The following is a 144,179-nucleotide window of genomic DNA, read 5'->3' on the forward strand; positions in this document are numbered from 1 at the left end:
AGTAGATGTTTTGTATTTCTCTTTGTCTTCAGACATCTAAATATCTTTGTCCATATGAAACATTTAGGAGATACAAAACAACATGTGTGAAAACTGCCATAGGCAGCATTCAAAATTTAGGCTCATCTCTCATTTGGCTGTTTTTGAACACTTCGACCATTTTTCTTTCCATTCATTTTAGAATTTCTTCTCATCATATATTTAGATATTGAACAACTTTTTAAAAGTACTGACCAAAATAATCAAAAACGACCATTAATTTCCCTTGCCTCAGACTTTGAGTGCTCAGATTCAGAGCTAATCTTGAGTAGCTGGCTCCATTCCTCACACTTTCTTGAAGCCTTTCAGTTTCCCTTCTAAAGAGAGAAATACCCAAAAATCACTTGCTGCTTTTGGAAATTTCAGTCTGGAAATGAAATGAAAATGAAATCCTCTTAGAATGCTATCACAGCTACAAATTGAATGAAAGAGCATAGCCACAAAGATACAGACATTTGAATTTGCATGTACATTACAAAAAGTCTGATTGCTTTTTTTTTCTTCTTTGTCCTGGACAAGTGTTTGCAGACTGAAATACAGCAAGATCAATGCAATATGTAAAAATTTAAATGGCAGCTTTTGAAAAATTGCCCCATTAACCTGATGAGTTTCTAATTACAGTAAGATGTAAAAGCTTTTTTTCCTGTGCTATGTAGGATTTTGTCCTAACAGATTTTTTTAAAGATACCCTGCTGTTAAAATAATTTAGCTGCAGTGTTTGAGTATAATTTGTCCTATATTTCTTTTGCTTTCTCTGAGGAGTTACATAACTTTTTCATTTCTAATGACTTTTCCTAAATATAAATTGTGATGTTATATTACGCACCTCCTTTGGCTCCAAACCAATTAATTTGAAGTGGTTCAAGGCCAAAGAGAAGTCTAGGATTGCATCCTAGCATTCCTGGTGAAAGTTTTGTTTATGCAGCTTTTGTTTTAAATAAATGCTTCAATGGTTAAGTTGATCTTCTGTTGAAACTAATCTTATCTTTTAAGATCATGTAATGCTCTAAATTAATAGAGGATCATTTGGGTATCTGTATGGCCTTGTGTAACTTAGATGCGTTTTAAAATCCATTTGTATAACAGCTAAAACATTATTTTGCTTTCCTAAATCAGATAACTTTAGCCATTTAAAGCGTAAGCAGGATTAACCTGGGAAGAGAGATCAGTAAAAGATCAACCTCACTTTACCCCTAAAGCAGTGCTTCCTATAAGTGTTTCTCCCAAATTCCTCTGCAAGAGCTCTGCCTCCTCCTCATCGAACTGTCATCTTTCTGCCCAGCTTCTCAAGGTGGTGGGTCTGCTAGCTGCAAATAGCAAGGGGCCTGGAGAACAATTCATCTCACAGCACTCATCTCTCCTGCTGTATTTTGGCACCTTATCTTCGCTATGAGATGAATCTGCAGCTCTACAGGCAGGGTGAGGAGGTATGCTACACAACCTGCCTTACAGCACTATTTCTCCCTCCTGCTGCATTTGCAAGCTCAGAGCATTGACTCTCAGAGCAATGCTTGTGGCTTTTATTGCTTTGTACTTTATGGGGTATATCACTGATATTTGCTTCACCACGTGAGAAATGCTGCTCTTCAGAATCTGCATGCTTAGACCTTCCTCTGTCTCAGTGTTATTACAATGTGTGGACTATTTTCCTTCTGAGAAATCTTATTTAGACATCTGCATATGAATTTAGGCTGATTAACATTAGGAAGACAGGCTTGAAGAATTGTTTGATGTTTTGAAATTTTCACAGCTTTCAAGTGACTGTTTCTCAATTTTTCCTGGTCAAAGAAGAATTCAGCCTCCTCCTTTTCAGTAGTTTTTGGAAATTTTAGATACACTTTCTTCAACACCTTTATTTCCATTCAGCAATTCTGCATGTCTGACAGTAACCATCAGAAACGGCGTTGGGTTGATTTTTTTTTTCTATTTGTGCTTTTTTTTTTTTTTTTATATTACTCTCTTCTATTATCAACAAAGTATCACTTTTGTTCATGCATAGAGGTAGGTTCACTATCACAGAATGGCTTGGGTTGTTCTCATATACATTTCAGCATGAATTTAGCAGTTCCAGAGTGGTTCATGCATAGGCCTGTCACGTAGAGAGATCAGAGAAAAAAATGCTAAGGAGGAAGGATGCATTTCGTTGTGTAAAAAGGTAAGATTTGGCTTCATTGCTCACCAGGTGTGGATTTACTGAGCAGGAAGAGGAACTGAAGGGGCTACATAAACCTTAGCACAATCTGGTGAGGTCAACTCCTTGTTTGTATCATGCTAATAGCCCTGCGGCTGGATGTACCTGTTTGAATTTGCCATGCATTTCTTCAATCTTCTTTGTCACAGCACTTAATCTGTTTCACTATTGCTAGGAGTTTAATAAAATTTCTGAAGACAAATTGCTTTGTTAAAATGGACCTGTGGTTTGTGAGCGTGGATATGAATCTGTTATTCTCCTTTTGGTATTTGCAAGTAACCTCAGATACCGAAGGGATGGACCACTTGATGCTTTAGAGTAAGTAAGCTGCTGGGACACCTGACAAACAATAGGTAGCACTTCTTTACTTCAGCAGTTTGTCCCTTTTCATGAATGCTTATGTTGCACAAGCAATTGCTGCATTGCACTGCATCAGCACTGTTCCTAATCCTGATTTGGAAACATTAACTGATAACTTGACAAAGCGTGACACATGGTATGTTGAAGTGTTTTCAGCTGCACTAACACAATAAATTGTAATGGCTCCAAAAGAGCCATTTCAGTTGATTGTGTCAATAAACTACAGCCCACAAAGAAAAAGACATGTGGCCAACCTGAATTAAGTACTGTCAAATCACAAATAATAGGTTAATGGTCCTCTTTTTTTCCTCCTTTTTAGAAAAAAAATATTTTGCAGGGAAAAAAAAAAAACAAAAACAACAAACACGCTAATTTCTTGAGCATTTGCCTCTGATGAATCAGAAGTCCAGCCCTATCATAGAATCTTAGAATGGTTTGGATTGGAAGGGATCTTAAAACCCCAGTTCCAACCCCATGGTTCCTGCCCGTGGCAGGGACAGCTCCCACTAGATCAGGTTGCCCAGAGCCCCATCCAGCCTGGCCTTGAACACCTCCAGGGATGGGACATCCACAGTTTCTCTGGGCAACCTGTGCCACTGCTTCACCACCCTCTGAGTAAACAATTTCCTCCCAACCTCCAATCTAAATCTTCCCCATTTTTATTTTAAAACTTGGCACGTGATCTCAGTTTAGGTCAAAATGCAGGGTGTCCCATGCACTTGGTCTTTCTCCTGCTTTTGTGTGACATAGCCCTACTGTTTTTTAAGGAAGATTTCTCTATTTACTTCCTGGACCAAGTGCCAGCAGACACAAGCTTAGCATTACTTCCTATTTTTTCCCCATTAAGTAGATCATTAGGAAGAACTACATCTGCATGATGGTAGTACAAATTTTCTGCTTTCTTAGTAGGGCTGATGATACAGGCAGTGTATTCTTGCCTCAGTGAGACCATTAGAGTTTCGGAGTAAGTAAATCAGGGTACAATGTGACTTAATGAGACTAGCCACCAGGTCATCAATTCTGTGCATTGGCTGCACAGAATTGCCTATATGCCAGTCAAAACCCATGAGGAGCAATCGTGTTTCCTCAGAGATCACTAACATTAGATAAAGATTGCAGTCTGTGACTCTTAAGTGCCTCAGCAAAGATGTGTGTTATTTGTTAAGCACCTGGAACTTGCTGCGTTACCCTTAGAAAACAGAGATAGGAGGACAGTCCTCTTCCAGAATTTACAACCCACTGAATAACTATAGCAAAATGACCTACAGCAGGAGCCCTGGCAGAAGGATGTGTGCTAATGTTGAAGATAATGTTACTTTCCAGATATTCTTTACATTAATACTTACTTTTCTGAGTCCTTAAGACAGCAATTTCTGCCTAGAAAGCATGGTAGTTTTCTTAGAAGACAAAAAATGAGATAAATTACTAAAACCATTGGTAGCAAACTGTGGTTGGTTATTTAGGATTAGAAATGAAATCCTCTTAACTGCTTGTTCAGATACCTAGCAAGCGGAGACACTAACCACAGATATTAGTGTAATATACATACATCTTTTCTGTTTTATCATAGTATATAGAGTGAATTGCACCTAAAATGAAAGACAATAAGCTACTTGGAGTAGTATCAAGTAGCAACAGTGCAGTATCTAGATGCTTAACAAAAATACTGCGTGTGGATTTTTCTGTAAAACTGGAGAACTGGGTAAGACTGCCTAGTTAGGTCACAAAGGGCAGATTGCCATTAAAGAAAAGCACGGTGCCAAAGAGGAGAATAACTTGCACCGTGGATATGCTACCCAAAATTCATTTCTCTACAAGACACACAAAACCAAGTGCCTTGTGAGTATACTCAAATAACTTTAAAAAAAAAAAAAAAGCCTCACTAGTAAACTGGGGAATTCACCTCCATTCATCTTAATCTGATACTGATACTTTCTCAGGCATGCACTAAATACCCAGTGGCCCATTGCTTTTGACGATCTTCAACCAACAGGAGGGCTCAGCTATAAAATCACAGAAGCTGGAGATGAAAGGACCTAGGCAGTCAACTTGTTTAAACATTTGCCATGTTATTTTTGCTCCCTATAGCATACTGTCAAGTGTAGTTCTGATATTCACTTGGACTTTGATGCCATTTGGATTCTGAATGACTTTGGCTTCACACACAAATGAATGGATTACACTCATCCATCCGTGGGTTATTCATCTGTTCACTACAAGAATATTTATTTGTAATACAAGGGTATTGCCAAAATTAAATAAATAAAGTGCTTGCTTTTAGGAAACCCCTTCATTTCCTCTTGCAGGTGTAATTTTCTATATAAATCAGGTAACTTTTTTTTTCTATTTTCATAAATTGTACTTGGATATTTTATGTTTCTCAAGTAAGACAAGCTTATTTTACACTTTATTTACTTAGAACAGAACACTGATGGGAGAAATAAATGAGATAGACAAGAAGATCCATAGTCAGAGATGTGATTTGCTTTATTCCACAGCTAAGAACAGAATCTGTGCCCCTTGCTTCACAGACCACTGACCAAAAAATAAATAAAAAAAATCTGTAATGCATTTTGGATTGGATAACTGGAACAAACCACATAAGAAATCAGTAGGTATTAAGAGCTAATGACTGAATGCTGGCTATATCTGCCAGACACATGGGTCAAGATGCTCTGAACAATGCTACAAAAATAAGGCATCAAGATAAACACTGCTATCCTTATCTTGCTCGGGGGTAAATTCACTATTTTAGAGTCCTCTTCTTATTTGGTACAATCATCATCAGCAACAACAACAAAATCAGAACTGCTTGCTCAGTAATTGAGAGGCACAACAATCAATTTCTACCTTGAGAATGTTTTGTGTTGGTCTGGGAGTATTCTGTTCTATATTTGAAGTATGGTATTCCATTGAGAATGTTTTAAAAATAAGTAATAGCCTACGGTTCATTCTCATCTTCCAGTATGTTTGTTTCACTGCTGCAAAGGTAGTTAGCCAGCCAGCAGGTTAACTAATTAGACCGTACTTCCCAGAACTGCACTGACGACACTAGCATTATCAATGACGTTTATGACAAAAAACAAGTCCAATGAAGGAAAATCCATTTTCTGCGCCCTCTGAGAAAGAAAGGAAAAAAAATCAATTGTTTACGAAACAGAAAAAAAAAAAAAAAAAAAAAAGAAAAGAAATTATAGTAACCACAGCATCTTTAAGGGAGAGGAAAAAAAGCATTTTTTTTAACTGTGAGATTGAGATTCATTTTGATAGCAATAGGATGCTGAACAGTCTTGAATAAATTTCTTTCATTATCTCTACATCATATTCACTGAAATTCTCCTATCTGGAGTGAAATCATGACTATTGTAAAGTCAACAGACTTTCTCCAGTGACTGTAATTGAACTCAGATTTAATTTGTACTCTTAACACCCAATGAAGGGTTTGTAAGAGAGCTGAAAAAGGGTGTAGGTGCCTAATGTTATTTTCAGACAAATGGGTACACCATTCTTAGATTAAAAACAGTACTTATCATAAAACAATACAATCTGTAAGTTGAGAAAAAAAAACCAACAAACATCCAACATACCACAAGCACAGTTTTGCTATGCTCTGCATAGAAAAGCCTAAATTCCTATTAAAGACATGACATCCTGACTTTGAGGTAGAAGGGCTCACTCCTGAAATCTCTCTGACGTTTTCCATCTACTATCTCAGATCTCTGTGGACTCCACATTAGGAAAAAATCCCACGGATAGGGAGCCTCAAGATCCCATGTTTCCACTGGGTGCACAGCTGCTGCTGCTGCTAAACTGCGGGGAATGCCCCAGGCAGCAAGAGATGGCACACATCTTTGGAAACGTGCAAAATTAAAGGTATGTTTGAAACTCGCGTGGTGTATATTCACAAGATCCTACCAACTGACATATGACAACTTTTTTATGGGGGAGTTATGTTAAAGTGGACGGCGTAGAAAATGTATATAGACTCATTTGGAATTAGTGAGTCATGCAAGTTGCAGAATAGAGGAAATAAAGTTTTGAGGCAGCTCAGGCTTGTGTCTTTTATTGGTCTCAGCTCCGGACTGCTGACATTTGGTTCCGGCAGAAACTGTTGCTGAGGAATGGTAAATTTAAATAAGAGAGCCTGCACCCCAGAAAGCGGGCATGTATACAGTAGCCGTATTACAACCTTGCCCATTTTAGAATTAGATCCAATCCAGCCACTGATGGCCAGTGTCTGGTGCTGTTAAATGTGAAAACGAAAAGCCATGTCTGTAACATACCAGCTTGTAAGATAAGAAAAGCTGTAAGCAGCAGGGCTTGACTTCTATCTGCAGTTCATATATGCCTCTGAACTGTTAAATATTTCTGAGGACTGGCAGCTGAATCCCAAGCACAAACCTTTGGTCCCTGCCCCTTGTGGTACCAGGAAGAATCTTGTCCAAATGGTAGAATAAACCAACCCAGGGATGCAATAAAATTTGAAATAAGAGCTCTCCTAGCTCTCAACTGCAGTCTATCTTTTACTATTTCAGAACATTTTGCTTTGAATCTGTGCTCGCTGGGAGCACAGAAGGAAAAAGAGAGGTTGCCCAAGCCACCACCTGTGAGAAGAGGTTGGTTTGTTCCGCAGCATGGAGCCAGCTCTTGGCTGAGCCGTCTCTACCTCTCCTCCAGCAGGAGCTGCCCACCAGCCAAGCCATTTGTTGCGTCACCCACGGTGGCTTTCCCTCCGCACACTGAAGTAAGGCACCTGCAGGGCTGCAAAACGAGCACGCTGGCTGCCTGGGGGTTAGGGGAGGCAGGCAGGCAGCGCATGGGAATACGAATCACTGTATTTATTTATTTATTTTTAAACAGAAGAGATCATAAGATGTCCTCTTCGCTGGGGCTGAAAAGCTCTGCAATAGGCATTTACCTTGAAGTGACGCGAGCGTCCATTCCACTATCATTTATTTTTTTTCCCCTCCCTCTTTGCAGAGAGGAAAATCCGATTTTACCAACCCGAAAAGCACCTTTGTCCCTTCCCTGTGTGTACTAGGGGAGAAGAAAGCAAGGAAAAATAAAATAAATATAAAAAAAAAAAAAAGAAAAAGGGAAAGGAGAGGAAAAAAAGGAGACAGCTTAAGGACAAAGCCAACCGACCTGTGACAGAAAACAAACAAACAAAAAAAGCGTAGCCGGCGGAAAAGGGGCTGGGCAGCCCCCACCTCAGGGCCCGGAGCCGCTGTGAGGCGCAGGGCGGCGGCGCCCCTCGTCCCCTTCGTCCCTGTCTCCTCCCTCGTCCTCTTCATCCCCATCTCCCCCCTCATCCCCTTCGTCCCCGTCGTCCCCCTCGCCGCCCGCAGCCACCGCCCCGCGCCGCGCGGCTCCGCCAGGGGAGGAGCGCGGAGGGCGGCGCGTTTCGCTCCCGTCCCGTCCCCCCGCCGCCTCCTTCTCCTCCTCCTCCTCCTCGTCCTCCACCTGCTGTCGCTGCGCCAGTAGCCGGCTGGGGGGAGCCGCCTCACACCCCGCGGGGCCCCTTTGTGCTGCTCCGGAGCTGCCCCGGCTGCGCCAGGGCCCCGCAGCCTCCCTCTCTCGCTCTCTGCCCGCCGAGGGAGAGCCGCCGCCGAGCCGCCCGCTCCGCCATTGCAGCGCGGGGCCGCGGCGGAACGACGCCTCGCCGCCCGCCGAGGAAGGGCCGGCAGCCGCGGCGGTGAGCGGGGCGGACAGCCCGCACGGCGGCTCCTGGGGGTCCCCCGGCCCCGGCCCCGGCCCTGTCCGTCGTGAGGGGAGGCGGGAGGGCAGGGGCAGGGGCAGGGGCCGGGGCCAGCCCCGGAGCCCGCCCGAGCTGAGGGGCGATGCCGCACCGGGGCCGGGCGGGCAGCATCGCTGAGGGCAGGCTGACGTGTGGTGGCGTGTGGGTGCCTTTTTTATTAATGTTTCTTAACGTTGCTCGTCGTTTTTACTTCACAAAACGCCTGATTTGTTCAAGCCGCGGCTCAACCCGTAAATATATATAAATATTTCTTTTACATTTTACGTTTTTGGGTTCTCCGGGGGGCTGTGGAAGGGTCTGGTGCATCCCGACTTTGTGACAAATCGCTCTGGTTTGCGTTTCTGCGTGTTGTGTGTGTGCGTGTCTGCTTGCAGAAAATCCTGCTTCCCTGGAAGAATGGTGAAACTGGGGAATAATTTCAGCGAGAAGAGCACAAAGCAGCCCCTTCTGGAGGATGGATTTGACACCATCCCCCTGATCACACCCCTGGATGTCAATCAGCTCCAGTTCCCACCTCCTGACAAGGTACTTGTCAGGCTTTAGTTTCCACCCTGGAGAATCACACCCAAATCTCGGGCAAACAACAAAAGAATAGGTTACGTGTAGTGAGCGGCTTAGAAATGTCAAGAAATACGGGGTGTTTTAGGGAACGTTCCCTCTGGGGAAAAAAAACCTGACAGCGAAGCTAATGAAAATCTAGTAGTGGTGATTTGCATTTATAAAGTAGTGGGAAATGTGAGCAATGAGCGTATTTGGATTTCAGTGCTGCTGGATGAGATGTATAAATAGGCAAATGCAAGCTTCTCTCTGTTGTATTGCCATATCCCTCCTTACTCCATGTCTTTCTTTTTAATATTTGTGAGGTACTAAACATTCTCTGTGAATGAGGTGAATTTTCTTGTTTCAGAAAAAGCCCCCCTAATGGGGGGATAGAGCACTGCTTTGTCTCTCTGCAAGATGTACGTAGGCAGACCGGCCACAGAGAGAACTTCCATATTCCTTTTGTGCCTCAGCAGGAACTTCCTGCCTGCTAGCCGCAGACAACGTGAAGTAATGAAATGAGAACAGGCCACTGAGTTTTTCCTTAGCAACTGATTTGGCCCCATACCTCAAAATAGAGGTGGTTTAGGTGCTCCATGGCTGCAAGAGGACAGTTTGAGGTGCAGCTCACAGGTTGGAAAGGAAGCATATATCCTGCATTCCTTATCACATGGTTTGAATACTAGGGATTTAATTTTAAGGATTTAGGATGATGATGTAGTAGCCCATAAATACATTTTAATAAATGTACTCAAAATAAATGTTTCAGTAAGGGTTACTGTGGGTGAGACATACAGATATTTTTTTCAGGTATTTCAGTATCTTGTTTTTCAGTATCATATTCAGTAGGATATTTAGGTATTTTTCCATGTATGTATCTGGTAAAGAAACTTTGTAGCTTCTGTGGCCTTTGAAAAATACAAAATTTAACTGGAAAATGGTAATATCTTCATGCAGATTTTTATTTTTGGCAATTCCATTTCTAGGTAAACCAGTAGGCATACGTTCCTTATAGCTCAAAAAAAACCCCACATAATCTTATATTGCGGTAAAGCACTTCAGCTTTTTTAGTATGTCTTGGTAGAGTATTGCTTGTAGGCAATACAAACAAATTTGTGACCTCAATTTTAATTCCTATCAACATCATTGTGTTGTGTGTGGTGATGACCAGTTGGCAGGCATAAATACAATAAGCCATAACAGCTGTTACAGAGCCTTAGGGCCCATTTTCTGTCCTTGGTTACATGGGTGTAAATCTTGTAACTGAGGACAAAATTGCACCCTAAGGCTTTAAAACAAGTTAAGTCTTACTGTGTCTGATACGCCTGCCAACTGGTGACTGGATATAACCGATTACTGAGACCAACATCCAGAGGAATTTGTTACATTACTGCACTGTTAAGCAGAAGTCTGTGGTAATAGGTTTAACCTGAGTGGAGCCTCTGTGGCAAACCCAGGAGGTTCTGTGCCAGCCTGGTTGCACCTACTACAACCGCACAGGACTCCTCTCGCCTTTACAAGGTTTGCCTTGAACAAAAGCAAACATGCACCTGGGCTTGGAACTTACATAAAGGAATATTTGATTGACTCTTCTGCGCTTTCCACTGTCTATTTGTATGATAGCTTTCCTTTCCTTTGCAAACACTGAGGGGAAAAAAATAAAGACACGTTTATTCGTCCTACTGGCTTCCTTCTGTGGCTGTGGTTATTCATGTAAATGTCTTCACTGGTTGCTACAGACACAAAGGGAGTAGTAGAGCAACTCATGTGAAAAATGGCAGAAGTATTAAGTCAAGATTGACACATGGATCAAATTCTGAAGTATGAAGATGCTCATATATAATGAACAGGAGTGCATACTTCATGTATCTGTGCTTATTACTCGCGTACAAGACTCCAGCATGGCAGTGAAGCATAACTTCTTCAGCAATAGTGACTGTAGCGACGAGAATTTGATGGTTTTGACAGCTTCTAAATTAAATGGGTGAACTGATTTAAATTCATATTTAGGTATGTTAAACAAAAGAAGACATTATATAACCAAGCAGATAGAACTCTGTGTTCAGTGTCAGCTGAATGTGATTTGAATTGCCTGAGATTATGCAACATAAAGGGGGAAGAAAAGAAGTGTAATGTTAAAAGGACATTTCAAATGGTTTACTTCCATGATGTTGTTGGACAATTGCAAAGTTACATAGTTACAATTATCTTATTATAGCTGAAAATAGTTTAAGCTATTTCCCTATGTCCCGCACATATCTGTGTACTGCTGTATAAGAATTTAGTAAGCTTTGTGGTACTGAGTCTAGCTACTGTTACTCATTCTAGATGCCATTTCAGGGAAATGAGGAGAGGAGAACCCAAAGCTTTAATTTTAGTACCTGGATACCTGTAAGCGTTACGATCTTAACAGCAGAACGTTGTAGTTGCCACTGATGCCATGGGCTGCTCTAAAGATAGCATCTGATTCTAAAAATCTGAAAGGGTCTCGATATTTGTTCTTTGGAACAACAGAGATAATTGACCAGATCTTAATAGCACTGTCAGTGTGATAAACTGCACCCTATTTCATGTGTGGTACTTTGAAAAAAAGATCCTGAGAAATTGTAGAAGACAAAAATGAGGCAAATAGGTTAGGTTTGTGAAAATTCTGTACAATTAGAATGCCTAGGAGAGTACTAGAGACATGACTGACGTAATGAATATTTTAGGAATACAGGTAAGATCCTAAATTGTGTAGCTCAGGGCAATAGCTCATAGCAAGGAATAAACTGAAATTAGAGAGCCTTGGGTGTATCAAGAAATCTCATTATCACATAAGGGTTTGTGTGCATCTTGCTGCTAATAACTCGAAAGTTATCTGAGATGTTAAAAATCACAGTGTGAAGAGCTTTTGTCTGGCACATACTGAGTTGCAACTAGATGGGTCATCACCTTTAAACTGAAAATCCTGCCATCAGAGAACATGGCTAAAGAGCATGCCTCTCCTGAAGCAAATGGAGGTGGCTGTTTTCAGACAATACAAAGCGGGGAGTTTCACGATTTGGGTTTGAACTAAGTAGATGCTTAACAACTTAATCTTCCATAGAAGAATTACACAAAATGGGGTGAGAAGAACAACAACAAAAATATTGTGCTAGATGTGCTTGTAAGCATGTAAAAGAGGAGTATTGAGTCAATAAGGTTCCTGTGATGAGCCTTATTCTGGTGATGTGCTAGTAAGGTACTGTCTACATGGCTTTTTGATTTTTGATTTTATTTTTTATTTTCAAAGGTTGTGGTCAAAACGAAAACAGAATATGAACCTGATCGCAAGAAGGGAAAATTCCGTACTCCTAAAATAGCTGAGTTCACAATCAGCATCACTGAAGGGGTTTCAGAAAGATTTAAGGTAAGCAGTGCAATCTGAAGATGGTGGTGACTCAGTTTTGCTCCGAGATATGCTTAAAATCAATCGCTGATTGTAGCTGAGACTGGCTGGCTGTAACAGTGCGACCGTTAGGGGTAGAGCTGGAAATGAGAAAAGGAAATTCAGTGTTAAAATAGTATTTAGTGATTAGAAGCAAAAGCAAACCCTGCAGCACTATTGGTCCTAATCCCTCACTGGCAGATGAATTCAGAAGGCAATTTTCTCAGAGGAAGCGTTTCAGAACTTGGCTGGCCAGGGTGTGTGTGGCTGCATACAGGTACCTCTCATGGCATGGGCAGTCCCTGTTAGTGTTGAAGGGCAAGAACCAGAAGAGTATATGTTTTCTTTTTGGCTTATGATTTTTCTGTGTAGCCAAACCATTCTCTTAAAAGCACTGTCATAGTCCATTATGTATTTTTTTATAGTTAAATGCATGACTTGGCAGCTTAAGGATGTATACCAGAGCTCTTTGCTTGGTCCAATTGTATCGTACAGCCTGGTGACGACTTACTGGAGGATGGCAGATCAGCAGGAATCTGACTCACATTTACTCGTTAGTGTCCACACCCTTATTACTCCCCTGAGTACTCCCAGAGGAAAGCAGAGAGCTTAACTGATGCAAGGATTGAATTATCTACCCCCCTTCTCACTGGAGGGCAGGTTTTCTTGTGCTGTACAAGTAAAGCAAAGCAGGAAAGAGTGCTTCAGCTCTTGCTTTCCTATCAGTTCCCTTAAAGAAGAAGACTAGTTTTCTAGCCCTGTTAACCTAGCATCTTACCCAAGAATGCCAAGGCACTTTTAAACAGCAGGCATCCACACTGTTCGGTGCCCAGTTACAAATATGTTTGGAAAGTCTTAAGTTTAGTCTGAGGAACAAAGCAGGGTTTCAGTAAAGGTGTCTATTTCTCTTGCTATTGCATGTATGTGACATCCCTCTGTGTGATGGGAGTTTTAGGGCATACCCAAATATTCCAGTTCTGTAATTAGGAGCGTAAAGCACAGAATTTGAAGAATAAAACAACAGGAACTGTGCCTGACCTGTTGTTCTGAACCTGTCCAGGCCCACACCTTCCTTCAGAGGTATCTACAGCTCTCCCTGGAATCAGAGTGCACAAAACAAACAGGCAAAGTGAAGGTTCAAGGAGGCATTAGGAGCTTTAGGCTACATTTGCAATGGAATTTTGCAGTGTTGCTGGGACAAACCTTTAAGCTCAGGTCACCTGGTAGGGTCTTCAGCCATACAGAGAAGCTGGTAGGTTCCCAGTGAGCTGCGTGAGGGACTTACTGACGGGACAAGAAACCAGTTCTTCTGTTACCTGATTTGGAGCAAGGACATCCCATCCCTCAGGGAAAATGCTACCTTCTGACTGACGTTTCATCTTTCTCCTCCTGACACCATAGTGCTGCTCTTTGAGGGTAATCCCTGTCCTCTCAGGTGAGGGTAATGCATGCCGTGTTGTTGGCTAAAGTGCAGGTGGACAGCTCAGATCAAAGACGACACATTTGGCTGTCTTGTGTGTGTCTTATTCGGACTGAAGTCATCTGAAAATGCCCACTACTTTGTAGGAGTAAAGAGGAAGAATTCGTTTAGCTTGAGCACCCTGCTAGGACCTTGGTTCTAAGCAACTGAGCAGAACCACTGCCTGGAGAGTTGTGTGCTTAGCCACTAGCTGTAGGGTCTAAGGGATCTCATCTCTTGAGCGTTAAATTGTAGATAAGGAAGGGTTTTGAATACCTTAGTTGCATCTAAATGTTTTACACGTCTCTCTGTAGATCTGGGTTCTTTCTGTCTTTTTTTGGGACCGTTGAACAAGAAAGACCTCAGTGAACATCAAATAAATAGCTTGTCATGCTGTTAGGTAGTCTTTTCTAATTTGTATAGCTGAACAGTCAGAAGCCTGAGCTTTTTTATGTTGCATTTTTATATACCTTTGGATGGTGTGCTTAAAGTAAAATGTCTTAGATATTACTTTATGATGATCACTCTGGGATTAATCTCATACTACAGGGTTGCTAGGTTTTGCTGCTAGGTAACTACTGCATCAGAGAGAGGTTTCAGGAAGATTTGGTATCTCTTGGGAATTGCAGGATGATTCACACTGTGGCTGTAAGTCAGCTTTCAAAGGAGGGTGTGGGGGTTGATCAATTAGGAAAATTGTGGTTCAGGTAGTCAAAAACAAGAGTTTCATGCAGAACATTCAGAACCTAAAAATGTCCCTTTATCTCTACCTAAAAGTTGAAGAATTGAATTATGCTGCTTGCATCATTTTAAAGAGGACTGACTGGTTCTCCGGCAGGGCTGACTGTCATGTTCACCACTCCCAGTAGTAAATATTTCATGAATAATTGATGAAATTTCATAAATATGGAGATGAAAAGTACTGATTGTGTGAGGTTTTCTCCTGGGTCCTTATTAATTGTGAGCCATCATGTTAACTGCTGCTGTTGATTCTGAGAGAGCAAAAGGATATTTGTTTGAAAATTAAATATTTGCTATAATTATGAAATGCATTATTTAACTGGTGAGGCTCTGACTTTGGCTTCTGTTCATGAAAAGAACTTCAGATGCTGTTTTAATGACTTTAATACTGTACATCACTGATGCATAAGTTTGCTACAAGACACAGCCCGAATCTTGTGCTAAAAATAAAAGCAGTCAGTCATATTTACTAATATTTCACATGTGTATTCCAAGATGTAGTCCTTAAGTAAGGACAAAGCAGATTGCATTTTTGGGATTCAGCAGTGCAGAACATCGAACGCTGTGCTTCTCGGGAAATTATATATTGTAACAAATGAAGCCACTCCAGCGTGTACATATGTCATGTAGATCATTTGGTGTTTTAGCAGCCGGGTGAATATGCAATTACAAAATGTATTTTCTGCATTCAATCCACATTACCGCAGTTATTACAACAGAGCTGAGAATGTTTACAAAGAAAACTGCAAGTATAATTTTCCTGCTTGAAGTCACGTTCTGAATTCAAATCAGGATCTGTCATGAGATTGTGAACCTCCTGATTCTGAGAATGCTGTTGCTGTAATTCAGCTTTATGGCAGTAACCACTCCAAGGAAGATGGGACTTTCACTGGGGAGTGTATTTTTCATTGAGAAATAAAAGTCTCTCTTTTGTTCTTTGAACAGCGTAGAATAATGTGGGGAGCTGGCCCTTCACATCTGGAAAGCCACTTCGAATGAGGCAGATTTTTCTTTTCTCGAGATTGTCTGCTATACAGAACAGAACAACATGGCTGGAAATGTCATTTCAAAGGAGTCTTATGAATCAGCACGTAGGAGGAAGCAGGAGAAAATTGATGGTATCAGTTAGCCAAAGCCAAACCTTTGCCTCCAGTGATGGAGCCGTGTTTTTACAAACTCCACTTGTTGGTTTTTTTTTTTTTTTTTTTTTTAGTGAGATGTCTGTTCTGGCCCCCGTTGTTGAGAGTTGACAATTGACAGTTGTGCACAAGCACACCAATTTCAAAAATTGTCCAGTCTATCAAAGAATGAGATTTTTTTTCTTTTCTGTCTTTGGGGAAACCTCAATAAATAACATTCAGAAGTATTTTGAAAGCAACCCTTTCTGTTTCCCAATAAATTTCAAGCCCTTAAATAAACCCAAGCTGTGGTTTGCCTTAAGCCATTTGGTTCTATACAAAGGCAAATCAATTCTTCAGACTTTATCCTTGACATCTGTACATACATCTAACTGCAGAGCCGGAGCCTGGAGCTTTTTTCTGTGGTAAGACCATATGGTGCAAGCCACGTACTATCAAGTAGCAAGCACGAGGTTATGGAAGAGGAATCAAGACTTCTCACAGTTCCACCTGCTTATTTTAAGATAGAAAAAATGTATTAGAAAAAGTATTCCATGATTGATCTGTCTTGAAGGGACATCTTTTAAAACACATTTCTGCCTCGAGACTTTTTTACCTGTTGTTCTTTGTAATACAGATGATGATTCTTACTGAAAAACTGACTGGAGGCATGGAAAATACTTCTTGTTGGTTTCTGTGTCTCTGCTTCCACTTAAAACTCTGCTAAATGCCTGAGATGTCAGCCGATTCTTGTGCGGGATAGCACTTTCCCAAGTAATTCTTGGTCTCTCAGCTAGTGCTGGAAGGATGACAGGTGCTTGCTGCCGTGTGTAGTTCTCTTTTCTTCAGCAGAACTACTTACACGATTAGAGTTGCTCACTGATATAACAGTTTGGCAGGCTCTGAATTTTTCCTTTTATCGCTTTGAGCAAGACAAATAAAGGAGATTCTTCTTCCAGTGTAACTGCTGGTTTAAAACTATTGATGTAAATGCACTCTATAGCAACTGTCTTTATTCCCTTTTTCTTATTTCTGGTAATTCCCTGATAGGACATTGACAATCCTTCTGCTAAATTTTGGCTAAAAGGAATTTTTTGTATGGTCAGAGCTGGCAGATCTGAGTAAAGTGGGTAATGCCTAGCAGCAGCTCATATCTTGTTAGAAATCCTTTTCTTGGAGCAGAGCCTGGTGGCAGGGACACTGGTGGCAGAAGATGCTTTGGGTCTCCCTAGATGCAACACTTTGTACATCACAGAAAGGGTGTGTGATCTTTTCCAGCCTTTCTCTTGGCTTCACTAATCCCTTCCAGGTTTGTAAGGCAAGGTAACGAGATTCTCACGTCAGGGACACAGGAAGTCTTGGACTGTTTCCTCAGCTCTGTCGGTAGCAAACAGATCCGTGGTGCCTGTGTGATGGAAGATGATGGGAACACTGCCATGAGCAGTTGTGTTCAGCCATGGTGCTACTTAGGCTCAGGAGGCCACTGCCTTGTTAATCTGGTTTTGTCTAACAGTATCTCCCTCAGGTTTCATTAATCAACTCCCTTGCAGGCTTGCTCTGTTGTCTTGTGCTGTTGCTGCTAAGAAGCACTGGGTCTGTAGTTTCTTTGCAGTTTTCCCTTCATGAATCTGGCTGCCTTTCGTGCTGCTGTTCCCAGTCATCTCCAGGTAAGCATCCGAGCCAGTTCTCTCTTCCTCTTTGCCCGTTAGAGAAGGAGTCTTTTGACTTCTTTTTTCTGTTCCAGTCTATCCCACGGCTGTCATCCTCTTTGAGATAGATAGATCCCAGTCATACAGCTAACTGTGACAGGTTATATTAGAAATACCATTCTGCAGTGAGGCACCTGGCTGCCTTTTGTGTCACCAGTCATACTGCAGGTGGATGTATATCCCCATAACAAGTATGGGAAGCCATACCATTTTCTTCAAACGGAATATTCTTTATTCCTTACATACATTGCTTCAAACACATCTTTTCACATAAACTTCGAGGGACAGGCCCAGGTAACAGCAAAGAAAATCATTTTAGAAAACGCAAGAGTGTAAGGGGGAGCGGAGAGCTGGTGTTGGTGTTCTCTGACATGCTGGTAGAGGGCATTGTGTGGCAGGAGATGCAGGGTTTTAGTGGAGAGAGGTGAAATGGAGGTCACGGCCATTTGCAGGGAAGTCAATGTGATGTTTTACGAATTTTCGTCTGTGGTATGTAGCCAGACACAATCTATTGTAATTACAGTCTGCTTACCTAAAATTCTCTTGTAGTTTAAATTGGATAGCAATGATCTTAATTTCCTGTCCTAAATGGTTGTGCAGAGTTGCTGTATTTCATCTTAAGGGGCTCTGTGTTTCACTGGTGAGCAAAACATGAACTGTTTGTAACTCACTTGATATGAAGAGTGCTCTGTAAATGTATGTCTTTGCTCTTTTTGTTTGCTGCTAACACCAAGGATGTACCTAGCACTTTACAGACAAATCAGAAATGAAAGCTGCGTTCCCAAGGGGCTCCAAGTGAAATAGGTAAGGTGTAGATGTAGAACAGAGCTGAGATGTGACCAAGGGCTGGTGACAGAGCAGTGAAAGTCACTGCATGTGCTGTTAGTGCCACTTCCCATAATAACAGGAGTGCTCCTGGATGGGTTTGTGTGCTTTCTGACAGGTGTGTGGTGGAAGGAAAAGTGTGAAGGCGGGCAGTGCACACAAGTGCAGAAAGAGTGGATTCATGCAAGAATTTCTGCCAAGAAGGGGATGCATGAAGAGAAGTGTGATGGTTAGGGCATGGGATAAAAAGATGGCACTGAGGCTTTAGTGGGATACAGGCAGAGCAAAAGGAGATAGAGCTAAGAGGAGCAACACAGAACTGTACGTGCCTTGAAACGTAGCTTGTAATTTGTTCAGGGAGGATGGGAGCCAGGAAAGGGTCTGAGGCAAAGCAGGCACAATTGGTGCAATTGATGCATTTTGCTGTAACATTCTGGCTTGATTATAAAGGGAGCCCAACAAATGCTAGCAAAGGGAGGGAGGAGACTGCAGCAGCCAAGCATAGAAGAAAATACAGCTTGCAGCCTTACGCAGCTGCAGCAGAACAGGATGCACTGACTGGGAAGATTTAGCAGATCTTGATGGTAGGGCCTTATCACAGGCTGTTTACGTGTTAGCGTAGTTGTCAGATCCTGTGAGTTTCATTTGTTCGGCTAAATGCTCATAGAGTCTGAAGGTAGCGTGTGGTTTTTTGTGGTTTTGTTTGTTTTTTGCTGTGGGTACACTTAGTTCATTCATTAGTCATCTCTCATTTCGATTACTGTAATGGCTTCTGGCTAGACATTGTCCTTCTTCTGCTCTTCACTTGCAATCTATTCAAAAAGCTGCCACATACATAATATCTTGTCAGCTTTTGTGTTCACTTAGTTCTGCTGCCAGTTCCCCTTAAAACTAACCTTAAAGGACACTCCTGGAATGAAAACAAACCCACACTTTGGGTTCCTAGTTCAAAGAAGTTGTTCGTGCTAGCTTCTAGTTATTTCTTAAAAAGTATTTTTAAAGCCTGTCACCTGTGTGGCGCAAGACACTGTGGTGTTCTGCTGGATCGACGTGGTAGTGAATGATCAGAGTAGTTAAAAGGCTTCTGTTGCCACTGTATGAGGCTCTGCACTCAGCCAGCTGCATGCCACAAGAAGAGATGCAAGGATTCCCTGTAGGAAAGAGAGTGGTGCCTGCACACGGATTGCATCCTCTCCTACCTCGACTGGAAGGTGAGGGTGAGTTTGCACATTTTTTGTGGAGGAAGGCAATGAGAAGTCAGCTTTGGCCAGGCCTGTGGTCTGCAGAGCAGCTTGTTGTCCCCTCTCTTTGTGTGCCTAGGGTTTTGCAAGGCAGCTGGAAGGAGAGGGCTCAGAAGGAGAGGCAGGGAGGGAGTTACTGGCAGGACAAAGAGGCTGACTGGCTGAGGGACAGGAGTGAAGCTGGGCATCTAAGGACCATCAGTGGTGGGTTGTGAGAGGGAAGGAATATGGCTGTTAGGAGGAAGAGAAGGATTTTCAGCTTATAAGAAGGAAGCAAATTGGATAACCAGGTGATTGGGATCACCTTGGAATCCAGGGATGGATGTCTTTCCATCTGTCACTTGCATGTGCAGCTGTCTTTTACCTAAATACAAGTGACTTATATCCTGAAGGATGGTTGGAGAGGAGAGCTCCTCTTCTGCTAGGAAGGAGACAAGAGCTTACTTGATTAGGGATTTGCAAATGGAGTGTGATTGCAAATTATTGGAGATAATGAGAGTAAAAAATTTACATGCTAATACCAAAATTAATAACGTTAGGAAGTACAGTATGTGAACGGGAGAGGTTCTGGGAGAGTTATGAAGCAGGAGCCCTGAGAGCTCTTCCCAGGGGCTTGCTGTGTGGCCGTGGAAGAGCTGTGGTGGACGTGATGTGCAGGCAGTGAGCACCCAGCCCTGGGTAGGTCCCTGGAGCAGGCAAAGGCTTGAGCCAGCAGCTTTGGAACTGCCAGAATCCCCAGCCTGAACAACGCTGGGCTTTTGGCCTCCTTCAGAAAACTTACTGACCTTCCCAAACACCTCCAGAGCCTTGGAGATTGTGCGATGATTGTGGAATTATAAATATATTTAGATTGTCCAATATCTGATCTAAACTACAAAACAGCTTGTTAGCTTTGCTGTATGCTCCCGAGGCCTCATCTGTATGTCAGAATGGTTGCGACTGGGGAAAAATGTTAGGATTTTACTCTTCCCTGCTAGTAGGATGGGCAGAGAATGTGGCTAAACGTGCTTTGAGATTTCAGAATGCTTTTCAAAGCATTTTGAACTGTTTACTCCTGTCTGAGGAGGAGTTGAGCTGAACCAACCCAGAGCACAGCAATTGTCCTGCTTGCTCTGTCCCATGTCCTAGACCTCTTCTCTTAGAGCAGACGTTCTTGAAGGCTGTGTAGAATATATCCTGAAGGGCACAGAAACCTCTGCAATAATCCCAACTGGATTTTGTTTACTTTCCACACTTTCTAGTATCTCTTTTCCCTCTCTATCTTATTTTCTAAGGGAAAGAGCAGTGACTATCAGAGCAAATTGGACAGAGTTAGAGCCAGTGGATTGTAGGGGTGGGAGGTGAGTGACCCCAAACCTGGGGACTGGGCCATGAGGGTGCTGTAGAGCTGTTTGTTTGCATAAAGATTGCTCCCTCCTTTGTGGTTCCTCATCTCCCCGTGCTGCCCAGCTGGGAAAAAGAAAGCCGTGGTCCCATGGCCCTTTTGTGGAAACTGCGAGCTAAGGGGAGGAAGGTCAGTTTTTCTAGAGCTTGGAGTGCAAGGAGGATTCTTGGGGGAGAACAGAGGATAAGGCTTATTACAGCTGTGGGGAGGGAAAGACTCTGGAAGATGGGATTCAAAGTTTGGGCCAGGCCAGAGGGTGAAGGACCGTGTACATGTTTGTGGGTGGGGTAGCTGGGGATACACAGGAAGGAGCTGCAAAAAACTGGAGAAAACAAAAGGAAAAAGGCCTTACCACACACGAGACAGGCCAAGGTAGGCCACGGCTTTGCTGGGCTGGGAGGTGTGAGGAGGAGAGGTTATGGTGGTGGTTACTGACCTGGGCCACAGAAGATAACCAGGAGGGAAGATGCCCTTTGGGATTCATCAGTGACATCCTGAGACATGGGACACGTGAGCTGAAAGTACGAGATTGGCAAGGCAGAGCTAACCTTTGTGTATGCAAACGAGCAATAAACCTGGGGAAGACTAATTGGATTTGAAAATTGATGTCAACGTGAGGTTTTCTGAAGGTGATTAAGAATACAATTTTTTTTATTTTTTTTTTCCAACCCAGTGACAGTTCTGGGAAGCTGAAGGTGTTACTCTGAACCAGAAAGGTCCTTTGCTCTGATTTACATTTCTTCTGCTAATTTACCTTTTGATCTGCAGTTCCCCCTGCCCTCTCCTCTGGTCATCTTTTTTTTTTTATATTATTTTTTTAAATTTTCTCTCTATCAAGAATCTTTGGCTTGAGCAGCACACTGCACTCCCCAGCCTTGTTCCAGCCAGGAAATTTAGCACGCGCTGTTGTGTGTCCATCATGAAGTTGGCTTCCTAAGTCCCTAGAAGTTCATCTAAGTCCTTCAGCATCCCAGTCTTCTGCCACACACAGTTTGCAGTGTTGCAAATCCTATTAGTTCTGGGCTTTATCATAACGGGAGCGTGTGGTTGGTTGGTTTATTTTTCTGAGAGGCAAAGCTACAATTTTTTTTGGTTGCTTTCTGAAGTACCAGATTATTTTTGTTTGTGTGATTGACCCAAATGTCCTTACGTCCTCTTTTTAGGAGGTGTATATAGCTGGTTTGCTTGTCTTTCCTTAACATTTAGATCATACTACATGCTATTTTAATCGATTAATCTTTAACTTTAAAAGTTTATTACTTTCTTAGGCTGCAGGACATGCTGGCTTTGCCCTAACTTTCAGAAAAAAAAAAAAAAAAAAAAAAAGCTCAACCACTTACTCTCCTCTTCCTGTAATCTCCAGGAGCTACTCATTTATGTGTCATTAGAAGGTTTAGAATAGTAAAAACCCCATGTCTGGGACATTCCCCCAGAGTTTAATCCTGGGAAAGATTAGCTTCATAGTGACACCAATTTCAGATTTAATTTAAGGCACCTCTTATTTTTGCTCCAACACAGATTTGAGACCAGGGAGGCACTTAGAGAGACAGTGAAAGTCAGTGCCATGCAATGCAGTCTGTGATGTGTAGATTCCTAGGCTCCTCTGTGAGTGCTGTAGAAGCAGAAACATCTACAGCAGGTACAACAAACTCTTCTCCTAACAAGAGGGGCCAGCCATTGCTTTCTCCTTGCCCTGCCAGAGTCACCTTTGTATCATTTGGATGACACCTGCGCTAACTTACTGTCATCTGACTCTATTCTTGGACAGGTACAGGGGAAACCAACATGCTCATCAGCTGACATAAACTAGATTTACACTTACATCATCCAAATCCTGAAAAAGCAGCAGACACGAGCCACCACCTCAATGTGTCCTTCTGGCCTCACGTGTACGCTGAAAAGAGAAGCAACCCAAAAAGCCTTGCAGTATAGGCAATGGGGCACTGACCATACCATCGGCTTTTTTCAGGGAGAAGCAGGAGGTAGAAGCACATGTGTGTTATTTCCCAGATTTCCCTCAACAATTAAGTAGCTGTTTTTATTTTCTGATTTTACTGCAAAGTGCATTTGTAGCTAGCTTCTGCTGCCTGCGGTAACGAACAGCGATACAATGAGCAGTGCATTACTAACGTGAGCATGTTTTGGTTTTCTTTCCAGGTAACTGTGCTGGTCCTTTTCGCCCTTGCGTTCTTAACATGTGTTGTATTTCTGGTAGTCTACAAGGTTTACAAGTATGATCATACCTGTCCAGAAGGATTTGTTTTCAAGGTAAGTGCTGTAGACACTACGGAAAAGCGGGAGAGTGTGTGATGTTCCCTGTGCTGTTTTCTGCATAGCCTTGATTAAGTCATCCTGTGTTGTATAGAAACTTGTGGTTATTTTCAGAGGCTAGTGTGCCTTTAGCTATATTTCTTTCTGCTTAATTTGTAATAGAGATTGTGACTACCACACAACTTTCACGTTCTTGTTATTTTTGCTAATGCTCTAAACCTTGAAAATACATCAACAGTGCCAACACCAGTATCCTGCAGACCTCCTTCATCTGCAGCTCTTGGAGCAAAACACTCATTTATTGGGTCATACGCCACTTATTGGTGTTGCATGTTCCTCCAAATTCATTTGTCATAAGAAAGAAGAGAATGATAAATCTAAAAACCTGGAGGAAAAAAAAATGGACACTGGAATATATGTCAAAGACAGGCTAAAGTGATGGTCTCATTAAGAGTAGCAGAGTTACCTTAGGGTTATTTTTACAGAAAGAACTTCTTGTTCTCGAACAGTGACCTCCCAGCCCTACTGCCACAGGCCAAAAGTGGTGCCAAAAAAGGAAAAACACATTTATTGGAAAAAATACTTGCGCTAACTGAAAGGGAGGCAGGGGCTCACTTAATTCTTACAAGATGGCAGTACTGGCTCTTCAGCTCTGACCTGGGCTGGAAGTCAGAAAGGTAGTATTGATTTCTCTCAGCTGTAAATTTAGCAGGGTTGAACGTGGCTGTAATTAGTTAAGCAGCAGTGATGATGGCATTCTTCCCTCTAATTTTTTAAGACTATTTAGTCTCCTAATGAATAAAAAGGGGATCTGATAGGATTTTCAAAATGATGTAAGAAAGAATGACTGCCTCGGTGCTCTTGCCAGTCCTGTTCAGGACTTTTGATTCTGTCACTGTAGGCACATAAATATTTTACAAGAATCCAGTCCAAAGGTATAAGCAGTGGTGCTGTAGTAGGTTAACTTAACTCCAACCATTCGTTTTTCCCTCGGTTCAAGGGCAAAAGAGGCCATGGTTAGAACAGCTGGCTGTAGCTCAGGAGATACAGCTCTTCCTTCTGCTTGTTTTCTTTTTTGTGTTGTCTCAGACAAGTTCTGAAACCTCTCTATGCCCATGTCTCGAGGGGTGCTAGCCTTTTTTTTCTAAGCTTACTCTTGGCTTTTAGCAATTTGGAACACGGACTGTGTGTTCTTACGGAGCCTACTCTGATGTGATCCTGACTCGATGGGAATGGCCAGTTGTGTGCTCCTGTCACAATTCTAGTAACAGCCTGCTTCTTCTGCGTCCTTTCATACCGTGCCATCCCTTCCTTCGAATTGCAGCATTCTGGCTTCTTACCTGTTCTTTCTAGTGTCAAAGACATGTAAGAGGAGAACAGTTTCTGAGCTTTATTTTGGCTGCACAGTGTGTGAAAAGAATCTCATCAGGTTTCTCTTCTTAGGACCCCGTGTTTGAAACACACGTTAGGCAGAGCATCCTGTGCCTGATGCTTTGCTTTTAGGGAGCAGCACATACACAGGGCTGCGTTGCTATTGCTCTTCCGGTACTGGGTTTTGTAGAGGCTGTTTCCTAGGTGCTTGATGGCATAATGCCAGGAGGCACAGCATCTTTTATCATCTACTTCTTAAGTTTTCTGTACAGGATAACCGTGGTACCAAATGGCATGAGGCCTGGAACTAGCGATGCAGACAGAAATTTTTACTTGTTGCCTGTGCATCTTTTTGGGGAGAGTCTGTAACATATCATGGCGTAGCTTAGCACAGATGTCCTAAGAGAGATGAAGGAGAAGTCTGTGCCAGTTGTGTTCACCTTGTGACCAGTCTCTCTGTGGACGGGCTTTGTGCTTCAGGTGAACTCAGCAATATTCTCTGGCCTGGATGTCACCAGGCTTTTGATGCTGATGTGATTTGCTTGTTAAGGGCAAATGTGTCCTGCCTCAGGAAGCCTGGTGTCATGGGAATCTCTGAGTAAAGCCTGAGCGACTGCAGCCCTGAGTCAAATTCACTTTGATGCTGTCATACACGGAGCAGTTCCAAAGGTTTCGGTGTTTTCAACCTTTTTGCTGTCCTACACATCCAGAGCTTGAAGGTGTAATTAAAAAGCCACTCGTTTTCCTCTGCATAGCAGTCTTAAACAGCCTGAGCTGCAAATTTGTGCTTGCTGAAACTGACGCAGGCACAGCCCTGTTGTGCAGATTGCTCCTCTGAAGCTCTCCTTGCTGGCTCATGGTGAGACTCACCATAGCTCGTATCCTGGAGGAATTTCTCCAGGGCTTCAGTGTGCTCCGTACTGCATCTGTTACTCTTCAGCTTCCATTGCCAAGGCACCTGTGTTCTGTCAGACTCATGGACAGTACGAGAAAGTAATTTCCGTGTATTAAAGATAACACCATCATCTATTAAGGCTGGAATTACTGACCCAGCAAAGTTAATAGGACAGAAGATACCATTTTGAAGTGAAGTGTTGGTACCACTGGAGTCCTTGTGTCAGGGGAACAGAAGGAGTCATCTTCATAGAGCCACACACAGGCTGGCAACCAGGATTTGCTCTGGTATCAAAGGCCTTAACCTGTAACTAACTTCTGAAATAAAAGGGATATGAAAGAAATGTGAGACTGACAAGTTATGCTGGAGCATCCTGGTTTCTCCTCGTGCCCTTTCTTACTAGTTCTCTCACTTGGAATCCAATGAAACAAAACAGGTAGAAATGTTCTGCGTAGGCTGAAGGTTACAGCAGGTGGCACAATGTGAACTGGCACCAGTTTCCACAGCTCAGGAGCTCTGGGTGCTGCCCTGCCTGCCTTGATGAGATGCTGAGCAGAGAGGTTATCCGTGGGCAGTACACAAGGAACAGCAAGTAAAAAGGGAGTTTTTGCCCGTTTTTTCCAGAAGCCTGAAATCCTGAGCAAAAATTCAGTCAGGATGGAAACTCTGATGGGTATTTCTTTAGGCTCTTCTGTCAGCTGTTGGGCGTTTGTGACTACAAAAAATAACATTACTGAGTCATTTTGGCCTGTTAAAAAGCTAATTGCTCCTTTAAGCAGTAAAAGATTCTGTGGCATTATTTTAGACTGGCAGTAATCTTGGCTTGTCTTCAGCACTAATAATTATATTGCATTTGCTTGAATTTCCTTGGCAGATCTAATTAGATCAATGGATTGTGTTCCTTCCCCCATTTTAAATATTTAGAATTGTGACTACATCCAGTGACTGGGTGAAATAATCACTACAAAGAGGTCTGTGTCTGAGTGCTTCTTAGTCATTTTATCACATCAGAAGTCGTGTCAGTTATCCCAGATGAAGCTTGGATAATGCTTCCAGAAGATGGCACGGCTGATGCAGGTGAACACGCATACCAAGCAGCTCAGTTCCAGAGCTGTCCTCTGTGCTCTTCAAACTTAGGTCCCAGACTTGGAACTGACACTTGGATGAGGCTGGTGATTATGGCAGGGAAACCTCTGTGAGTTAAACAGTGCTGCCTGGCCACAAGTCTCTGCTTAGCTGGGGTTAAGCCCTGTCTGCTTTGTAGTGCTAGTTCCAATAAAGCTTTGGGGCAAGATTTGCCCTGGCTGCTCTGTGAAAAAGAAAACAAACCAAACCTGGCTGGATGTGGTAACTTTGGATGCTGTTGTATCTGGCATGCATCTAAGCTTCCAGCATGCAAGCTGGGTAGAACTGATGAGCTGCTAATTCCCTGGGAGGGCTACTGATCTTGTGATAGCAAGTCTTCCTTCAGCAGTCAAATCTGCCCCAAGATCACATTCACTGGGGCCAAGTAGGTTTAAAGACTATCTGTAGCCTATTGTTTTAGCAGGTCTTGCTTTTTTCTTTCATACATTTTGATGCTTTATTCACCCCAACATTTTTAGGAGGCAGAATTTATTTTAAGCCAAGACGGCTGGATCTTTCCCCCAGCCATTTTGTGCTATATGGTTTAAAACATTTGAAACAATTGCTAATGATTTACTTTTATGCTGCTTTTTTTTTTTTTTTTTTTTTTTTTTCTGACTAGAAGAAAAAGAAGAGAGGTTGACAGGAGTTCAACCCCAAAGTAATTGTGTACATGTGAGATAGCATCTGGTCGTGACAATTTTTTTGTGCTCAGAAATTTCTACTATTAAGTTTTCCTTGCCAAGTTCTATGAGAACAGCAGCACTGGTAAAAATTGCTGTCCTGCAGTATTAGAAATTTTAATCTTCATTACTGGGAGAAGGAAGATCAAACAGCTTGTATCGTTTGAAAAGAGAGGACTTTTCCTTAAGCTGATATGAGTGCTGCAGGTACTCAGAGATTTTAGAGGGTCAGCTCAGTTGCACAGATGACTGCCCAGGTCTCTGAGGTGTTGTTCAGACTGCTTGGACTGGCAGATGTGGCAAAGGACCTGTGGAGAGACCTGTGCCCTTCTGGAGCAAAACCCAGTGGTCAGCAGGATATGTCCCAGTCATTTTTTTTCCTTCAGTGCAACTTGCTGCTTCATAGGCTTTTACTGCATCATCACAGGAGGGTTGCGAGATGCACTGTACGGGCACATCCACTTGTTTTTTAAGACGACATCCGAGTTTGGATCCTACTTGGTATTTAACTAAGTCAGGTATTTCATTTTCAAAAGCTCTGAGCATCTTGCAGTTTCTGTGTAGTGCTCTTAAACTTTTGGGAAACTAAATAATGCAGTTCCACAGCTAAAGATAGACTTTAAAAGCTTGATGCTGACTGTATCTTTCTGAAAATGAAGAGTGAAGTATTAGAATCACAGAATCATGTGTATATATACATCTGCACATCAACAGGGCTGCCCACAATGTTTTCCCTCTGTGTATTACTAGGCTGTAAAACTGGTCATGCCTTGGCACCCCTATATTTATAGTAAGCTCTTCCCCACAGATTGAAAACAAATTCTATTAAGGTGCCTGAAACACTGCAATGTGAGAATGCAGGTATCTGTAATTGTAGATAGACCAGGTGGGACTAGGTAGAGAAGAAAAGAGCTGGAACAAGAGACTGAGTACTTTTAAAAATTAATTTGGGGCATGCATGTTTCTTAACTGTTAATTATTCTGGAAAACAGACACAGATTTGCCTGTCTGGCAAATGCAGGTGTAGGCTAAGGATTACAAGGAGGAACATTCTGACTGCAGTAGGATGACACTGTAGTAGTAATTGCTGTGTGTTGCACCTTGACTCGCCCAAAGTAAAAGCTTGCTTAGACTGGAGGGAAAAGAAAATACTTTGATATGTTCAATGTGTATGAGGTTGTATCTGTAATCTAAGTGATGGATTTTCTTTTCAGAATAATCAATGCATTCCAGCTGGGTTGGAAAACTACTACTCTGAACAAGACTCCAGTGCTCGAGGGAAATTTTACACAGTCATAAACCACTACAATCTGGCCAAACAAACCATCACGCGCTCAGTGTCCCCATGGATGACAGTACTGTCAGAAGAGAAATTATCTGAACAGGAGACTGAAGCCGCTGAGAAATCAGCTTAGTATGATAAGCTAATTATTAACACTATGTCATTTGAAGGTAACTAAGGGACTTTAAGGAACTTTTCATTAAATATAATTATGGATAATTTAGAGGTTACTCATGTTTATGGTGCAATTGCTTCTGTTTGCTGATACTGCTTTGCAAAAACAAAACAAAACAAAAACTTGCTGCAGAACATTCATGGGCATAAAACAAGATGCATATCAGCATTGCTTTAGAGCTTTGACACCATTTTCAATGTTTAAAAAAAAAAACAAACAACTGTTAGATATGTTCTTGCAGTTTATTGGATACTGACAGATTTCTTCACTGGATTTTCAGGGCTTGGACCTTAAATCATGTGTTCTGTTGTCTGAACTGATACTTTATTTATTAATTTTTTATTGTTAGTCATTTTGCAAACTGAAACACCACAGCCATAACTAGAGTGATCTCTTGTTTAGCTGAGAGCTATATTTAGTATTTAGTTTTGGCTCAAGCAAAAGTGATAATCAGCACTGATATCAAGGGCATAATGTAATGACTTGTATGGAGAAAAGAAAAAAAAACTGTCAGGTAGCATTTTTCTTACATTTTCTTTACTGTTATTTATTTGTAAGTGATAATGAAGTTCTCTGCAACAAGGCATGCTCAATGTTTTATTATTGCTGTCAACAGGATTTAACTGCATTTCCACTGTGGCTTTAGCATCTTGGTAAGGATATGCACTGAAACACAAACTAGATAGGCACTACGGAGAACCACAGACAATTCTAGTGATGGATGGTGAGGATAGTGTAAAAAAGTAAATATATGGTTAAGGATGTTCAAAAGAGAAATGCCATCTTTTGATCATACTTAAGCGGTAGAAAGCCTGTTCACAGTAGATGTAGTCCGCTATGTAATTTGTTGGATACAACGGGGGAGTAATATGTCTAAATTTTCTCTTTTATGACATTAACTTTTTCCCTTTTTATAAATTAGAGCTTTCAGTTTATGTATGGTTTGCAGTTCAATGCTTTTTAAAACAGAAAGCATCACAAGTGAAACAGTAGCATCTTAGATAACACAACTGGCTGTCTGAAAGCTACATGTGAAACTTGAGTGAAGAGTAGGACTGTTTATGTATGGCTTGGGATGGGAAAAGATGTAGAAGATCATAGTATTGTGGATGCACGTTAAAGTTCCATTGTAATTACAAACTTATCTATTCTTTGTGTGAAACCATGTTTTCATTTTTATTATAAATCTTAAGTATATTACAAAAGAAGACATAATTAATTTAACAGACAAGGGTGTGAAGCATCTGGGTAAGCAAGTAACCTTACTTAAATGCAACAACTTCTAGTGGACATGTCAAAAGTTTGTTTTCTGTAGAGATCATACAGAAACAAAGGGAAACCGTCAAGATCTATAGCAGAACAAACAGTCAGCTACACTTTTACTCTTCTCCAGTAGAATTTAATTATCAGTAACTTTTTTTAACCAATACAGTAAAAATAACCATTATTACTTAATTCTATAGATTTGATGTGAAGTAAGCAAGTAATATCTGTAAAAGAATTTTTAAGTCCTGGTATGTGGAATGCATAAAAAGCAATAAGTTATGTGCCAAATTTTTCTTTGCATTTCAAAACCACAGGCCACATATTCAGATACTCAAAACTACCATGTTTTTATTTTCTAGTAGGCATAGGCTTTATTGGATGCAATCTGTAACTTTTGACATTTTCACTCTGTGCAGAGTAAAGAATGATACAGCTTGTTGCATATAATGTATAGGTACACACAAGTCAGAAGAGAGATAGCAAAACACATTTATCACAATATTTTTTACAGAGGCCATTCAGATTTTACAAGATAAAAAAGATCTCTTTCCCAAGACTGTCCTACATGGAAATGATTCATGATACATCTTCCTCCCCTTAAATATAGGGCAATAAACGGCTTCAATGCACAAGTAAATACTGATGAGAAAGAACTTACTGCTCTCATGACATTAAAAAATACCAAGCTGTAGGATGTAGAACGCTGATTGCTTTGCAATTAAGTCAAGAGCAGTTTTTCCATCTGACTTAACGAGAGGAAGTTTATTGATTCTTAGCCACAGTTGGTTTTGAGACCCCTTTTTTGGATACCAAATTGCTCCCACTTTTAGTACATCGAAGAGTTTGCCTTTAATATTGTCTGTCCTTTGGCTTTGTTCTGATGTCTCAGAACCTCCATTTCACTGCACAATCGGCATTGTTATTATCTCTTTGCACCCTCAAGTAAAGCTCTTTAGCTTTTTTTTTTTTTTTCTTTTAATTATTATTAAATCATCTTGATCTCTAAAGTAGTTGTCAAGGATTAGAAGTAGAGGTCATACATCTGCAAAATGATCACTGTGTACTGAAGTGGTGTGATTAAATAAAAGCCTGAAACAGTGTAGATGCTTCTGCACAACAACAATTTTCTCTCAACCTGTTCTGCGCACTGAGAGCTGGACTTCAAGTACCATAAGCGTAGGTCACTGACAATAATCACTTTTTATTTACTTATCAATGTTTACCCCTTTAGCTCTGCTCCAGCTTGTAGCTTTCTTACCAGCTCTTTCAAAAGTTGAAGTGTGTAGGATTCAGTGTTCTTTCACATTTGATAAAATGAATGCTATTGTCTCCCTCTGCAGCAATGGACATATGCATGTGCTTATTTGTTGGAAAATATTTCCATCACAGCAGCACAAAAAAAAATGCATAAAATATACAGGTATGTATATACCCCCATTCCATAGGAAAAAAATGTCAAAAGTTTTACAAAGCATGTAGACAATTTCATTTTTTTAATTATCATACCAGTCCAGGAAAAGCAAGGAAAATGAACACATCACAAGGAAAAAGAGGATCCATACTCTAAATCCAGCATTGTTTTTGATGGCCTGTAAGGAAAAGATTATCTTGATTACTCTCACCAGTAAAAAGTACAGTACATATTTCCAAAAAAGACAACCCATGATGACTGTTAGTGGCTTCGGAACAAAAAACAAAGCTGCCATTACTTTCAGGTGAATAAAAGTCAGGCTGGTTGTACCACTTTAGATTTATCACACTATAGCTTCTCACAAAATGTTAAAGTTGGTGATTTAAGAAAATAAATCCAGATCCCAGGTAATAGAAAAACATCCAAAATGTGAAGAACTACGTCAAAATGCGTACATGCTTAAAGGTTAAGTTCCAAAAGTGAAGCTCTGTGATTAATCAGTCTAATATCACTCTAATAAATCTCTTGTGATTTAAAAAATAAATAAAAATCAACACAAAGAAACTGACAACAGCTATTTCTAGAGATTGCTTTAGGACTGTCAAGTATTTCACCCTCAAAGCAAGTAGAGCAAGGAACAACTACAGCAAAATGCAGCAAATATTTTTCTAGGATTCTCCTTCCCAAAATTCAGACTGACAGAAAGGAGGAAACCTGCTTTTCTCTCTCATTTTCCAGATTTTTACATGGAACTCTTCATGTGATATAAACATTAATGAGAGTTAATTTTTTAATGAACTTTTTCTACTGTTTCTCAGCATGGTTTGGGAAGTTTATTTCCACCTACAAATATGAAAACAAAAGCAAAAATAATGTAAGTTCATGCCATCTCATGAATGCCAACTTTTTCTATGAACACTGGGACAATCTGTTGACCTGTCTCTACCCTTCCAGTGTCCTATTTAATGTCAAGTGCTTAAGAGTCACACATAGGCATGGTTAAGTGTATGCTAAGTATTACTAAATCTACTGATTTAAGTCCTTAAAAAACAACAACAAAAACAGCATCAGAACTGAAAACTCCCTCACATCTTCCCCATGATCTGCCATACCACCATATCTCTTGGACAGCTGCTGAAAATAATACTCTAAATCTTCCCTACTCTACTCCAAGAAATGTGGAAATAAGTTCCCAAATCAGAAATTTTAAGCACCTAAGTTATGCTTGCTAATGCATGTTTGAGGCACTTTTCAGACTAGCTGAGCAGTAGCTAAACTCAACCTTGAATTACATATTCAATGTGCTTTCAGGAGGAAAAAAAAAAAAAAAAGAAAGAACTGAGCCAATTACTCCAGAGGCTAATTTGGGAACTCAGTTTTTATTGAAATCGCAGCTCCTGAAGGAAAGCATCATCTCATTCTAATTAGTAGGATAACGGGACAGATTTGTTTACTAGGTGCATGAGATGCCTTCCGCATGGTAAAGAGACTCTTCTGGTAATGCTTAGCGTTTAACTCCAGTTTCAGCAATTGCAGAATTGTCTTCTGATTATTTTTTTTTAATTAAAAACAAAACAAACAGAAAACCCCACAAAATTTCAGATGAGCTTAAATGCATACCGCACAACCTTCGCGTTTAAAAATAGGTAGGGCCAAGCAGATTTCTGCAGACTCATTTAGTTTCAGATCATGGTTAGCAAGACAAGCAGAGTGAAATGTGTAAATTAGCTAAGTGCATTCACAATTTTTTTGAAATCATGTCCTGATTCCCCAATACACACAGTATCATGCATTAACTTTTACATGCTGTTTACAGTAACACTTGGGCAAAACTGAAATTCAGGAGAAAGAAATGAATTGAAAAACACAGCTTAGACATTACCTCTCTTATGTCTTCATTGCCTTCTTTGATATTCTCCGTTGCACCCACAACTAATTGATGGATATTGTCAATATCAGTTTCCTGTTTTAAAAAAAAAAAAAAAAAAAGAGAGAGAAACAGTGACAACGTTTAGAAAAAAACATCTGTAAGGATTTTGGGAACAAGCAGAACTCAAATATAAAATAAAATCTGGTATTATTAACATCTTAGCTTTATTTATACTTTCTTCAATGATGCAAAGACATAGAGGCAATTAAGTTGCAATTTTTTTAATGTGGTGTTATGAGCCTGAACCGAGGCCACTAAGATCAATAGGAAGTCTCCTGTTTACCCAGCATCAAATCTGGCCTTATTTTTGTTGGCTGTCCTGGAAGAGGTGCTACCATTTACAGAAAATAAGCTATTAAATAATACAGTTAGTAGAACACTAATTTTGAGACAGAGGGATCACTGTAACACACAGCACTTTCCATTCCCAGTATACACTGATACATAATGGTAGTAATTACCATCTTGATTTTGCTTTTGGAAAAAAAAAAAAACAAACAAACCAAAACAAACTTTCCCTTCACATTTGTGCCAAAGTTCATTACTCTCATGTTTACATCTTGCACAGAACCAAGACCAAAACACCCCCAGGAAAACCTTCAAGCATTAAATTACACTAACCTGTTGCAAGACTTTTTCAGTGAATATCTCTTGCAATCTGGAGATTTCTACCACTTTTCCTTCAATTTGTCTTGGCAAAGAACAGAAATACTCCATTAGAAACTTCTGCAAGCATTTCTCACTGCTACAGCTTTAGACCCTCCAACCTGTTCAACCCAGCAGGCTGTTCAGCAGGCATGGCTCTGTTAGCAGTCTTATGTGGCGGTAAGGTGGGATGTCTGCACTACGGGAACACAACTCCATGTACACCCCTACAGTTAATTTCCAGGTTTTACATGGAATTGGGCATTCCTGTTTTGTCTCCCCCTCCACCACACCGTTACAATTCCTGCAGCAAGGTGCCCAGCAACAAATGCGTGGATGTTATCCTGATTACGGGACCAGCACATGCAGCAACCTGGCAATAAATGGAAAATGGTACCTGACTTCATCAAACAGATTGTTCATTTCTCCAACAAGCCTCTGGTTCTCCTGTTCAAACTGCAAGAGAGGGGAAAAAAAAAAGTCTTGTTAGAGTTCACAAGCTTGGACTCAGTGAACTTTCCTCAGCCCTCAGCCCCAGCAAAGCAACCTTCACCTTCCTTTACAAAGATCTCCAAGGATGACTACCATTATGAACAATATGAGCCTGCACATTTATCATTCATCATATTTATCATTAACATCATAGTGTTATCATTCTAACACTTGTCAATTATCTTCCCATTATGAACCAAACCCCAAAATAATTTGCAGATTTTGCTCTAGTTCTCTGCACTAAGCAAAAATGTAGAGGATGAATTTTGTCCTTTCTTATTTTAAAAATTTGAGTGGGGAAAGCTCTCATAGCATGTGACACCTTTACACCATCATTCACTTTATTCATGTTCTACCCATGGCACAAAGTTAACAGCTTGCAGATTTTGCTGTAATATGAAATATTTTGATGTCTACTACTTCATACTTTACCAATGCATTGGCTTGATTTATTCCAGCCAGCCTCTTTCATTTAGAACTACAGTTTTGGCACTACATTTTTCAAATGTGCAAGCACAAACACAAAACCTCATACAGGAAAACAAGCTTTGATTTTCTAGATATACTTCCCTGTCAGATCATTTGGGATTCAATGTGGAACGAACTATGGTGCAGCAAGTACGGTGACAAGATTTGCTTTAGATACGCTGCTAGAATACATCTGAGAAAGGCATCACATCATAACAGTTAGTTGGAAGCAGCATTGTAAGGGCTGTATTTTAAACAGGACCCATTACCACATTCTAAGGTGGGATTTTCCAGGTGCCTAAATCAATGAGCTCGATCCTGCCACCTTGCCAGCCAGACACAGGAACGAGCCCCACAGTGTGCTGCTCCCAACTCCCCAGGCTCTCAGGTGTGGGCAATGCGCTCAGATCGCTGCCTCCTGCCCCTGCCAAAAGGTTCCTGCCAACAGAGTACCTTGTCCTGAAGGGGTCACAACTACCCTTCTGGTTGGACAGTGGGGAAGGTTAGTCAAGGTATTCTACCAATTAATTCCCCACAAGCAAAAGCTCAGTACCAGTTGGACATGTGTGGTATTTGCACGTTCCTCACAAAGCTAGGAAAGCCCTGTCTCTGCCACTGCACAGAAGTAGCACCCAGGATACATTTATCCTGAAATTATTACCCACTACGTGCCTCTGACAAGCCTCATTTCTAAATCCTGAGTGATATATGCAGCAGCCTGAATACCAGAAAACAGGATTAAAAATCCAAAGGATGTGACACTGGCACTGTGCAAGACAGCAAGCCCAGTTCTAATGCAGTTAATCTACTTATTTCAAACTAGACTACATAACACTTCTGGATTTCGGTGTAATTCAATCAAGTTACAATTTCATTAGCAGTATACAGGCAGCATTCCTCTCAGTCACCTTGCGAGGTCTCATTATCCTTCTTGGGACAAAGCAGTGCATTGTCAGAGATGAAAACAGCAGCAGAGCAGCACTGCTTACAGATCAGACCTTGTTTCCAGTCTGTGCAGTAGTAATTGCTCACCACCTGAGCAAAGGCCCAACGCTTGAACTTGCAAGAAAATGTCTTGATGCCCAGAGAAGACAGTAAGTATTTGAAAGGATCTGTTATCTTTTGAAAAAAAAATGAAGGAAGGAGAAGAAAAAATAATGTCTGAATCGCAGAGAATTAACAATAACAAAGGGGGTAGTGCTGCATAACTGGAAGGCAAATGAGCTTTTAGAACAGTAATACTGAAGTAGCTAAAAATGAAGTACCTAATATTTCAAGGTAATTTAAGTAACAACGCGGTTCGTCATTAGGATGCAACATGTAAACTGGTGGCTAGTTCATACAGGTCATCTGACCCACAGCTTACTTCACAGAGCCAATCTCTAGGAGTAACTAATTTACTGTTATTAGACTGCTATGTTTGGTGACTATATATTAAAGAATCACAGAATTTCTAGGTTGGAAGAGACCTCAAGATCATCGAGTCCAACCCCTGACCTAACGCTAACAGTCCCCACTAAACCATATCCCTAAGCTCTACATCTAAACGTCTTTTGAAGACTTCCAGGGATGGTGACTCCACCACTTCCCTGGGCAGCCTGTTCCAATGCCTCACAACCCTTCCAGTAAAGAAGTTCTTCCTAACATCCAACCTAAAACTTCCCTGGCGCAACTTAAGCCCATTCCCCCTCGTCCTGTCACCAGGCACGTGGGAGAACAGACCAACCCCCACCTCGCTACAGCCTCCCTTGAGGTACCTATAAAGAGCAATAAGGTCGCCCCTGAGCCTCCTCTTCTCCAGGCTGAACAAGCCCAGCTCCCTCAGCCGCTCCTCGTAGGACTTGTTCTCCAGGCCCCTCACCAGCTTCGTCGCCCTTCTCTGCACCCGCTCAAGCACCTCGATGTCCTTCTTGTAGCGAGGGGCCCAAAACTGAACACAGTACTCGAGGTGCGGCCTCACCAGAGCTGAGTACAGGGGGACGATCACCTCCCTAGCCCTGCTGGTCACACTGTTCCTGATACAAGCCAGGATGCTGTTGGCCTTCTTGGCCACCTGAGCACACTGCTGGCTCATTTTCAGCCGACTATCCACCATCACTCCCAGGTCCTCCTCTGCCTGGCAGCTCTCCAACCATTCCTCTCCCAGCCTGTAGCTCTGCTTGGGGTTATTGCATCCCAGGTGCAGGACCCGGCACTTGGCCTTGTTGAACTTCATGCAGTTGACCTCAGCCCATCGGTGCAGCCTATCCAGATCCTCCTGCAGAGCTTTCCTACCCTCAAGCAGATCGACACATGCGCATAGCTTGGTGTCATCTGCAAACTTACTGAGGGTGCATTCAATGCCCTCGTCCAGATCATCGATGAAGATATTAAAGAGGACTGGCCCCAGCACCGAGCCCTGGGGGACGCCACTATTGTGACATCCTCCCTGCCCCAATCATTTCATCAGCATCTCTAGCCCGATTCTTTTAAGATCTTCCTTGTACAGCTTGTTCACCTCCTTGTACATGTTGTTCCACATGATGATTTACGCATTCTGTTAAAGGATCAAAAATATTCTGCCATATCTAATACTTTCATAATACCTACAGAGAGAAAGAAAAAGATAAGTGTACAAGAGTTGGACTCAATGGTCCTCATGGGTCCCTTCCAGCTCAGGATGTTCTGATTCCACTTGGGGTACAGCGGAAGACCTAGAGGAGCCGTGGAAGGATTTGTCTTGCTCCTATCTCTCCCCGAGTACACAGTCCTGTACACAAGCTGCTGCTCGTCTGATTTCATGGGATGACATTTTAGCTCCCTGACCACTTTTTTCCTGAGTTTTCTACTAAATCAGTAAACTGAATCTCACCACAGGAGCACACGGTACAGCTGAACCAAGGGAGAGCTGACAGCAGGAGCTGAGAAGGACTTCTAAACTGCCACAGAGTAACAGAAAAGAGGGGAAAAAAAAGAAAAAAGGCAAGCCACCTGTCATACCCATCACCTTCATCCCCTCCTTCTCACAACCCACACCATCTCTGCTGTGTCCCATGCTTCATGCTGCAACATTTCTCATCTCGCTTCAGTCCCACCAGGCCCTCAGAGAAGCACTACCTGACTCCTTACTGACCGCAAACTACAGGTAGAGCTGCGTGACCTAGGGGAACACGGTTATGGTTAAAAAACAGAAATTTGTTACTGGTGAGTGTGAAATGACACCTGTTTTAACAGGGTAACAGTCTCTAAGAAAATGGTTTAGTCTTCTAGCAGGCAGTCTACATAATAATAATAATAATAAAAAAATTTTTCCTATTTCTTTTAAAATACACCTTTCTGTACTAGAGGTTCACTAGCTGCCTGGCTGGCAAGAACAGCTTGCTTTTCTTGGTTAAAGAACTAAAGAAAGTCCAAGATCCCTGATGCTATCATGCACCGTAACTTCCACTGTGGGGCCGAGTCCTCAAGGCAGGAGCCCAGCCCCGTGGGACTGGTGTGGGACAGCGAGGAACATAATGCACAGTTCCCTGAAGCCCCACTGATGCCCACCCTAAAGATTCAATGGTTCTGCTAAATACAAAAGTACCGGTGTTACGGTACTCTGGAGTGTCATTATCACTGCTGTCTGTGGCATCTCTACAGAGCAGAGCATTTGTTAAAATACTAATGCAGTGATACGTGCTGCACAGCAGCACGTGGTTAATGGTGTCTCACCACTCCTTTACGTTGACCCCGCTGTAAGTCTCTGGTTTTAGGGGATTCACTTCAGAACAAAGCCAAGGAACGGGGCAATAAAATGGATCCATGAGCTTTAGCACGGAGCTGACTGCACAGACATTAAGTGACTATGTGGAGCCACCAAGCTGTAATTGGTTTCCTGACTTCTGTACGAATAAGTATTTCTCCACAAATATTCAGCATAAAAAAAATCCCTATTCTGCTGTCTTAGCAGAATTGAGATGATAATTAATTTAGGAGGCAAATTTTCAATAAAGAAACAGTGAATGCTTTTAATCCCTTACAAATAGCACAAATCCACTTGAGAAAGTACTATTTAAAAAACCCTTTGATATTTGAAATCCTCCACTGGCACAGATTGCTTTTTAAAGTGCTAAATAGCCTTTGCAATTTGAAATTAGGGCTGAGGGACGGCACGGCTCCAACAGCAGCAAGATGTGGTGACACAGCCAAGTGAACAAGAGGTGAGAACAGAAGGACACGTCGCCTATCATGTGTCACAAAGGGATTTACATGATGTGAACATACAGCAAGCTCTAGCAATCAGTACAGCTCAACGATTTATGGCTTGTTAAAGAAGCCTTTTTTATGGCAGTGACATATTCTGCTACCAAGATATAAAGTGACTGCTTAAGACATTTCTCAAAGCCTAATGCATTGAAAGAATCACAGTTCTGTTTTGTTATCCCATGAGATAAATTATGAAATGTACTATACCTGAACTAAAGACAAAAAAAACAAGATAAAAAGTTAGAAAGCTGTAGATTTTCACAGCTCATACAGCAGAACCACATTTTCCCCACCCTACACAACCACAAGACATACGCTCACAACAACTATGAAAACATTCACATACCTGTGCACAGAGTTATAGAGTGAAATTTACTGTGCAAATCACACAACAGCCTGCGACTGATGTAAAGAACTCTTTGGGTAGAATACTGAAATAAGTTGCTGCTGTAACAACATGGTAGTGCTTTAATTCATTATTTTATCCGCAGGAAGGATCACGGAACCATGAGTGAGAATTGTTCGGTACAATTTGACGCAACGCATTCCAATTTAAAAATCAATACAGCAGTTTCTTACACTTTAACCTACCCTCTTCTGAGAACTGCTAGGGTTTCTTTTAGTAACTTAAATGGAGTTGGTCCACTCTTTGCAAATCAAATGTTTAAAAAGTAGAAATTAACTTCTCGGTAACAGCAAACATAATGCAGAGGATAAATAATTAGTCCTTTTAGCGGCACAATTTCTGAAAGCTGTAAAGGTTCACTAAGAGTTCCTAAAGACCCTTAAATTCCTGCATTAAAAGCACAATAAAGTCATTAAGTATTGCATATTACTAGGAAGTATTTACTTAAGCAATGAATAAAATCAGTGCACTTTCAAGTACTCAAATTATGTCCCAGTTACACCTATAATTTACACCTTGGATCCAAATTTACACAAAAATTAGAATAATGGCTTCCAGTGGCATTGAAATCCATTAGGAGCAAGGTTACACAGTATCCAACTTCTACTAATAAAGGTCAACACGTAGCTGTAACTTGAAAATACACTGAAAGCAGTCTTGCTGTGGAATAGTCACTACATACATCCCTAGTCTTTGCAAACTATAGTGTTCCTAAACCCTAAAAAAATAAAAAAAAAATCTTTTTAGGTCCACAGAGCAGAATAATGGCTTGCTCAGCTTTGAGTATCAACATATTACTAGCGAAGTTTACATTTGAAAACCTGTTGTGCACACATACGTATATACAACTCCTGATTTACACTGCAGCAACCCCAATATAGGCAATCCAATCCAACTGTAAAAAATTACCTGACAAGAAATTACCTCCATCAAGGTCATTAACTATAACTAGAATCAAGCAGCTCGCTTCCTACTTGGCAACTTACTGGTGGAGAAAGAAAAACTATCTATATTAACAGTGCCATGAATGCTGACTCACTTCTTTTTTAAGTCTTAATCAAAGTATACTCCTTCCAAGGTATAATAACATGGAAGCAACCGATGCTTGTTAGCTTTCAGCAGAGGTGAAAATGTATTCTGTATTTCTTCATAACTGCCAGAATCATAGATTTATGCTCACTATAAGAAGAATCATAGAAACCATAGTAAAAAATAATAACACAAACCATAGCATGGGAGAGGTCTGAAAGGACAACGATTAATAATGCATTTTTTGTCTAATGGTTTTCCCCTAGAAAGAGCTGGGCAAATGCCTAGCAATAAGCAGTTCAGGACTGAAGGACTTCTGGGCTCCTGAATCTCCAAGTATTAAACTATAAACGTAGATTTGTGTGTTACTTTGGCATGGAACCATTCCACTCCATGAGACAATAAATATATCTTATTCCAGGGAAGAAAAAAAAAAAAGAAAAAGAAAAAGTCCCAGGTTATCTCCAGGTTATCTTCCTTCACTCAATAACAGAAATAGAACAAAACTCACAAAACTCACGTAAGTCGTGAGGTGTGCTGGGCCTTACTCTAAAAAGGATAAAGGGATGCAGTCATTCCCAAAGAAAGAAATGCATTCATTCCCAAAGAACCGCGGCAAAGGCTGTAGCACACTTAAAACTTACTAGAGTGCGAGGCTCACAAAATGCAGCCTAACATTTAGCAGTCAGTTATTAGCAAGCACTTTCAGAGTTATCACCTCTGATGCTTGTTACCTCCTGATCCTCTGGAAGCTTACACCAAGGGGGCTAATAATGTGGTCCCTGAACACAGAAAAACAAAGGTATGTGACAAATTCTGTTTAGAGAGAAAACACAAAGCAGGAATAAGCCTTCTGATTTCAGACTGGTGCTCAAGAACAATGTGATAACATCAGGAGCAGCCTCTGAAGAGCCTTTTCTCTTTGACAAACCAAAACCATACCGTAATTATATGCAACTTACTCATCTCTGACGGGAAGTGATGCGTGCTCTGTTTGGGAATATCTCTAATCATTGCCAAGGAAGCCTCAGATATTCATGATGCAGCAACCCTGTGCTGCAGCACACCATGTTGAAAACTCTATGGCCACTGGCTACTTGTAAGAAGTTTTTCTTTCTTTATATGAAACAATACAACGTGTGCTAATACAAAGAGAATCTGGAGCCACATTCAAAACAAGAAATTGTAGGAACATCAAAAAGCCTAACAGGTTGTCAGCAATCACTTACGTCAAACTTTGTAGCATATCAGTTCAATTGCAAACAGAATTGGAACAAACAATACATAAAACTGCTGATAGTGGGGGATATACAGCAAAGCTAAAAATACATGAGGTTCTGCTGTGACTGAAAGCCTGTAGTTATTCCTTCTAATAAAATCAATGTGATTTTGATCAACCTAAAAAAGAAGAATAAAATGAAATACAGCTATTTATGTACTAGAAGTAGTCCAAGTCAAAAACAGCCACTCACAAAGTCTTTATTGTTCATAATTTTTTAATGCATTCCCGATGCTGCCTTCACTTCCACTGTCTCCTGACTAAGAAAGCATTTCATAATTATATTTTTTAAAAAATATTTTCTCTTTCAAAGGGCACTTCCAATTGCTGAAAAAATAGTTGGTATTAATGTCATGGCTGCATGCAAATATTTTGCGACTTTATATATTAGCAGCTCCCAGAAGAACCAGGAAGCCATGTATAAAGGCATATCTTGTCGTGGCATTACTCTGCATAAAATGGAAGTTGTAAATGAACTTGGGTGAATTTGGATACAAATGGATACAGCAGAAAATATAATAAAATGGCCAGTAATGCTAAAGATACACTTACCATTTGTATTTCCTCAGGTGACAGTTCATCTTCACCTTTGCCATCTCCCCACAATCCAAGGTTAGACTGAGCATCAGGCAGACTCCTGTCTGTACAAGAACCACCAAAAGCTTGAGACAATGCAGGGCACCGAACGGTGAAGTAAAAAACATTTTTCATGATTTCAGAATTCCAATGAAATCGTTAATGGCTCATTTCCTACTAACCAAGATTCACCATATAGTTACAGCACAAGATTACACCAATAACCTTTAACTCCTGAACTGGGACAGAGGTATACACGTTTAATTATGTGAACTATGAGAAGTTGCACTAAAATATTGACAGCAAAACACGTAAAATAACTCACAACACACTAAGACTTGTTAGGGCAGAAAATACAATCACATTTGAATTGTAACAAGAACACACAATTTTCAAAATGACAGCCTGTACGCAAGGCTATTATCTTCCACTGAGATTTGACAGAACCACCAGCTCCTCATTCCTCAGAAAGTAAGCACAGACTCTCATAGATTTTTTGAGCTAAGTTTGTTGGACAAACACTGTTCAAACTGCATAACACAATGCATATCCTACAGCACTCTGTGCAAGGGGTCCTCCTTCATGTAACAGGAGTCAGATCTGAACCCACAAACTTGCCGCATCGTAGCTGCTCCATTGATTTCAACAGCACTTTCCCTTTGATTAAAGCTAACCATCTGCATAAATCTTAGCAGGAGTTGGGCATAAAACATCTTGAATGGCTATTTCTAGGATATTTTTCCCTCTAGAAGATTTATTTTTAGGCTTAATTATATACTTCTAATTATAGACTAAGAAGTTAGAATAGGAAAGAAAAGAAACTGTACAGCAGGAACCTACTGTTTCTGAAGCTGTTCTAGCATCAGTGCTTAAAATCCTAATGATAATGCTGCAAACTTGAGAAGGCCTTCTTCCCCACTGGCTGTGGCATTTTTACAAAACCCAAAATAGAGAGAGATTTGTACCAACACTGAGCAGATTCCAAGCTGAACTGCTTTGACTTATCAGATGCACACTGCAAATTAAAATACACTAAGGTTTAGTGCATTTTATAGATTTTATAGACTTTTTCATAGGTTTCAGACTTCCTGAGAGACTTTAGACTTTATCCCAGTTGTTCATGTGTTGTTTTTGTTTTTATGGCATTTTTAAGTGTATTTTTATTTGCTTTACTATAATTTTCCAAACCTACATTTTTTTTCAATTGCATAAGCAGCACTGATGCATCATCATTCTGATCTTCTATTGGGAAGCCCCTGAATGGAGTAGTCCTATTTATGAACAAATATATTAAAAGTATTCTAAGAAGAATTTCTCCCCTTTTATTCTTCATTAGAATATTTGTGAAAACTCTTGAAAAATAAGTAAGAGTATTGTTGCGTGCATCTCCTTTACACATGTATATTCGATTCCCACCAACCAAACCAGGATGACAATGTCAAACCAAACAGTGATAATGTTATAAATGAGGGCTATGGGTAAGGCATACAGTCTTTAAAATGAATAATTAAATAAATAAAATCTGCTCTTTCTTACAAGTAATAAGGAAGAAAAACAAGAGCATTTCTAAATATTATTTAGAAAGAATTCAACTCAACGTTTTCTACTGGACATCATTAGTATTTCCAATCTGTTTCACAGAGACACAAAGTTATTTGTTTAGATAATCAATACATTTACATTATATTGAAACTAGAATGACATATTTACTGGATTCAAAGAAAAGAAGATAATTAGTTTATGGAGCTAAGAAATAAGATGTATTCCTATTTTATCCCAGAGGAACCAATTACTTTCAGACACTGTCAGCTTTGTTAAAAAACAGCACCTGTATCCAATGTGATTGTTAATAAGCACATATCCAAGCAAGAGGTAAGTGAGAAACACACATCTCCCCAGAGTTCCTCCTGTCACCATGGTACATTTCTGGCCACTTTGAAAGTTATTCTGCAGCTTTTGTAGAGCTGGCAGTGCTTTTCTACAATTCATCCAGCAAAAGCCAGACAAAGAAAAAAAAAAGCTAACTACATATAATTTGCAGAAATAGATGTCATTAATGAATGATGGAGATACAAAGTAAAGATCAAATAATCTCAACATTTTTCCATACTGACAGGAGACAGCTGCTAAGCTAGTGGACAGGTTCAAAAGCTACTCATTATTTACATGTATTTCCATAAACTAAATGTCAGATTTGTAATATGCAAATAAATACAGTCAGCATATTAAAGTAATCTCTAGAGAGACTATTTTCCTACCACGAAGCATGTCCAGTTTAATGCCAATGTAAACATATGCTTTGTCTCAAAAGCAATCACATTTTGCTTTGGTACCTGCCAAAACACCAGACAAAACCCAAGTTGTGGTTCAGCACCCCACGTAGGACATTCAGCTGTCCGTCATGATGTTCAAGGCAAGGACAGGACCAAAACCTCTCTCAGAAGACCGTTACAGCTGCAATATTTAAGCAAGGAAACCAAAAAACTCTGATGACCTTTATGACCTTTATGATGATCTTTAGATCATGTCTATTTTATAGACATGAATGATCTAAAACACCCATGTCCTATGGATGAAAGAGTTTATTTCTCTACATAATTGTTTCTCCAGTTTCTTAAAAATTTGAAGTTACTTGTAAAACAAACAAAAAAAAAAACAATTACAAAGGCTATATGATTTAAACCGAGCTTTTTGTTTACTAGTCATCTCATTCATGTTATCATGCTTCAACAACCACCTACCAGTGAAGTCACAAGGCTGATTTCCATAAACAGCAGCAACCAACACTTAAATGAGGAACCACATATTGTGTGCATCTACAAACTATTTCAGACAGGTTTTATTTTGATATACCACTTTCTTAGTGTTCTCAAAGACTAGTCAGCATCCCCTTGTAAGAACTGCATTACAAACAGTATTTCAGACAGGTTTTATTTTGATATACCACTTTCTTAGTGTTCTCAAAGACTAGTCAGCATCCACTTGTAAGAACTGCATTACAAACCCCTATGTCTAGCTACTTTCCCATACAAAATTAAAGCATGAACTAATAAGAGTGAAAATGGGAGTAATCAAAATTAATGTGCGGTAAACTACGCTTCATTTCTGTTTATTGCAAGTGGTTTACTGCATCCAAGGAGAACAAAGAATGGTGTTTCCCATGGCATGGCACAGTTTTCTGAGCTAAAAATTGTGATGCCACTTTATGTGGTTGGAGTGTACACTTTCAGAGATTGCAGAGACATTCAACAACAAGAGCAAAGAGCTATGAAGATGCTACAAGGCTGATGCTTTTCTGTTGGCACTAGCTCACAGCTGTGAAATACTGATAACGTGTTAAGGTGAAACTCATCTGTGTGCCTGTGTGCTGCACCGCTTAAGACATAAATATAAAAATGTAGTAAGCACTAGAAATGACACATAATCAAAACCTTTACTTCTTACAGAAAATTCAGTCTCCAGAAAAAAAAAAAAAAATCGTATCAATAGGGCTGCAGAAGTACAAACTGGTTGGAAGATAAGCAATACCGTGTCAGAAAATGAAACGGTTTGCACATTGCGAGGTAATTCAATATCAGTCTTCGTTCAGAAATGGAGTACCCACTTCACATGAATCCACCCTTTGTACAACCCTCAAGTCACTACCCAGAGAAACTTCACTCTTTTAATAAATAAGTAAAAAGCAGTAACAGATTTGCAGAATAATGTAATGTTATATTTTTCCACAGTTTCTGCTTCCCTCCATGAATAATTTTAACACAGTAATCACACTGTGTCTTAGACTTCTCTAGACAATCAGATTTCAGAGCGGGAGAAATCACACCACAGAAAGCAATTCTCAAATCATAGAAACAAGATACCTCTTTTGGTACAAAACCTGAAATTATTGCACAATGGTGGTACTTAGACACTCTGCAATGAAGGTACGTGAGTGTACACACCCCAAAACAGACCAAGGGAAAAAGGCTTTTCAGCCTTTTTTCTGAGAAAAGGCTGAAAGAAGGGACTTACATCCACAGCCTCAGAAGCTGGTCATAATCAGCAAGTTCTGTCAAGAATAGCACCAGCTGAAATGACCGTGGGGTCAGCGTTGCTGCTTTAGACTTCTGGCTATTTCCTGCCTGCTGAAATAGAAGCAGCAGTCCTTCCAGCAAGAAGATTCAAGACTGTGGAGAAGAACATACCCAAACCTATTTGTGTCTTTCCAGCCACTAAAATCCCCCCTGTGAACATATTCTACTTTTGTGTTGATACTGTAGGGGTGTCCAACTGAAGGTCTCTGTGCTTAAAAACCAGAAAACACTCCTAGAAACTACTAGAAAGCCATCAAGCTACTTTCCTATTCCTTACCATCAGTGAAAAGGATATGGAAAGATCAGACAGGTTTCAGAAGACATATAACTAGATGAATAGTGCAAAATTAATAAATTAAAAGGAGAGAGTTCACACAAAGTTTATTGAAGGGATGAAGAAATCCATCAAGACCGAAGACCTGGTTGGTTGAAAGAAACGTCACAAAGCTGAAGATTTTGCTTCCCCAGTCCCACAATGTACATCACACAAGCCTGATCAACTCAGGGAAAAAGAGAATAGAAAAAGTACATGTTCCAGGAAGAGCCCTTCTTGGAATAGGCCCTTGTAATGTGAAAGAAGTACTGTTGAATAGAAAGGGCTTGCTACAAAACAAAAATATAATTATGCTTTATTCTTACCTTTGCTTTCCTCAGAAGAAAGTTTTTCTTCAGAATCATCTAAAGGATTCTGTGAATTCTTTTCAGGAGAAAGAGGTGATTTGGAAATGTTGCTCTGCTCAGGTTCAAGTCTGGAACTAGAAGCATAAGATTCTCTCATTTAACTGATATAATGCAACTGAATTTCTCTAAAACAAGAACAACCACAGATTACTTGCATTCATTGCACTTTAACCTGGTCTTGAAAACTTCATAATAAAGAGTTCGCAGTCTAGATACAAAATGTACTTAGCTACCTTTACTGAAATACTATTAGAAAAGCAAAGAAAGCACGAACAGTATTACTGTATAATCTATATTCCAATATACATTACATGTTCAGAGTTGATAAGAATTTTGAAAAAAAAATCTGGAGTATGGGAATATATAACATTTTGGTCATACTGAATTTTTTTTAGTAGCAACAGCCAACTCACCTATTTAATTTTTTCAGGTAATATTTGCATGTTTATATTATCAATTATCATAAGGAAAGAATAAGAAAATACAACAGAATCAACTTTTTTTTTCCTGAAACAAGTTTTTTTATTATTATTATTATTAATAATAATAATAATAATAATAATAATAATTAACTAGCTATAAAGAATACTTTAACCTGTATGGGAGTGATCCTTACCTTGGCTGCCAAAAGAATCAATAGCCCATTTAGAAGCAAAGCAAATAAATACTGTATGTAACGGTCAGATACATATTCCCTGCTATGCAATTTCAATAGAAAACCAATATAAAAAATGAGAAGCATGTTCAGTGATTATTTCAGTACCTCAGTACTTGTCAAGTATTTTTCACTATGGCACCAAAAAAGTTTAAAATGTGTGACTAAATATTTTTTTCCAGTAAGCTTTGTGGTTCACTGCTGTCAACAATGAATCCTATAACCACTACATAGTAGACAGTTAAATGGATGGCAATTACGCTGATAGAGAAGCTAAAAAAACAAAAAACAAAAAAATAATGGGCTGAATCACCTGCTGTGCCACCTTCATCACTTCCTCCCCTCTCATATATAATCAACAGTTAATCTCATTATCATCTGCAATCTTCCCCTGCTGCTTAACAGAAGGTGTTGCATTTTGTGTGCCTTTCCTTCTTTGTATTGTGTCTAAATTCTAGCCAATAATTAGAAAATTCTGAGAAAAACAGAATATAATGCATTAGTCATCACTGACAGACTATGTTATTTAAACAAGAAAAAAATAATAACAGGGAACATTTATTAGTTCTAAAAACTCTGCTACTGGGCTTTGTGTAGTTTTACACAAAAGAACTTTTCATTCTCCCCTCTTCCGAGTCGCAAATTTGCCTAATACCAAGGGAAAAAAAAAAAAAAAAAGACTTATCTGGATGGCCATGCTGTTCAAATAGTACTTCTGATACTAATAAAACACCAATCACCCAATAATAAAAGTTAACTTTTATTATTGATTTGAATAACTGCATACATAACTCACAAGAAATTCAAATGGAAAATTAGTTTAAAATTGGAAATGTAATATAAATATGAATACCTATAAACATAAAAACTGAAAATTGCAACCAAGTACCTTTATAGAAAAATTGGTTTTGTTTCTATTTCTCAACATTTCATTCTATGGAATTAGTCCTATGTAATTGGCAGAATTTTTTAATCAAAAAATATGAATTACTATATAACATAACTTATATAAGAAACACAACTTACGTAAGAAAATTATAACATGATTTTTGGAAGAGCTTGGGATGTTTACATAAATGTTTACATAAAGTAAACATAACAACATGTATTTTTATTTCAAACTTTTCAGAATTGTTTAAGAAGTACATACTTTATGCTGACTAAATTGCAGGAAAAAAGACCTGCACTAGGATTAATTTACTTTTAAATAAATGTATTCCTTCATTATTTATTGTCCTTACTTTCCACGGTATGCTAATGTATGAAAGTTTTCAATTAAAAATGAACAAAATGCCTGGAATTTGCTACTTAAAGAACGCCTAGTTCGTTTAAGGGATGGAGCGTACTCCTATTATCACAAAGTGCTGAAATCTACTGAAATCTTAGGGGAAATTACAAATCAACTAGTTGAAGGAGCATGAAAACAGACAGTTTTTCTTCAAGTCATCATAAAGATTGGTTTATGCCCTGTGATTTATTTAAATTGAATTTTAATTTAAATGATAATTTATCCATTACATCACATCTGCAATGCATACAGGCTCCAGCTGATCAATGTCTGCTTTTTAGCTCTTACATTCGTACAGAAGAGGCCAAGACATATTCCTCCCATGATTCACAAAAGGACCGCATCTTCTGGGTTATTTTTTAGGCCCTTACTGCTCAATTAAATAAGTGATATTCTAATTTCTGGAATAGCTTTTTTTTTTTTTTTTTTTTTTCATTGTTTCATGCTTAGTATAAAGCAGATTGACTTGTCTCATCTGTTTAGTCATCTGAGAAATCCTGAACCTTGCATTTGACATGGGAACAATGACAAGAGTACATCAAGCTAAATAGCTGGTATTTGTTAGCCAACTATATCACAGCAGAAACCATGCTAACTTTCTTTAAAGTTCCTTAATATGAAGAATATCAGTAAGGTTATGTATTTTTGCCAGATAAAAATATCACACAGTATGTTTTTGTATTTTTTTTTTTTTTTTCCCACAAAGTTACAGGCTCTTGGTATTTTTGTAACTCCTATCTTACTTTTCTCACGTGACTTTCTAATAAATTTCAGATCTGCTCTGGGGTATTTTGTTTGCTTGTACTTATACTTCTATTTTTGTCTCAGGAGGATATATTTAAGTGAATCCAGTCATGTTTAATCATGCTGAATCACCCTGAATAACATATACTTATGGACTTCTGAAAACATCTCTCAATTTCAATGTAATAGATGATCAAGCTCAACACCAAACTGATATAGCAGCATCAAATCTTGGAAAGGTACTATATCTATTGAAGCGTATATTCTAAAACTTGTTATTTTTATATGAAAATATGCATCATGAAACTTAAGGCTAGAATTCAAATAATGCAGATTTAGAAGACATGGAAAGCTTAGCAGCTTGAATGTATGCCATGACAATAGGAAGTAGAAGCTCTTTTGGTTCAATTACAGAAGTTACATATAAAATTTTGATTTCAAGCAGTGTTCTAGTTGCTATGAAACCCCACCATCTCAAACAGAATTTATTAACAGCATAATCACTTGCTTTAGCAGAAACAGTGGTCTAAAGAAGGAGGGAAAAAAAATGGGACCATGAGAATGGGAGAGAGAAGTAGAGAAGCGAATGTCTCTTGTACTTAAGCAGATGGTATCCTAAATAGCATCTTAAGACATATTATCAATGTGCAAAATTTAATTCTAAATTATTTTATGTAGAATATTACTTAATGGGACATGCAAAAATATTTTGTTGTACACGTAGAAGTCCATTAGGTTTATTAACCCACTTTTTACTAATTTGGTGCTTTGATCATTGACGTATATGAATTGTACACAACATTGTATTGGCATTTTGCCATTTTCAGAATTAACTTTACATGTCAGAAGTATAAAATGCACCTGCTGATAGTGTAAGTTCCTCATCCAGCTACAGATTTCCATTTAAACCAATCTCCTTAGAATCTAAACATGAATAATGGTTTTGTTGAATAACCTACAAATGAAAGGCAGAGTTAAACTATTTTTTTTTTGACAACAAGAGCTCACTACTCACAGTCTCTTCTTATCTATCACTCGCTTAACTCGGATGGCTCTTTGTTCAGAATACAGCTTACACACTCCTGTTCAAGATATCAGTAAATAAAACTTCAGGTTAGAAGAGCATTATATCTTTCTTGGAAAATATAGTTACATGTTCATTTTTAACCACTCAGTATTGTAGAAAAAATACTACATACTTTTTAAATAATCTTCAATGAAGTCTAAGACAGCTGTTCTGTGCTCTTTCACCTGAGCAGACTGGACATCCTTGTGTGCTGAAATGAAAAAGAAAGATACAAGATCTTTTAACATTTTATTGAATTACACACAAGTTTGCATTTTCAGTTCATAAACAAGTTATATCCAAGAGCCTATTAACATTTTATCTACGTTATATACAACTATTGTGAACATTGCTATATTTAAATATACATTCTGTAAACCAGCAAAGTATTACAAGAAAACAAAACCTCAAACCAACTTGCATCACACAGTGTTTGTCATTCTTTACGTATGCCACTGAGTCATATTACATCAATTTAATTTCTAAACAAGAATAGATGTCATCAAGCTAAGCACTACAGAACAGGTCTAGAGGTTTAACTTGCTTAACATGTTGAACTTCTAATGCTTTAAATTTCCCAGAGCACTTGCTACACGGAAATCTTGGGGATCTGTTGTGTCAAGCACAATAAGTGTTGTGTTCACTTATTTCTTGTTTTGACACTATGAAGTTCCCATCCATGAATCACTTTTTGTGATTCTGAGTAATGCTCTGAGCATGTTTAGAAGTTGATGAAAATCTTTGGTATACTGGTAAAACATATACAACAAGACAACTTAAAAATGAGAAAACAGAAGTTCTCTCTTCAACTTACATGAAGTAAGTGTTGTAAAAGTACAATTTCATACACAAGCTGTCAAAATTATCCTACTTTAGCAGGACTCTTTTCAATGGTAGTCCCATTAAGAAAAGCAAAATTGTTAATACTTGTCACAATGAAAACTGTGTCTTTTGATAAATTAGTAAATTATCTGTTTAAAATATATATGCATATACACACAATATTTTACAATTAAAATATATTCTGAAGAATTGCTGAGTTTTGTTTTTTTGCTGGAGCTCAAATTTTTGAGGGCTATATTCAATGACTCAAGAAAATGTCTGTAGTTAATTAAAATATTTGAAGAGTTAGTGTAATGATACAGATGTTATTACGTTTTGTACAGTGATGTAATTATCTCAAACATGGAAAGAGAATGTCTTTAAAACTTTACAGGTGGACTACCTAGAAAGAGACAGCCACTGACTTTCATTAACTTTAGTGAGATTTGGTTCAATTTGGTTCAGGCCCCTATGCCCCAGTGCTAAATTACTACTAAATAGTAAGTATTTAAGATTTTTTTAAACACTTGCTAATTAGTGTACTTGAACAAATAAAATTTTATGCTGAGGCTTATCCTTTCACTTACATTAAATAAAACCAAGCATGGTGCTAATCGGTCAATAGGATTACAGAGATGCAAATAAAAGGGACAGTCTCTTTCCAAAAGCATTCCAGGGGCAGTCTCTTTCCAAAAAGCATTTCAGATCTCACAACACCATGTAATATTCAGCTTTTATCAGTAACTAAGAAAGAATATTTCGAAATTGCTCGGTTTACCTTCTGTTCTCAGCTGATGGATGGCATCTGCACATGTCCTCATAAATATCTGAGCATCTTGATCTATCTGATCACGTTCTGTATCTGTCATCCTCACATATTCAGACATAATATGGCTGAGAAACAAGACAAATTGTCACTTCTAAGAAATCCCCAACATAGCACCTATAAGCACACATTTTGGACCTTCTTTCCACTCATCATCTCCCCAGAAGCTTTCTTGCAACACTGATTCACACATAAAAAGGAGATACAAACTATTTGTAAAAGTAAAAAGTACAATATCCATCACTTCTATAAAGATGAGAGGGATTTAGAACATTTTTTGAAGTGGTAAAAGATATCACAGATAGGAAGAACAACATATCCTATCATCTCCTGTATAACCAAGTACCAAGGAGGCACAGTAAAGCAATACAATTAGAAAATAAATCATCACCCTTAGCATTTATTCCAACAAAACAAAGAAACAAGAACAAACCACCACCAAGTAAGAAAAGAATAGTTCAAATACTGAAAGAAATACAAAAATTTTGAACTTATTTCACTTAAATGTATGTTTTTATCTTAAATCCTGAACTTTATTTTAAAAAGTAGCTGTTAAAAAATCTGTGAATCCAAACCACAGTAAAAAATATCAGAAAATAATGTACATTTTATATCAAATAGATTATAAGACTTTAAGACTTGTTTATTTCTATTTTAATTATACATTATGTATTTAATATTTTTAATAGGATTAATATATGCTTTTGTTACTAAATTAATGAAAATGGAGGAAACCACAAAGGCTAAGTAACATCATTGTGTTTTAGGCAGAGATCTCCATTCAGATGTTAACTGTATCCAGTATACTTAGAGCTTTACTTACAGTACACTTGTAAGACTTTTTGTCCCTTCTTGTCAGTAAAATATTAATACAACATAGATAACCACCAGAAAAAACATACTGTAGGGAGACATTTAGCAGTGGCTGCACAGGATGATAAGACTTTGCTACAGCACGTTATCCAACGTTCATCTTGGGTTTCCTGATCACTCACCACAGCCTATTTTGCCTTTAAACCAGAGAGAAAATTTTCAATATATGCACACATTTTAACTTAAGATTTTTATTTATGAGTGAAAATTTTCTCTCTTCTTCAAGGTATGTATAATGCAACTGTATCAATTAAATTAAACAGGTAAAAAGAAGAGATCTTCAGTTTCCAAAGCTAGCCTGATACCCTAGAGATGTCCCTCATACTTCACCACAACAATGTCAAAACTTCCCTACATCTCCTACAATGCCTGCCACAGGAATGCCCTACAACCATTTCACATCTTCCCATCTCGTTCTCCTCTATCACCTCTCATCACATGCAATCCCACCAGTTGCTTCTCATATGTCAAAGTACTGTCAGTGTGGTTCTCCCACTGCTTCTCCACAAAGTTTGAAGCTCACTCTATCATCCCCAGGTATCCCAAAACATCTTCACCCTCACCCTGGGTGACTGGCTATATATATATCTCTATATATATTAAAAAAAAAAGAAAAAAAAAAGGCATCACAAGGTTCACCTTGCTTGAAAATTGGTATCTGCTGTATTGCAGATAAGCACAAATTAGCCGACAAACAGAAAGGCAAATTAATTATAAGTAATATTATTTATTTTCCTCTTGTTTGTTTCCAACACTATCACATATTTGACATATAAATATTAGGGATTTTTTTCCCTCTGATTAAAACCACTCTAAATATTGTAAAATTATTTTGTATGATTTACAGAAGATTTACAGAAAAGCAGCCATATATAATGTTTCCATTTGATTTTCAAGAGCTGATTTGCTCTCCTTTGCTCAGGAGAGATGAGTTCCATATAATTATGGCAAAAGCCCTATTGAAATTGTAATCAGTGCTAGTCTAAACTGGACCTCTCACTTGTATTCTCTTAGAGAACAGCTTCTGAACAATGAAAAAAATCTGACATTGTCTCATTTTAGAGACAGCCTTTTCCTACCTGATTAAAATGACATACTGATGGTTACAATGCAGTGTAAAACAACTCACACCATTAAATATATTAGGACAGACTGCTTCCCTACTCCCTTTGCACAGCTTACACGGAGTGTGGTACACCTAGGTTCTTGTACCCTGCCCAACTGTGTGGTATTTAATGAGTTCTATGCTTTCCATGCACTTTTTAACTGTACAGGGTAAAGATTACAAAATGCAAACAAGAATTTTCATTTAAATCAGCCTTAGAAATACATATGAAAAAACTGCCTGAGGCACGGTTGGTTTTTACTAGTAGGGTAACTATTAGTGATCCTCAGTGCATCACTATGTTACTGACACCTTTGACAAGTTGTTCTGTTACCTTTCATAGCTGCAAAAATAAAAACAGGGTAGGTCAAATTTTTACAGCAGTTTCACAGCTTCGAAGGCAGCAAAATGCGACAATCTAGATAAAGAATAAATAGAATACTCTTTTTTTTTATTTTTTTTCCCCATTTATAGCTTAGTGTCTGGCACCAGCACTTCTGAAGAAGATCTAGTCAAGCCACCCAGAGCCAAGGACACATGAAACTCCAGCCCCCTTGTGAAGGCAAGGATGGAGCCACCCAACTGCATGGCATTATGCCAAAACACATACAACATCCACTGGTATTAACAGGGCCCCTGAGCCCCACTGCACTCCTCAGGAAGTCTGCATGTGCAGAAAATCCATCTAATCAACAGCTTCTAACTTTACTGGAGAAAGAACCATTTGTTTAAAAGGAACGGGCCAAAGGGACATCCCCTCTCCCTAAAACAGACAAACAAAAAAATCCCAAGCCACCTACATGTCAGAGATGCAAAGACTTGCTTCAAAGTACTACCAGCAGCAGTGTCACTGGGCTGCTACATCATGAAATCAGGAAAGGTCAAATGAACCATTTTTTTTTTCAGAAAGAATCACAAGAACTTGCCAAAGCATGAGGCACACACTGGCTAATGTATGCAGACAAAGAAGGGGAGAAGGGTGCACAATTCTTGTAGATTTTTATCCCCATCAGCTAGAAATAGCTTCACAGGAAATTTGGGTTGGACAGCAACTTAAGAAGAGGGGTTAAGAGTGAGATAAAGACAGTGGCCATCAAGTAGGCAGACTTCAATGGTATAAAAAAGAAAGGAAGATAGGTTTCCTTTTTCTATGGAATTCAAAGACTGAACAGAAAAATTCCAGGTGAACTGGTATTCTTCCTATGGAAATGACATTGGGATAATTTGCAATTCTGTCCTTGATCGAAGGGAAGAACAGGCAATGCAGTAAGAGATGAACTATGCTATTTCAAGAGCTCTTCATTGAGTTCAAATACAATAAAGCAGAATACAGAAAGTGCAAATTAGGTCTGATTGCTACTGGCAACTTTGAAGGAACACAGCACATAAGGATGCAATCAGAAAAGGGTCAAGTCCAGGATGAGACTGACAAGGGACTGCCTAGGATAACATGAGATTACTCCACAAATATTAATACAGAAAGACCAAAGAATGTGTTGGCTTGCTACTCAGTAAAGAAATAAAAGTATATGCAGAGTATGAAGAAAACCTAGATATTTATGGCTTTCTCTGCATTAGCTTTCATCTCTGAGGTCAATTGTAAAGTGCAGTTACTACTACCTTTAGCTTACTGTTACTAAACATAGGCCTAATTTAGTACCTCTGACATTCAGAAAAAAAAAAATCAAAGTTATTTGTTGATATTTCCATCAGTAATAGCAAGTGATAGGTGTTAGGTAGTAATAACAGGATGCTGAGCGTGTATGGTGCCATAACAGGTCATGGCATGAGTGTTTCTGAAGGTGCAGTGCTTCTGAGCTAATGATGCAAGCAGAATTCAAAAAGTATGTATCCCTCCTATCTGTATGCCAATGGTGTGCTCTTGAAGGGAACTCACTGGCTTCAAAAAAATCCCAGGGTGAATAAACATCATACAGTTTGCAGAAACAGGAGGCCAAACTCTGGAATAAAATAGAAAATGCATCAAATTAAAGGATGTATCTTTGCCGCCAGGAATTAGTGGAGGATAGATGAGTTCTAGGTAGATGAAAAGATGAAACTGTAGCATCTGTATTTGGAAAAAAAAAAAAAAAAAAAAAAAAAAAAAAAAAAAAGTAAAGGATTTATAGACCACTCAGCCTAGGAAAATAAAAGAACAAATGATCAATTTTTAACTGCTTAGAAAAGAACAAAACGATAACTAATATCTATGATGTATCACAAATAAGTCACATACCGAGTAATTTACGTTGGGAATGTAGCAACAGGTCTCACGGGTGGATGAAGACCAACCACTGACATATATCTTCTCTCTAGTTTTTTTTTTTTTACCATCCCACATGACATTCTCATAAGCTACCAGCAAATAAGTAAGTTACAAGGAGCAAATACTGTACAGATGTGAAACTGTTTGGAAAGCTGAACATAGAGTAGTTATACACCAAACCAGGAGGAGGTACTGAGTTGTGTTCCACAGGGGCTGTCCTGCTTCTGATACTGTTAAATACTTGCATAACAACTCAGTGAAATGGAGTACACATTTACTAAATTTGCAGAGGCAAAGTAGTAAGCAAATTAAAAGTGTTTTAACTGAACAAGACTTCAGTTCAAAACAATATTGCCAACATGGAGAAATGATGCGAGGAATTTGAATAAGGGATGGTCTTCGTTGCAGCAGGAACAATTACCTGAACACACAGAGCGTGGGGAACAAGCAATTAGGAAACAGTACTTCAAAAAGCCATCGGGGATCATGCTGGACCATAAACTGAATGTAACAACATATTATTGCATAAAAGTGATCTTTACTATGGGATGCATAAGTGTAGTACAACCCATTGCAAATAAAAGGCAATCTTTCTGCTGTCCTGCGCTTTTGGAGTGTTGTTTCATTTCTGCACCTCACTGCAACACTGGCTGGGATAGTGTCCAAAGGAGAGGAAAAAGCAGAATAAAGAGAAATAATAAAGAGAACATGTACAGAAACACAAACGTACACATTGAACAGTAAAGACTACGGAGAAACCAGTGTATGTTATTGAGGAAAAAAAATAATAAAAAAAAAAAATCTAGGAGCACAGATAAGGAAACAAGACACAAAGCAGAGGGAGAATACAGAAGGTCCACTGCAGGATATTTTTAAAAGTAAGGAAGGCAGAATGTTAAGAATGATCTCGCCATTCGCTTTTTGAATGCTACACTCCACCCAATCTATCTTTTCTATGATCCCGTTTTTCTGGAAAAGCATAGAGAACATCCTGTGGAGGCATTACACCAGGTTTTGGAATCAGTAACTCTTTCTGACGCTGCCTAAAATATTTTCTGCTTACTCATTCAACGAAGACACCAAACCAAGCAGAAAAAAGTTTCTGCTTGAAAAGCTTTTCCTGCAACAATGCATTACAAAATAAAGAAGTGAAAAGCTGAAATCAACCAGTTCTAAGATACAGATGTGGACTATGTTTAATGGAAATAAACATGACTTACCACATGCAGTATTGTCTTACAGATATATACATATCCCCCCAGAAAAGTGTGTATGTGTATGTGCATATGTATATATATGTATATGTATGCATAACCTTAGTTTTAAGTACAGCAGACATTTCTAAAAACTTCTTTCCTTTGGGCAACCAGTACATTTTAAATCATTATTATTATTTTATTTAACTACTAAATTCAAATAATATTTATTATGCTTTGGGCATTTTAATTTACTTCCTATTTCCATCAAAAAGCTGCTCAACATAAATCCAAAGTAAAAACCTGCCTACTCTAATGACAAAACATCTAACAACAACATCCTTAAAACATTTTTCTTAACGTCTGTGGGGAAGCTTCAGCTACTAGAGCAGGCAGTACAGGCACACCTCAATTAGTATTTCCAGTTCTGTAAAATATTGCTAAGAAAATCCAGAATGATGTTAAGAAGAATTACTATTTCTAAAATGTGATATCTGAACTTAGTAAAACGAGAAAATAAATTCTTTGAAAATAATTCCCTAGATAACATGGAAATACTATACCCCCATGAAGAGGATGCTAGACTTTCTCTTGAAGGCTATCTCCACTTTTTACTGTTGTAATGTAACAAAGGCTTGCTTCTTATAAAAACATTATTAAGTCAGCACAATAAAGCAGTTTGGCATTCTAGGGGAGCCTGTAAGAGACTATTTTTAGAATCCTTTAATGGTGACTTATTTTCTTTTATTAGCTACATCAAGGGAGCATTCTCCACAAAACCCAGGGCATGCATTCAACTATCTTCTATTAGTGGTCAAACATGCAATTGATTTATTGCTTTTTTTTTTTTTTTTTTTTTTTTTTTCCAGCTTTACTAGGTAGATGAACGTTAGAGCAAGAGGAGTAATTAGTGGGATCCGATACCACTTAAGGAAAAAATGCTTCTTTAATAATTTTTCAAAGTACATTAACTGCTGTAAACAACACACGAAACTTTCACACTTAACTGTACGGAAGGTCCACAGAAGCACATAGTGAAGATGTATCAGAAGGCACCCATCCCACCTTTCCCATGGAAAAAGCATTGTTACTCAGAACCAGTCTGCACAGCACTGATGGACCGTATAAATATCTCTACAGTTGCAAAAGAGAGTAAATAAGATGTCAAATTAACCCAGACAAACAGTTGATTTCCCTTTCAAGTATGAGGTCTTCTACTGTCAAAAAATTATCTTAATTCTTTTCCAATGTCTGATTAAACTAAAACAGTAAAAATAACTACTGGTCTTTGAATTATCTCAACCTAGAAAGATCTCTCGGAGAAAACGGAGACCTCCAGAGGATCATTTCCAATTCCCAATTGTTACTGTACTACAGCTAGTTCCTAGAACCAGATGTAACACAACTAAACTGCCTTGGTGGTTCAGTGGTCTGAAGCATGTAGGAGCTCATGAAGAAAGGCAAAGAAAGGCACAAGTTGTTCACAGACTAAATATCAGACAATTTACCAGTGACTGAACAAAAGATCTCTCATGGCAGAGTGAAGAAAGCAATGTGGGAGTGTATTACAGTAAATGTACAGAAAGAAAGAATACATAGAATACATGGCAATAATACACTAAAGAAGGGAAGTCAAGTAACAGCCCTTATCTGAAAGGAATGATCACTGTTTGCTTAAAAAGAAAAAAAAAGTCACCCACACCTTGTTAACATCTTTGGGAACGAAGAGTTTCTGCCTTTTCCTTTGCAGGATGAGTGATCACCTTGTTTTGTTGGAAACCATTTATGACTAAAGGGAGACAAAGGAAACAGCCAACTACCCCTACATCTAATTCTACCCCTGCATCTAATTCATCACAGAACTGAAAAAGAACAGGTAGCAGTCAGTTATGTCAATATAAATGAGAAATTATTCCACTAAAATCAACAAAGCCTCATCAGAGCATCACTTAGAAAAGAGTTGGTATTCAGACTTTACAGAGTTAGGAAAGGGTTTTGTTTAGTTTTCTTTTCTGCTCAGCTCTCTCACTAAAGACAGCCATTTGCTGAATGTTACATTGCAAGGTAAGTCCTTAAAGATTGCAATTTAGTAGGGATAAATTTCTAATATTTAAATTTCTGGTGTTTACCATATTGGCTAATCAATTGAAAATTACTTCTGTGATTATCAAGTAAATTTGATAATAAACCTACTTGAAAAAAGCTGGTGAGGAAGTCCTTAAGATAAACCAGCTATTAACAAATATCCAAATACTGTTTGTTAATGCAGTTTTTAAGTACTGTCAGAGTATTTTTTCAACAGAAACTGATTAATTTTCAAATGTTCTGAGATGCCTTACAGCATTACTTGATTGCTGAGTTTCACTTCCTTCCAAAGATGCTTGGAGAGTGACTGCAGTTAAAAATATGCAGTGATAGCTCAGTGACAGCTACTATTAGTAGGAGCGCTGGTGATGCAGTCGCCCATGATTTAGCTACTTTCTTATAAAACACCCTGCCACTAAATGTGCTCACTGATCATGATGCCCAAAGGGCTTCATTAGGTTTGAAATGTATAAATAGAAAGGTGAATAGTGAAGCCAGCACAAAAATAGTTAAACTGATCAATAAGTTTGCTACTTTTATATATATATATATACACACATATATGTATATATACGCATTTATTTTTTATTCTAAGACAAGGCTCTAATGCCAAATAAAACAGCAGTATTTTTCCTTAAGATGTGTGAGGTGGAGAAAGCCCAAGTTTTTATTTTATTGACACAGATTTTAACAGTAGTACAACACATTTTTTAAGCAAAATGCTGAGAAAAAATGCATGCATTTGGAGAGAATTTTGATGGAAGAGATTCTATATGTACCCCTCTGTAAATCAGAGTCTTCTAACAGGCCAGTTTCCAAAACAGCCTTCCACTCTAACTTGTGCTGCCAGCGGAGGATGATACCAGATCATCGGTACCACACATTAAAGCTCTCAGAAGTTCTGACCAGAGGAGAACCATGGTAGACAGGATACAACAAGAAACATGACAAAACAAAAAATCCCTATTACAGAAAGCTACAAAATTATAAGGGAAAGTAAGTGAACCCTGATAAAGAGGAGAGGATAACGGTGCAGGTGGCTTAAAGTGCACCTCAGACCATTGCATCACTTGTTTAAGGTTTGCCTCTCAGGTTACAGCTAACAGCCAATTCAAGAAGAAAAGAGGTGAACAAGCAATTAGTAATTCTTGAGCTTTTCAGATTTAAATTTAAATACTTAAAGTTTGATTAATTAGGCCTGGACCTTAGTTTCAATTAACCTTTCTTCCAGTTGTCTTTCTCATCTTCCTCTAAAAATGAACTAAAGATCTCCCCTCTGCAGGATAGTTTATATATGCCAAAAACAATAATAATAAAAAATATAAAAATAAAGAAGTATTTACTGGAGAATTCATTCTGTAAAAGTAAGGTCAAAGAAGCAACCACACTTCTTCACAATGTGTTACATCCAGAAGTTCCACAAAGCTGAGTAACTCAACCACATAGCTCAAAAGTCAATTTTCACTGACACATTCTACTATAGTTTAAAAACAAATAGCGGAATTGACAAAATACAGAGTATTCAAATTTCATTAACAGAATTAAGCCTTCTACATAAATTCCAGCTCTTCTTTTTGTATTAAATTCTTTACAATTTTTCCCTATAGTCTGTTATTAAAACTTCTGTCTGGAATGAATGAGGCGTTTAAGACTGAGACTGCCGGCATGGATGCTACAGTCCTCTTCGTATTCACAAAGTAGAATAGCATGAGCAATCTAGTAGCGAATTTGACAGCACTATTTCTTTTATATTTGACCTTTAAGGCCAGGATCAACTGCAATCAGATGAGATTCTCATGATTATTGTAAAGGTTAAGAAAGGAAATGACAGTTCTTTTTTTTTTTTTCTCTCCTTAGTTAATGCCTAAGGCAGGGAAAAATCACTGAGAATTACCATGATAACTGGTTAAAAGAGAGTTTACAGAAAGAACGTTATCAACTTTTAGAAAGCAAAATAGCTTGGATAAATTTTTACTCCCTTTTATCACCTCTATTTTATGCACACTATTGCTAATAAAACACAAATAGTACCCCGAAGTCATCTGCTACTGACAGGTTGTTCTCTCTGCAGCTATTTGCAGTTTCTCAGTTTATGCATTCACATGGAGTTTTCACACAAGAAGTTATTTCAGTATTCGATTGGTAGCTCCACCTAGTGTTGTTCATCATCTATTCCAAAAGCAACTGAAAAGCAGAGAGCTAGATATAACACATAGACTTTTGCTCAGTGCTTGTAAAAGCATCTCCTCTTATGCCTTCCACATACAACTGATTTGTGCAACACCCATGCAGGAACTTCATTTTCACCAGTACTGACTATGAATAGCTCTCATTGCCTTACATTTCTAAAACATGCCAAACTCTTCATTTTTGAGGCTCTCGGAGACAGGCATTACATTGATTTGGGACTCAGTATCTTCAATACACAGATGCCTTTACACTGTGTTAGCTCTACCTGAATTGCAGCAACAGTTTAGTTGCAGTCAGGGTTGTGGCAGAATCACAATGCAGACAAGGCCGATTCAATCCATGCAACTCTGCCGTCATGTCAGAGAAATACAACACAGGAAATAGTGAAGCTTACATAAGAACCTTCAAAAGGAAAAGTATTTCCTATTTCTGGAATGGAGTACTGTACAATAAGATGACTACTAAGTAGAAAAAATTTTTAGTTAAAAAGCAAGTTTTCAATTTCTCAAATTAATTGATTATTTGTTCGCCAAAATACGAGTTGCAGAAATGTTTAGGTCTTAGGATAACTTGATATAATAATTCACTAAGCATGTGAAATCTGCAGATCATGATTTTTTTTTTCTTACTAGCACCAATCTGTAAAACTTCCATTTTACTCTTCTACAAATCATACTAATAAGGCTAACAGCAAGTAAGCAGATCCAGCAAATCTGAATATCTCCTAATAGCTGAGGAGAATTTAAAACTTTCTCTACACAATAACTACCAGAACTTAAGCAAAAAGTTTTTGTCACAGAAAAGCAAAACCTGTGCTGTTGTCCCAACACAACACCGTATTTTAAGTGATGCCCTTCGTCTGAATTCGCGTTCTAGAACCTGAAGAGTTAACATCACTCACCTCCAGGCCCTGCTGATGCTACTGACTATATACTTGGAGACAACAAGGACGTTTAGCATCACAGAGTGGAAGGCATAAACTGGATGACTGAATCTAGTCTTCTGCTCTCTCGGGAACCAAAGCAGAAACTTATTCTGCAGGTCCTTAAGAGGTGTTGGGCTCAGACAGACAGCCTGTTTCAGATCTCACCCCGAAAGCCTTATTCAAGTTCTGAGCCTCTTTTTATTTCGGACCAGTTTCTTTATGTGCCTGCATTATTATTCTTAAGTAGCTCATGGTATACCAAATATAATAAAAATAATAAGCAAATATAATAAAAATAATAAGCAACCTACATTTTGTTTTCAATCATTATGCCTATAGATTTTTTGGCAGTCTACTTTATAAATCTGAAAATAAATTAAAATAAATCAAAACTATTAAAAAAAAAATACACACTTGCCTGTAAGCATTAATGTAATCCTTTCTGTGTTGCAGAAGAAAATCTTTCAGCTTCCCAATATTGGAAATCTAAAAGAAGAGAAACCATATTAAATGCCAAAGTTACATAAATTAATATTTTCTTATGTTTAAAGTTCAGTAATTCCATTCCTCAAACATGAATTAGTAAAATTAATTTTGTAACAATTAATTTTCACATTTTTCAAGCAATCAGTACATAAAAATCATGGAAAGCTCTGTTATATGAAGGCAGAACTTATAAAGGAATAGTAAAAATGTATGTCTTGTGTACAAAAAGCATAAACTAAATATTAAATACTAGCAAACAAATATTAAGCATATCACTAAACATTACTAAACTTTTCAAAGTGATATGAACCAGAAACCAAGAAGCCAACATATATCTCAGAAAATAAATTCATTTCAGATTATACAAGAAAATTTTTAACATTTTGCTGATGAAGAGCGATGCAAATACTCAAGTTCAGTTACGAGAACTTGTAGAGCAAGGTGCTGCCCCCTCCTTCCTATTTGTGCAGCAATACAGCGAGTGACCAGTTTGTGCCTGAAGCCAGACATCATCTCTATCATCTGGCATGTTTTGCCAGGGAATATATCCATTCCCCGCACCCCCCACCCCCTTTTTCTGGATTTCTATTTCTGGATTTCCACTTGACCATGGATACATTTTTGATGTAAATTCATTTGATTATCAAAGCCTTTACAGAGATCTTTTGAAAAGATAAAAAAAAAAAAAAGCTCCTAAAATATGAAAGAACTTTGGAAAACTTCAGTTGAATTTAAAAAATTTGGTGTAGCATCAGATGCTACTTATCTTAGAGAATGGAAGAAGTACAGAAATCCAGTTTTAAATCAGCCATGGAAACAAGATGAGTACCAATATGACTTCCTTAACAGGTCATGAAGTAGACATGATGGGGCCAAGGGCAGGGAAGAAATTATATACATTACAGGTAGGTATTTTCAAGGTGGGAAGTGCACAGGGAACCCTTCTAAAGCATATTCTCAAATATTCATTAATAATTCAGCTTTAAAAAGCATGCAAGGAATTTTACAAAGCAATAGTTGTTTTAGTTTACAAATAAAATAAATGTGGTTTACTCCATGTATCTGGGAAAAGGCATCAGAAGCCGTTCAAGTCTTAAAATCCTATTTTCATGCAAATGGTCCTTGTAATTAAACAAACAAAAAACCACAGAGAAAGAACACAGAGTAGTTTGCATAAACGGAAGATTAATTCCCCCAATTATTTTTCACAAGATCTGAAAAAAAAAGAAAAAAAAAATGTACTTAGACAGACTGCTGTGATTTGTACAGCTAAAATGCATTTTCCTGCACAAATAGATGTGTATACTTTTCCCTGTTATCATTTGCTGTTTCCTTTTTACTATAACCCATGGTATCAGATAACTTTCCCAATTTCCATGTTTTAAGTTTTCCAGATGATTAACAGCACAAAGAATTTTATCCCAGTTACAGCAAACAGAGTTTGGTCATTATCTCCAGTAGATCCAAACTTTCCTAAAGTGTGTTAGGACTGTCATAAGCAATAAGAAGAGAAACACTGAAATCACTCCTCAAGATCAACGAGGCACAAAAATTAAGTCAAACCATTCTATAGCTGTTCCTCCCCATCACCACCAGAACATAATTTTTGTATTCTGATCTCTTTCTCAGCTCCGAATTTGTACATCATGAACTTTGCTTAATAGGTAAATTGAGCTTGACCATAAAAGCAGAACAGTTTAAAAAGTCATACAGTGTTTCAGCAGAACAATAATCCTTAATAGGCAGAAAGAAAGTGCTATGGGGGACAAAGAGTGGAAACGTGAAGTCAGAGACAAACTCCAGAACATTTACATTAATACGTGAACAAACACTAGACTAGAAAAGAGATTAGCAAAATTTTATAAGTAATAAATCTTAATATTATTGCAATAGCCACAATTTAGGGGTGATTAACAAGCAGAAAGAATCAGAATGACAAGCAAGAACACTGTCTTACAGTAATTAATTCATCTAGTCACAAAGAGCATTCTATTTAGGCTAAAATTGTCATCGTGTGTTTGAATTGCACTGACCCCACTTTGCCTCTCCTTCATTTGTAAGGCTATTTTCATGAATTTAGAATGACACCATTATGCCCATACTTGCATCAAGCTCTTAGTTCCCAAGATTTGCATCAGAAGTGAGACTTCTTGTTCTGCTTTCCCTCAAATCCTAACAGCATCCTCTGGGATCTTGCACTGAGGCTATTTCTCTTTTGCCTTATCTTATTGTGGACTACTGGCATAGTTGTGAATTCAATTTGTCTTTACAGCATCAACAAAATAAAGTGATTTTTATGAAAAAGGTCTCACTAGCATTAAATAAAGGGACTGTGAATTTTATCTCACACACACACACCTTTTTTCTTTTTCTTTTTTCTTTTTCTTTTTAAAGGTACCATGCTTATCTTCTACAGACACAAAATATCCATGATTATACAAATATAAATCTTGAAGATATCTCCAGGGTCATCAACTGGCATTTATTCTGGGGTTATCAGAGGCACACCATACACTCTTTACAGACTTATCAAGCTCCATCCTAAGGGCAATAAAGCCTCTTCCTCTTCCAACCGACGGCCTTTATGAGAATCTTACTGCTCTTATTATGAATTAGAACTGCCAAAATTTCAGGTTTCCTAATGACCAACTTCCACCCATCTGTTCTTGTTTCAAAACAGTCCTTTCCCTTAAGAGCTCTTCTTCCCTTATGAGTTTTACTCTAAATTATCTCCCCAACACCTTCAACCCAGACAAAAGACCCCGAGCTTTTAGTTTCTCCACACAAGGTAGTTCTGAAGTTGCTTAATTCGTAAGTTTTCTTTGCATGTGGTCCAGTTTCTATCAATCCTCTTCCAAAGCAAATGTCCAGAAGGGCACACACTGGTGTTCATACTTTGTTACTCACCTGGAAATGTTTTTTGCATTTTTTTTTTCATTTTGCATAACCAATTTGCATTGGTTAGCTCAGAGCTTACTCCTTGTTTTGGTCAGCATTTGGTCAGCATTTCCTCATCACTGCATTTTACCAAAATCTTACTTTTTTTTTTTTATTCCCCCAAATGAGCACAGTGTTAAATATGATTACTTTTAAAACTCAATCCCAGAGTAATTCAACCATTAACCTCCAGTGCAGCACTTCTTTCAACGCAGAACTACTGCTTCTGCTACAGCCACATCATATTCAGGTAGTATTTTCTCTGCTAATCTCCTCTAGACTTATTAGCACTTTATCAGCCCCTTTACCATCAGACACCAGATCTTCTTAATAAAGGAAATATGATTTTCTTAAAGCATCAAGTTGGTTGGGCATATACTATTTTTAGTACGGCATGAAATCATACTCCATTGTATCTTACTTTCTATTTATCTTTTTCCACTTAAAGTCTTTCCTGAAGCCTGGAACACCTCTGCATCAGACTAAAAGCCCTGCTGATGCCATAATCATTTTCTCTCTGCGGACTTAATTATAGGCATTAAATTTTGCCCTCTGATCAAACGGTACCATCACCAACTCAATGTCTTTTCACCAAAAATAGCTGCCATCGGACTTGTGTCTGAACTCAGCCCAGGGATTATCTGATAACTGTGACATGACTTTATTAACACAGAGATTTGCTCCAAGTTTCCAGCCCCATGCCCTGGTTCCCAGTACCTACCTTGCTTTTACCCTGCTGGACCATGTCTCTCTCCATATTAATTCAGTCTGGAAATCATAACTGAGCTTTTCATAATATATACTCCAGCTGCATGACAAATCCACTTTTTTTCTCTCATTCTCTTTTTATTTACATACTTAGAGTATTTTAACTTGCAGGCTTTTTCATACCATTAGTTAAGTCACCATGAACTTTCCAAGCCTGAACTTTATCCTTACAAAGTCTTCCCTTCTGCAACAGTTTTCTTGGTCAACCAGTCTCTCCTTCTGCCATGTCCCCTGCTCCTTATTGCTTCTGGGCTAGTTTTTCATATATATCTATATTTTTTTGTTATCTTCTCTAATTAATCTTTCAAGTAGACATGGAACAATTTTAAATCCCACTTGTATTTTAGTGTATCCATTTTTCCCCGTTCAGTTTTCCCATCCATCGTAATTGCAACTTCCTATCTGCCATACACGCCTGCTTTCAAAACAATTACCCCACCAGTCTACACAGCCTTCAAAAGGATAGATGAAAGCAATTTGAAGATGAAGCACAAACACATCTCAGTACTGGCCTCCCGTCATAGTTCTTGGAAATTAACTGTCTTCCTCTCTGAAAATCTGCAGCAGAGAAATAAACCTTTCCTTCAGCCTTGAAACAAAGAAATGGTTTCCTTCTTTCCCCGGAGGGATAGGAGGGCTTAGAGAAATGCTCTTCACAGTTGCAGCACTCTTGCTCTACATTAAGAGCAAAGTTATCTTATAGAGAAGAACGCCACTGAATTTCTGGATAACTGACACTTTTATGAGAATCTGGGGAAAAAATACATTTCCTCCCAATATTGCCAACATCAGTTATAGCGTTACATTAACAGCATGTTCTCAAGCTGCTGTTCACCGCCAGAATACCAAAGGTTACTTTCTTTTTGACAAAAACATACAGTCCCAGACTTTCCCTCATCCATCCGCGTTCCCACCTGCACTCCACACTCTGGCTGTCCCATGAGGGTCAGTACCACACAGTGACACACTGGAATGATTTTTCTTAAAATTATTCTTCTGAAAAATGGGCTAATAACGTTTAAGAGTAAATGCAAACAATCTCTTGCATTTGTTTTGACACCCAAATATTTTTATCACCGCAAGGCAGAAGAGAAGCTAGACAGCAGCAGTAGGGAACTTCCTAAAAGATGCATCTGCCATGAAACATGGTGCACGTAATTACAACTTAAGAAACTTAAAATGATAACCCACACACTCAGGTACACAAGTCAGAGACTCCAGGTGTTACTTAACCCCCCAAGCAGGGTTCTGGCAATGGAAACCCGTGTTTCTCTGCAGTGAACCAGCAATCATTATCCACTGGGTGGCAACACCAGGGTAAGCACTGTGCATCGTGTAAGTAAAAAGCTCTCTATAAATTCACATTAAAGCCTGTAATGTAACTTTTTAAAGTCACTTTAGGTTCCAGTTTATACTCTACCTTCATTTCAAAGATCACCTTCATTGTACACTACCTCTTTAACACATGTATCTGTGTTCTGTTGCCCCTGTAGATTTTCAAACGACTTTTATTAAACCATAAAAGCAACTATTGCATATAATGCAGGTCCAGCACAAAAAGAAGCTGTGAATGGCTGCCATCTGCTACCACAGGTGGCATGCACAGCTCTATTTATACTTGGGGCCTTCACTAGGAAATGGTAGATGTTGTTCTGTTTAGAGATTTTTCTTATTATTTTAGAGCAGCTTATATTTTTAAATAAGAAGATAAACAGGAAAGCACTCCCAGCTAAGCAGCATCTTCAAAAGATGTGTATGCTTTGAACAAAGACGCTGATTATGTTTCTTGCAGTATCTTAGCAATACATACAACATTTCTTTCCACTCGCCACAAAGAATTGATCGCTCACGAAACAGTAGGCTCCAATTTGCATACGCTTAACCCACTGCAAGAAGCAGCAGCATTGTTTACGATTAAAATGATTGGGGTAGGTTCCCGTGACATATTGTAGGGAGAAGTTGACTGTGCTGAATAGTCATTTTCACTGAACAAACATAGCTTTTTATCAAGTTTACTTTGCTACCGGAACAATGAGCAACTATTTGCTACCATATAAAACTGACTGTTGCACTCTGTACTATGCTTCCACTCTGAACTTTGAAAAGATGTTGAAGAAAACTTTAAAAATACTTAAAAAGAAAATATAATGGAAAGACTGCAACAGTTGTAAGAGACACTGCATTTACTGTTGATTGATTCAGCAGCACACTGATAAGCACAACAGATGAAACTCCCTTGTTAATTGTAAAAAAAAAAAAAAAAAAAAAAAAAAAGTTACCAACAGGAGTTTTACATTGAACTTTTCAGTACGTCCAAAAAGACTGATCTTCAAAAGTTTATCTAAATAGATTTCATTTATAGGTCCATGAAAACGTAGCTACATTTTACAATCCCCTCTGCAAAATGGAAAAAAACAAACAAACAATAATAATAATAATATCTAGCTACCTATCGTGTTTCCAGTTCTAAAATTACAGTCAACCTGATTATTTCAGAAGAAATTCAGAATTTCAGTGAAATATTAGGTGATATTCAGGGGCTTCATGTTTCAGGCCAAAAAAGTACAACCTTAGTTCTAGCAGGAGGTATAGCAATCAGCAGAGAAATATAAACTTTTTTTTGTTTAATCACACATGAAAACCTAATTGTTTCAAAAAATAGAGGAAGTTTTCCATGCTTAGTGCAAATGTTTTCTGAAATTGGCAATTAAACCTAATCAACATTATAGATACCATAAACAGAAAACCAATTTTTATTAAACAAAGTGTAGAATTAAGAGCTTGGGCTCTTAACTAAACTATTGGAGTTGGGAAAGGCTGGTTAGGAAGGCTTTGATACAGAAATGTCTCCTGCGGAGACTTTTTCCACTGCAGAATACCTTTGATGAGATAGAGGTATGAACTTTTAAAAATAATTGTACATGAAAGACCAGATTCCACTGTTTCCTTACATGTTATATTTTAAGCACTGTAAACCCACTGAATTCACAATGGTTTCTGCAGCATTGTCGCCCAGAAACATATAGTGCTTTTTTTTTTTTTTTAAAGAAAAAAAATGGGTTCTGCACTTCAGAAAGTTGAATCTTCAGAACACGAAGTGATGCAATTCGCTGCTATGATGACACACACCAAGATACACCAAGATACTCAGCTTCAGCTCTGAATCTCCTTGGCAGTGTGAAAACCGTTGGTTAAAAAGATGTTGATGTTAAATTATTTCTAGCCCATTAGGTGGTGCTGTCCTACCGGAATGCACAGCCGAGGAGCACTGCACCGCCTCAAAATGCCAATTGGCCAGTTTTCAGATGATTTGTCTCTTGAGGGTATACATTTGGTTTAGGTTTCCACAGCAAACGGTAAAGTTTCTAAAATAGGTCACGCGGATCAATTGCTCTTGTAATCTGAAACCCAAAAGAGCAAATAATATCTAAACAATGGCATGGGGGTGGCCCTACACTCAAATGGGGTAGGAGAAAGCGAGGAGACAGTCAGCCTGGCTACCTCTAATCTCATGAAATTGGGACTTGGTTCAGTTTCTGCTTTCCATCAGCATATACGTTACAGCAGCAGCAACGGGCAGGGAAAAATTCTAATTGCGTTTTATTAGTAGTCTTTCATTCATAGTGAAGTAATGAACAGAACCAAGAATGGGTATGTGCTGTATTTAAAAAAAAAAAAAGAAAGAAAAGTATGGTATGTGGGGTAAAAACATTCAAAATTAAAATAATTCGATTACAACCATGAAAATGAAGTGTTTTCACTCTTCAAAGGTAAAGATGGCATTAAAAAAAAAAAAAAAGACCAAATATGTAATATTACCAGTATTTCTATAATTTAAAATAAAATTGGTGGTAGTGGTGGAGATGATAGAGTTATAAGGAATTATTACAAAAATTTACATTAGCCATCAGTTCACATTTTGAATACTCAACCTCTAATTACACTTTGGATGTGCATTTAATCATTTTGATATATTTTTTTTATTCACTGTTAATTTTACAACCTGGAAAATTTGGTAATAAATAACTCAATATCAGCCTAAAAGCTTCAAATCTCACCTTACTGTGCTTTCTTTAAAATATAATCTATTTGTATGGGATATATGATCTGGTTAAGTAAATGATGGAGAGACTGTTTTTGTGATTTTCTGGCACAATTACAAACTATTTTTCTTAAAGATTTTTCTAGTAGAAGTAAAGTACAATTAAGACCTAAAAGCATGAAAGATCCAGTTCCCCACCAACCATAATAAAGACCAAAAATACCCAGTATTATCACTGGAATTAGGTTTTATTGGGGTATTATTTGGGGTGGTACTTTTTTTTTTTTTTTTTTTTTTAAGTGTGTATAGTGCCAAGAGCAAACTCCGACTGTGTAGAAAAACTATTTTACAGGTATTGATTAAAAAAAAAAAATCAAACACTGAAATTATCATAATGCATATTGTGTGGTGTAACAAAGTATTTAAATGGTTTTATTCCAGGGACTTATAAACACAGGAAAAGTCTGTTTTATAGATAATTACTTAGAAACTAATTTTTAATTCTAAATCAAAAAACTGCAACACATGTAGAATTTCAATAAAGACATCTGTGTTAGTTTTGTCACTGTTTTCTTACATCTTGTGGGAATAAACTTGTTTGATACCCACATGTACAGAAGTACATCTAAATATTCTGAAAACTGCAGAGGGTCAACAGGAACATGAAGTGACCTTGAGAAAAAAAAATAACAGCCTTTCTAAAATGTAAAGTCAGGCTAAATGTTTTTATTTAACCAGTCTTCATCTACTCTCTCTGTGGCAACACATACTTTCAATAAAAAAGCAACATCTGACTTTAATAAAACTTACTATTTCCCTTTTTCTTGTTTATTGTCCAAGTCTAATCATAACTTTCTTTAGCATTTATATTTTTACACAATCATCCAAAACCTCATTGACTAAAATATAAACTCCACAACAATTGTGGGGAATGTTTTGGTTGAGAGATAAAAGTAAATTGGCCAAAATACATATTTGCAATAATTGGCCTTTACCATTGCTGTTCAAAACGCCCCACTCACAGCGCTGCAGTGACTGCGTTCAACTTTGCTTGTGTCTGCGAGAGAAATTTTTCTCATCCCTTGTTCTCACAGGCTAAACTCATTTAGTGTTACGTATTCCTGACTCAAATATGTTTTACGATATAAAAAGATTTCCAGTCCCATTTAATGCATAGCCAGTAATGAAAGGTTACTCTATCTCAGCATCATTATGAAATTCAGGATCCACATTTTTACAGCGCAATTCACAGAAAATTCATGTGTTTAACTTCGGGACTAAACTCAATCAACGTCAGTGGAAGTCACCATGGGGCGCAGAGGCGGTGTGCACGTGGCATCAGCTGGGCAGGCTCCTCTCCGCTGCAGCCCCCTGCTCTTCTTGCAGGCCGACCCTGCTTCCACTTCTGCATATTTTCTGCAGACACAAAAACACCCATACCCTGATGCAGCACCATACAAGGAACTTACTGCATCTCAAACCCCTACCACCCTGTCCAACACAATGCAGGGGAACCAGATCCATTTTGTTTCAGTGTTCAAGTCTTTCTTTATGGATTTTTGTAACTGGCACAATACTGTTCTTAGTACAGAAATCCTTTCATTACATTTCAACACCTTCATTTTTATTATGCTGGTGTAAGATCACTTCAGGGGTTGCTTTAGCACTTGCATCAAATTGTGAGGTTCTTCCCCATTAAAACACAAAGAGGACGGGACCAAGAAAGCGTCTAGTCTGCAAAGAGAAAGTCATTGCTCCTCGCCTAAAGGCATGTAGATCAAGCGCAACAGCAAATAAATAGAAATCTGGGAAGATGCTAATTATGAACACATTAAGATTTCAGTTCAAGTGCTTTATGGTATTGGCAGAAAAATTAAGACAAAGGATTAATTTTTTTTTTCCTCCTGTTCATGTAACAGAAAATCCCAAGACCTGGATCATCTACCATAAGTTTTAGGAGCTTACTGGGCTACCTGGTCACTGTAGGTCTGTACATAGTTGATGAGGAAAGGCACTCCAACAGTGGCTATTCACATCAGAGGTAAATCTATATAAAAAGTCTCCCAATTAGGCAATCAGACTTCTTCCATGCCGCCCCATTTGAGATAAGCTGCTTCGTTGTATTTTCTGACCGGGACAAACCAACAAAAAAAAAAAAAAAGCCCTCCTTCATCCCAGAGAAATACAACTCATCTCCACTCATCCTAATAAAAACAAAAACAATTATCAAAATAAAGGGGGGAGGGCGAGGGGGAGAGAGAGAGGGAATAGCAATTAAAGGGTTATGGTTTTAATAACTTTTACCAGACGTGGATAAGAAAAGAGTAAGCCTGAAGAAAAGTATCAAGTCTGCTAATACTACCGTTCTCTCCATCCACCCTCTTTATAGTAGTGTCATAAAATGATAACTAAAGCAAACTACAACAGGTTCTCAACTCCACAGCACTGGCCAGAGGTTTAATCAAAGCTCAAACTGGCTTGAAACCACCACCAAGGGCTGGGGTGCCTTCCTTTATCCTCAGTAAAGAGTCTTCTACCCGAGTTAGTGAAGGTCCAACTGTAATGCTGGACAAAAGTCCCCTCCTTTAGACAACATCACTCTGCCATATTTCTGTTCAGTTAGCTACCAAATAAGCATCAGCCCCCCAGGTGTACCAAAGTGGTATAAAAAAACATCTTTGGACCCCTTCACTACAAAATGCTCTTCATATTGCTTTTGATCTGTCTAGTAAGTGCCAATTGTTTTGGCACCTGAAGAAACAGGGATAGGAGGCATGGGGAGAATAATTTCTGCTTGAAAAAAAAAAAAATTACAGTAGGCAGTCACATAGAAATTTCTCCCTAGAAAGTGCTTTCAAAATTCAGGATTGGGAAGCTTTAGCTGTAGTTAAAGGAAAATCAGTGCTATTTCATGTGTGAGTAACACCAACAGTTCAAACGTATATTTTTTAAATCACTGAAAAGCAGAAACTCCTGACAAAAAATTCAAAGTTGTGAAGCAAGACACCTTTTCTCTCCCTTCTCAGCCATGAATCGTGGTAAGATTTTTTAAATGTCCATTTCCTGTAATTTTTGTAATTTTAGAGTGTAATTATTTATGCATGTTTATGATGCCTTTGAGGTATCATTATAAATATTTTTTAAGCATTTAAACTTAGGAAAATAAAATTAAATTATAGCTTCTCTTAAGGAGAGGCTGTCAGCCCCGTTCTGAATAAACATTCACTTTTAAAAGCAATCTAGAGATTTAGGTCCCCTGAAACCATAGAAATTAGTCTCAAGCTCATAGAAAATAGAGTAAAACAAAATCAAAACACTATTATTGCAAATGAAAGTTAGTTTTCTGTTTTTTGTTTGTTTTGTTTGTTTGTTGTTGTTGGTTTTTTTTTTGTTTTTTTTTTTAATTCAACAGACACCTTTGTATAAAGTCATAAGATTTTCCTTGATGGGCTACTTACAACTTAATTGTATTTACTTATTTTACTTACATACTTAATCAACAATTTGAACAAAGAATCATTAAGGTTAGAAAAGACCTTCAAGATCATCTCTACATATTTTAATTTTACTCAAGATGCATGTAAATCAGAAAGATAAAAAGTTACAGACTTGTAGATTTATATAGCTGAAGTTATATGTAAGAAACATTTTTAAAGATAAAAGCAATCATGAGAAGCTTCTATGACACTGTGAGACCAACGAGAAGACAGCACATTTTCTTTCTGTGATTTTTTCATACAACTTTGGGAACAGCAGAGAAGAAAAAACAACAAACCGGGAAGCATTTTTAGATGTCAGCATTGCTGAAAAATGACATTATGTTCAGGAAAAAAAAAAAAAAAAAAAAAGTGTTTACTATAGGGTGAGAGTACTTATGAGGTTGAAAGAAACATTACACCATGCCCACCCTGAAAAATAATAAGTAAAGAACCTCAAGGTTAAAATAATTAAGTATTGATAGCTCAATTAAGTAAGTAAAAGAAATGGCCAGATTCACAGGTATGTTCCACAATATAACATCATGACAAGAAACCACAGTCCAAAACCTAGAAAATTTTTCACAGTGCAACAGATTGAAATAAATTTCCTGCAGGAACACCCAGAACTGACACATAAATCTAACAGAAGTTGTGAAAACTATACAGTAGAAGGAATCTTCTTCAAAAGAAATGTAACTGAACAGAGCAAAAAGAAATGTAACTGAACAGAGCACTTCTCTTATACCTATACATATCACGAAAAATTGAGGCATTTCTAGCTGTTATATTTTCTCCATATACCAGCTGCTTATGAACCTACCTCAATCATATCAACGGAAATTATAAGACCATATTAGAAAAAAATAAATAACTGCAGCCTTATTTACAACTAGAAATCTAAACTCTAAACTCTATAATCGAAACTTCTAATCTGGTTCTTCTCTTATCTATTATACAACAAACAGATATATAACTGAAGAAACGGAAGAAAGAAAATTAAGCTGCCTAAAAGCCAGAACTTTCTAAACATACAGTAACTGTTCATTAGCACGGGAACAATTCTGTAGTCATTAAGACCCCTTTATCTACATGGTGTGACTCACTCCCTAGCTTGTCGATTTGAAAACCAGAAAGCCACTATGATACTTGCTGCCTAAAACTATAGTCTCCCATAATTTAAATCTTTATGTTGACTTTTAGAATTTTTCTCGCTGTCTGTGAGAAAGAAACGCGTCTCCAGAATGCCATTGCTCCTTGCCTGAGGGTCCTTTAAAGGATGAAGTGAACAACCGAACATGAAAGAGCAACAGTTACAGTAGTGTTCATTTTATAGAGTATTTTTTGTTACCAGTATGTGAAATTATGCCATTCTTTGCCCAAATGACTGGGTCTTAAATACGCCTATCAATTTAACCAGACTATAATCTGCAGTATTACTAGTTTTCTCCAAATACTTGTGCCCACAGATCCCTGTGCAGAACCTCATTTGAGCAAAACTGGCACCTGGCTTTTAATTCACAGCCAGAAACCAGAGTGTTACTCACAGCCGCTTCAACTTTTATATTCAAGAAAACAAAGGTAATGCAAATGACACATTGCCAATATTTTAACAAGAGCTCACTCCAAAATGCTTGTGCTCTTTCCAACAGAGTGTATATGACTTTTCCTGGCAAAGGGACTGTCTCCTGTCTTGCACAAAAGACTGAATTACACGCTCTTACTAGTCTTTCCCCCTCCATCTTTCACACACACACATCATCCCAGGAAGAATTCTGAATTCTTCCAGCTGCACCCAAAGTTTGGGACTGAACTCACTTCCACATTCCTCTTACCAGCACCTCACAGACCTTTTCATAATCTCTCTCTTTACCTAGCAATGCTTACCAGCAATGGCAGTAATATGTCAGAACTGCATGCATTTGGGGCCTGCAGCACACTGCCCCCCCAATGCCTGCTCTTCCAAAATCTCAGTTATTAGTCGGCAGCAGAGGAAACTTGGATGTGACTGGGGCAAGCTGAGCAACTGTACATGATGCATGAACCACTGCTAACGTGGCAGATGTCAGCTTCTGGTCCCCTCCTTTTCCCTCAGTCTGTAGAAGAGAATGATGTTAGAGAACCAGCCAAACTCAAGGCTCACACAGATGTAAGAAAACTTGCTTAAGATGAAGTAGAAAGAAGAGACTCAGTGGCGTGAACCTAGCAAGGCCATACAAGAAGCGAGTAAGACACTGGGAATGCAACATCCTGCTCCCATCTCCTAGCTAACTCACCTGCTTACTGCCAGGCTGCCTCTCCCTACAACGTGACTCAATTATGAAAGCATCCTGGCCACCTCTACAAGGCCTCAAGCTCACAGGAACCCACAGCTTAACGTGGCCTGTAGCTTTTTAATGGTATGCATCTACTTGAGGGTAGGGAACAAAACAAAAAACAGCCAGTGTACAAACACGAAGAGAGAACAGAAATGAAACCCCACACACAAACAAGGCAAAAAAATAGCACAGAGGTAGAAGAAAGAAAGAAAAGGCTTGGCTGACATAAAAGCAAACAGCATCTGCACTAAGGCCCAGCACAAGTACTGAGGCAGCCAGCTGCAAAGGGCCTACGTGAAGAGAGGGCTGTGGGCTACAGAGCTACCTTCACGGCTGCCTAAGAAAGGCAGCCCGCATTCTGGAAACATTACATGACTAGAAATACAGCCAGGGCTGTGGGTGCCCAGCCAGGTGAGACGTTTTCGGAAACAAGATGGTGAGCAACACGTTGAGGCATTTCATATGTATTGATAGATCCACGCTTATAAGCACTGATCAGGTTATCCAGCACGTAGGCACACTAAGAGACGGAATCACCAAAGTAAACCACCACACCACCAAGTACGTGTAAAAGCAGTCCACAACCTCACAGACAAAGCTGTAAGAGCTACTAAAAAGGTCTTAGTCAGATTCAGCATCCATCACGCAGTTTCACGGTGTCTTGACAAACTGTATGCAGTGAAGAAATCAGCTCTGCCCTGTATTTTTTGTCACAACAACTAGATGGCCCAGGTTTTGATAAAGCATATACATGTAAATGCTTTGAGCAGGGTAGAGTAACATAACAACCAGAAAATACTTGTGTTTCAGAGGATTCAAGTATGTAGAAATAAGAGTAGCTATTATAAGATGGATATCATTTGTTATACAATTTTAACTCTATCCTTGAGTAGCATGCTACTGTATTTTGCCACATGTTTCACAGCTCTTAGGTGATTTTTTTTGTACAGTGTTGCACGTCAAGGACAGAGGTGATACTACATTAAACACAACATGGACTGAACATAAGGAGAGTGGTCAATATAACAGGGGAAGCATTGTGCAGGCATATGACTAGGGGTAGATGCAATGGGGGTGGGCAAGCTCACTGGGGCACAGAGATGACAATATAAACACAGTACTAAGTAGTACTGAAGAATTGAGTAGAAGAATGGGAAGAATTGAAAAGATGATGGAAGAGATTAAAAACAGCAGCAGAGGGCAGGGACTGAGGTAAACAAAGAAAAAAATCACAAAATATATCTTGGCTAACAATTATTTTCAGTGCAAATAGGAGAGAGGCACTAGAGACAGAAAAGCTAGCATGAACTTGCAAGAATTTGTTTAGAATCTTTATTTATTTTAGGACTTTTATTTAGGGTAATAAAGCAAAAGCAGAATCACGATCAGTTCATGATCAGTTTGGGGGTTTTGATTCTTCACCCATTAGAATGTAAAATATTCTCCTTAGTATTTTCCTTGAAAACATGCAAAATAGCCTAAACAAAACACTATATACTATATATATATATATATATATATATATATATGTTAGCAGAGAGATTGCTAATATGACCTCCTGTTTTTAGTAGCACCTTATTTCTCAGCAGATCAGCAGTAGAACCAGAGCACCCCAAAATTATTGTTTTTCTTCCCAAGAAACACACACCAAGTTCAGAAGTCTGCAACTCTAATGTTATACCAATGGAAAAACATGTTGTTGAATGCCCTGTATAGCTGCATAACTGTATAGGGGAAGCTTAAATACTGAAAAGCCGTAATGTTAAAAACAATTTGAAGATACCTTTTTGTTTTTCATCCTGAATGTTCATCAGTCCCCTTAGTAACAATCCAAACATGATTTCTGCAACAAGTGTCTGACATAACCACAGCATTAATAAGCATGGAACAGAGACTGCCCCCCCCCCCCCCAAAAAAAAAAAGATATTAAAAAGGAAAAAACAGAAGTAAAAATAAATAAAACAAACATTAAAACTTTCAATTTAGACAAACTTTTATCAATGTAACTTTGTAACTTGTGTCTAGTATAAAATTAGCATAATCTAAACTGTTTATCAAGTTTAGGTAACTTATTGTAATTTATTTATATTTATACTGGTTTGAGGAATTTGTGCTTAATGTAAAAGCATAGTTTTAACAACTCCATACAGCCTTTTATTGCTCAATTTGCAGCCTTTATTAATGCTATGGAGTCAAGAAAGGAAAGAGTCCAAAAAGAAAAAGCAAGGACAAAAAAGACAAAAGAAATATAAATTATAGAGATTGCAGCTTCACATGGACAGTTTTTATAATTTCTTCACCTTATATGACAAATTAGATGGCAACTGCAAATAATAAGCCTGCTTTTTACTGCAGAAGCCATTGATATTTGTGAGTGACCAATTTACCCTTCCTGCAGTGAAAATTATCTTACCAATTAAATAAACAAGCAACTATTATTTCTGTGATATGTGCTGGTAGAAAAATCAGGAAACATATGGTAAAAAAAAGGACTCAAATGGAACTTGAACAAAGAAAATACTGATAAGAAATCAGTAACACTGAAGTCATGAGGGACAGATTTCAACGGGACAGAGCTATGAGCAAACACAACACACAGGGCCAGAAATAAAAAGCACACACTGTCAGAAAAATTAAATGCTGGAAATAGCAAATGATGACAAAAAGAACATTACTGCTTTTTAAATGAATGAAACAGGACACAGCAGGAAGACTCCCGAAGAGACAGTATTTTTGCCAAAGCCAAGTTTGGAAATTATAATAAATTCAATATTCTCTTTAGATTTAAAAATGATACTACATGAAAAAATATATTTTTAAATGCATTTACTTGAACGTTTGAGGCAGTTAAATAAAAGACATGCTCTCTTCCTGACTCTGACCGCCTGCATTCTCAGTTCAGAGGCTGTATATGCAATTTTAGGAACTGACTTAAATAATCTGGTTTGAAAACAGTCAACACACATTTCCACTGAATCACAAATGACAAATATTTTCTCTTATTAAACTCCCCTTTCCATTAAATTGAAGGAACAGTCTATTCTTTAAGAAAGTAACACTTCTTCCTCTGACTTTACAAATATATAGTGCTTCATTACTCTAAATAAATAGTGCAATGGATAGCACGTGGCAGTAAATCTATTAGGCAGTTGAATGCGACTTCCTAAGTGCAATTCAGTAGTTTACTGCAACAGTCGCAAACCAAACACACACATGCTAACAAGCTGAGAGGTGGAATCATCCTACCCAGACCTGATTTGGGCCAACTAGAGAGTTGATAGGGCCATCAAAAAAACTTGAGAGACTGTGCACTGTACAGTGAAGTGGTCATTTTTCCTTTTTTACTGTACCACACTTTTCGTCTACTATGGCAGGCAATACTCTTACTAAAGCAAAATATTAAAGTTTAGAATTTGGGAAAAAAGAATGAGTGTCACTGGATCATAGAACTAAAATTACCTAGAACAGACTAAACAGAATTCAAAACAAAATATATAGTCTTTTCATTTCAGGTAACCTACAGACTGAAAGACATTGCCTTACTTTGCTCTCAACATGCTTTAGCTATTGGTCTGAAACACTTGAGTTTCAGAAATGTTGAAAGGGGGCACCAATAACAGCTTCAGCATCACTGACGTAGTTCTCTAACTCCTATGAAGATTTTTAATACATTAAAAAATCATAAATTTATATTTGATATTAAATGCCCTTGCTTTCAATTACAAAAGCTTATGTTACGTTGAACAAGCCTTAACAAAATTTCCAGCTGTATTGTTCATTTCTTATGACCATTATAGTAAGGAGGACTAAAAAATGTGCTGACCGAAAGAGCTCGCTGTTCTTAAGACAGTGCATGGTCCTATCTTATAGGATAAACCTATAGTACAAATATGATCACACAACAGAGTATGACAGTCATCATTAGTAACAGATGAAAGGTGATCTCAGCTCCTAACACGGAGCTAAGGAAGGGAGCTCAGTGCTTTTGTAAATAGGATTTTGATGGACTGAAACCAAAGGCTGGACTTCTGCACTGCTTAGTATATGACAGCCTTTTATATTTCTTGATGGAAGAAAGGATACTGATGTTATATACTGAAAACTGTTATAGGATTCTTCATCATATATTATTTAAAAAATGCTTTGAAATTATGATTATGAAAGTAACTGGATATATTTCATGTTACCTTATCAGCTCATCTTTCATCCAGAAAACTACTATACACTAAAAAAAGAGAACTTTTCCTATTCCTATTAATATACAGAAAAAAATAGATTCAGAATAATCATATGCAATCTCTTAGGCCTCTCAGCTTTACAGATATGTAACACTTCATTACATCAGTTGTTCCTTAAGTGTTACAAGGAAAGCCAATTAAACATCAAGAGATTATTGCTTGCCACACCAAATGCAATGCTCATTGGAACAGTTGTATTATCCACTAAGTGTTGACTTGGAATTCACTGTGACCAGCATTCTTAGCAAATGACAGCGACTGCTACAAAATACTGATTACTATTAAGAATCAGTAAGTTAATGCATCAATTATCACGGCCATCATTTACCAAGAAATGCCATCCCAGCAAGAGCATGCTGCACAACTGTACATTAACAGCACAGCATTTATTTTGCCCTTAATTACCGCTTCTACACCACTACCAGAGCCCTAGGAAATGTGCCATCACAACAAGAAGTCTTGCACACTACAGTTGGTTTCTGCACAGCTCAGCAATTTCCTCTGCCAACTCCACACTCCTTTATTGCAAAAAACACGGTCCAGGAGATGGTTGCACATACACCGTCCTGCAAGGAATCAGATGGTCACATTGGCAACACCATTGCATGGCTCAGTGAGCGTAGCACAACACTTCTCAGCAGCATGCATGCTATGGTGTGGTCTGCGTAGTTTGTGGGTAATATCAAGAAATGCCTAACCTTTGACTTGGCAGTTAAAAGGGTTACCTGTACTATCCAACACATCTGTGCATGTATTCTTTAACACTACATATATGGCTGAATGGAGAGTGTCTCCCCTAACTGAAATAAATTAATAAATTCGCCACAAATGTATTTTTATCATAGTTTCTAACAGTGTCAACTGCTGGCAAAATCACAGCCAGGTAGGACTGGGAGTCGTTCTTCCAAAAGAGTAAAAAACAATGAAGCTGTTTTGTTTTTATTTTTTTAATCTGAACATTAAATATACAAATGTGAGCACAGAATGCAAACGATATAGTTTCCTCCAAACCTTTCAGAGTCTCACTGTAGCAAAACTGAAGACTGAAAAGTCTGGGCTGGTTAGCCCAGTTTTCATTACAATTCAAATGATTAATCCAGGAAACTCTTGCAACTGTCATTTTATTAACTTCGCTGGGATAAAAATATAGCTGTAAACACAAAAGTAAGAATTTCATGATCTAGTGACTAGGTAGCAAAATAAATCCTTTAAAAACTATCAAATGAAGCTAAAAATAAAATTAGATATAAATTCAAGTTTTAGACTGTGGTCAATTGAGGTCTAGACAAAACCCTATGTTTGTTCACTGCCTAGTCTCCAGTCTGCTCCAAGTTTGAAAAGGTAATTGAACTCAGTCTATAATTACTGGATTAGATACAGATGGGCTCTGTACATTTCAGGGGAGGAAAGAACTGTTTTGATTCATTTTATGATTGCCTGTAAGGTCAAACTTTTCAAAATGTACTTTCATCTGTTAAATGGTTTCTCAAAGTCCCAGGGGGACATCTTCAATAACTGATGTTTTAAGCAATTTGGGTCTATCAGATCCAGTCTTTGAATGTAATATGCCATCCATTTTCTAGAATTATAAATGTGCATGTAGGTTAATTGCTACAACTCTTACATATTTTCAAAACTGAACTTTCTTGAAAAACTGCAAGTTTTACCCAACAACTGTTATGCATAAATACTCATATCTTTATTTCTTTTTAGGGTAAAGAATATCTTTGAAGCAGGAATAAATAACACAAATTAGAAACATCCTTATTCATAATTTCTTCCCATTTGTCAGGAATTTCTGAGAATGATCTCTCAGGACCCAATTCAACGCACAAATATCCCCAACAAATTCAGTTCACTTCTTACAAACCAAGAAGAGAGGCGTTTACCTTACTGAAGAGGCCCAGAAAGCACTTTAGAAGACTTCTCCATTAGTATTATCTTTTTTGAGTCTTCATCCTCACTCACAAAATACAACATGGAACAAACAATAAGCATTAAACTTTCATTCTAAGAATTTTTTTTGAAAAATCTTTTCTCCAATTAAGTTGAGCGTAACTCTGCAACCTATTTCAGTGCAAGCTGGATTTCATCCTACATCTTCCCCTACCTCTCTAAATGTCTCGCTTCATAAAAGCTCAAATGATCTGCAGAGGACATCTAGTCCTGCCCTCAGATAGGGACTCTCAGAGTTACCATAACAAAAGTTTAAAGCAGAAAACACAACACAAAATTAGAAAGCAATATAGTAATTCAGTTCATAGCCCCAGAAGACAGAGGAAACAACTTCACTATTCAAAATGTTGAGTGTTGTAATGCAAAAAAAAAAAATATATATATATCTTCTTGCTTATAAAATTCTAAGCAAAAATATTATTTGTTACAACATAAATTGTGTTTAATAAATAATACTACCTCACTGGGAATATCCTCAGTCAAACGGTTATCTTTGTAGGATCTGACACCTTTGGAGTTCTTCTGTCAGAGTTAGTAGTGTCCCCATTACCAGTCCTTAAATAACACATATGTTAAGGTAATCTGCCTCTGTCACTAAGTGTGCTAATAAAAGAGATTAGGAGCATTGCCAACTAACTCATGTCATTTCCATGGTTAACATTTTATTCACATTATTTCAAAGCTTTCCACATAAGGGACAAATCCTGAGGCCAGACCCAATCCTCACAAAAGCTTCAGCATAAAGATGTTGCATAATATAAGAACAGTTATTAACTTGTCTGCCCTGACAGCAGGTTTTGCCCATCATGCAAAGACTGCAAAATTCTCCCTGAACAACAAAACCTCAACCACTTTATTTAAAGAACTGATACAAATCAGTTTGTTCTAAACACTTCAATTTATAAAAGGCCTACAAATAAATAATTTTTGTAGTAATCACTCTTTTTTAAAAACATCAGTAAAAGCCACTTATAAACAAATCAAGAAGCAGTCTTTGAAGTAAACTTCTGATTCTTGTTAACATCAAAAACAAGCATGCAAATGTACTCAAATGATAAAATCCATGTAATATTTGTATCATCTTCCTTCCCATAACCCTAGTGGATGCTTTTAAATGCTATTTCTTTAAAACTTCTTTAAAATATTAATACTAGAGTTTTATGTATTGCTTAATTCAGTAAAAACAGATTTATATTTTGAGTTGTATAGAAAAGGCTTCTTTCCGTTCATTGTAAGAAAAAATAAAAAGTTTTGCTCAGAAAAAAAAAAAAAAAAGAAAAAAAAAAACTTTCATGCTTTATTTTCCCTACAAAATAAAATTATATCATGGATTTCAAGTGTGTTGTGTGAACCCACAAACCACTCCTAAAACTACTGCAAATTTCAGGACAGGGACAATAAATTGTGAAGCAGTGTATGGTAAAACAGTAAAGTCATAGCCAGACCACAGCACTGTGTGTTCTGTATGCGGTAACACAGAAAAAAATAAACTTATAGAACCATGGAATGGTTTGGGTTGGAAGGGACCTTAAAGATCATCCAGTTCCAACCCCCTGCCGTGGGCAGGGACACCTCCCACCAGACCAGGTTGCTCAAAGCCCCATCCAGCCTGGACTTGAACACCTCCAGGGCTGGTGCATCCACAGCTTCTCTGGGCAACCTGTGCCAGTGCCTCGCCACCCTCTGAGTGAAGAATTTCTTCCTAATATCTTATCTAAGATATCTAAGACCCTCTTTTAGTCTAAAGCCATTCCCCCTTGACCTATTGTAGTGGGTTTACGTGGCAAGGTTTTGGTAGCAGGGAGCCGTAGGGGTGGTTTCTGTGAGAAAGATCTAGAAGCTGCCCCATGTTTGGGAAGGGCCCCATTGTTTTCCAGATGCGAGCCAATAAGCGATGTTGTTTTGCGCCTCTGTGAGAGCATATATAAGACAGGGAAAAAAAACGCTGCACCACACAGCAGCCGGGAGAGTCAAGGGAGTGAGAGAACAGCCTTGCACCAAGGTCAGTGTAGAGGGAGGGGGAGAGGTGCTCCAGGCGCTGGAGCAGAAGTCCCCTGCGGCCTGTGGTGAGGACCATGGTGAAGCAGGATGTCCCCCTGCAGCCCATGGAGTACCACAGTGGAGCAGGGTTCCACGCTGCAGCCCGTGGAGGAGACCACGGTGGAGCAGGTGGCCCTGCACCGACGGAGGCTACCGCCTGTGGAAGACCCCTGCCGGAGCAGATTCTGGGCCGGACCTGTAGCCCGTGGAGAGGAGCCCACGCAGGAGCAGGTGATCTGGCAGGAGCTGCTGCCCGTAGGGGAGCCAGGTTGGAGCTGTTTTCTCCTGAGGGATGGACCCCGTGGTACGGACCCATATCTGGAGCAGTTCTGGAAGAGCTGCTGCCTGTGGGAAGCCCACGCCGGATCAGTTCATCAAGGACTGCATGCCGTGGGTGGGACCCCACAGCACAGGGGACGAGAGTGACCGAGAAGGAGCGGCAGAGAAGAAGTGCTGTAGACTGACCATAACCCCCATTCCCCCGTTCCCCTGCGCCGCTCGGGGGGAGGAGGTGGAAGAGGGTGGATGGGGGCGAAGGTGCTTTTGGTTTGCTTTTTCCTTCGTTTTCTCACTTCTCTCGCTTGTTAGTTGTAGGCAATAAATCTTACTATCTCCTTATGCCGAGTCTGTTTTGCCCGTTACAATAATTATTGCGTGATTTTCTCATCCTTATCTCAATCCTTGAGCCCTTTTCACATATTTTCTCCCCATTCCTCTTTGAGGAGGGGGAGTGAGAGAGCGGCTGTGGTGGAGCTCGGCTGCCCACTCGAGCGGAACCACGACACCTATCACTACACCCCCCGACAAAGAGTCCCTCCCCAGCTTTCTTGTAGCCCCCTTTAGGTACTGGAAGGCTGCTCTAAGGTCTCCCCTGAGCCTTCTCCAGGCTGAACAACCCCAGTTCCTTCAGCCTGTCTTCATGGGAGAGGTGCTACAGCCCCTCGGTCATCTTCGCGGCCCTCCTCTGGAACGTAAGAAGTTATGGTAGACCCCATTTTAGCTGAACAGATTAACTCTTCGATACTGTTTTCCTTCGATTCTTTCCTTTACATTTTGATCGTCTCTTACATGTATTTTTCCCCATATTGTCTGTATGCTCCTTTACTGTATATAAAGTTTTTGAATATGATATAGCAGAGTTCTTGTGAGCATTTCCCATCTACACCACAATGGTAGTGAAATGGTAGTGAACCATAATGAACTAAAAGTCTTAGGAATTGGAACAACATCATTAATACAGATAAAATCTTTTCTTACAACCTAGATGCACTGCCTTTATGATGCATCATTGTGTTTTTAAACAGATCAGAAAATGTACAAAACAAGGAGATACCCAGCTCATACACATGAAATGGGTTGAGACAGGCTACAGCAAGGTAGTACTGTTATATTAAATAGTATCTCACTTTGGATAATGCTTTTTTAATAAAAAAAAAAAGTTAATTTAACTGTCATTGTACATCCATACGTCCTCTGAAATTTGTGAAGAAATCAAGAAAAAACGTCATAAATGAAGTAATTAACTTTGCACTAAGTAACTTCTGTGGTAGATACTTTCATTAAGCACCCTGGCAAGTCTAACACAACTGTTTTATTTTAGAAATACTTTAACACATTGTTTCCTGTAAGTTCATTTATAAATAAAAAAGAAGACAGAACAATCATACATTCACACAGCCTAAGGTCAGACTGATCAGACTCATAGGTCACTGGAGCAGTAGTCTGGGATTTGGGAAACCAGTATCCAATTCTTTGCTTTGGTAAGAAGCAATGTCCCACATGTAAAAAGGAATTCCTGAGCCACCCCGTGTATTAACTCCTGCATTACTCGTTGACTACCATATGTATATTACTATGTGTGCACTTGACTTGGAGCCTTCAAGTGGTGCAAAATCTCCCAAATCAAGGGTCAGCTGAGCCACACCACAAGAACGTACTTTTTCCAGCAGTGTATCTTGGTTTTGGTTTTCTGTACAATCCATAGACAATCAGACTTTTTTTTCCCTCTTGTGATTACATCTCCTAACAAAATAGAAGGAGGAAATTTCTCAACACAGAGTATTTTTCCAGACTTCAGATTATTTTTGTAGCTCTTTGCTGAAAAACACACATATATGTTTTATATATTTATATATTAGTTATATACGTATTAGTTCTGAAAATGTTTAAAACAGATGTGAGCACAAAAATTTGTCATTTTAAGAGCGCTACACTCTCTGCCTTGATTTTGCAATTCCCTCCATATTTCATTAAAAACTTTCATCTTTTAAAAGCTTAAGTATCACTACTTCGGTATTGTCTCCTGTGTGCTTCCTAGGAGCCAAACAAACTACGCCCTACAATAACCATGACCAGAATCAATAAATACCCCACTTACACATATAAGGGTAATATCGGGCCAAAGGATCTTTTCATAGCTGTGATTTATTTTATTTAAACAGAGTTGAATGAACTGTGCTTCAATTTCAGCCTAGATAAAAGAACCCGCTCCTTGTATAATATGGCAGAAACTACAGTATGCATCACACTGTCCAGCTGAAAGCTGGATTGACCCTAAGAAAAATATATACAAAGACAGCTAAAGAAAGGGGAATTTTACATTATTCAAAAATTTGTAGCTGTCACTTGAAAATGGGTATGCAACAAAGTTCTGAACGGAGAATATCCCAAGAACATGCACATCTGTTTAATATTACAAGCTAACTGTCAACATCCTAAGTGAAGTTTTAATTTAATATTTTTTCTTTCTTGATGTTTTACCTTTAGAGAATGCCTCGTGAGAGTATCAGCTTTCTATAAGAAACTGTTAAATATAAAGAAATGTTATTGTAGCATGTTTATAAAATCATAGTTCGAGAACTTTTTATTTTTCTAAAGCCTGACCACAACTTAATTATCTGCAGGACATTCCAAGCTCACAATTGCAAGCTCCAGTTCCCAAGCAATTTTAAACAATATCTACTGTACAGGACACACGGTATTGCAAATACCACAACATGGTAATGTTTCCAAAAGTCGGCATTAGAGCCTTTAGACATGGTTTTTATTTTCAATAAATATTTGTTTCTCCGCTAATCATTAAATCGTTTTCATCACCATTACATGTTTGTCTTTCACATGTCAGTTTGCTATCACCATTTATTTTTAATAGGAGCGAACAAGTTATGAATAATACAGATATCAGATATAGCATGCTTTGTGTTATACATAAAGTGTCACAAGACTAAGCAGTGTGCTCCTCCGCAGCTCTCACAATGTTTTTCTTCTTTTTTCAGGAAAAAGCACAAGTTAAAAGGCTAAACTGGAGTTAAGGGGAGGGGGGGTGGGATGGAAGAGCATTAGTTCAGCCAAAAACTCTTAAAGAAATTACAGCTTTCTTTTCACAAAGAAAAAGGAAAAGCCTGGGAATATGAAATTGTTGCTGCTTTGTGAGAACATCCAAACCACCTGAAAATAGGCAAGAATAAAAAATCCACAATGCAGTTGTGTCTGTACTTTACCCACGTCAATCTGAAAAAAGACAGCAGCTGATACAGCAGTTTCAGAACTCCTCAGAAGACCCCCAAAAGTACACTTCTCCTTACAAACATCCCTGTCTTCCTACTCCTTTAATGAACTCTCCTCTTGCCTGGAGACTGTTTAGGACCCTACATCCAGCAGTGTGGTTATTTCTGGTCTTCTAAAGTAAATATTGCTACCTTTCACCTGTACTAAGCATTTGAGGACTTCATATTTTCACCCAAGGCTTTTCCATTTAAAAAATAATCAGTGAATGACCATATTAAAAATCTGATTAGAATATTGCTCCACATTAGAAGTCTAATCAACCTACATTTTTAACAAGTCACAGAACAAGACCCCTCCTCTTAGTTTCAATCCCGGACCAGCGAAATACTTCAGGATCTCAGCTGTCCTCACAGAACCCCTGAAGCCTATTTCTCACTTCCCATGCCACAGAGACATGGAAAAGTAGGTAACAGTCAGTCCCAGCTTGTACTGCAGAAATTAAATATTCAGTTCAGAATCAGTAAAATTAAGTCCACATTCAAAGCGGTTTAAAAGTCAACCAAAAAAGGAAATACCCGCTGAGAAATGTCAAGCAGGCAATCTATTAATAGTAGAAAAGCAACAATTGAAAGGGACTTGGGTTACATTTAACTATCTGGGTCTTGTTTATTTCTTTCAAATGCTGGACAGTACCTACGGAAGTGGAATAGATTTAACCTTCAGCAGATGCCGTACACCCACCGCTCTCGCTGCTCTCAGCCAAAAAGGAACACACCGAGTCAGAATGGAAGGATAAAGAGAGGCAAGCAGACACCTCAAGGCTGGCACCCTGTCACCAAAAATTGTCACTTTTGGCAGACAAAAAGCTTTGCCACACCACCCTGAAGACAGGAAATATGTTTTCAATAAAGTATTCGTAATTTACGATTCTAAACAGTTATATTAAACTGAAGTATTTCAGACATTAAAGAAAGTTTTTCCCACAAACCGTTGCCAACAGTTCGTATCTCCAATTTTCACCCTTTAATTGCTTTCACGGAAACTATCATACCAGGCTTTAATATCTACCAGCCTGAACAATATTTTCATACATAGTGGTCTGACATTTCAAAGACAGAGCATATAGTTTCAAAGTCTCTTACTGGTAATTTATATCATTTTATCTATGGTGGAACAACAACTAAAACAATGTTATTCCCTCGTTATCAAAAAATCAGAAGGAATTTGACAAAACATGCCCAAATTAGCAAAACCAGAAGAGACTCAGTACAAGTAGTTGAAGGCAATGAATTCATTTTGTTTGAAGTTGCAATCCCTTTAAGCTTTGAAATACCTGTTCCCTAAGAGGGTTTAAACATCCTTTTTTATTATTTCAACAGTATGAAGCATAGCACCCTAAGTCACCTCCCCATTTTATTATTTCAATGTATTTGAGAGCTCAAAGCAATTAGTATCTGTGATGGCTCAGAAATTCAGTTAGCTAATTGTCACAGAGGAGAAAACTGTTTGGCCTGAGTCTAGATTTACTAGAAATTAACAGAAGTAGTACTCTGAGACAAAAGAAATGCCCCTCTCTGTGTAACTTTACAAGCATCCATATTTCTGTCCTCTCATGTTTGACTGTCCCTTCTCTAACCTGTATCAGACTATTTGCTTCTTGCTACGCCTGCTGACTCCCTGCTGCCCTTGTTATCATTCCCTTTTATCACTCCAGCTTCCTGGATCCCACAGACCTGACACCCTGTCCCTGTACCACCATTTTTCTTTAGATGTCATGCAAAAGATAACCTATGTTTGAGAAAGGAAGGGGGCAACACGAGGAAATCCGAGGTTTAACATCCAGTTCCATACGGACAACATACTTCCATTGAGTTTATCCTAATTTTTAGCAAGGCAACAAATCAACAGGTCACAGGAGGTGTCAGTGGACAACCATACCTTGAAGAGAGTTCATAGTGACCAGCTACACCAAATAATTCCTCCAGCAACTGCAAGCCAGGAAAGAACTTCCCACATGCAAGTTGGCCCTGGAAGGAGGGCAGGAGAGGACAAAGATAAGGGGCTCTTTGCCCTCAAAACATGAACTGCAGCACTGGGGTTCTCCTGGACTCCTCATCACCACGTGAGGTCCAGTTAACTGAAACAAAGCTAATGGGCAACTAAGGAAAGCTGTCTCCCAAGCCAGCTTTTAACCCTGCTGTTCAGTCTACATTCAGAAAACAATTCCCATGGAGTTAAGAATGAACTTAAAAGCAAACAAACAAAGGGAGGAGAGGACAACAGACATTTGTACAGACATTTCAGAACTTCCCAAAATATAAGAGTTCAGAACTCCTCCCCAAAGGCTGACCTATATCCTCACCACTGTTACTGATGCAAGTTTTGCTAAAAACAGAAGCATCACATGGGGAACATTAGTGATCTGGCATTTAATCCTTCTGCATAAAATAAGGTCAGCATTTCGTTCCTCTCCAAAAATGTTTAAAAAAAAAAAAATCTTTCTTCTGCTGTTTCCTTAATTTGCTTTTTATGTTTCTAGCCCCATAATTAAAGTGATCAACTTCTTTGCCTTCCACCTCTCAGGCTAAATTTCTTCTCAAACAAGGATGAGAAGTAAAAACAATGAACATTCATAAGAAGAAACTAGCATTAACCATCATTTGCAGGGAAGAAAAGATAAATCTGAAATATTAGAAAGCAGCGTTCTGCATCTTCCCATCTGAAAATGCATAATTTAAGACTTATGTTTTCTGCCTAGCAAATGAGGGAAGAAAACCTGGAGCACAAAACACAGCCCCACCGGTGAACTTTGAGGGGAAAAGTGGCCGCTCGGCACGGCACGAGGGAGACGTCAGAAGGAATTCCGATGACCTCAGCTATGGGCCCAATTTATTAGAACTTACCTCTCATTAAAAGCTAAAAAGTGAACTGAAATATCACTTGCTGTCCAAACTTTGGCACAGTCATTAATTTGCAATAAAGACTGTAATTGGTTATACCGTAAGCAATATATATTTCCCTTGCATCCAAATATCCTCTCACGGGAGTTATTCTTATGTAAGCGTTAGAGCCAAAACGATCATATAAACTAACCTGAGTAAAGCAGGTTAGAAATTTTCAGTCTGCTTTGTGTAAAAAACCCCCAAATTAAGCATATCACCCTAACCATTGCTGGTCATCTCCCTCAGAGCATTGGTTAGGGTCAACCACTGAAGTACATCGGGATAATGCGCTCCATGGCCACGCAGTCTTTGGCTAGCTGGCTGTGTGCTGTCAAGGACTTTAACAGTACCAATCTCAGCTACAGAGGTTTTCAGGATTAGGTCCCATTCAGGTCTATTCTAGACCTGGCAAACACACGTCCCATCCTATAAAAAGCTATATAGCAAGCGGGTTATTTTATTTTAACTGGCATTTCCAAGTGAAAAGGAATATAAGTACTTAACATAAAGAAGTTAACTGGAAGTTGGCAGGTGGTCTTGATAAATCCAATATTGTTGGGTTATTATAAGTGTGTGTATAACTGAGAAAAAAAATCAGAGCAATTAATACTGAAATGTTGGTTTCCCTGGCAAGAGAACAAAGCAGGCCAGATTTTCACTCGAGTCTCCTTTTTCACACGTAAACTGAAATTAAGTAGTGATAAAGTTGGGGTTGTCTGCGTGTTAGTTGCTCTGTCTCAGGCTAGTAGACCCCCCCACCTTTTTTTTTCTCCTCTCTTTTTAGTATTTTGAATATTTCTTGGTTGTTTAAAAACTTAGAAGTAATTCGCTATGCTTTGTGACTACTGACCTGAGGCTGACTCGGAACAGGCAATGCAGTAACTGTCATATTCCAGTGAGAAGCTTGACGCCCAGCACTGGCATTTTGGCACACATTTTACTTTTAGACCAGCATACAATCCCTACTTCTCCCCTCCATACCCCTCTGGAAGTGTCACTACTACAGCAGCTGCAGGTGGCTGAGGCTGAGCACCAAGGCCAGCACACACCCATGGGAGGTCATGGAAAATCCTTCAGACCTCCCAGTCCCTATGCACTTTAACCAGGCACATTACAGAGTTATGGGGTCCTGCACTTTAGTCTTGATCCCTCTTCAAACATTTTGGAATAGCCTGCCAGGGATCAGAAGGTAATTATGTTTAAAACCATTTACTTTTAACTGTGCTGTGTCAATAATTCTGTTGTGCTATTCAAGGTGGTACAACACAGTCAGTTTGGGAGTCCAGCTCCTCGTTTGGGCATTCTCCAATGTTTTTTTAGCCTTAGTTAACGCCATGCAAAGGTTCAGGAACTGTAAACATCGTATACAAGCATGCCTGCTCCTTTCTTTCATCCTACAAGGATGTTCTAAATGCCAGATTGTGCAAAGATGTGCAGCGAGATCCCATGTTTGGGCCCAATGACAAAACATCAGTTCTCCCCCTCTTCTAATAGCGATGTTAGTAACATCAGTAACATCAAAAACCAACAACAGAACTACAAAACAAACTCCAACAACTGGAGCTGATCTGTAGTCAGAACAGTATACTATGAAAGTCAGGCCACCTCATAATTAAAAAGTTTGCTCAAAATTTATATTCAAAGTCATTTGTTCTGGCTTTCACAAGAACTAGTTCTGGAGACAAGTTTTATGTGGGGATTTTTCCTCCTCATTAAATATATGTACAGAGCAACTGAACATACTCTTGATGTGAATGCTGGCCTACCATACCCATTTAAGAGAAAAAAAATCAGTTAATCATCCTATAGAATCCATACACACAAGTTATATGAAGAACAGATGTCGTAGCCTTGTGAATCTGGCATCCTTATGTGTTCAACAGCTTCAAACACAGACATTTGATCATTCTGAAATTTTGCATTTAAAGACTTAGAAACATTTAACCTTTCAAATTTTCCATTCTCAAGGATATGTTTTCAGAATGTCTGGTATTGCTTTTGAAGAATTTGTGCTGTAGCACTTCGGTTTTTGGCTTTTTAGAAACACCTTAAAGAAGATAATCTCCCTAGAACAACAACAACAAAAAGTGATTTATGGTTGTAATCAAGCCTATCATGAAATTCTGTTTGACCATTAATTTTATGTCTGTTAATAGGCCGTATCAGCCGTGATTCCATTTCTGTAACACATATTGAACAGTAATCAGTGATTGAAAGTTCTCATTCCTTCCATATTTTCAAATAACTAGGAAGCATATTTGACAGATCTTCCCAATAGCTCAAAAACTTTCATTGCCATAAAAAACGAAAAGGAAAGGCTTAAGTAGTAAGATTCCCCAAGACTGCTCTAAAATAGAAGTTCAAGTGCCAAACACCTTCCAAAATTGACAGTCATTTAAAATACCCAAAATTACAAGTATAAGGCTACAGTAAAGCTGTGAACAAGTGTTACATAAACTGGGCCTACGCTATATTTGTTCTGGATAATTTGTCATTCAACACTTAATTCAATCCCAATTTTATTTATTTTTTTAAATGTTAATACATCTTGTCCTTACAATTCTTCCATCACTTAGCAAATAGCTCAGCTTGATGCCAAATCTGATACGAAGTCACTGTGTGAGCATGTAAAAGCGTGATTAAAAATCTTTAATATCTCCATATACGGCACTTTAAATAGTTATGTCACAATTAAAGTTTAAGGACAGAAAAATAAAATGTTGCTTTTGTTTTAGTTGGCCCAAAAGCACTAATACACACAATATAAATTCTAACAGTCTTCTATAAATTTCAAGCACTGAAGAGTTCATCACTGTATCATAGTTTTCTTGAAGGAAATCATAGAAGTCAGCTCTTCTCTTCATCCTAGTCAATATGTAATTGGCAAACGGGCAGAGATTCCAACAACACACACTACACACACAGTTTCTGCCATTTTTCATTGCATGTAAAACAATCAAATGCTTGAAAAATGCAGCTGACAGATGAAAAAAATCCTACATACACAAAAAAGCCAGAAATAGGTCAGTGCTGGGGCAAAGAAAACGTTTTTAGAAGTTTGTGGCCGTATCAGTCTTCTTTCATTTAGCAGAGCACTCCTAACTAAACTGATCAGTTTCATCTGAAGTCTAACATCACCAGCAACAGCAGTCTCTACAACTAACATTGCACGATCCTTTGGTCGTGCTGCTGCCACCCTGCACAAAGTCAGGCAAGGCACCCCAACCGTAGCACGGAAGAGTGTGGCTGGGTGCAGACTCAGCAGAAATATTTCATCACTTCTATACCTGCATGTCAAACGGAGGTCTTCAACTACTGCTCAGCCAAATAAGGCACGATGAAAGTACTGCCCAAGTGTAAATTATTCAGGGTCTCCATTGCTATCCTTCCTGTGTATTCTGATCGATATCCTCCAGGGCAAGTTCTAAAGACAACAGTAGCTAACAGCTTGATATGTTTCTTGGGTTAAAAAACGAACAGTACAAAAAACTACAAGGGGAAGAATTCACTGGCTGTGTGTGTCTTTAAAATAGAAATGTATTAAAGAATTAATGCATCTATCAACTATTACAGTTGCAAAGTGAGTTGCATGGTTTTGGCAGAAGCAGCTCAATTTTTAATGGGTATGCAAATTAAAAATTGCTATGACAGTATTTGAAAAGAGGCTGTGACACATGTAATCAAATCAAATTGTATTTAACTGAAGCAAACAACTGAAATCATTTATTTCACTACAAAGCTTACTCTTTCTAGGCACAGTTTCTATGTTTTGTTCACACATTAAATCAGACCTTCTTAAAGAAGGCCTAAAAGAAATGTTATAAAGACTTCTCTGGTCCAGCAGGTGTCTGGCTCTGCTGCCACCAATGTAACTCAGCTACAGGAGCAGAAACAGAACAAGCCTGATCTATTTCACTCCAACTCGTTTATTGACACATTCACAGCATTCATGCTCGTATCTGCTTTGGCAAAGCCTTGCTTTTTTCTCCAAAGCCATTGTTTACGTTAGTACCATAATTAAACCCATTCTCGCCATCAGACTAATAGGTCAGCTCATCCATGGTGGTGGCACTAGCCGATTACTTCACTTGGTACTGATGTAATTAAGCAAGATACTTCCAGACACATCTTTGCGTTTTTTCCTGTTGCCTGGGCAGTGCCCTTAGGAAATTAAGAAATGATGAGGAGCTCAGAGAGAAGACTGGGACCAAAAGAAAATGGTAGCTGTGAGCAGGGGGGAAGAATGAACAAGGTAGGAGGAAAAAGACGTACATGCCAACACAGCACAAGCTGGGCAATGAGAAGAGCATGATTGTGAAATGCTTCGACAAGGTATCCAAACACTGGCTAGTGTTAAACCCTTAGATGATAACAAACTGCTCTCAGCGTCAGTCCAAGTGAGAGTGTTCTAAAGAGTAGATTTAAAATTTGCACCTGTGATGATGCAGTTAAATGCCAACATGATGCCTCATGACAAAAAATCAATTGTCTTGGAATTCCAGGAATTTACACATACAAACTGTGTATGATCATAAAAGTCGCCCTGTTCTCAGGTAAGATTGAAGAAGTCTGATCTAACACCACAGAATTCAGTTAAAAGCAGAAGCTGGGGAACAGGGAGGGTGAGCTGGGGGAAAAAAAAAAAAAAAGCAAACTTTATAGACAAAGATCTTGAATGTAGCTTTACAGATAGGTCTTATCACCGCAGACTGATCCCTAGCACAGAACTCACAGCTGACAAGTCACTTGAATCAACTTTTCATGGACAGTTAATAATTACATGATCAATTAACAGGTACCTCATTTGACACCCTCTGCTTAGGCCTCAAAGCAACCACTGAACTACTGTAGAACAGCTGGTGTCAAGCGTTGCAAAATATATCAACTTTTAAGTGGTTTGTCTAAGAAACTGGAAAAGTGCAATGGAGACAGAAATTTGACATTAATCTTTGTGTTTGAAACTCAACTATTTCTAAGGCAGAAGATGTTAGGTTGAAGGTTACTTGTCACTCTTTTCTCAGTCCTGAACTTGCACATTTTGGTTAGGCTGTGCTCAGAGAGCACGCTCAGCACTCTACTCCCCTTACAAAATACAGTCCAGTGCCTTACTAAAGGTGTTTTTCAAACCCTGCTCTGATCCCAGACTTTCTTCTCCCTCCCTTTCACCCGGTACAGAGGCAGATGTTAGGCAGCAACTTTGCTTTTGCAGCACTGCTGACGGACACTATCACTGCTCCGCCGCTCCTGCGATTTCTCAGCGCTTATCCCAAGCCGTGCGGCGTCCCGGTGCTCTTGTCACCTGCAGCTCACCACCAGCCGACACTTGACAGCCGCACGACGGAGGGCACAAACGCAGGACGACAAAACGGGCGGCCCTGTGCCACCAACACCCGCTGCCGCCTCGGCTCCGGGCGCCGTCTCCTACGTGGCAGCCGCCGCGGGCAGCGCCCCGGGGGGAAGGCGGCGCCGCCCCGGCAGGAAGGGGAGCCCCCGGGGGCGACGGGCGGGCTCCGAGCCCACCGCCGGGCTCGCAGCCCACATCCGTCCGGGGTAGGCGGGCGGTCTGCGGCCACTCGGGGCTCCGAGCCCCGGCTCCCCGGGGAGGGCTGCCCGGACCCGGCTGCTGCTGCCGCTGTCGCCGTCCCCCCTTTTCCTCCGCCCCGCACTCACCACTTCTCGTGCCCGGCCGGTGAAGTCGCTCTTGGAGCGGGCAGCGCCGCGCTTGAGCAGCTCATCCCTGGCGCTGTCCCCGGCCGCCACCCCCAGCGCCTTGTTGCGGGTTTTCACCGTTTTCACGCTGGCCTTAAAGAGCAGGGTGATGTCCACCGCCATGGCGGCCGGTGCCGCCGCGCAGCCTTCCCCGCGCAACGCGGCCCCGCGCCACGCGTTCCGCCGCCCGCCCGCCCCCGGGGCCGGTCCCGAAGCCTGTGAGGGAGCGTGGTGGGGCCGACTGTGGGGCTGGCCGTGGGGCTGGCCGCGGGGCTGGCTGCCGGGACCCTCCGCTGAGCTCGCCGGCCCTGGGAGGTGTTTTACCCCCCGGCCTGGGCCGCCGTGGAGGCCGGGCCGTGTGAGGGAGGCCTCGGCTGCGTGCAGCCGCGGCCAGGGACGGGCTTCGCCGCCCGGCTCCGGCTCTCGGCGTCCTGAGGGGCTCAGCCAGCAGCTCAGGGGGCTCAGCCAGCAGCCTGGGGCTCGACCCACTCTTCCCCAGAATTTGGGGAGCTGCCGTGCTGATCTGCCTTCACGGGCTCACCCCGGGGAAGCTGGAAGAAGCGTGTGTCTGCGTGTCTACTGGAGTGTTGGGGTAGTGCTGTAGTGCTTCGGCACTGCTACGTTCTATCACATAGCAAAACTTTGCGGAATAAAACTTAAATTCCAGTAAAACTACGGAGTCTGTGCCGACAAGCTCTGGTGGCATGGCAGGTGTCACCAGGTGGTGCTGTTACACAGAGCCATCCAGGCTTTCAGCCTCGGAACTTACTCACGGAAAGACAGGTTAATTAGAGCTGATTAATGTGCTTTAGCAGGTTTGTAGCAGGATGGGGGATTAGTGCAGGTGAAAGGTTTCCAGAGGAAACAACCATATTGATTATTGGTTATTTATTTCTGGACTCTAGAGAAAGAACAGGCTCGTTACACCTGGAGTGTGCAACCTGGAACACGATTTCAGCCAGGAGGCTGATTGTCAAGGTTCCTGAGACCTGCTGCCATCTAACACTGGGACAGTATCACACTGGTGACAGGACATACCGCACAGGGAATTACAATAATAGAATTATACAATCATAAAAGTTGGAAAAGACCTCCAAGATCATTTGGTCTAACTACCACCAATATCACCCACTAGACTGTGTCCCTAAGCACCACGTCCAACCTTTCCTTAAACGCCCCAAGGACAGTGACTCCACCACCTCCCTGGGCAACCCATCCCAATGCCTGACTGTTCTTTCTGAGAAGAAATGTCTCCTCATTTCCAACCTAAACCTCCCCTGGTGCAACTTGAGGTTGTTCCCTCTAGTCCTAAGACTAGTTATCTGTGAGAAGAGGCTGACCCTCAGCTCCCTACACCTTCCTTTCAGGCAATTGTAGAAAGCAATATGGTCTCCCCTGAGCCTCCTCTTCTACAGACTAAACAGCCCCAGTTCCCTCAGCTGCTTCTCATCGTACTTGTGCTCCAGGCCCTTCACCAGCTTTGTAGCCCTTCTCTGGACACGTTCCAATACCTCGATGTCCTTCTTGTACTGAGGGGCCCAAAACTGAACACAGTACTTGGCGTGCAGCCTCACCAGAGCAGAATATAGGAGGATGACCACCTCCCTGCTCCCCCTGGCTACACTATTCCTGATACAAGCCAGGATGCTCTTGGCCTTCTTGGCCAGCTGGGCACACTGCTGGCTGTTCAGGTGAGCATTGACCAACACCCCCAAATGCTTTTCCTCTGCACAGCTTTCCCGCCACTCTGCCCCAAGCCTGTAGCACTGCATGGGGTTTTTCTGACCAAACTTCAGGACCCAACATCTAGCCATGTTGAACCCCATCCCACTGACCTCTGCCCATCGACACATCCAGTCCAGGTCCCTCTGCAGGGCCTTCCTACCCTCCGGCAGATCAACACTTCCCCCCAGTTTGGTGTCATCTGCAAACTTACTGAGGGTGCACTCAATTCCCTCCTCCAAACCATCAATAAAGATATTAAAGAAGATGGGCCCCAACACTGACTCCTGGGGAATGCCACTTGTGAATACTCACTTATTGGTCATTTAACTGAATCTGAAGAAAGCTTTTTGAAATAGTCTTTGCTATGATTTCTGTTGAGGCGATTTCATTACCGTGTTCTGTGCAGGAGACAAGCTAGTTGCAGGGAAATTGTATGGCACAGCAGGTAAAACTTCTGACCAAATAACCAGTGGTGGTGATGTATATATGCCATATAATGCTTTGGGGTCCAGCAGACACTGTAGTTTTTAACTGTGCTCTCACTGACCAAAAGCAAGTTCTCTGAAACAGTCTCCAAAGAAGAAAATTTCAAAATCTTGCCTCTGAAGCTTAATCCAACTAGTTTTCATATCTGTTCTGGAGTATCAGACTTTATTCCATTGATAATTACTACCTTGTTTGTCAGTTCACTTCAATCTTAGCAACAGAGGCTCCTTCATAGTTCTATTGTGATTAGGATCCATTCATACTCTGTTACCATTGCTCTATTCTAAATCATGCTTTATTGTGGTATGGATAGGTATTTCTAATTATGCAAACATATGGTGTTAAGTCACTGTCCTCGGTGCTGGATTTACCATTAAATATATTTAAGGTATTAGCAAGTGGACAGCTAAGGAAACGAGGGTTTCCACTACAGGAAAGCCAGCAGTATTTGATTGGACCTCAACCCACATGCCTCTGCCTTTTCTAGATATAGTTCAGATGGAAGGGACCCACAAAGATCACCCAGTCCAACTGCCTGACCTCTTCAGGGATAACAAAAAGAGAAGGCATTTTAATGAGGGCATTCTCTAAAGGCCTCTTGAACACTTCCAGTCATGGGGCATGCACCACCTCCCTAAGAAGCCTGTTCCAGTGTTTGACCACCCTCACAGTAAATAAATGTTTCTTACCCTCCAGTCCGGACCTCCCCTGGTGCAGTTTGTTGCTGTTGCCTCCTGTTCTGTCATCAGTTACCAGGGGGCAGAGACCAGCACCTCCCTCTTGCCTTCCCTTCCAAGGAAGCTGTGGAGAGCAGTGGCATCTCCTCTGAGACACCTTTTCTCCAGACCAGACAACCCAAGTGTCCTCCCTGCTCCACACAGGACATGCCTTCCTGTGTACCTATGAATCTATATCCAACATTACTCCATCCCAGCTGCAGAACCTGGCATTTTCCTTAGCTGAACATCATGCCATTGATGATGGATACCTGTTACAGCAGTTTTCATATGCTGTGATTCTGCCATCTGTAGGGTAACTATGCCTCACACCATAAACACATTACTTCATGGACACTTGCATAGGTAACTTTGTGCCAGTAGAAATAAGACATTCACAACTTGGGCCAGAGTAATAAGTTCCTGAAAATGCAGGTGACAAAATTAACCTCTCTGTTTTTGTGCATATTTCACTATAGAGCTTGTTCTTACATCTAATGAAATTAACATTTATGCTCATTTGACGTATTCCCATTTAAGTGGATTTTGGATAAGAATCTATACATTTTTGCTATTTAAGTGTTGTTGCTATTTCACATTTAAACTAAAAGGAATATGAATGTTATTTTGAAATCTTGAACTTCATCTTACCTCCCAGGTTTTAGAAACAACTTACCAGTGCCTATACCAGGTTATAGTTTACTCATTTTCTAAAGAAATTTAGGTACTTAACAATAACCGGACCACTCTATGTTTTTAGATGAAAAAATAAAGAAACTTCAGTACGTTAAATTTTAACAGACTTACTGTAGTTCACCTCCCAACTTTGCAAAGATTTATACACATACCGAACCACAGTGATTACTGTGAATACTCCCACTGAGGTCAGTGGAGACACACAAGGCGCATACAGTTAAGCACATAAAGCTTTTATCAGATCAGGACCTTAGCTTAAAATTCTTTGGGAACATGATTGTGTCTTTATTTCTACTTTTATCTATTTATTTGTGCTTTATGTCCACAAATAACAGTATGTGTGTGACCAGTAGTTACTGAAAACCACCCCAAAACAGAAATAGGAGAATTACACAACCAGTTGTGAACCTCAATGCTCTTAAACTATTCAGGCACAAGGAAATAAGCAGAGACACATTTTAAAAGAAACACAGTATTAAAATTCCATATGGCTGATCTCATCTGTCAGAAATGGACTGAACAGTTAATCTGGTAAAGGAAAAAGTTAAAACACCTTTTCAATGTGAAAGAAGGTTGCTAAAATGGTCTAACTCATTAGGTATATAATACCCAGGCCTCTGCTGTAGAGATAAATAGATAGCTTTGAAGATTTCAATTACTTTCAAATCAGTTGCTAAGAAGTGGTGCCCAGAGCTTTTATTTGAACTTGATCCTAGCTTCCTGTATACAGTAACTGCATCTCTCAGTAGTTATTTGCACTTCCACAACCACCTTGTTTTGAAAGTTTAAAGCTTACTTTGGAGCAGATAGGTTTCAATAGTATATGCTGGAGCTTCCTGTAATTGCTAAAACACTAACCTTGAAATTTAAGATTTTAAGGTTGGAGTAAAATTCCAAAACACACACAAAGGGCTACAGTGCCACCATAAGCAACACAGGTAAATCTGTAGGAATGCATGCACTGTGCACTCAGTCGTGCTTCAGCAGACATATGTCTGGAACAGGAGGAATTAGGAGTTTGTGAAATAATATAGTTTTATTTGCAGTGTGCTGATCATCAGATGTTGGTGTGTGTCTGCTTAAATACCATGTGCAATAAAATAACCTTTCCCACCAGTGGAAAGGAGGCCAAAGCTCCCCTGTAGATATCAATTAATATAACCATTAAACAGGAGCTGGTGGGTTTCATCCCCACTCAGAGACAGGTAACTCCTCAGTTGGTAAGTTCTGCCTGTGTGAGAGGTGAATGGGATAAAGTTCCTGAACTCTATCCCTTACAATGCACTCCAGTTACAGGGGTCCTAATTTGGCACAGACAATAGAAAACTCTATGCTGTCCATTTTATACATTTCATATTTTTTCTGGCATAAAAACAGTAACTTTCTTTATGTGATGGCAGTGTTACAAACTAAACAAGATATCAAAAGGAAGGCAATTTGCTTACAGTGCACATCTGTAATCGAGACAAATCGAGAGGGGAGAAGCTGTATTTGATGATTGTTTAAACTTTCAAGCCAATAGCATGCATGCTTATTGGCTTAACATCAAAGTAAATATAATATATTTGTGAATGTGTGAAGAAATCTTTTCTTGGTGTTTAAAAGTAGGATTGGGAGACAGTACAACCTGTACAAAGAAAGTATGCTGACTGTATACAGTGGTGCAAAGTTCTGTGGAAAGAATGGATATGAACTGCAGAGTTATTCATGAGTTTTAATGTCTGTGGAAACAAATATTGACTGCCCCAAACCAATTCCATTGGCAGTAACATGAAGGTTCTGTTATTCCTTTTGAAACTAGACCATCACATCAAAATTCACACACTCAAAAAAAAAAAAAAAAGAAAAATAACCAAACAGCACTGAAAGTATACCTTTTTTCTTAAAATATATCAGAATATATGATGTCTAACAACACAAATTCAGGAAAAAATGTTAACTCGATTTTCATCTTGTTTAAAGGCATATTTAGTTCTTAGTGATATCATATATAAAAAAACATTTTTTAGTTGTAATTTAACTCCTAACATAGTATATTCTATCCAAACTACATCATCAAATGATAGGTGTATGTATGTATGCACTTGATGCAATTAAGCTTGAAGTATGGAGATGGTAAAAGAGCTGGCTTTTGCATGCAGAAGGAATGCTCAGGAGGGCCAATTCTTCCTTATGTAAATTAAAATATCGTCACTGCCTTTGAACTTTACATGTAAAAAGCAGATTAAATTCTAAGTGAAGAAAATTGTAGGTCTTCACCAGAAAAAATAATAATAATAATAAATATATATATATATATAGACAAGGTGTCAATAAAAAAGAATAAATTGGGTTGTATACTTCACAGAATCACAGAATGGTTGAGGTTGGAAGGGACCTCTAGAGGTCATCTGGTCCAACTTCCCTTCTCAAGCAGGTCCACCTGCAGCTAGTTGCCCAGAACCACCCATGATACATGTTACCATACTTAACCTATGCACCTAAATAAATGTTATTTTCCAAAGTAGACAACTTCAGAAGATACTCAGTTCAGTGCTCACAACTGAAGTTGTAAACTTGTAGTTTACAACACATTCTCATCCCCCAAAGGTTTTGATTTTATAGTACAGTGTATATTAAGTTTTATTGATGTCATTATTACTCCTGCTTCTTGACTGATGCATGATCTGCAGTAGCTACAGCAAATGTATTTCTGTAACAACTCTGGACATTCCTGGTGTTTTAAGCAGATTATCATCTAACTTGGACAGTACCTGGTTAGTGGGTCCAAAACAATGGTAGCTAAAAAGAAACCTAGAACCAAGGTCAGGTCCAGATAGGTTCGATTCCCCAAAGGTAATTAGGAACCTAACTTCTATATAAGATCTGAATGCCATTCAAGTTTTTTTTTATGGCCCCAAAACCTCTAGGGTCTTCCCCCACTCTGCCTCTGGCCCAAGACCTCATTTCAACCCCCCCAGGACCATCAGTCCACAGTGGCCATGAAGGATGCTATCCAAGCCTGGCCTTGGTTTGTCTCTGTCCCCAGAAAGCTGTCTGACATCCTGGGCTGGGGATCCCCCGGCCACCCTGCTCCCTCACTAGCAGTGGGACAGGCTGGTGAGGCCCTGCCCTGCAGGCCATGGTGTCCACTTGGCTCCCCATCCCTAAGGGAGCAGCTGGACCTCACTCTGTCATGACAATTGGGCACCTAAATCTGATCATTATGACTGCCATAATTAGAACAAATAAAGCCAATAGTACCTATGGCAATTATTTACCACAACCAGCACCTATGCTTGGAAAAAAATCAATAGAGACACTGTGTTCTTTGTCTTAAATTCTGCTGTAGAGATTTTAGCTTGTTCAAAACCTATAGGAGCCTTACTCTTGTAGAGGAATATATGGCCTACCTCCTTTGAGAACTTTCCATACCCTCACAGATTCTTGCAAACTGTATGGTTTCTGCTATGAAGCTCTGTAGAAAAATAATAAAGCTGGCACCTACACAAAGAAATTCAGTCTACTGAATTCTGTATGACGCTACTGCAGCGACTCACAAAGTCACACTGTTCCTACTTAGTTTTTCAACAATATCAGTCAACATTCATCTAAGAAGCTGAAAAAAAGCTCAGCCTCTACATCTAGGAACAAAGCAATATGTTGTCTACCAGGCAAAAAGAGAGAGCAATAAAAAAGATTTGTTTAATGATGATAAATATACAATAACAACAGGCATTGTCTCTCTTGTGCTTGGATAATCATAAAAGATGATGAAACAACTGGATTACCTTTTAATTTTCCTTGGTGAATTGAACTTTGAGACCAGTCACTAAAATATTAGCAAGATAATACAGGAAGGCTTGCACTGTCACTACCCCAAGCTATTATTTTTATGTGCCTTGAAAATGTTGTGTTTTGTTCTCCAAGGGTAGCATGCACATAAAACCATAACATGTATTTTTGAGGAAAACATTTCACGCATGAAAAATGTATTCAGATCTTCCAAAACTACTGGTTTGGGAAATCCTGAAAAAAAAATAGTTCAGTATATACTCAGAGTAATTCTATGTACAAGAATCGTGTGTATCTCTGTTGTTAGCCCTGCAACATTGGCAGACTTGTATATTCTATAGTTTATTATATTGCTGTCTGAAGAGCCTTTCCTTGGAGAAACGATGGCAGTAGGAAGAATAGGAATTTAAGAATGAGAAAAGAAACAAAATGAGCTTAAAGATCAGTTGAAAATGTAAGAGATGTAGATAAGGTCTACACCAAGCAATTCAAATCTTACAATAAATACAAGCTGGGAACAAATTTTAATGGGAAAAAAAAAAAAAAAAAAAAAAAGAAATTGTAAAGCACACTGGGGACTGGAAGGTTCTGGAGCAGAGCACAGACAACTGCACATAGCTGAAGAGAGGATTTTAAGAACTGCGAAAATGCACATGGCAGTAACCCACTTGAGACTAAGTGAGCCCTTTGAACACTCTCTGTTTGGCACTGATGAATGTAAGAGGCAGCTTTGGATAAGCCCAGGAATGTATGGATGTTTTAGGTACAGCTTGTTTTAGAGCATAGTACATTCACAAACTAGTTTGCTGCTCATAATCTTCCCTGAGTAGACAAACCCTTCCAAACTAATCAGCAGCCAACACAAAGGAATCTTAGCACAAGTAAAATTTAATGTAGGTAGGGAAGCGAATGAATATTCCCAACAACTGCATATGTGGCTGTCAACCTATGTAGCCTCAGAAATGGGATACCACAAACACACAACAGATTTTCAACAACACTGCCCACCATATTGGACTCAAGGGGATTTGGCTTGAAAATATATATGTATATGCAATAAATATTGTGTATGTGGGATGCTCATATTGTCCCACAGGCTCTGAGTTACTGGCAGTGAGCAGAACTAGAAGTATATATGCAAGAGATGTTTTTGAAATTTCCTGAGAAAAATAATGTTGATATGCACTGTGAAAAAAAAGAGAGAGGCTGAAATGTTTCAGGAGCCATCCTACTATGAAGAATGAAAAGCAGCACAGATACAGGAGATCCCACAGCATAGTCCAAATTCAATTTATTTGTCATGATTCATGGGTTTAGGAGTTAAATCAACCCAGCTACTTCATAAAATTCCAACCCCTTTATAAAAATGGAGAAGAAAAAAAAATGCTATAAAATATTAGGATAAACTTGAAACAAAGTACAGTTCTTCCACTGATTTCATGTTAGTAACATGCAGAAATGTTGGTGGGGTGGCCATTAGAAGAGGATAGGTAGAACAAAAGTGACAATAGGGTACAAAAATGAAACTGCAGGAAGAACTTTTTTAAAGAATTATTTACACAGAGGAGAGACAGGGAAAATGAAAGACTGGAGCTATATACAGACAATGGCATAGGCTAAACAATTTTGAAATATAGACCAATTATAATACATTTTCTCATAAGAATAAAATCCTGGTGCACACATAATAAACCGTGATGATTGGATGGGCTTGAATTTACACTGAGTGCTTTAAAAGTAAGAGTAAAAATCAAACTAGGATTTTCGTTCTGTTTCATTTGATGTCCACTGCAATGACCAACTGATAAGTCAGAAAAGTAATACCTTTGCCTGAGTGCACCCCATGTTTATAGGGTCAGAAATAACAGCAAGCCCGATTAAAGACATTTCCGTCGTTGGGATTTGAATCAGGCCCAGTATACGTCACTAGAGATCCTACAAAGTCTTTGCCAGAACCACGAAGGACTGGAGTCATTCCATAGCTCTGTTCTGACATTTCTGAGGTTGGGCAATGCCTCACTATCTGCTAAATATCATGCAGATTAGCAGTACAGTGGCTTGTCACACTGGCTTTCACAATAAATAAAGCACCAGTAAAGATAACAAAGTAATTGACATTGCAGTCAACCGAACTTTTCATGGCCGAGTTACACAAAGCACTAACGCAACTTGTAATTACAAGGGAAGGGTGAGAACAGCTTAAGGACCAAAGGGTAGAAAGAGACTGTAACAGCCCCAGCTTATGTTGGTTTATTCTGTCAGTAAATAGACCCCAAATTAAACCAGCATAAATGAACCAGGCAGACCAGCCTAATGGAGAATAACTTTACTCTCATTTATTTCAGCTCAGTTTAGTGGCTCCACAAAGCCAGAGAAGAGGCACAGAAAACACAATGTCTGACTCTACTCTTGCTTATCTTGTCAGAGGTAGGAGTTAAATTTGATCTAAATAGGTGTCAGAGCACCATGACATCTTTACAGCCTTCATAGCAGCTGGCTCCAAGGAGGCTACTATGTCCACAGTGTACTGGATTCAGTGCCCTGAATGTTTTCTGCCCGGGTGTAATCACACCCCCTTGGCCTTTCAGTTTAGACCTGTACAAAGGCATTATTATTACTATACAGAATTTATCTTACCTGTTAGGGTCTTAGAGACAACTTGTACTTTTCATGTTGATGACTGAGAGTCAGCATCCAGGCTGTTCTGCTTGTCTGTCTTTTCCAAATAATTAATGGCAAGTTTATAGCAGAAATTCTTGTTAGCCCCTAAGGGGAAGAGAAGGAAAGCATTCAGAGTCCTTAACTCTAATCATCTAAAAGTCGGTACACAGTCTCAGCTCATTCTCTAGGCACCTCTAGAGCCCATAGTCCTCTTGGCAACGTGGGCCATTCTTTCCAAGGGATACGTGGTGGGCGAGATGCATCCATCTCCTTCTTGCAGTGCCTATCTTCACAGTCTAGTTTAGCCTAGACTTTCTGCTTAGACTAGGCATCTAGTTTTGAGACAACTGTTTTTAGGTAACATGAATGCTATCTTTCTGGTCATGGTACTTCATGTGATAAAACTGGAATACAACAAAATAAATTGATACAATACTTACTTGAGAACACTGGAGGGAGCTCACAGAAAGAGACAGGAAGAAAAGAGAAAAGGTGACAAGAAAGAAGTTCCAGTTATGTGAGAATTTACATTAATACCTACACCTATAGGTTGTCATTTCAATCCATGTACAAGTGTAGTAAAGAGATATTTTTGTTAATACTAAATGCTAGTAATTTTTATTGTATTTGTATCCTGGCATCATTGTAACTTTCTATTTTGAACATGTATATTTAGAAAACACCCATAATGGGCGTTTTCTTTTTCATTTAAATTGATGTTTATGTGAGTTCTCTTGTTTCTGTTCACTTGGCTTCATTCTCTGCAGTCTGATATTTAATCTAAAATGGGGGAGAGCGACTTTGGCAAACTGTAGTTATACATCCCTTAGGAAAATACCATCATCTTCAGTGAACACAATATAATGAGGAGGTGTCCTATTACATAATTGAGGAGGCATTGTCTTTTATATGCATTCTGGTTCACTTTTCACACTAAATTAATCTTAATAAGCATCTACTTTGAGTAAAGAAAGTTTTGTGATATTTCAACCATGACCTCTCTGGAAGTCCAAATGATTTCACTTTACATTTCAGACTGGAGTATTCTTTTGAAACATTTCCCTTTACTATATGATAATCAGTGTGTTAACATGAGCTGATTAATCCCATCAGTCTAACACTGATACCACAGTTTTTGTGCCCTTTCACCAATAACCTGATGGCTGCAAAATCACTGGCTTCTTAAATGAATCCAGGGCAATCTTACAGATTATGTTATATGGGAGGTCAAACTTGATGATCACAGTGGTCCCCTCTGGCTTTATAATCTATGAATCTGTAACTCAAACTGGAAGAAATACAAATAGCTGCACAATAGAAGTAACTGAAGAAATAAAACCAGCTACTTTTAAGATAGAGTTTGATATTTTTATGAAAAGGACTATATGAGCTGGCTGCCTGCAATAGCTGGAGCATGGATTTGGTGGCCCTGCAGTCTGCTTCCACATCTATTTTACTGCTTCAGCTGCTCATCAGCTTGCTCTCATTTTTAGTATTTATTTTAAAACAGTTTTTATACAGTAACTAGGATAACAAATTAAAGATGGATTTTAGCTTTTTAAAGAAAGGCTCTCTTTCATTTCAGATGACAGACTGAATCGAGGCCTATGAATAATGCTTGTGTTGACCTGCCAGAATATGTCTTAGCAGCGATGAATTCTCAAATACCCAGGCTGAGCTTATTCATTTTGAATTCAATGAGAAGGAAGGCAATACAGCCCAGTGCTTAACCAGGCTGCATTTTAACACCAGTGATCGTATACTGTGCTTTAAATAAAATAAATAAATAAAAAGACTTTGGAACAGCTACATTTGATTTTGTGCGACTTTTGCTATATAGTTGATTTGCTTAAAATTATGCTACCCTACTGCATGTATTAAAGTAAATGTTCAAAATTTTCTGCAAAGTTCCTCAGTTACAGTTCTCTTCTGCCCCAGTGGTTTGCAAGACTTTACAGAGCTGCAGCTCAGAGAAGAGTTGGACTAGATGAATATGGGAAATGGAGACATTTCCAAGAAAAGTAGAAAGTGGGTTTGGTAATTTATTCAGTTGCACACTGAGGATCTGGTCCAATTAAAATCATTGGTAAAATCTATACTGGCTCAGAAGGAGTAAGTAGAGGACTAGCTATTTTTAAAACAAGCTTCTTCCCTACTCTGGAGATATGTCTGAGATGACACAAAAAGAGATTCCAGTTCCTGTTTGTCATTACCAGTTTCATGGCAATTGTTAATAGGGTTGAAACTGGAAAAAGGATTGCACACCATCATGCCTTGGCCAAATTTCATCTCCAGTAACTGTATTGAACCACCTTAATATTTTCCTGTGGTTTCCATTATTGATCATATTGCTAGGTTTTATTGCCCTTGCTGTGTTTTCCTCAAGATGTACTGCCTTTTGCTGGCAGGTGACTAGTTCCTGATAAACTTTTGCTGCCTCTTGGTAAGTTTTAGGGGATTCTTTAGGTATTTGTAAAGCACTTGCAAAACTACATTTTTGAAACAGAGCTTGGAGATGCTGGTTCGAACCCATTCTTGCTGTAGATCTCAATATGTAAATCAAAAGCTTAACGCAAGAGCATACCTAATTTATGTTCTTTTATAAACTTTCCAGTCTTTTTCTCTTCTGTGTTCCTCTTGCTCTAATATGAAGTTGAAGTATTTATTCTTTATATCCTCTATTTATTTATTTATTTATTTTAAATTATGTTAATCTTCTAATTTATTTATGTATACAAATGGTATTTTCTTAAGGGATGTGTAACTACAGTTTGGCAAAGTCACACTCTCCCACTCTCCCACTTTAGAGTAAATATCAGCCTGCAGAGAATGAAGCCATAGGTTGGCCCTGGCAGCCTCTGCCCATGTGCTGCCATTGCCACTTGTGTGGCTGCCCAGTCAAACAGATTACTTTGTATATTCTGGTGGGTTATGCTTCCATCAGATTGGCTTGCTCTTCATCTCTTGAGTGCCAGCATAAATAATGCAGTGAGAGTGCATAAACAGAGGGAATTTCGGATTCCTTCTTTTCAGCAATGACCCAATGTAAGAGTGGCATGAACTGATGGAGAAACCACACCTGCGATTTTCAAAGATGACTAGCCCCTGCTTCTAAGTATAAAAATTCAGATATTTTTAGGATGTGCTAAATCCAAAATCCATCGATAGCCATATCTCTTTAAGGTGCTCAAACTGAGCTCATCCAAAAATAAAATTATTTTGAAAATCATAGTTATAATTCCCTTTCTTAGGTCTTTACATGTAGGGAAATCTATCAGACAAGGATTATTTGATTGGTATCTGTAAAAAGCTGAGCACCAGAAAACCTCTATAAGGTACAATAATTGAAACAGGAGATATCAAAATATTAAACTCATATCCTAAAGTTAATATCATCTGAGTGGATTTCAAAGATACATTTAAAGTCTCATTTGCTTTGTTTTAAGCAGTTAGTAAATTCCTTGCAGTACCTCATGTCACGTGGATTTTAACACCCCCAGCTACAATCCAAATTTTGAGTCAAGATTTGATTTGAGTGGACATCAGCTATCATACGTCACCAAACCCAATTATTCTGTTCATTGTCCCTTTCCATTTCCCACCCAGAATTGCCCACAGCATGCGTGCTTAAGCTTGCAACCGTAATTTATATGTCATCACTTTTCCATTAACTAATCACAAATTATCAACTTCATGTCTATAGGTCTGAGCACAGGTAAGCTTTCCCTTTCTTCAACAAACTTTAGAGCTCCAATGGAGTTCTTGACTGTGATTATAAGTGATAAGATATGCAATGATAGCAATATCTTGTGCTTGAAAGGACATATTTAGACTTGCATGCTTATAATTACATTTGTGTTTAACTAAATTAGGATGAACCTATGGTGTGCATATAGTCCTATGCATATGCATATGGAATTATTCAGTGATATTTAAAAAAATTACTAGGAAATTTATTACTTAAAAACTAGCTTAAATTGTAAGAACTATAAATGTACAGGATATGATTTTAAATGAATATTATCTGTAGGAGAAACCTAAGTGTGAGCTAGAATTTTCCATGGAGAAGAATATTACTTCAGTGTAGCTGAGGTGTTCGTTCCCAGCTGATTTCCCAGGATAAGAATGAAGATGAAGCATCTATACAACTCAAAACCACTTCCCAGAAATTCCATGGCAGCATTGTTAGAGAAGTTCAGTTCTCACTAGTTCTTTGCAAGCAGAGACGAAGGAGCTGTGGGTCTGTTGGGAACACACCCACAACCTCACTGTGTGGAAAACTGTCCTTCACAGACGCCACTGAGGTAACTCTGAAGTGCTGTAGGGCTACTGCGGGACTGACAGCACAGCAGCAGAGGACTTTTGGAGTTGGACATAGGAGTTGGACTCAATCCTTGTGGATCCCTTACAACTTGGATATTCTATGGTTCAATGTGCTTCCAGCTTTATGAATTCAGAAACCTTAGGTATTCTGTATGATGGCTGGCAGCATATGAGCACTGGTGAATACGAGCCTCTGGAGCCTGTTCGTGAAGTCAATTTTTTTTAGCAAAAGAACCAAACTATCTTCTTATTGTGAATTTAGTTGTAGACAGTGTTAATTGGGCTAATTACAGATACTAAATGTAGCACAGAGCTTGAAGACATAGGTCTACATGAATATACAGAAAATATTACTCGGCATTACTTATTAGAGAACACTACCTAAAAGTGAAAACAAAAATATAATCAGAGAACTCTAAAACCTTTCCAGTTGTACTTCTGTTATATCCATATATAAACTCCAAAAAAAAAAAAAAAAAAGTTATTTTTTCTGTCTATTCACATCTTAAAGATGGCAATTTTTTCACTGATTTGAAGATCGGAAGCAAGGCAGATGTAAAGCTGGTGAAAATATATAAATCTGACTCTGGTTTTATCCAAAAAGGGCATAATTCGGTGGTCTTTTTTAAAAGCAGAAATAATCTTACTTTTTATTTCAGTGGGTTTGTTTGCTTTTAGGACAATTTCTGTTTCTCATTCATTTTCTTTCAGTAATTCGTTATTTGCATGACAGGTTTTACAAGCAAAACAATTGACTGCAAAATATTAAAGACCTCTGACAGCTTCTTATTAAAGCAGTGTCACATCCTGAAGTCCTTGGTAAGCTTTTTCACTACGTTTCTGTCCCTGACTTAGTGACTCAGTGAAAAATAGTTCTAAGAAAGGAAATACAGATTTTAGCATTTGGTCCCAAAATATTTTATAAATTGTGAAGTCTAAATTGCTAAAGATGCTAACCAGTCCACTTACAAGCATTCATATGTTTCATTTATACCTTGAAGTTAAATTGCTGCAATCCTACAGATGATCAGTCTTTGTGTGAGATGATTCTTTAAATCATGTCCGGTCAGTCCGTGGCAAAAGTAAGCTAAATTGGCAAAGGATTGTTAAATCAAGACCACCCTTTTATAGAGACTGTTGTATTTGTACAAGCATGGTCATAGTTTATCTGTTCACACTTGACTGAATTTATGACAGTTTAAATACTTTGAAAAGAAAATGTTATAATAACTGCACCGAGACAAAGGATTATAACAAAAATTATTTGTCTTCTTGTTTGTTTGTTGCTGCTTTTTTAAACCTACTGATTTGGTCAAATTGTTGGGTGCAAAACCTGAGTGTAGATCAGGCCTCGGATCGTGCTCTTATTAGCAAACCAAACACTGGTTTTGTTTTTGTTGCTGACGTTGTTTGTTTTCATTGCTGTCTGAATGAGCCTTTTATGGTCTCTGCCTTTGCCTGGCTGACTGCACCCGATTGTATTTAATTACATTTATTCGGTAGTTTTAGCCGGGATCCCCGGCCATTACCCATCAAGTCCAATCACTATGATTTAAATCCAGCGACTCAGAATCAGAGAATTTATCTTTTGCACAGTTATTGCCTAAACATCCAGCATAAACATGCAGGGATCTGGAGGACTTGTTCTGACTGTGCTGATTAAAGGCAAAGAGCAAGATGGATGGAGTCGGTTGTGATCAGCAGGCTGCAGCGTCCTGCTGCGCTCCAGTCTCTGCCATTGTGCTGGCCTCTGGGTACCAGACTCGCCATGGTCCTCCCAGCTCCAAAAGGAAAGCTGGCTTTGTTTGCCTGTAAGCATCTGCAAACTGTTCTGACACATGATCTACCCTCTCAGCAAGGCCACTCATTAGGCTGATTATCACTTCAAAGTTTGTATTATCATCCATCTCTAAAGGCAATTAGGAATGGGTGGCTTTGAGTATCAGACACTGGGTGACACTAAGTGACTCATCTTTATTGATTCTTTTGTGAGCAGAGACAGTGATTGAGATGATAGGATTGCAGCCTACCTGCCCCTTTGACTGGTAAATACTGAAGAAAAACGGTGTGTAATTAACTGACAGTTAATATAGGTTCTGTTTAGTGTTCAGAAAGCACAATAGTGGAAGCTGCCCAAAAGGAACAAAGTAATGAAACTCCTTTGACAAGTTAAACTCTAAAGCCAACTGTGTAATTATCTGACAGTTAAAGGGGGGAGGGGAGGACTTGGTTTAGTATTTATGAGACCAAAGGAATTCCCGCGCCCGAACAATGGGGACAGTTACCGACAATAATCATAACAGCTACACAAAATATTTATTTGTGCAAGTCCAGCTTTCAAGCGACCTCTGGTTGGCTTCAGGCTCGGAGGCAGCGCGGCAGCCCAGCACCGCAGTGCCGGCCCTGCGGCTCCCGCCCGCTTGGGAGCACAGGGCTGGGGCCAGGGCCTCACCGGCACCACCGGGCCTGCGGCCTGTACATGAGATCGTAGAATCACAGAATCATTAGGGTTGGAAAAGACCTCCAAGATCATCTGGTCCAGCCATCCCCCTAACACCAACGTCAACCACTAACCCATGTCCCTAAGCACCATGTCCAGCCTTTCCTTGAACACCCCCAGGGATGGTGACTCCACCATCTCCCTGGGCAACCTGTTCCAATGCCTGACTGCTCTTTCTGAGAAGAAATGTCTCCTAATTTTCAACCTGAACCTCTCCTGTCACAATTTGAGGCCTTTCTGTCTAGTCCTATTGCTAGTTATCCACGAGAAGAGGCCCACAGCTCCCCACACCCTCTTTTCAGGGGAGAGCAATAATGTCTCCCCTGAGCCTCCTCTTCTCCAAACTAAACAACCCCAGTTCCCTCAGCTGCTCCTCATAGGCCTTGTGCTCCAGACCCTTCACTAGCTTTGTAGCCCTTCTCTGGACACGTTCCAGGGCCTCAGTAATGAAGGGGCTGCTGTGTGAAGGGCTGCATCCTGCCCTGTGCCAAGAAATATGTCAGCAAAAGTTGATGCACTCTGGCTGGGATTCACATGGGGTGTTTGATGTCCTAACAACAAATCCATGGCTTTTCCAGCATGGTTATCAATATTAACTTTTAAGGAGTGATACCAAGTGGATAAACCAAGGCCACGCAGAGACATACTCACTGGTCCCATCCATGAAATGCCAGCAGTGCTCCACATACGCACACTCCCGTAGCACAATATTCCCTGTAGGAACAGCCTGCCTGGCAGTGCCTCAAAGTCCTCTGTGTTGGGATGACTCTGTAAACAAGGAAGAAGAAGTCAGATTCATGTTCTGATGCGAAACATAGCATTTTGAAAAAGCTATACTATGTCATCTTGTGCTGGAAGACACTAGGGAGAGAGCTGCTGGCCTTCAAAAGTTCTCAGAGGAGTCTTATTACTTATTACTAATTACTTAAGAGCCTTCTGGCAGGTACCACAGAATGAAACAGGGCGTGCTGGTGGATATGTCTATCTGCTAACTATGATGGAGTTTCGGAGGAGGTCCCCTCAGAGTTTTTAGGGTGGCATTTTGTGGTCTGAGGGGTGTTTAATATTACTTTTGATTTTATCACTCTGGGAGCATGGGGGCATCTTTTTTTTTTTTTTTTTTTTAATTTTGTATGAATTGAGAATGAGTAACTGCATTTCTTGGCGAATTGAGGATCTCAAAGCACACGATGGACTGAATAATCCTGAAAATGTCTCCATTAAATGGGTAAAGAAAAGGAAGCATATCACTACTGGAAATTATATGTGTATGTATTTATATGTACAGCATATAAAAGTAGACTACGAAGTTTGTTGAAAGAACACAGCTACATGCTTTTCTTTCCATTCCTTTTCTAGTGATTTCCCTTTTCCATCCTTTTCTGTACAGCACAGAAAGACTTTGGGGACAGGTAGAAGTAATGGCTGGGACTTTTAATTTTGAACAGTCTCTGACGTAAAATTTTCCTGCTTCTAGCACTGATCACATCTTGTTGGACATGCTCACAACAGGGATGAAAAATCAGCTGTGGAGTTTGCGGAAATCAGTGAAGGTCTAAGCAAGGAAGAATTTGGATGACTTAGGGAGATGTGAGGTTTGGCATGGGAGGAAATGTAACTCAATGGAGGAGGGGATTTGGTTAAATGGGGAGGTTAAATCATCAAGAAATATTAGTATCTTTTGGCAGCAGGAGGCTGGCAAAACTATGTGGACAGAGGTATGAGACACAAATGGGTTCCCTACTGTTAATCATCAGGGTAAATAATTAACTGAATGTGGCATGGCTACAAGATTTCTGGTCGTGTCAGCAGAAGACTATCCAAACAGAAGGGAAGTATTACAAGTGTATGTGGCCTTTCTGAAGCTGCTGCAGAAGAATAATATTGTACCAAGTTTTGAGTCTCATTCTACTAAAATAAAATACTGACAAGGTGGAAGAAGTAAAGAAAGGAGCTACAAAGATCTATGCAGAAGACCAGAAATCTTTTTAATTTATCTAAAAGAAGTGTAGGACTATTCAAAATCATCCACTTAGTTTGGAGATTTTTTCTATCAAACAAGTATACGACAAGGCTCAACATCTGGACACTGAAACCTGACAAATTCAAAATGAAAATAAATCATGCACTTTTAAAAATGGGAGCCAGTAACCACTGGAAGATAATGTAAGCGTGCGAGTTTACATAAGGTTTTTGTGGCTTCATTTTTTGTTTTAAATGAACGAGTCTGTCTTAAAAAACAGGCCAGAAGGAGTGGAGGAAGGACCCCTAACATAATTATCCATCTTGTAGTATGAAGAGGCATCAACTAAATAGCTTTATTTTTCTTCTGGATTTAGATCTCTGAGAGGGTACTCTTGTTGCTGAGTACTTCTCTTTACTGAGAAGTAAAGAGCTGAGGAGAGGAGAGAGTGAGAAGTGGGAAACATGCCTATACTAGCAGCTTGCGGATGCTGCTGAAGCACAACAGAACTCCAGAGTCCTGGCTCCGCCGCTGCTGGCATGCTGTGCCTTTGGCAAGTTATGACGTCCTGCAAGGTTTTTAATTCCCCAGGCATCCTTTGATTACCTTATCTACTTGAAATAAAGTCATAAGATAGTGCCGCTTCTGAACAAAACAGAGTCTAAATCTCAGATACAGGTATTATTGTGATAAAAAAAAAACAGAACAACAAAGGACTTTAGCATGGCTAGTTTCTCCCTTCCAGAGTCCTCTGGAGTTGCAAGATGTAGGATCAGTTTCAAAGACTTGCACTGATACAGCAGTAAAATGAATCAGTATGAGAAATGCATGGTAGAACAGAAAGTAATAGCAGTCACTGGAAGAATTGTCAGCAGGCAACAGTGTGACAAAGGGAGCTAACTATGTTAGCCATAATTGTGTTAGACCCTTTTATTCTTCCCAAGACATTTTCTTACGTTACAATAATAAGAGACATTTCAAATTCACGTCAGCTAAAGAATTTCCTTTGGACATGCTATTATAGCTACCCTCTGCCAGAAACTACTCAGAAAAGTCAGACAAAAGGAAGAGAAAACTTCAAACATAATGTTTGCTAATTCATTTTGACCTCCGCTACTCATTCGTAACGACCATTCTACTTTCTCTGTCTCTCACTTTTACCTTCTTTCCAATTTAATCTGATCCAAACAAATTATACATGAACAGCCATTTTTGTTTGGGTCTTGTTCACTGAGATACTTAGCAAACAATTGACTGACGAACAAGATAAGAACAGTAACAGAAAGATAAGCTTTTGTTTAGATAGTGGAATCACAGATAAAGACCTAAGCAGGCCTGCACAAACTCAGGAACCAGTGATAGTATCTTTTAAGCTATTGCTATGTGGTTGCTTCCATTGTATTTATTTACCACACATACTCATAAAGCCTAATTTACAAAAGGACTATTTTATCAATTCATTTAAAATGTGGTTTTTGTTGTTATTGTTCTCACTTTGGTTGAAATTGAGTGAGGAATTCTGTAAAGTAAATTAATTTATTTTGTACCTTTCTCTTTTTAGTTTGTAAAAAAAAAGGAAAAAAAAATCACCTGAGTTGACAGAAAAGGAGGAAGAGCTAAAGGAAAAAAATGTGGAAGTTTATGGGAACCACTTTTATCATTAGGGCTTAGTTTTATTGTATCATGACTATAAAGGGAGTACCAGTTCTGTGGATGAAAACACAACCACAAGAGATGCGCTTTGTTTTTAAATCAAACATTTCAAAGCACTTTATGCACATTAGCAAAATACACCGCAGCGCTTTCCTACAGAGTAGGTAGGAAAGATTAAGCCCTCCTTGTGGATGGGCAAACTGAGTTACAAAGTAATCAGGTGACTAGCCTGAGGTTAAGCAGCAGGTCCAGCAGGGTGGGTAATGGAAACCTGACCTCTGGACTCATAGCTCTATTCCCTAACCACAGGACCCATACTTCTTCTCTAATAGTTGATGTAAAGTAATAGTCTCTGGACAAAGCCCATGGAAAACTGCAGTCTCTGAAGATATTTATTTGGCACTCTTTACCAGCATTGCAGCCACACCGTTATTTTTGAAAAGCGTGCTTCCATTTAAAATATGCTGAAAAATACAGAAATTTATTTATTCTGTATGTGAGAAGATACATGCATACACTTAGAACAATCAAAATTTTAGTTTGATGCCTGTGAACTAGCAAGTTTCTCTGGGAGGATATATTTAAATGTGGTTCTACTGAACATACATACAAAATATAGTTGCATAAAATATTGTTGGAATATGTGCATTGCCATAAATATGGCCTCAAATGGTATTTAAATATGAGCCTAAAGATATATATATTTTTAACCATAAGGAACTGAGAACTTGACCTTACAGTTTCTCCATGTCAGAGAAAGTTGTGTTGTTGTTTTTTTATGATTTTTTTTGTGATGTCTTTGCGTATCTGAAGAGACATTTATTTCCTTTATTTTATGCCACACAGAAGCTTTAAACCAGCATTTATACAATCATCACTGTGCTATGACAAAACTGAAATTTCCCACAGACAATCTAGCATGTAGATATAGATGCCAAGAACTGTACTGATTGAAACCTTATGCTGACTACAAGCACTTCACCATTACTAGGACACTCCCAGCCAATGCTCTGCCTGTGGACACAGGAATTCACACACATTTTGAGGAACTATGTAAAGAGATGTTGCTCTTATACCTGTCCAGAAGATCAAAGCAGGAGGAGGCATAAAAACTTCCCAATGTCTCTTGCAATAAAACTCAATGCAAAATGTCGCAGTGCTGGGGAGGAGATGGGTGGAAATATCAGCGTAACTGGATGAATGGCAAGTAGGAGGGGTTCATCATAGCATAAAAACAGAGAACCAAGGGAAAGGAGAGGTTCGTGGGGTTCTGAGGGGAAAAGGTGTGAATTTGATGCAGTGGAATAAGAGTAACTAATGAAAGGATTCAAGGTGTCTGTGATAGACACTGTGGTCAATATGGTGGATAATGAATGACCACAATGTCAATATCTCCAGTGGGCAGGTAGTCTGCAGAACAGGTTGACACATCTGGGGACAAGAAGGCAGGAGAACCAGAGGCAACTGGGTGACTGTTAGGAAAGCCAAACATCAAGCAAGGAGGTGAAGGGAAGTGTGAGCCACCAAAATTACGCTGTGGAAAAAGTAGGGAGCAAGGAGTAATACAGTTTGGCTTGGAATGAAGGACAGGGATGACCTGAGGAAAAAATGAAATTTTAAAGGAAAGAAAATCATATCTAGATCTGACTCTGGGTTTCCAACATCCTTTACTCTGGAGCTTTGGCACAGCTCACAAAGGGAGGAGTCATTCAAGACTGGGTTCAGATTTCAGTCACACTAAAGATGCAAGGTTTTGGTTTGACACCATCTTGAAAGAAAACCCCATATAAAACAGCTTGGAGTTACGTCTATATAGAGGCCAAAATATAGAGTATTATGGTGATTGATATTTGTTTGGGAGTCAAATTGGTTCTGCATGAAAAAGCCAGGGAAAGGGTTCCTCTTCTCTGATTCACTGAACAGAAGGTAATTGAAAGATCTCTTTATGGCAGGATTTACGACCCCTGAGTCGTTTTGAGCTAAATAATAATGCATTTGCATCGTAAGTGTATCTAATTTGAATTTTGCTTCCTGCCTAAACACTTTGAAAAGATGCATGCCTTGAGGTGTCTGCCTGAATAAAATTCCTGCGGAATTGAGGCTAACAAATAAAGTATGTCGTGGTGTGTTAGAATCTGCTCTGCCCTGGAGAATAGCTCCTCTGATAAACTGTCTGATTTATAATGACAACTGCTCCCACTGTTGTATACAAGTATACTTTACAGTAATGGGGAATTAAAGAGGCTTTCATGTGAACCAAATATTTAGCTTTGAAGTCAGTGGGAGCTGAGAGTGCTCAGCACCTCACAGGATTAGTCCCTTGGGAATTAACCTTTTCACCTTACTATAGAGGAAGAATGAAATTTTAAGATGGGATTTTAATGGTGAGTGTGTAAGCGCATTGAGTAACAGGAAGGAAAAGAATTCATAACAGTGAGCTACCTTCTAGTTTAATGAACACTGGGATAGTTCTGTAAGACCACTTGACTTTCTCAGCACCTTCTTCCCACTAAGACTTAACGTAGATGTAATTTTCACAGAAGGCATAGCCTGTGGTCCTTTGTCATAAGCTTGGTCATAGAATATAAGAGCCTCAGAAAGTGACTTTGCATTTTAAGTTGCTGAGTTAACTAACCTATTAGCACCACATTAGTCGTGCAAAAGCAATACCAGTTTTTGTATTTTCCTGTGAGAGACTTTCCATCTGCTTTTTGCCTTCTGTTCACTGTTTGAATTAACAAAAGCAGCCATGGAAATCCAAATCATTCTAAAGTTTCTTGGTCAAAAGTGAGCACATTTTTTTCCAGGTATTCTTTTGTTGATGATGATATTAAAAGTGACTTTTAAATTGGCTGTTGTGAAACAAACAGAATCTGCCATTGAAGGAAAGACAAACTGCTTATAATTAGTTCTGGCAGCTGGAGGATGGCACTCCTGCTGTTTCTGCTGCTGGCACTGTAAAGTACATCATGTCACAATGCATGAATTATCCAAGGTCAGCTCTTCCAACACACCCAAATTGCTACCAATTATTAATTAATTAGTATCATTATGGGACTTCCGTAAGGGCCTTATCAGTCCCCTTGAAACAAATAAAGTGATTAAGAAAAAAAAGGAGGTAGAACTGGTTAGTGATGAGCAAAAAAGTTAATTCTAGGGATAACCTCACATGGGTCTAATCTTGCAAGGTACCTAATGGTTCCCAGCTGATCTCAGATTCTCTCCATATGATCTCCAAGTGCATTTGAGTTCCATGGGAATATAAATCACCTGTTGCAGAAGCAACATTGTGAGTCTTAGCAACCCATAGTATGTTATAGGTCCCCTCTTTGGGAAATCTAACAATAAATAATATTTTCAGAGATGCATTACTTTTAAGCAGTTGGACTTACACTTTGAGAGGAACTGTGACAGGCTCCTTCAGTGGATTTGTGGATTTGATGTGAACTGTGATGATGCTAACATCTTTGGATACTGACCCTAGCCAAAATGCTTATTTCTAACATGAAAGGAAATGCAGGTACCACAAAAGCATCTACTCAAAAAAAAAAAAAAAAAAAAAAAAAAAAGTAGTAATTTTGCTGTTCTTTCAGGAGACTATTAGACTATTTTGTTAGGTTTATGATTTGTTTTACACTCACCAGGCTGTTTTTTCCTCAAAGGTATCTGAATTAATGGATGCTGATACTTGTAATTCAAAAGTTTTTGAGAATTCTTTGTCAAGAAATTTGATTACCCCAAACATTTCACGAGTATTTTGTGTACATAAGAATTTAAATAATACAGGTATAAATTAAAACTGAAGATATAAACTTTTAATTTACGTCTATGGACTACACGTATACATAAAACTAATGTCTCTGTTGCCTCAATAAAGTCAAGGTATTGATTTTTTTCTTAATAAATTGATGACAACCAATGTATGTTTGCAAGATTGTACTTACCTGATTTTGGTCTGTCTCTTGCTTTTGTTATATGAGGTAAAATCACCCAATACTTTTCTGGTTTACCTCTGGCAACTATCGCATTCTCCTGAAAATAGAAATGATAAATGTTAATACTTTGTGATTAAAATATTGCCATTTAAGCATTATTTCCCCCCTTTTTTATCTTTATTACAACTGTCGTCATTTGGTTTTACTTTGAAGGTTTCATCTACAATACTTCAGGAGCTGTATCTCAGAAGAGAGAAAATCGTAATGCTTAGTAGAGCCATAGCTAATGTTTTGTTATCTGTCCCCTTAAATGAAATCAAGAGTACTGCAAAGCCGCCTATGCAGTTCAAGAATTAAATTACTTAGAGTGGTATTTAAAAGAACGCATGCAATGAGAGGGGAAGAAAGATGCAGTTCATTAACTGAAAACACAAAGGTGGTGGCAAGTTAAGAGATAGGGAGTCTGTAATTCCACTTAAGGGCCTCTTTAAGAGCCTAAATCCGTATTCATGGAATAATGTCACTGTCAGCATGTAGTGCACATGTTGCAAATGTGTGCAAATAAGTGTGTATCTAATGCACATGTGTACTGCAGTGAGCTATGTTTGGGTAGAATAAGGGATGTGCAAAGTTTGTCAGTGTGATAGCTTAGTATAGTATCATCCAAAATTTTTAGAAGTCCCCAGTCATTTTAATGTGCTAATTATAAAATATTTAAGAATATATACAAATACAGTGAGTCAGATGATATGGGGCCAGAGAAGAAGCAGAGACTCTGACTGTTATAATATGAAGTTTGTATGATCCCTCTGTAAGCAAGGTATTCCTAATAAAAGCATCTCTCAGTTGATATAGAATGAAACAAAGGCTAACAGCCTTGACAGATATTTATAAGGAGTTACTAGATAGTTCTTCAGCTCAGATAAAAGGCAAATGTATTTTTAAGGGATAAACAACCTGGATTTTATCCTGGATGAATTTGCATTCTAAGCCACAAGAGGTGGACATTTGTAACTTGTTATTTTTCTATAGCATTATCACTAGAATATCACAGGGTCAGAGTTCCAGAAAAGCTCAGTGCTTTAGCTAGACAGGTAAGAAAGATTTATATTTCAAAAGTGTTTGGCATAAAGCAGGTCCCAGGGGATCTGGTTTTGGGAAGGATTTTCTTCTGTCAAGAAGTTATAAAGCCTTGAACATCATCCACTTATTTTGGCAAAATAAGAGTTCATGTCTTCTGAAAGTATTTCCTAAGGACCTCAATTCTACATGTGGGAATAAGGAATTAAGAAATTGGAGCAAATCAGTGGGTGACTGTAATCACTACACTGAACTCTGTTTCTTGCATGTTTTGCCACAAAACCTCAATGGCTAGTCTATGCTGTTCCACCTCAAATGTTTTCCAGAAATATTTCTCAGAGATAGAAGAGCTAATCTCAGATGTAAGCCATACATGTTTGTTATTGTTTTGAAACAGCTGTGTCAGGGAGTCTTTCAAAGATATATTGCTACTAGAATAGATAATTGCTCTAAGTTTACTTTAGGTCCATAACCAAATGCAGAGGTTAATCAGCATATTCTCTTTCTCCAAACACATCACAGTTATGCTGGTTATAGTCATAAGCAAAGAAGGCCAAAAGAAGAAAGGAAGAGGGTTACTTTGTTAGGTAATTACAAAACGTGGTAACTCATGCACCAAATACTGATCAGCCTCCTAATTGATTCCTCACTTACTTATTACTTTTTAATTTTAATGATCTTTTTGTTGTTGTTGTTTAAAGAGGGGAATAAGATTTGAACAAGGACTTCAGGTTATGGCCTGCTGAAGACAGCAAAAGCAAGGGCCTAATACATAATTTTGCCATTCTTCCATCCACATATGCTGGTTTTACTCTTCCAATTTTCAATGTAACTTCTCTTTACTTGTGGTTGTCTTCTAGGATGCCTTTCCAGGGAGCAGGAACAATATCAACAGAGACATTTCATTAAAAGAAAGTGTCCCACTGATTTGTAGCTACAAGCTTAAAGCTTTTTGAACAAACTAATTAATTAATATAGAGAACATCTGTATTCTGTGCTGGATTTTGATGACTTCTGAAAGATATATGTGGGTACTTCAGAAACAGTATCTTCCATCAGCAAAACTGCAGCAGCATTAGTTTATATGCACATATTAGACAAAAAAAAAAAAAAAAGGTTAGACATCTGATGACTGGTTACATCAGGCTTGAAACTGCAGTGTCAGCACTGTCTCCCCAGATAACATCCAGAAACAGGCAAGATTTTATACCCATGAGCTATGTCTGATTTCCAGTATGCTGATGCAAACCCAAAGCTCTTTTTTTTTTTTTTTTTTTTTTTTTTGAATACATTCTAAATTAAATGGAAGCAGAAAACATCCTCCTGTGAGGTTATCCACAACACAAAGTGGTTTTCTACAAACATCTTTTGTCCAAAACAGTCTGAACGAGAGCTTCATTATGTTGTGGCAAACACCATTAGGGACTGAGGAATTTGGGGTGATGTTTTTTGAGTATTGGGATGTTGACAGTAAACTGTTCTTAATCTGATTATCAACTGTGCCTCATGTACTCATGATTTGGACTTAGGATGCAAAGAGCTCCATTAATCATTCTTGTGAATTCTGGTTTCTTTACCTGAGGTCTCTGTTGTTCAGCTCTCTGAAGAAATCATTCTTTTTATGCCCACTTTCAGGAGACTTTTTTCCAAACAGCCTTTGACACCAGTGGGATGTGCTATCTGCCAAACTTCACCTCACAGTGATCACTTTTGGGTAGGCACACTCAAGGCACTGAGATTTATGGCCAATTCCTTCAGACAAAGGTAGACTAACGAAAAAGCCCTGTGACATTCCTGCGGTTTTTATGTGGCTTGTCAGGCATGCTTTGCCTTCTCAAGCACTATGTACGTTGTACCACAAGTAACAGATCCAGACGTGAGGGGTAACCTGCTACTGATAAGACCAATATTAGGTTACTTTCAGAGGAGACAAATGAAAAGCCACAGAAGGAAACATACTTCAAGTCCTGATTTTTTTATTATTATTATTATTATATATTTTTTTCTGCATTGGATGCAGTGAAGTGAATGCATTTAGCAAGACCAATATAAGGTCTGCATTTTTCTCAAGAAAACTTCTTTCATCACAACCACCCACAATTGAGTGGAAATGAAAAATATGTAGCACCTTTCAGAAACAGTAACTAAGTTTCAACATAGGTAAAAGAACATTTAATTTTGCATTTTTTCATTGTTTATTTTACCATTACAAGGTCTGTACCATATGATTTAGGGTCTCAAATTATGTTTCATGAAGTTGTTTTTTGAAAGATGGTAAGAATGGAAATATTGCCATGATTTTTGCCGATTATAAAGGGAAATGTTTTGCATTGGATTGTTGCTTTCCAGTGTTGTGAGTCCAGCTAACATTCCTTGAGTGCCTGAGAACCAGGCTACAAACCTAGCCAGAAAACAGCTATAAAAACAGGTAACATGGACTAGTCTGTTTTCCATTTACATTTAACTCGAAGTGGAAGGTAATAGTTGAAAAAAAAAATGATTAAATTTTTTTCAGACCCAATTCTGGATGGCATTTATGCCTCCTTGTACAGGCATATACTAAATTTTACCTCCCCCAAAACTTTCAGAGACACCACAGTCACTCCACAGAAGCTCATGAAACTATTTGCATGCTGCAGGCTAGGGGCCAGAAATACGCTTTGGGATATGTGTGTGCTCTTTATTGCCACAGCTCTATCTAGTCTTTTTATATTAGAGTGACTTGTGCTCCTGGAAGAAAAAGTCAACACAGAAGGAGCCTGTGTATGGCCAGACTAGGTAGATCATTATCATTAAAACAGCTCTTGTCAGCTGTGCCTGATAAGCTTAATGCTCAGATAATGCTGGCTTAAAATGGCACCATCGTATTGAGACCTGTGGCTTCACATCCTCAAAGCTTTTTGTGCTCTTGGGTTTTTAGGGACTGAGAAATTTATTTAAAAAGTTGGCAACTGTCTCCTGGCTACTGCACAACTAGTGTTTTTTTCCGCCCCTTCACATTAGCAAGATCAATTTGGAAGCAAAATCATGGAACCCAGGAATATCTCACATGTAGATATGAAGATCTAAAGAGTTACTAGCAGAACTGGCTCATTTTCTTACTATGACATTTCTTCCTGTTAGAAAGTGTAATTTTGTTCATTAGAGCCTGTTTTTTCATGAAAAAAAATATAGAATTTTTGTACATGAAAAACATGAGCAATATATATTTAATTTCAACATAGAATCCGTTTTTTATATTTGTTAGAAATGTTATATATTTTCTGAGAGAAAAAAAAAAGAAAAAAAGGATTAAAAACTAACACTGTTCCCTGAAAAAAAAAAAAAAAAAGTCTAGTTCCTAGAGATGTAGAGGTTCTTTTCTTGCTGTAAATGCTATGTTGACAGCCTCCATATAAACATGTATCCTTTTCTCATTTACACTGTCACACAAAAGTATTGGGACTGACAGCTCTTAAATCTGAAAAGGGCTCAACAATGCAGTCTCAGATACATTTCTGAAATGCCAAGAAGACGAAATGTAACCACATCCTGTTGAGTATCTCTGGGTAGTAATGACACAGAGCAAAACTTTGAGAGGATGTGTCCCAATTAATTAACCTCTTTGACCAGCTTCCTTTTGTTTGGTGCCAGTCACCATATGGAACCTCTAAACTCCTCCCTGATCATGGGTGGAGAATTTACTGTGTATGCTTGCCATTATTATCTCAAAGGTAAATCTGACTCTTTTTTAAAAAGATTCTTTCAGATCCTACTCATTAATAAAATGCGCCTTTCAGACAACAAGTTCAAAATAATTACCTATTCACAATGAAATATAGTGCTTTTAACTGATGCAGGTGAACCAGAACGGTCAAAATTAGAATAAATCTGTTTTTTTCCTCAAACTGAATCAACTCTACCTAAGGCAAGAAATACATAATAATAGTGCCCCACCAGGGGTTTTCTCAGAGTATTTTTACAGTCCTTGGCATTTTCACTTGTCCCATTTCTCCTCAACTGGAGATTTGTCTTTAGACTAGTGTTCTGCCAGTCTTGTCCCCACCTCAGGTGGAATGCAAAAAGAATTTGTAGGTCACACATGAGAGCAAACCTGTTTGAGCCCTAGGGCCTGATCTCCTCCCTGGTGAAGTCAGTGAGAGTCTGTTAATTGATTTCAAAGGGAGCTGGATGAAGTCCCAGTATCAGATATAGCTGTTTGGAGAGTTTTTTGGGGATCGGGTCTGGATAAGCAGCTAAATATTTGATTCATTATCTGAACCCTATTGAATTGCTGATGCAGAAGGTTCATCCATCATTTCTTTCTGCCTTCCAAGTTCAGAGCTCAGGGATTTATCTGCTTCTCTTTCATCAGTGAATCACATCCCTAACATGATTATTTAAAGCAATGCAGAAGCAGAGCCCTCCCTAGCGCTTTTGGTGAAGGCCCTTGCAGTATGGTAGATAGAGGATACTGTTGAAGGAATACTGAGCACATCTGACATAAAAAGATCCACTGACTCTTTTCCTCTGGTTTAGCTAAACAGAGTCAGTGCTGTCTAATATCACCTCAGCAGTCTTGGCTGAGTAGTTAAGCAAGGGACTTCAGACAATTCCTAGCCCAAATCCCTTGGAGTCTGGAAAAGTTCAGACTAGTAACTCTTAAGTCTTTACTCGTTTTCCCACTGTAGCATTTATACAAGATCTTTTTTACCAGAAGAAATTTTGAACTCTATTGCCCTGCTTTTAGTAGTTAGATGAAGAAAGGACTGTATTTAAATGATACAACTTAAAATGCATTTTCAATGAAGTATTTGAAATTTGATTGTACATGTGTGTTCCGCTAATAATCCAAGATTTTAAGGTGCTTAATGTGTTTAAAACACTTTGGCTCACCTTTAACCACAACTATCTGTAACATCAGAAGATGCTGTTTCAACTTCAGAGTTCAACGGTCTTCAGGGGCTTGGGACACTGAAGTCTTTTGAATTGGACAAACCAATGATCAAGTGAGGCCACTGTCCCCAGCATCTGGCACCCTACCTTCAAAGCATCTGTGGGTGCTCGCACTGCGATTTACTCCTCCATAATCTGACAGTGGCAGTGTAGCCATGGGACTTTTCTTTTTTTCCCCTTTCTTTCCCTGTTCTTGATGCCTCTTTCAGCTTTAGGGCTGCTGCTACACAGTTGTCAGAAGTCTGGCTTCAATGGTCTGAAGGGAGACAGATACTGATAAATTTCCTTTTGATCTCTGCTCTGCAAAACCACTCAGTCAGAAAAAAATAGAGGGGTCTGTGTGCGTAGGGGTTGGAGGATGTGAAAGGCAAAAAGCACCCTCTCATGCCAGAGTGAGTATAACTCCCACTTCACATTAGATCTGAAAGAGGAATATAAAGAGTTTTGTATACATTTTGCAAATCAAGACAATGCACTGTAGGAAAATGAAGCCAATGAATAAGATGGGGGTAATGATACTGATCTCCTTTCTAAAGTGCTCTGAGATCAGTTGATGAAAAGAACTGTACAAGAGCTAGGTATTATTGTAGTTAGTTCACTGCAATTGCTTTTCTCAAAAAAAAAAAAACTTATCTTTTTGTTGTATATTCATCAGGATCAGTGTTGAAAGGTTACAGTTTATAACAACTACTTTGTTATACTATAAATGAGACTGAAAAAGAAGTTTTGTTTTCATGGGGCTACAGAAATATGCACGTATCATTTCAGGACACATATATACATCTGTAGCAGGTGCCTTCCACTCAACTCTCTCTATCTGCCCTGAACTAAGATTGAACGAAGAAAATCTGCCAGTGGCCTGCACGTTGTCAGGTGAAGAACACAGCAGTTAAAACACAAAATCTTAACCTTGATTATGTATTGACAAACAGGCATGAGTTTGGTAGGCACAAGTTATGAGCAGTTCAGAAGCCCATACAGCTGCATCAGGCAGCACCAGTCCCAAAATACTCTCCATGCCTCTCAGCAACTCTGACCAGCTGAGGCACTAACAGAGCCAGCTGGCTTCCTGGCTAGAGCAGGCTTGTAAGCAGCCATCTCAAGAGCAAGGCAGAGCACATTCATCACTGCTGTATCTGTGGAAACATATTTCTGTGCTCCTATAGTCAAAGAATCTTCCTGTACTCAGCCTTGGTGAGGCTGCACCTTGAATACTGCATACAGCTTTGGGCTAATCACTACAAGAAGGACAATGAGGCCCTGAAGCATACCCAGAGAAGGGCTACGAAGCTGGTGAAGAGCCTGGAGCACAAGTCCTGTGAGGAGTGGCTGAGGGAACTGGGGTTGTTTAGTTTGGAGGAGGCTCAGGGGAGACACTATTGCTCTCTATAACTACCTGAAAGGAAGGTGAGTGGAGGTGGGGGTCGGCCTCTTCTCACAGGTAACTAGTGATAGGACTAGAGGGGATGGCCTCAAGTTGCACCAGAGGAGGTTCAGGTTGGAAATGAGGAGACATTTCTTCTCAGAAAGAACAGTCAGGCATTGGAACAGGTTGCCCAGGGAGACGGTGGAGTCACCGTCCCTGGGGGTGTTTAAGGAAAGGTTGGTCATGATGCTTAGGGGCATGGTTTAGTGGGTGATACTGGTAGTAGGGGGATGGCTGGACCAGATGATCTTGGAGGTCTTTTCCAACCCTAATGATTCTATGATTCTATGATCTCGGTGTTGGTAGAACTGAATTTAATCTGTCAGCACTAGCAAAGGTGGAAAATTTATGGGGAAATAAAAAAGTCCAAATGACAGTGCTCCAGTAGGATTACTAAAGCAGCAATGAGCATCTCAACATGAAGTATATAGTTGAACCTTTATACTAAAGTATATATGAAGTCCCACAGTATTTATATAAAATCCCATATTAGCTTTTTCTCCTAATAGCAAGACTGCCTCTTTTAACTGCTTGGAGACAAGTTATCATATACAGGATATTTATAGCAGAATATGCAAACAAATTTAGAATTGGAAGAGCAATGAAAAAAACAAACAAACAAACAATGCAAGTGAAAAATATTTTCCTGGCAAAAATGCCTTATGCCTTATAACATATCATCACTTATTATCTGTATAAGATAGCTTGTAGTTACAATGTGCTAATAAAAATTGACAGCAAAATACTAGCTATAGAGCGTGTGGGTAAAAGGAACACGGCTCTTACATAGGATTAACAAGGCCTGTACTACATTATTTATAGTTTATAATAAAGTCTGTGGTGTGCCTTTCTTTCACTTCACCACAAAATCAACATGAAGTAACCGTATAGCCACAACCAAGTCTTCCAAATGCACAAACCAACAAAACCTGTAGGTACATGCAAAGGTTCTGGCTGGGTTTCTGGGAGATTCTGAAATATCACAGTTAGTTAGCAAAGGACTTCCTACAGATTTACTGTATGATTTTTTTTTTCTTACCACTTAAAAATACAGTCTTCTCAAAGTAAATGCTGAATTTCCAGTGTTCCATGAAAAATCCTCTATATTTTTGAGCGGAACAGTTTTTCTCAGAGGTTTACAAAGCTGAAATGCAAACATAGTTTTATTCTCTGTCAGGATTTTACAGATCATGTTGCAAATGCATGTGCATATAATTTTTAAAAGAAATCTCAAATAAATATAGCTGTGTTATTGGGACAGGGATGAACTTGTTGTTTATTTATAATAGTCTTAAGAAGTCATTCAACCCTTTCATGTAGGCAAACAGCTTAAATAACAACAACCTCCAAATTCAACACACAAATCCAAATAAAGAGAAGTAGTTTTTCTTATCTTGTACATGAATAGATATATGAGTATGTAGAAGAGACCTCAAACTGAGAAGTGCAGCAATACTCCAAAAACAGTCTGAAGATATAAAAAGAACCAATGCCCTAGGAGAAGTCTACAGGGTGTGTTATTTGCTGATTGGAGGATGTGTTATTTCTGGTAGCTCGAATCCTGCTGGTTTCAAGAAAGCATGAATTCGTTTCTTAGAAATAAACCTTCTTAGAAATAAACAGAAATAAACATCAAAGAAAATTTACTCCATCAATTTCTCCATCCAATGGGAATAACACACGAAATCTCAAAATATGTCTAGTTGCTCAGATCAAAAAGGGTAACCATATGTTTCTCACTATCTTTAATTACAAAGAAGAGTAAATTACTGAAAAAGGCCTTAAATTCAAACAATTTTATAAAAATAGGAGTCTGGTTTATTAACAATTATGTGCATTTAGGTACAGCTGAAATTCAGTTAAGCCTTTAAGGTATGCCTATTATTATTTCTGAAATGAAGTGGTGCCTTATTCCTGGACTGAGACCCTATCACAGGAAAATTTCTATGAACAGTGTACAAAAAACACAGTCCTGACTCAAAGATCATTTAAAGATATGACAAAGGAATAGATTCAGATAAATAAGTACAAAGAAACTAAAAAATATTGTGTTATTTTAGCAAAAGTAGTGATAAACAACCGTATCTGCAGGCCAGTAATATAGCAATTGTCTTTTTCCACAGATATAAAGGAAAGAGAAGACTGTAAAGAAGCTGAGTATAATTGTTTGTGAGTAGTTCCTCCTAAGCGTAATAAACAAAGAGGGGAAAGGAACAAAAGTACTTGTTAAAAATTTATTATGTGAGTATAAACTGCTGAGAGAGCCAGTATGTTCCTGTTAATAACTGTGAGCCAATAACTTGAAAATGAATGACAGATACTGAGCAGGATAAAAATACATAGTCAAAAGGTTCAAAAAGGCTTTGGCAATCACTGTTTTGGTAAAATACAAAAAAAAAAACATTGTCCAAAAGAGCTTCTGTGATGGAACCAGAGGAAAATAAATTAGTTTTTCATTCAGTGAGCTTATAAATTAAAGTAATAACTTTATAATTAACTTTATAAAGTTTAACTTTATAATGTTTAATAACAGTAATCGCTGGAGAGACAAGTGTGAGAAGGTGACTGTGGGATAGACTAAAGTAGGGTTTCACTCAAAGGAGAAATGGCAAAAGCCAATAGCAAGAAAAATATATAAAATGGAAGAGAGCAATCAAGGGATGAGGTTACTGGAGAAGGCTGAACTCTGAGAGGAAGAAAGCCACTGTAACATCTGTGCCTCAAGTAAAAAGGAGAGAAAATTGGTGTGGAGAAGAGAAAGCAAGACAAAGACGAAGCCTTTGCTGAGTTCATCTTGAAGATGTCAGTGAGATGCCATTTGAAAAGTGGGTACAGGAGGATGGAAAGCTTAAGGCATGAGTCAGAGATTTGGAAAAAGTTATGGGGATTAAGTAGATTTATTCTGTGGAATATTACTTAGCAAAATGGCAAAACTGGAGGAGAAAACACATCCATGGTGCAGGAAGTCATCCAGGCTACCAAGACATACTGCTCTGTGCAAGATCAGAAAGAGACAAAAAGGGTAATGGGAGTGAGTTAAAGTTCTCCTGTCAGAGAAAGCTTAGTTAAAATAGAAACATAAGTATATCAACAAATAAATCGTGGAGGACAGGGAATCACAGAGGCAGGAATCTTTGAAAAAGCAAGAGAAAGGAAGAGAGCACTAGGCAGAGAACTGTTTTCCCAGTAGTTTGCTAGTCAGGCTTACAGATCATTCTGGCCTCAGCTCAAGAAGCGGTTAATTTCTGTGAAGCTAACCATATAGTTCTATCATGCAGTCAGTCAGAACTTTTAACTATTTTAACCCAAACACCAGCTCTCAGATATAATTTCTGTAGCACCTTTAAGAGGTTGAAGTTAAAGAACAATAGTTTTGTAAATGGTAATTTTTTGCTGTTTGCCTGGTCCAAAAATGTCTCCAGTAATACAGTTACGCTTAACTTTGGAAGCAAAATTCTTTCTTACATCAAAACTGTATAGAAATACAGCAGAGAAAACACACTTTAATAATAAACAGATAATTAAAACCACTTGAAACCCATGCATGTGTTTTATTAGAGGCTAAAATCAATGGTATGCTGCAATTTAGTTATGCGGGCTGATTTAGTATCATGTTATGTACCAGTAACACAGACATGTGCTACAGGCTTAGTCATAAAAGTGTGGAATGCACCACTAACAAATTCAATTTTTTGCCCTTAACTACTCACAAAACTCCTCTTCTTCTAAAGGAAAACCACACATCATCTCTTATAAAGGGCTCAGTCAAAGGGAAACCCAAAATAAAGACATCCTTAATGACCCACTGGACCTTTAAAGTATGTACTTTTGGGTGGAAAAAAAAAAAAAAAAAAAAAAAAAAAAAAAACAAAGAAAAGGAAAAAACAGTTAGGAAAGTTTGCCCCCATTCTCTGAGGAAACTGCAGTTCTTAACAGAGTTCAAATATTACAATCACATTTCCACGTCACTTGGAAAAACTGAATGTATAAGTGTTTAAGTAAATGCTGACAGATATATTTTCTATCAGTCTGGCTAAACAAATGAATCACATGGCTGGCTTAATAGCCCAGTAGGCATTTCCCTCCTTATTGGAAGTTTGTATTGGAAATTATATTTTCAAGTAACACAGGTAGTAGGCCAGACACCTGGAGAAACAGGCCTTCCCTTGGAGCACAAGGCCATTAATGCCAAGAAAGTTAAAGCATAGACGTTTTCCATGATAAGTGCCAGAATGCTTAGTTCTGGGCTGCTGTGGGGTATACGTGGCCATGCAGCCTCAAGGGAACTGTGGCTTGAGTGACTCAAACTGGATTCTCCTTCACTGGCCAGACTTCCAGTACAAATGTCCTTGAATGCCCCGTGTCAGAACGTTCCAGTAGGGCTAGAATGGACCTTGCAAGTGACCAAATGCAGTCCCAGCAGCATGTTATATAAAAGACAAATATTTCAGCAGTAATTGCACAGTGCTCACAAGCCCTGTCTTTTCCCATAGATACCTTTCTTCACTGGAGAAACCAAGCTGTAAGCTTATGAGCAGCGTGTGAAAGAAGAATGACTTTTATTTTGCTTTAAAATATATCTGTAAGCTAGAAATCTAACAGGTATGAAAAATAAATGCCACAGGAAGCGATCATGGAAACTTTTGACTCTAGGTTGAAGCTAAATAATCTATCACTACTGATGCATTTGAAAATTTATGATGTCATGAGTTATAAGGTTGGCCTACACACTTCAGCTACTTCAGAGCCTCGCTGTGCAAAAAGCTGTACAAAGCCAATAAACGTCAGACCTGCTTTCCTACTTTGCTTGTGAACACTAAACATAGTTTAGCTAAGGTTTACACCACTGCAGCTACGTACATCTGTATACACTGTAAATATATTTTATTGATTTCTTACGTAGGCCAGGTCTTACAGTTACTCAAATTCACTTACATTCAGATTTCCTCAAATGTGTAGGTGGTGTGTGAAGATGGTTATAAGACATGCTTAATCTGATGTAGATAATATGGACACCTTTCCCATTGAGATAGCTTCTACTGAGGGACAGTAGCAACAATTAGAGCACAAGGAACATCAAAACTGAAATAAATTTACACTCAATATATACTAGTGTGTGAGATGTGCCAACAGAAAAGAGTGTAAAAGCTTCTTGCTAGGTGAAATCTTTGAACTGAATTTCACAGGAAGGTTGTGAACAAGGTCCTAACCTGCAGCATTTATGGGAAAAAGAAACAACACATGTTAAAATCACATTATAAACTTGGCATTGCTGGTTTATTGCTTACATAGATGAAGGAAGGAATCCCTCTAAACACTAAAAATATTTGGCAGTACCTTGTGAAGCAGTTGGAGTGTAAACTGTGTGGCAATTGCTCCTTTCAAAATGCCAGTATTATTACACTGATGGACTCAATTTTTTGTCTTTTGTCATTGAGATAATCATGCTTCAGGGCATGCCAGCAGTAATATAACAACATAAAATCCTAGTCTGTCTGAAACTCTTATTGATGAGCCTTATTTAATACCATACAAAGGAAGAAATACGTTGAACTTCACAGATATTATCTGCATATAAAATATTTCAAGAAATTAAGGACTAACATTAAACCAATGAAGCCCAAGAAATTCAGGGGTAAGGTTTTCTTCTCTACTCTTTAAGTTTGCCTACATTTTTTAACGGCTTAAATAAATATGTTACAGTGAAAGCTAGTTTCATGCACTTCAGAACATTATTGAGCTTAGGGGACTGGTCAAGTTAGGGCTGCCATTTAATTTGGTGTTTGGATTCTGAAATTGTGGTACCCACTTACAAGTTTTGCGTAGGCAGCTTTTAACCAAACTTGATCCGACAAGCCTTTTGTATGGCAGCAGCAGAGCTGAATCCTGGAACATCTAGCCTTTCTGCTCCTTAGAGTTTTCACTGCCAGCTTCTGTGATATAATGGTTACCAGTAAGAATGATAAGGAAAGAGATTGCCTATCTCACAGCAGGAAAAGATGAGACAGCTAGTTGTTAGGATCTGTGTCATGAGAAATCCCATGCCATGCTCTGCTTGAAAGGCAAAGGACTTCAATTAAAGCAGTGGAGACAGTTGTCCTCCAGCTCAGGCAACTCCAAGTGTGCATGATATCCCCTATCTCTCTGCCAGCAAGAGGGAAGAAGAAAAGTTACAGAAGAAATTTCTAGCCATCATCAGACAATGTCAAAACACCTACAATAATAATTTAATTTAACTGTCTTTTTCTTAGTTGGGTTAAGCAGCATGGACAAAATTTTTACTTCTAGCAGAGCTCTTGTGCACTTGTCCTCAGTAAAGAGGAGCACTAACATTTTCAGCTTGTTCTGCCATTTCTGCTCCCTGCGTCACGCTTCAAAATCCCTAGAATGACTCTGCCATCTTTTTTGTTTGTTTGTTTTGTTTTTGAGGTGGATCTTTTCAATTTATTTTTATTTTTAATTTAATTTTAATTTAATTTAATTTTATTTTTTATTTATTTTCCTTTTTTGGGGGAGCTATTTAAATGTGTTTAAATCACAATATAACTACTGGAGCTAAATTTTGAAACTTATTCTCACATATCTCAGACATCATCTAATATGATGTGGGTTACTCTGTTTCTCTTATTTTGGGCAAGAATCTCACCTTCATCAGAACCAGTGCGAATATCCCACTGAGAAGTTTTGATTTTTACTAACTGACATTGATTGAAAATGACATGACGGGAAATCTCTGATGAACTCTAGGTCCCTCGTTCACAGGCACTAGGGATTCATAATGATTCAACAGCAGACAAGAGTTCATAGGCTGCCTCCAGGAATTGCCAGAAAATCATTTTTCAAACTACTTTCCTAACAACAAAAGGAATTGAACCCCACACTCAGTGCACCTTTTACTAAAAGAACCCAATTGCAAAAAAGTTATAACCAAATAAGATATAAAACTCCTGTATTATTTCAGATGGATTATTTTTATTTTTTTTCCCACCAAAATGAGGTGTACAATGGATTCTGTAAAATCCATATAATAATTACTACTTACTTTTATGTAAACAGCCTTATGAACCTAAGGTGATGGACAGTGGTGTGAACCATAGAGAGTCTGGGAACTAGAACATAGAAGTTGGAACAGTTTTACACTAACAAAGTAAGAGAATAATCAAATGCAGCAAAACTCTTTAAGGCTAAAATGATCTTTTCTGGACCTTGGACCAATTTATATTATTATTGGATTACATATTGCAAAGGAATTATAAAAGCAGTTTTCACTGTGCAACTTGGAGTAATATGCTCCCAAATCAGTGTGTTAATGCGCTTGTGCAAGACAGAAAGCTGATATATCACACAGTCTGATACTAATATGAATTATTTTTCCAAAAAAATGAAGCAGCTAGATTATATCCCTAGTCTTTTCTGTGAGCTCTTTCTTTTTATTTTATTTTGTCAAGAGTTCAGTGTGACTTGGAAAGAAATTTCTGGGTTAATTCAAGTGTTAGAAGTTGAATTGTTTTGAAAAAGTCTTTATAATTAAGATTTCTATCAGTAGTTTTTTGAAAAAGTAGTAATTCCCTCAATAGTTGTGGCATAGAAATAAAAATACAGAAAATCCCTTCTATGGAAAAAATAATAGACAGTATCAAATTAAACTGAAATTGCCTTTATAATTTATGATTACTGTTCTGGGAAACCGAACATATGGGCACCTAACTTTCAAAGATTCAACACACTGGTTATACTAAGATTTTCTACTGTTTGAATTAAAATGCATTTTAGTAATAATGTACATGTATATAAATATCAGTAAAATAAGTTTTCATTTTAGAACACTGATTAACAATTTGACATCTGAAGTGCTACAGTGGTTGATATGGTATTGTTCATGTTTCACGCCAAAGCAAATTTGTTAGACTAAGTTGCCATGTTTTTTGCATCTGGATTTTATGATGTTTGGCTTTGTAATGGCTGTATATAGAACCAATTCCAGCACTTGAGACTCTGGCTAAATGTAATTAACTTAAGTGCCTAGAAGATGAAAGTTTATTTGCTTTATACTGGATTAAAGTGTAAGTAGCAAAGGTAGTATGAACAGACCGTGTAAGTTACCTCCAGCTATTCATGTTCCAAAGACCTACACACCAGTATAGGACAGTGGTGGCCAGGAAGTCCAGGGATGTTAAAATTTATTAAGTTTGCTGTAAGAAAACATCAAATATGTTCAACAGACTAAAAAGGTTAAGTGAAACCACAACTTGCATAATGATTTTTCTGATCATATTTCTTCTTGGAAATTTTATCACATGTACATATCGTACATCGGTGCTTAGAGCTTGAACAACATAATAGGTAAGTAAATGTGCTGCCAGGTGTTTCTTGCCTTCTGTACTGAAGAAGATATCAGTAATTCTCAGTGTTACAAGAGTTAAAGGATAAGAGTATGAAAGTGTATAGGTGATTATTAGCACTGAATTCCACTGTCTCAGCAATGATTTATTTGGATCATTAGTGCAGGAAAGACAACACCACAAAACTGATTGTTAAGACCCAAAACCTGGCAACCTAATTTTACTTTTTTATGAATCACATGTTAAAGTGCAATTGTAGGTAACTAAAAACAAGATAAAAATAAAGTCAGAATGCCAAAGCAGTTCCACAGGTGAAAAATAACTGTTGATTACCAGATGTGGAGAACATACAGTAAGATAAAAACTCAGCCTTCTAGGCAAAGACTACTGGAAGATGGAACACTTATCTTTTCAAATGAGATAAACAGGCATGCTTGGATGCCATTCTTCATTTAGAAGAGCAAATTAAATCAGTTTTAATACCTCTGTATTCATGTGAAACACATGTTATCTGGTAATCACTTTAAAATTCTCTTTAGTGCTAACTTTGGCTTATTTATGACTTTTTGTTTTTTTTTTTTTTTTCCTCCCCACTTTGATAATGGAATAACCTGGAACTTCTGCACCATATCCAATGATAAATGATGCCAGACCCTCATGGTTTATCCTTTTTCTGAATCTCTAAGGAGACTTAATTTTTTTCCATGGAGGTAGGAAGTTGATATTGCTCAAGAGCAGGACTTTGCTTCCTTTGATTTAGTTCTGCTCTTTTTTTCAATCTGGAATTGAAGATATGTAAATATGCAGAGATACAGAACCTGCTTTAAAGTCCAGGTTTCCTGATTGCAAACCTTTTTAAAAATTCCTGATTTTATTTTTTCATGACTGTGAGAGAAAAAAAAAAAAAAGGGCAAGATTATGATACAAGTCAGAAGATATACTTAGAAGATATACTTTAGGCTTAAAACTGGAATAAATTACCAGAATATATTTTTTACCTCAAAAATGATATCTTAAGTATCTAACATTGAATATAATCCAATGAAAATGTAAGCTTCATATTAAGATACATTAAAAAGTATTTTTATACACCTTAATTTTTATGGAACTTGTGTGTGTGTGTGTGTTTGTAATTGTAGCTGCCATGCTTCCAAAGGTGAAAACATCAGTTCATCTAGCTTCTTATGCTGTATCAGAAAATATATTTCTTCTGCTCTGACACACTTAGAGTATATCTATACCGGCAAATAAAACAAGCCACTAACTGCTGGCCACATGGTTAGGTGCTATGACATAGCTCACATCCTTACAGCTGCATTCACTGGCTCACATCCAGTGGTCTGCTGGAACCACGATGCCAAATCCAAACTATCTACTGATAATGGTCATTGCCTCAGATGCAGTTTGGAAGACTGCTTTTTTGGCCCAGGCCAAAACTGTTCTAGGGATTATGCTAATAACTTAACATCATTGGTGATCATACATCAACAGTCTGGGCCCATGTTTGGTTCACAAATACAGACATAGTTTTACAGTTTTCATTGTAAAAACAATGGTTATTCACACATTTGTCAGTCTTCTGTACTCTGCAAATTCAGCATCATCAGCTGATAATAGCTTATTTCACTATTCAGAAGTTAAGAAATATAACATTAAGCCTCTGCATATTACACTGCATTGCAAATCAAGAGGTATGGATACCTAACTTGTACATAATTTTTCTCTACTTTTTATATTTTAGAGCTCTTCCAGTATGTCTTCTCAGGGCATAAAAGAGGCTGGGTGGTGTCTTGCATCCTTTCTGTGATTACTATGAATAGTCATCTTCTGTGCTTTTCCATTAAAGTAATGGCAGCATTCTTTCAATTTCCAGTTTGTCCCAGAACTGTTTCTCAATAGACACCATGAAAGCATATAAAGATGAAAGGCCACATGACAATATTGCTTCATATGTGAAAAATGGGAAGGAGCTTAGACTCTTGGAGCTAAAAGTAGCTCATTGCATTAAGTACCTTTCTGGGTCCTGTGCAACAGAGAATCTGCAGTTAAAATCCAAGTGGCATACATGTACTTTAATCCTCCCTCCAGTTGCCATAGAAAACATACAGGACAACTAGGGATCAAGCATTTTTGAAAATGTGACCACATCACTTACAGCAGGCTGACATCTGACTTGGAGGCTGTTGCTTTAGAAATCTGTAGGAGTAAATGTTGTGCATCCCTAAATCTCTCAAGGAAGGAAGAGTGAAAATGAAGGTATTCTGTCTAGTGGAGAATGAACGAGTTACTAATAAGCATAATTATCATAAATGCTGGAGATAAAATTCAGGCCTCTAAAGAATCAATAGGAAAATGACTCTTAAACAGTCAGGATTTCATCTTGGACTTATTTTTTTGTTCACAACAGTTACTGATTTCCTACTCAAATTTCTGAGCAATTTTATGATGAGAGAGCTATTTTATTTTGTCCCTTCACCATTCAAAATGTCATTTATATTTTTTAAAAAAGAAGTTTATCTTTTTTTCAATACTTTCATATACTTGTTTTTCACAAATTGTTGTTTACTTTGAAAAAGTAAAAAATATTAAAAGCAAGGCTTCACACAAGGATCACCCTTTAAAATGCTTGAGAATGGTCATTATATTCAGTAGATGGACTTAATCTGCAAGTTTTGCAGAAGTTTAGCTGAAAATTAAACATCTGTTTTGGATGCAATCAACAACCAGAAGACTGTGCAGCAGAGTTGAAGATGAAGCCTTTCTGTCTCCTAAAGATGTTGAAGCTACAAGAACTGTCATACAAAACTGGAAGGGAGGTCCTGAAAAGGTGTGAAATTATATATATATATATATATATATATATATTTCCAGTAAAGGAATATGCCTCAGTTAATTAAAAGAAAGAAGAAATAATTACTTGGTGTAAAAAATGGTTATACATCTTACAAATATATATCATGAAGCTGTCTGCCTCTAGTTCAGATTTTGCATACAGTTAGGTTTCTTGACTATTTATGCTACAATCTGAATTTATGCACAGCCTCATCTTCTAGTAGAACAGAATCTCTCCAGCATCAGAAAACTGGCACTTTTTTTTTTTTTTTTTTCCCAGCACATATAATACTCCCTTTCAGAAACTAATTAGAGACATGATATTTTATCCTTCTTTTCTGTGTTTTAAATCTCAACCAGATACCCACTGCAGCCTGGGTGCAGTCTCATACCTCATGTTTTCTTTACGATGATTTAGGAATGAACTACAAAAGGATTGTAAAGACACTTGCTGAGTTCTTGCCCATATCTTGACATTTCTTCCTGTGCCAACTCTGCCAATTAGATAACTACCCAGTGGTCTAGATCAGGGAATTTAACATGGCTGAATTTTAACTTACCAGAAAGATTCAGACAATGCTGCCTTTTTGCATTCAGTGGATGGACTTGTGGAAGTTGCAGTGTTTTGTTGTACATGAGGTGTCTGGCCCAGTTAGAATTAACACCCAATGTCAGCAAAAGGAATGAAGTGAGAACATACTGCCAGCAGTATGTGTATAGGTTTTTTTGGCAGCAATCTATTTTTAGACAACATTAAAACTCTTGTTAAACTGGGGTCTGAGGTTCACTGAACTCAAAGCTCTGCAGACTTCATTTATCATGGCTGGTCATGTTCCCTTCTTTGCTGACCATTTTATCCTTTCTGTGTCAGCTCTAGCGGAGAATGAGCTGGTTCAGTGAGTGGATGCAATAGAAAATTATTATCTTTAGTCTTAGATTAGTTTTTGGTTAGATTAGTTTTCTGCGGGATCAGCAAAGTGTACTAACTTACCCTTAGGTCACTTAATTATTGGATCCAAGGCCAGTGACATGGCAGGAAGCAGATGAAGGAATCAATGCAAGGACAGGAGAAGCCCTTTTGAGGGTTACACATGCAATTTCATGAGATTAGATGTAACATCAAACTACACCAGAGTCATCAACTCTCTTTCGGCTCCCAGTGAATGAGTACATGACATTTAAATTCAGCCTTATGTAGTCACTTCCTGGCAAGTTAGACAAACATCTTACTTAGATTATTTCTCCTTGATCATTTCAAAATACCAGAACACATTCAAATAAATCCCTGATGATTTTACCACCCATTCTTAGGTTTATATTGCAGTGATTGCTCTTAACTTTGAAGGTTGTAAACAGTAAGAATTCCTATTTTTTTCTTTACATTAGCAGCTAGAAGCTCCAATCAAGGAAATGGGTTAGATAGGCAGCTACTCTCCCATGGAGTTAACCATGAAGATAAACTTGAATGAAATAGTAGTTTATATGGTCCCTTAAAACTGCTGTCTTTCAAGTCTCCCCTACTTCTAAAAAAGTGCTTGCAAAAGCTGTGAAATTTCATTACAAAAGGTAAGGAAACTATAAAACCATTTACTTGGCTATGAAGAACAGAAGATGAAAATGGCATGCATTTTTGGGGAGAAAAAAAAAAAAAAAGAAAAAGAAAAAGAAAAAAAGAAGTATTCTGTAGAAGAATTCTTCTGCAGAAGAATTTCAGTCTGCCAGGAGGAATGTCGTTAACAACAGAATGACTGAAGATTTTATCTACTATTAAAAAGGCCATAGGATTTGTCAGATGACAGAGTTTGCCTGGATGGTTAAGCAACTGTGTTCTAATCCACAAACTGGGTCACACTAACATGTCATATTGGTTTTCACTTTTGATGTGAGCCAAATAAGCCCTCTAATACACATGTATTGGGTACCCAGCCTGAGCAGAGTAATGAACTACTGAAAGCAGGAAGGAACAGGTTCTTAAACTGCTTCCTCAGCCTGATATTAACTTAAATTCTAGAAGTAATTCAAGGCTACAGGTTTTGCTTGGCTTTGAAAATGCTAGGTTCATATGAGAAATGGTTTAAGGAGGTGCTGACTTCCAGGCAGTAGCTGCTCAGCAGAGAAATTTAGCAGCCCCCATGATTGTTCCAAAATCAAACAAATGGGGAGCACAATCACTGCTAAGAAGGAAGCTCTAAACTTACCTGCTTGTCTGTTATTCGAAATAGAATATCATTATTCTTGCAGACAGAGCTACAGTGGAGAAATGGATTAGGCAACTCTTGCATGTTCCCTCCCAGCGGTGAGCTCTCTGACCCAACAAGAAAGCACCAGGGCACCACACCGACCTGCTGCCATTGCAATCGCTGCACTCCTGTGTGCTGCCTTCTGACTGCAGCTCTGCCTTGCTCACCCCTAGAAACTTGTGCCTGACTCAAGCTTAATCATTTCATAGGCTAGTTTATATCTGGTAACAAAGAAAATCAACAGGGTTTCTTTGAAGTCAGATCATTTGTTGAAAATCAAGCTAGATGAAAAAAAGCCATACGGATTTAACCCCACAAACACAGCAGTATCAGAAGCAGCACAGAGTGAGGTCTTCTGCTGGCTTAGAGGAAGCTGGAAGAAATAGAGCATACTCCATGACATTTTAGGAAAGCAAAGTTATAGATTCATAGCTATGTAGCTATGGCTGTAATAAAGCATCTGAGATAGCTGGAATTTATTGCATAGGAAGGTGACTGTAGGTTTTCACTGGCTATACAGGATGTCTGAGGAAGTGATGCAGACTAGACTCCTAAACTTTAGGAATCTATATTTGAGTAAGATAAATCCCATCTGCAGTTTCTCACTTTCTCTGAGGAGCTGAGTGAGGTACCTAAGCCGCGGGTAAACTAGCCCTTGTGAAGTGAGAAGAAAAGCTTCTGTGTATGAACTTCAACTAAACAAAACAAACACAATTATTTGATGACTACTTCAGTCTTCAGTGCAGTGTGACTACATGATAGTTCTGTATATAGAATAGCTAATAACTGTTTAACTAGTAACTAAAACAAGCTCAGATACCACTGTAGGTTAACTAGTATATTACTGTTTTCCTCTAAGTTCAATTTTTATTTTCACATTCTTGCACTGTATTTTATGCTCTACAATCTCTCTGAGAGTTTTCCCAGTGACCAGAAATAAGTGTGAGCTTTATGTAAAACATGTAGTTAGAAACAAAATATTGATTTCAGTGCTCTTTTATGAATGCCTGAATAATTGTCCTGTATGGACAAGAAACTGCCTGAAGGCAGAGACAGTCTTGGTCTCAGACAGGGCTTTGTCTCAGAAGAGACAAAGATAGGCTCAGGTTTTGTGTATAATCACTTGCTCAGCCATACTACTGATTCCTAGTGTCCTGACAAAGGAAGCTATAGGTACATCATGGAAAACTCTTGCAGAAACTTTAGTCTAGGAGTTGTCTTCTCATGGCTTAAAGTACACATTGTTTCTCTTAATCATTAAAAAAGAAGGGCCTCGAACATTTGTACATTCATATTAGAAGCGCAACAGAGAATGAACAGCATGAACAGAGAAAATATTTATTTTTCATATGATTATGTGCCTTTCTACTACT

General features: G+C 38.7%; 2 protein-coding genes across 2 annotated transcripts; one reads left to right on the forward strand and one right to left on the reverse strand.

Annotated features, from left to right (window-relative positions):
* The first annotated feature begins 8,084 nt into the window (after positions 1-8,084).
* NSG1 (neuronal vesicle trafficking associated 1) lies at positions 8,085-30,977 on the forward strand. Its single transcript, XM_084285821.1, has 5 exons — positions 8,085-8,285; positions 8,723-8,873; positions 12,163-12,279; positions 22,932-23,042; positions 28,334-30,977. Exons 2-5 carry the CDS (start codon positions 8,745-8,747, stop codon positions 28,532-28,534), a joined length of 558 nt encoding a protein of 185 aa, XP_084141947.1. The 5' UTR covers positions 8,085-8,285; positions 8,723-8,744; the 3' UTR covers positions 28,535-30,977.
* A 152-nt stretch (positions 30,978-31,129) lies between these two features.
* Positions 31,130-97,735, reverse strand: STX18 (syntaxin 18). The gene is made up of 11 exons (XM_084285820.1): positions 97,481-97,735; positions 63,519-63,586; positions 52,413-52,528; positions 50,946-51,023; positions 50,762-50,828; positions 47,018-47,133; positions 42,282-42,370; positions 34,226-34,284; positions 33,805-33,874; positions 33,136-33,216; positions 31,130-31,431 (listed from the first exon to the last, which is right to left on the reverse strand). Exons 1-11 carry the CDS (start codon positions 97,640-97,642, stop codon positions 31,336-31,338), a joined length of 1,002 nt encoding a protein of 333 aa, XP_084141946.1. The 5' UTR covers positions 97,643-97,735; the 3' UTR covers positions 31,130-31,335.
* Between the last annotated feature and the right edge of the window lie 46,444 nt (positions 97,736-144,179).

The sequence above is a fragment of the Netta rufina genome (assembly GCF_964035555.1).
Source record: "Netta rufina genome assembly, chromosome: 4".
Classification (NCBI taxonomy): domain Eukaryota; kingdom Metazoa; phylum Chordata; class Aves; order Anseriformes; family Anatidae; genus Netta; species Netta rufina.

Excerpts from the sequence above, each read along its gene's own strand:
- STX18 (XM_084285820.1), bottom strand. The coding sequence starts at position 97,642 with ATGGCGGTGGACATCACCCTGCTCTTTAAGGCCAGCGTGAAAACGGTG. Across the intron at positions 33,217-33,804 it reads CTGAAAAAGTCTTGCAACAG|GAAACTGATATTGACAATAT; the intron begins GTTAGTGTAATT and ends TTTTTAAAACAG. Across the intron at positions 31,432-33,135 it reads GCAATGAAGACATAAGAGAG|GCCATCAAAAACAATGCTGG; the intron begins GTAATGTCTAAG and ends TTTTCCTTACAG.
- NSG1 (XM_084285821.1), top strand. The coding sequence starts at position 8,745 with ATGGTGAAACTGGGGAATAATTTCAGCGAGAAGAGCACAAAGCAGCCC. Across the intron at positions 12,280-22,931 it reads GGGTTTCAGAAAGATTTAAG|GTAACTGTGCTGGTCCTTTT; the intron begins GTAAGCAGTGCA and ends TTTTCTTTCCAG. Across the intron at positions 23,043-28,333 it reads CAGAAGGATTTGTTTTCAAG|AATAATCAATGCATTCCAGC; the intron begins GTAAGTGCTGTA and ends TTTTCTTTTCAG.